The sequence below is a fragment of the Mobula birostris genome, chromosome 9 (assembly GCF_030028105.1).
Source record: "Mobula birostris isolate sMobBir1 chromosome 9, sMobBir1.hap1, whole genome shotgun sequence".
NCBI classification, from domain to species: domain Eukaryota; kingdom Metazoa; phylum Chordata; class Chondrichthyes; order Myliobatiformes; family Myliobatidae; genus Mobula; species Mobula birostris.
Genome location: NC_092378.1, coordinates 38410357 through 38554535, shown reverse-complemented (window position 1 = coordinate 38554535; position 144179 = coordinate 38410357). Strand labels below are relative to the sequence as shown.

Sequence of the window (144179 nt, the reverse complement as noted above, 5' to 3'; positions counted from 1 at the left end):
TGTTGCCAGAGTTCTCCAGGTAATGGGTCAACTTTAACAACCAGGACGAAGTAAGATCATTTCCTGGTCCTAGAAGAGTTCAGTCAAGTTCAACGACGCTGAAAATCATCTTACCACTGAACACGAAAGGCTACCCTGATTTTCAAAATACATGATAGATTCTCACTAAATATATCTTGTGGATGACTTGGGAAATATTTTTTTAAAATTGTTGATACCTTCTTCAGCAGCTGTTCTACTGTAGAAAGATGAGATGTAATACAATAGCCTAAAGCTGCAGGTATCCACCTGCTCATAATCCTAGCTACAGACTTGTGAGTTATCCTCAATTAGCAATGAGAAAGGAAAGATGAAATACTACCTGTGTAACAAATGCAGAGGTGGGTAAGGCTTCACAGTGTATGTGTGCAGTTACTGAAAGGGGGGAGGGGGCATTTGTTTCCAGCCAGTGAAATTGACGCTCACTGGGATACAAGTGAGCTAAAGAGGAAGTACTCCAACAGTGACTGAACCCCAAAATGTTATGATGCAACAATCACTCAACATGACAAAGCAAGTCATTGAAATGTGTAGATCAAGAGGACTCCAGGTTTAATCCATGGTCCTGGCAAAGTCAAACCAGCACTCAAGGAGCAGACTCAACTGCTGAGCCCAAGGACAATAGAGCACAAGTTCTCAGTCTCATTTATTTACTTATTTTTATATCATTATTATTATTTTGTACCTGTACAGCTTGTCTTTTTTATACATGGGTTGCTAGTCTGTCTTTGTTTGTGTAGTTTTTCATTAATTTTATTGTATTTCATTGTTCTACTGTAAATGCCTGCAAGAAAATGAATCTCAGGGTAGTATAAGACGTCACATGCATACTTTGATAATAAATTTACTTTGAACTTTTGAGTTCTACCTGCAAGTGGAATATCCAAGTTAATCCTGGTTGGCTACATTGTATTGGCCTTAAGCTTTTTCAGAGGGGGTGGGGGCGGCCTGGCGCACAGATTCACAGAGCAGGAGATCCAAAGGAGTGTTCAAAGATTCCTTGAAGACAATGCAATCTGTCCACTGCCTCTGTGCAGTCTCTGAGTCAAGATTGCTCTCAGTACAGAGGGAGCATTTGAGGTAACATAAAGACCCTAAAGGGCACAGAATTCATGCATTGGCTGCAGGGAGAGCACAACACCTCATAAGGAACTCACCTACCCACCCATCAGACACGGCTTGGCCTGTCGGTGAAAGAGCCTGCCATCGCCTCCTCAGAACCCACAGTTCAAAGCACATTTATTACCAAAGTATGTATAAATTATACAACCTTGAGATTCATCTTCTTACAGGCAGCCATAAAAACAAGAAACCCGAAAGAACCGATTAAAAAAAGACCTACAAGCACCCAATGCACAGAGAGAAAAAAAAACTCAAATCATACAAACAATAAAAGCGAGCAACAGTATTCAGAATGAAAGTGAGTCCATGGACACGAAGCGTGAAGCGGCCGGATCAGGCTCACAAACTCAGTCGCAGTTCATCGCGCAGCGGAGCAAAACACTGCGGAATTTGCAGACACAGAGCCAGGAGCAGGCTCACGGTCTCTGCCTCAGTGCTGCGGAGAGCGGGGTGAATGTCTCAGAGCCGCAGGCAGAACCGGTCCAGCCCCCGGTCCTGACCACCTGCCTTTTAAATCCACCCAGCCCGTCGTTTAAATGGTCCAAACACTGGGTCACTCCATGCTCTAGGACCCTTCGATACTCTCCAAAACTCCTCCGCTTCACATGCCCATCTCCATCTCAACCATGTCTTGACCCCACTCCAGCCACTTCTCCTCGAGCATGCCTCAACTTTGCTCCGACTGTGCATCGCACCCCCACGCCTCGACCCTTGAGTCAGCCTTTCACTCGCCTCTTCATTGTTTGCAGTGATCATTTACCACAGATTTCCACGTAAAAAGTGCTATTAGTGAAGTGTTTGGTTGTACTTCCTGTTTTGTGAACCATCAGTAAGGTGTTACTCATCTTCAGTAGCGCCATGCAGAGTGAAAGCAAGTCATCCTGCATCAGAGGAGGAAAAAGAAGGAAACAAGCACTATCCTGGTTATGTTATGCCTCTATTAGGAAAGAGAAAGGAAGCCAGTCTTTTTGCTGCTGATTTCCTGTTGATGACCTTTGCTTACATCATTTGTATAACTTTAGTTTTCAGCAGTTGTTCTGGTTTGTGGAGGGGAATGGATCAATGGACATGTTGAGGAATCAAATTGCTAAATGGTTCAGTGACAAATGGAAAATTAGTTTTTTGCATTCTTAACGTCCCATAAGTTCTCTGGTAATTTCACAACATTGAGATTTCCCACGTGGATACTGTATGGAGGCAGGACTGGCACTGAGTGTATTAGTCCCTGTGATCAAGTGCACCCGTTCAGATGCATAAGGACTGTATTGTTCATAAAAGACCACCACTCACGTATGGCAGCAGTAAGGAACGGATGTTGCAAATGGCAAAATGAAAAATGTGAAAAAAAAAAATCATGGATAAAAAGTTGAATTCATCCTGCGATTAAAATGAGCCTTAATGCTTCACAGCTAAGTTTCTGTTTGGTATAATGCCATCCTGTGACCACTTTTCAACAAGTATAGTAATTAACTGAGAGACAACTGACAACACTGTACATTATTGCCAATGCAATACAATGATTCAAAGTTGCAAAAGTCCTCTATTTTGTGTTGAGTGTACCAAAGCTTTCGAGAAGAAATACTTAATCCAATTTATGATGCATTCCCTTTGGAAGCAGATCCGGAGATGTGTGGATTATATTTGCAATTCGTCATCATTTCTAATTATTTATTAATTATTAATAATTGATTTACAATGTCAGCAAAAAAATTTACACCAAAAAGGAAAGATGTTCAAATTGGTTAACAGCAATGTGTTAAAATTATCAGAAAGGTGATTATATAATTTTTACTGCAGGAAGTAAAAGATATCAGGCCCAGCACCTCATTCTCTGTATAACTCAGGTTCCCGGATCAGTTTGCTAGTTCATTATTTCCCATCCTCTAACTTAACTGTGATCTTCTGAAGATAAAGACAATCATCAGGCTGGACTTTAGTTCTTCAATTCAAAATGCATGATCAGATCACAGTGACATTAGTTAGGAGCATTCATTTACCAGGTTGATTCCAGAGATGGGGAGGTTAGACTGCAAGGGGAGATTGAGTTGCCTGGGACTGTACTCGCTGAGAATTCAGAAGAATGAGAGGAGATCTTATAGAAACATAAAAGTATCCTTAAGAATCCTCTCTGGTATCTTCCCTACCAATGATTTGAGATTCACTGGTCAATAATTTCCAGGATTATCCCTGGTTCCGTACTTGAATAATGGAACAACATTAGCTGATTAGTTCCTCCTCACAATGCGCTGGAGGAACTCAGCAGGTCAGTCAGTATCAGTTGAAAAGATTAGTCGACGTTTCGGGCCGAAACCCTTCGTCAGGACTGAAGGAAGAACTTTGGGGAGGGTTTGAAGAATGCTGGTAGTTGAAAAAAACAGTAATTTGAAAGACAAAGCGGTGGGGGAGGGGAAGCAGGGAGGTGATTGGCAGGAGAACAATGCGCAGTAGTAGAAGGAGGTGGAACTATGAGGGAGGTGATGTGAAATAGGGATAGAGGAAGGGAGGGGGAGGGAATTACCGGAAGTTGGAGAATTCTATGTTCATACCAAGGGGCTGGAGACTACCTAGACGGTATATGAGGTGTTGCTCCTCCAACCTGAGTTTAGCCTCATCATGGCAGTAGAGGGGGCCATGTATGGACATATCTGAATGGGAATGGGAAGCAGAGTTGAAGTGAGTGGCTACTGGGAGATCCTTACTGTTGTGGCGGATGGAATGGAGGTGCTCGACGAAGTGGTCCCCCAATCTGCGTCGGGTTTCACTGATGTAGAGGAGGCTGCACCGGGAGCACTGAATGCAATAGATGACCCCTACAGATTCGCAAGTGAAGTGTTGCCTCACCTGGAAGGACTGTTTGGGGCCCTGAATGGTGGCAAGAGAGGAGGTGTAGGGACAGGTGTAGCACTTACGCTTACAGGGATAAGTGCCGGGTGGGAGATCAGTGGGAATGGACGTGTGGATAAGTGAGTCGCGGAGGGATCGATCCCTGCGGAAAGCAGAGAGGGGTGGAGAGGGAAAGACGTGCTTAGTGGTGGGGTCCTTTTGAAGGTGGCGGAAGTTGCGGAGGATAATGTGCTGGATCCAGAGGCTGGTGGTTTCCATTCTACAATGATGCCCTCACCCGCATCTCCTCCATTTCCCGCACTTCGGCCCTCACCCCATCTTCCCGCCACAACAGGGACAGAGTTCCCCTTGTCCTCACCTACCACCCCACCTACCAAATTTTTCTCCATCTAAACCTCTTGCACTAAGTTTCTAGCTAATATTAGGGAAGTTGAAGTCCTCCATTACATCCCTAGTGTTTTTACACATTTCCTCGATGTTCCATTGGCTATTGGGGAGGTCTGTTGTACAATTCCATCAGAATGATTACACCCTTCCTATTTTTGAGTTCAACCCATATAAACTCAGCCGATGAACCCTCCATTATGTCTGCTCTGAATACGGCTGTGTTATCACCCATGATTAGTAATGTAACATTCTCTCCCGCACCCCCCCGCCCTTCTCCTTTTACGTCCCTCCCTATCTTTTCTAAAATACCAAAACCCTGGGACATTAAACACCTATTCCTCTTCCTCTCCCAACCAAGTCTTTGTAATGGTCACAACATCATAGCTCCACGTACCTATCCATGGTCTAATTTCATCAGCCTTACCCATAATGCTCCTAGCATTAAAATACACGCACTTCAAACTGGTGCTCTGGTTCCCATCCCCCTGCCAAATTAGTTTAAACCCTCCTGAGTAGCACTAGCGAACATCCCACCCAGGATGTTGGTTCACCTCCAGGTTAGGTGCAACCCGTCCCTCTTGTACAGGTTACCCCCTGCCTCAGAAAAGGTCCCAATGATTTAAAAACCAGATGCATTTAAGGTGCATCTGTATGAGCAGATGGATCACCAAGGCATTGAAGGCCTCAGACCGAGTGCTGGAAAATGCAGTTAGTATACGCAGGAACTTGGAGGGTTGAAGGGACTGTTCTGTGCTATATGACTCCAGGAGTATATCATTCATCTTTTTCTGAGGATTGCCACCTTGTCATTGTGGGGAGGCTTGTGAGATCCTGAGATTCTGAGAGGGATACCGTCTGGAGTTTAGCCATCAGGTGCTTAGCGCCTGATAGGGAGTAAGCTGAAGTGGGAGGTTCTAGACAAGGAGCAATCCAACCAAGGCCTCACCAGTGGAGCTGGCGGAGATGATAACACATCACAATGGCAGTGGAGGCAGAGGAGGGCTGCAGGAGTCAAGGGTCCCTAGTTGTCTTGCATTCCAGGCCACTGGACGCTGACCCCACTATTGTGGCTGTTCATGCATCCCCACTGAAAATAAAGTAACACACAGGTATTCTCCATTAAGGGAATCTACCCTAAAAGTATCCTGAATTGACCTCTACAGTCACTTGAAGACATATCAATGGACAACGTCTTACGAGGACATCATACCCAACACAAGTAATGGCACTTGTTGTAACTACTGCTGTAATAGTTGGTCGCCCCAGTGGCGTAGCGGTTAGTACAATGCTGTCACAGCTCAGGTGGGCCAGAACTTGAAGCCCAAATTCTGGTTCCATTCTGTAAGGAGTCTCTGTACATCCTCCCCACGGCAAGCATGGGTTTTCCCTGGGTCCTCCGGTTTCCTCACACAATCTAAAGACATACCAGGTAGGTAAATTGGTCGTTGTAATTTGCCTCATGATTAGCTTAGGGCTAATCCGGCTTCTTGGGGGTGCTGGGGCAGCGTGACTCGAAGGACCTCTAAGCTCTACTCCACGTTGAATCACTAAATAGAATAAATAATCTATCACATAATGATTAATAGATTGATCTTTGCTCTAAATGTATTTTCCTTTATTATTTATTAGTATAGAATTAAGTTTTAACAAATATTGCTTGTAAAAAAAGGAATTGTGATTTTCCTCTTATTTGTGATTCTTAATATAAATTACTTAGCCAGTGACATTGCAACAGTGAGCAGCTCCCACTTGTGTACATGTATGTGATTACATGATTATTACTTGCATCCTGCAACTTATTTATTCAGCAATACAGTACGGAGTAGGCTCCTTGAGCCCTTCCAGCCACGGCACCCCAACAACCCTCAACAAACTCAATTAACCTCAACCTAATCACAAGACAATTTATATCGACCAATTAACCTACCCAGTACATCTTTGTCCTGTGGGAGAAAATCAGATCACCCAGAAAAAAAAAACACACACACACACACACACACACATTTCATGGGGAGGACAGATACAAACTCCTTACAGAATGGCTCTGGAATTGAAGTCTGAACTCTGGAAAATCCCGAGCTGTAATAGTGTCGCACTAACCGCTACACTACCCTGATGCCTAACTTATTACACACAGGAATCTTACTCTCCAAAGTCCCACTCATACACTTGTTTAACAAATCCAGTGGACCTACTATATTGAATTTTATTGATTTCCTTTATTTCAAATATTAAATCTTGCCCTCCCTTCATCTTTCATCTCCCTCATTCTCCCATCAAAATAAATAATTACACATTCTCAAGTAGGATTCATAACCCATAAACTTTAATTTTGGAGCCCTTGATCTTCATTGCTTTTCATTGCTTCACCTTTTTCAACAAAGAAAGATTAGTACATACCTACAAATTTCTCTCATAGCTTCAGGATCTATAGACAATGATTAATGATTAATCACTTACTAATTATCTTTAGTTAGAATCCCTCTTTAGCAAATGATGAATCTGATTTGCTTTGAACTCTGCCATTAAAATTTTTAAAACCTCGGGTAGTTTTTCCTCAAAGTCTTAGGTAGCCCTCCAAGTCTAAATGAAACTTACCTCAAGATTATTGGTTGTCTGCAATTTTGAACTTTCTCATTTTCACACCTATTTCACAGCTGCAGCAGAGTGTGTCTATACTTTACTTAAATAGTAATATTTGGAGCTAGGTTTCAAGATTCTTGAAAAAGACTGATACAAGTGAGTTAAGCTCTTGGTGTTCTGGGATATAATGTAGTTACAAAAGATTCAAGATTGTTTAATGTAATTTCCAGTACACAAGTGTAAAGGAGAACAAAAATAGTTGTTACTCCAGATCCAATGGAGCACAAAATGATACAATAATAAAACATTGGACAATAAATATAAATTCATAAGATAGCTTATGTACATAGATTGATTACATGTCCACAAGGTGATGCTAGACACAGGAGGAAGACAAGACAGGAAATGATGGTTGAGTAGTGGTGGCTGAGGGTGTGGAAGAGTGAGTTAGTGGTGGAGGTGTTGATTAGCCTTACTGCTTGGGGAGAGTAACTGCTTTTGAGTCTGGTGGTCCTTGCATAGATGTTATGCAGCCTTCTCCCTGATAGAGTAGGACAAACAGCCCATGAGCTGTGTGGGTGGGATCAATTATGATGTTACTGGCCTTTTCCAGCACCTTTCTATAGAAGCCTTCCTGTCTGCCACAGTGCAGTTTCTGTACCATACAGTGCTGCAGCTTACTAGGATGGTCTCCACTGCATACCTGTAGAAGGACCTGAGTACAGATTTGCATAGTACAGTTCTCTTTAGTCTTCTCTGAAAGTATAGGCATTGGTGAGCTTTCCTGATTGTGTAGGGTGTGTTCTGGGACCATGAGAGGTTGTTCTAGATGTGCATTGCCAAGAGTTTGAAACTGCTCGCCGTTTCCACTGCAGTGCCACCAGTGTAAAGGGGGATGGGAGTGGTGTGAGTTCTCCTGAAGCTGACAATCATGTCCTTTGTCTTGGTGAATTGAGGAAAAGGTTGTTTGTCTGGCACCAGGCCTCAAGCTCTTCCACCTCCTCTCTGCAGGCCATCTCATGGTGATGAGCCCCGCCATAATCATGTCATTATCAAACTTGACAATGTGTTTATTCGGGTGTTTGGCCACGCAGTGAGCAGAGACTACAGCAATGGGCTCAGCACACAGCCCTGGAGGGCACCCGTGTTAAGGATGATGGAAGAGTGTAATCTGAAAAACTGACTCTGCAAAGAATTGTGAGCTTTCCTCGCATGTTCCCTTGCTCTGTCTTCACAGAATAAATTTACAGTGTTTGACTAATGTGTCTAGAAATTTCATTCTTTGCATAAAGGGAGCTGCTCCTCTTACTGCCATGAAAACTACTGTGGCAGACAGTTCACTGTGGGCTCCATTTCTCCTAAAATGTTTCTGCTCAGTGTGTAACAACACCAGTTGCTGCCCATGGGTAATCCAACTCATTGATCAGCTTGGGCTCCATTCAAACAGCTGAACCAGCATAGAAACAAATATACATCACAAAATTACAACACTCTTTTATAGAAATATGAGAAAGTCTGCAGATACTGGAAATCTAAAGCAACGCGCACAAAATGCTGGAGAAACTCAGCAGGCCAGACAGCATCTATGTCAAAGAATAAACAGTCAACATTTTGGGCCGAGACTCTTCATCAGGACATATTTTTTAGTCTGATCTTTTGACTGACTAGCACAACTCCAATCTTTTCCATTCACCTCTTGCTTCAAAATCACAAACTCATTGACTGGAATGAGTTAGTAAACATGACAGAGCAGGGGAGACTAGCCTGCATACAGTGCAACCTTAGTTATTCAGAATCAAATAGTCAGCTAGTCAATCATACTTTTGTACTTAAACTTTGTAATAGTGTTATCATTCAAATCAAGTACAACTATTTTGATACAACTAGAATAGGAAAGAAAATATACCCATTACTTCAATATATCGATTTGAATCATACTTTATAAACGTACTGAGAAACAAGCTTTCTCATGTTCTTCAAATTCTATTCAAAATTGAGTAGGTTAACTGGATTTGTTAATTAATATTTTTTGAACAGCTTAGTGTATGCCCTCCTGAGGGTGGCAGTAAAATGGTACACTGTTTGGAAGAGGAGCTCAAGAGACCCAAGTATTGTCTCTAGGCCCCAAGCTTGTTAAACACGGCAAGGAAACATCTTCCTGATTATCATCCACTAACTTCCCACAGGTAATGAGTCAGCCTTCTGATGTTGAACAACACTAGGAACACTGTGAGTAGGCAGGACACAGAATGTTCTCTGCGTAGGGTTTTCAGTACCTATCACCAAGAGAGATTCAGTAACATCACCACTATCTGGGTACGTTGAGTTCTGCAAGTAAATGCCAGACTGCGGCTGTGGCAAAAGTTAAGGGACGAACTTTGTTGCAATCAATTTACCTGCTACAGATGACCTTGCTTTAGCTGTTGAGGTTAAAGTTACTATCATGTGGGATTGTAAAGGTAAAGCTTCATTTTCACACCAAGAATATCATTATTTCATGTAGCTTTTGTTGTCTGAACCTGGTACCAGCATGTTTTTGGCAGGCTTTGTAGAGGTGGCCTGCCTTCCCACACAGGTTGCAGTATCTGCTTTCCCTGCAGTCTTTTGATGGGCTTCTGCTTGCGGTTGTTTTAGGTTAGATCACCTCACCGCATTGGGCTGCCACATGTCCAGACTTGTTGCAGTTATGGCACAGCCTGGATTGACAAGTGTACTCCACGTAACCACAGTTCCCTCCAATGGCGAAGACTGAGAGAGGATTGATGATGGCTCCATTCTCATCCACCCTCAGCTTGACCTTCACCTGGCTCTTACCTGTCCAAATCCAGAACACGTCTTTGATGTTGGCACAGTTTCCTGCTCCCTTGACGTATCGGGTCAGGAAAGTGAGGGCATCCATGATGGACACACGTGGGTTGAACTTGTGCATCATATTCATATGTTCCTTTTGAGTGGAGATGGTGAAGGTGAAGAGTGACTATGACCGTCTTCAGCAGTCACAACAACACCTCAATCCCCTTCTCCTGCAAGTCTTGCAGCAACTTCTACTATCCTGCCATGTTCTTGAAAGTAACATCAAAGAAACCATTATCAGGGAAGACTTGGATGAAGAAGATGTCCTTCACCTTGAACCCAATGAAGCAGTCCCTGACAGTGTTTCAGATCCTGGGTCTTCCTGTCAATGCACTGGTTGCCATAGTCATTCTGACTGGGCATTGATTGCTAGAAGGGGCTGCAAGGTTAGGTTTCCAATGAACGATAACACTATTTCTCAAGGTTAACCTCTCATCAGCACCACTTGATCACGAAGCGCCCCTCTACTCTTTTGTTCTCAATGTTGGTGTCTGCAGAGATCCGCCGCAAGTCAGTCCCTACAGAAAATACACTTGATCTTAGCAAAAAGGCCAAGAATGTGATCACCATAGATGTTGAATGCTTCGCTGATTTACTTCATCAGGGCAGCATGGTAGCATAGTGGTTGTCGTAATGCTATTACAGCACCAGGGACCTGAGCCAATTCCTGCCACGGTCTGTAAGGAGTTTGTACGTTCTCCCCAAGACCACATGGGGGAGGCTAACTGATCACGTAGGTATAATTGGGTGGTGCGGGCTCATTGTGTCAAAAGGAACTATTACCTTGCAATATCTCTAAATAAAAAAGTAAAAGTAAAAACATTTTGTGTGCTGCCCAACATTCCAGGTTATTTTAAGGTTCAGAAGAATAGTTAAAAAGGACCAAGACGTGGGGTAATGTTATTAATCAAGGAAAGTATCAGAACAATAGTGAGCAGTTCTAAGGGTACAATAGAATCAGTTTGGGAGGAAATAAGAAATAGCAGGGGAGAAAAAAAAAGAAACTAGTGGGAATGGTCTATAGGCTGCCAAAGTGCAGGACAAAGCACAAATAGGGAAATATTAAATATGTGTGAGGCAGCAACTATATTTATTAGAAGTAATTTTATTTTGAATGATCATTGGACTAATCTGATAAGCAGGAGTAATGTGGAAGATGAATTCTTGGAGTACAACAAGGATTGTTATTTAGATTGACTAACATGTTGTGGAACAAACTTCCAGATCATCAGTCAGAACCCCAGTTTCGTTCCTAGAACCAGTCCAGAACTGCAGGACTTTCATTATCACTGCCTCCAGAATCCTCCTTTAGCCCCACCCTGGCATGAGCACTGGTGGAGAAACAACTGCAGAGCCACCGATCACCCATGCATGAAATGCCCACTGTGTCTGGGAAAATGGCACCAGTAAGAGATGAGGAGCCTTCTATCTGGTAAGTCCACTCCTGCTAGCACCATAGCTTGACTCATTCCCTCTGTCCTCCTCCACTCTCTGCACACTGGAGGCTCTGGTGGATACCATTGCAGCAGGAAACTTTTTGGGTCAGTCCCTGTGAGTGCAGCTTGGACTCCCAACTGAGTCTATCTTTCACCCCTTCTGCATCGTTGATGGGTGTCCCATGGGGTCTGAGATGGTCAGAGTGCACACACTGCTTGTGCACAATAGCATCAGAAAGCACCACGAGCCATGCAATTCTTTTTGATCAACTCACCCAACACTCCTTTTATCTTGGGTTACCCGTCTTTTCACTCACGATCCTCACTTCACCCGGTCATCCGATTCACTTCTGAGTTGGGGACCCATCTGCTGGATCACCGGCTTGCACCCTCAGTTGACTTCACCCCGTAAATCCACAGAGACGAAGGAAATCCTGGACCTCAGCAAACTGCCACAGGAATACCACGGCTTAGACATTGCCTTCAGTAAAAGACAGAACCTTGCTGCCTCACAGACCACATGACTGCATAATCAACCCCCTCCCAGGCAACAACCACACCACCCGAGGTTGTCTGTGCTCCCTCTCCCCTTCTTAGACCCAAGTCATGAATAACTACATCGTTGAAGTTCTATGGCACGTCTTTATTCAACCGTCCCAGTCCCCAACCGGTGGAGGATTCTTCATTGCCAAAAAGAAAAATAGGGTCTTCCTTCTTGCATTGACTACCATGGACTCAACAAAATCATCACTAAGAACTGCTACTCTCCCCCATTGACGGATAGCACATTCAAAACACTTCCCAAAGCCCAGATCTTCTCCAAACTGGGCCTACAGAGTGCATACAACCTGATCCACATCCACCAGTGGATGAGTGGAAGACGGAGTTCATAAGGTCCACTGGCTACTACAAATACTTGGTGATTCATTCCACACTTTCCAACAGTTCTTCTGTTTTCCAAGCCTTCATCAGCGAGATCCTCTTAGACATGCTACATAGGTTTGCGTTCATCTACCTCGATTACACTTTCATCTGCTCCAAGGACTTCCAAGCCTATATCTGTCACATCCATTCGTCCTTCAGCAACTGCTCAAAAACCAGCTGTACTGCAAGTTAGAAAAATGCCAGTTCCACACCCAAGTCATTTCCTTCCTGGGATGCTCCCTCAAACAGTTACAGCACTTCTTGGGCTTCACCAACAACTACTGCCTCAAAGTCGCTTGAGCCTCTCCCCATTCCTACCTGTCCTTGGCCCCACGTTTTCATGGACTTTGTCACATGCCTTCCGGCATCTTGGGGTTAAACAGTAATCATGGCGGTCATAGACTGATTCTCCAAGGCCTGTTGCTTTGTACCCCTTTCCAAACTACTACTGGCCTCAGAGATCACCCAGCTCTGTTACAGCACATCTTCAGGATTCACGATTCCCCCCAGTTTGGCTCTAGGTTTTGGAAAGCCTTTAGTGAGCTTATTGGAGCCTCTGCCAGTCTATCATCCAGGTTCCATCCAGCAACCAAAGGACAAACAGAGGGGGTCAACCAGGACCTAAGGAGAACACTCTGTGGTGAACCCTACCACCTGGAGAGACATCCTGGTCTGGGGCAGTGCTTGAACATAACACACTTCAGCATTTGTCTTTCAGGATGTTCCCTTTCCAATGCTAATCTGGGTACTGCTCTCTGCTGTTCCCAGAACAAGATGGGGGTTCCATCAGCAGACCAACTGGCCCAGAGGTTTTGCCAGAAGTGGGGTAAGGTGAGAGACATCATTGGCCAAATCACAGCAACAAGACCAGGTCAACTGCCAAAGAAGATCGACCAGCTCTTCATCCTGGTCAGTGGGTCTGGCTCTCAGCTAGAGATCTCTTCATGTGGGCTGAACCCAGAAAAATGGCCCCTTGTTACACTGGTCCATTCAAAATCCTGTGATGCCTCAAACCAGTTACCTATTGTCTCCAACTCCCAGGCACCATGTATTCACCCCACATTTCACGTATCCTGCCTGAAGCCCTTGACGGCCAGCCTGTCAAAAGACCCAAATGCAAGACACAGACATTGTTGAAGTACGAGGAACAGGACTTGACTAGAGAGCTGGGATAAGAACACGAACTTGGGCTAGGACATTGGCTAGGCAAGCGAGACCAGGACAAGGAACTGGGATCTAGGAGCCTTGGCTTGGACTCTGAGCCGGAGGCTGGACAAGGACCCAGAACCTAGGTCTTGACTCAGGCTCGGACCACGGAACTAGGTGAGGACACGACATGGCTACACGGCTGGACATGATTTGGGTACTTCATGGCTAGGGTACTTCGAGGCGAAGGTTGGGTTCTTCGAGACAAGGACATAGAAACGGAAGAAACCATGGAAAAACTACAGTACAGAAACAGGCCTTTTGGCCCTTCTGGGCTGTGCTGAACCATTTTCTGCCTAGTTCCACTGACCTGCACACGGACCATATCCCTCAATACACCTCCCATCCATGTATCTGTCCAATTTATTCTTAAATGTTAAAAAAAGAACCCGCATTTAACACCTCGTCTGGCAGCTCATTCCACACTCCCACCACTCTCTGTGTGAAGAAGCCCCCCCACAATGTTCCCTTTAAACTTTTCCCCCCTCACCCTTAACCCATGTCCTCTGGTTTTTTTCTCCCCTTGCCTCAGTGGAAAAAGCCTGCTTACATTCACTCTATCTATACCCATCATAATTTTATGTACCTCTATCAAATCTCCCCTCATTCTTCTAAGCTCCAGGGAATAAAGTCCTAACCTATTCAACCTTTCTCTGTAACTCAGTTTCTCAAGTCCCGGCAACATCCTTGTAAACCTTCTCTGCACTCTTTCAACCTCATTAATATCCTTCCTGTAATTTGGTGACCAAAACTGAACACAATACTTCAGATTCGGCCTCATCAATGCCTTATACAACCTCATCATAACATTCCAGCTCTCATACTCAATACTTTGATTAATAAAGGCCAATGTACCAAAAACTCTCTTTACGACCCTATCTACCTGACGCCACTTTTAGGGAATTTTGTATCTGTATTCCCAGATCCCTCTGTTCTACTGCACTCCTCAGTGATTTAACATTTACCCTGTATGTTCTACCTCGGTTTGTCCTTCCAAAGTCCAATACCTCACACTTGTCTGTATTAAACTCATCTGCCATTTTTCAGCCCATTTTTCCAGCTGGTCCAAGTCCCTCTGCAAGCTTTGAAAACTTTCCTCACTGTCCACTACACCTCCAATCTTTGTATCATCAGCAAATTTGCTGATCCAATTTACCACATTATCATCCAGATCATTGATACAGATGACAAATAACAATGGACCCAGCACTGATCCCTGTGGCACACCACTAGTCACAGGCCATGGACATGACGAGGCTTGGGTTTGGACTCCAAGCCAGAGACTGGACAAGGACCCAGAACCTGGGTGTTGACTCGGGCTTGGACTTCGAACTAGGCAATGACACGACGTGGTCTTGGGAGACAGAACTAGGCGAGGCTACAGGACAGAACAAGAGACTCCTGGGCAAGATGAGGGAACTCCTGCACAGGGCGAGGCACATGGACAGGATGAGAACACGAAGCCTTAACTTGGTACACAGGAGCAGCCGAGCCTTGGACTTGGTATGACAGGAACCTCAGAACCTCGGACTTGGGACGACAGGAACGCATAACACAGAGCCTTGGTCTTGGGGAGGACAGGAACACAGAGCCGGGATCCCTCCTTGGGAACAGGACTTAGGGCCGGGAGTCATACACAGAACACAGAGCCAGGACCCCTCCTTGGGAACAGGACTTGGGGCCGGGGCTCTACACAGAATGCTGAACACAAGTTGGTTCCCAACACTAGGTAGCGGCAAACGGACGGACCTACCTAGTGAAGGCATGGACACAGAGATGGTTCCCAACACTAGGTAGCAGCAAACGGCCGGACCTACCTAGTGAAGGTGTGGACACAGAGACAGTTCCAACTCAACGATAGACAGTTCCTTATCTTGACACAGCAAGGCTCCGGTCTCACTCCAGTGGTAGAACTTGACAAGGTTCCAGGCAAGACTCCAGACACAGGTTGCAGGCAAGACTTCAGAAGGAAGGGAAAGGGAAGGGATCAGTCCAGCCTCAGAGTAACGGCAAAGACGGCCTGGCTTACCCAACAGAGGCAAGGACAGGAAGGGACAGATCCAACCGCAGGGTAACGGCAAAGACAGCCTGACTTATCCCACGGAAGCGAGGACGGGATACTGACAAAATGAACCAGCGACCACACTTGAACCCAGGGCCACTTATATTCCTGGCCCCAAGACGAGCATCAGGTGCCTATGATTAAGCCCAACTGAAACAAGGGACAGCCGGAAGACCCGGAGTCCAGAGTCCATGGACCGGACCGTGAACCAGAATGCAGACTTCACAGACCGGACCATGCCACAGCCCCTTGGATCCAGTTTCCTAACCACCTCCACCTCCCAGAATTGTTGTGGGACAACCTGCCTACACCGTTCCACAACTTTTGGACACCCACATTGTTCAAAACAAAAGGTAGTACCTCATGCATAGGAAGGGATATGGCCCAGAAGAAAGAAGCTGGATTCCTTCTCAGAACATCCTGGACTCCACCTGGATAGAGGACCTTGTCCAGCACCATTTTGAACACCCTGGGCCACCAGGAGCCAGTTGTAGGAGAGGGGTGGGTCTGTTTCTGTCATGGTCCAGTCAGTAGCAAGTATCCAGGTTTCGGCACTCCAATTCCCCAGAGAATGGTCAGCTGCCGCTGACTTTTTTAAGACTCTGACTACCAATTATTGCCTACCACATTTGTTCATGGAAAGCCTGTGAAACCCACCTGGTTTCCTTGGCCGCATCAGTCTATGGAATACACACTCCAGTCCAGCCAAACCCGTGAGATTGAGACGGCTCTTCCATCCCACCGGTTTGTGTGGATGCGGTGTAATTTGCTGTTACAACTCAGTGCCAAGAAATAACAGACAGCACGCTGCATACGATTAAAGGAATTGTATTTATGAATCTTAACTAAAGAGTTAGTAAAGAGAAGAAAGAAAAAAAAGGGACCAGTTTAATTAAACAATCTAATATGCACAAATTGGAGCTCAACTCTTCCAGAAGTCATACATATTCACCAATCCTCAGTCAACTGCAGCACCTCGCTCCATCGAATCACGGTCCCCCACCAGGTCGAATCCTACGACCAGTTCTCTCCAGCGTCTTCTCTCCATCTCCCGCCGAATTAAAAATACAGTGTCAGGCACACAACACAAAAACACACTTCCTTGATTGGACGGCTTACATTCCAAAGCACCTGTTATCTCTAACCATAACCCAAACACTGCTTCTACAGAGAGACCATTAAGTTAACAGTGAAACCTTTCCTAAGATGTTACATCTGTATTGAAAAGCTTTGTGCTGTGTACTCAGTGCTCAATCATTACAGTCTCATTTCTCGTCTTGTTTGTGATTTCATCTTTGGATTTCATTTGTGTTATCTTGTTTATTTCAAGTCTGAGTCTGAGTTAATTTTAGACCTAACCCTGCACTAGGGTTCACCACCAACCATAGTTCTCTCATTATACATACAGTTCACCTCCATGGCTTCCATCAGTACATTGTGCTGGACCAGGGCCACAATTTGTCTCTGCTTCTGGTGAGCTTTCTGCTCCCTCCTATCTCCTCTACACCTCAGAGAGCTTGTCCACTGGCTGTCATGCACAGACCAATGGGCAGTCAGAAAGAGCCATCAGCAGGTGGAGATGTATCTGCTCTGGCCCAAACTGTCCCACAATCTACACACCTTTTCCACCAAGGCTATGTCATCCTTAGAAATACTGTTGTCTCCCACGGAGGAGCCAATGGTTGACATTCCATCTTCCAGGGTGCTGGTTTGCCAATGCTGGAATGCTTGGAAGAGGTCACAGAGGGCCATCCTACATGCCAACCATGCCCACTGCCAACCGGCTAACTGGTCTCAACGCCCAGCTCCAGCCTGGCCCCCACATCTGGCTGTCCACCCAAGATCAGACCCTATGCTCTGACTCCTGTAGGCTCTCAGCCCAATTCATTGGTCCCTTCAAGATTACCTATCACAGCAACCCAGTTTCTTATCGTCTCTAGCCTCCACCGTTCCTGAGGATCGCACCTACCTTCCATGTGACCTACCTCAAGCCCATTGTCCATGGACTTCTCAACCCACCAGAACCAAGGATGGTGAAAAATGTACACAGTTCACCTGTTGATCATTTCACATCATCGTGAACAGTGTGTGCAGTACCTGATTGACTGGGAAAGGTATGGCCTGGCAGAGAAGTCTTGGTCCAGTTTTATCTTGGATCCATCACTCATCAAGGAGTTCCACTGGGCCCATCCAGATCGCACTTGGCCATTAGGTGCCAGTTGTGGGGGGGGCGGGGGGGTTCTGTCAGGCCTGCACAGCCAGGCACCTCCCAGTCTCCACCCAGCTAACAGGAATCACTTGCCATTCGTTTTCAACGCATTACCTGCAGCCTATTTCAACCCAGCTCTCATCCACAGCCCTTACTCACTCATTGAACCAGCTAGCCTCAATCAGTTGCTCCTAGCCTTCAGTAACCTTTTTGCCAGTGAGTTTAGTATCTGCTCTCACTTGTCATTTTGCAGTTTATTATTAAAGTCAGCATTCACCGCTGAATTGTCTCTACTGCTTTGCTTTTGAGTCAAGACTTATCTACATTTTCTAACAGGTTCACTGTAAACACTGGGGCTGTCAACAAGAATCCTGACATTCTGGGTGCTGATCTTCATATTGAGGCATGGAAGTTGCCTTTGGATGATTTCTTGTAACATAGGATCACCAATGCACAATGGATCTTGACAAACTGAGATGTCGGTCCAGGCTTTACTAAATAGACATTAATATTTAACATACTTGTTGACTGCTACACCTTGCACCCATCTTCTCCAGCAACCCCTTACCCTCCGTCACCTTCTCTGAAATTCTACTCCTTTGTTCCCCCTTCTACTCTCTGTCACCTCCTCTCACTCTCCACAACTCTGCTCCACCCACTACTTTCTTCATTCTCTCTCACACACTTCCACCTGACCACCACATATTTCTTTCTCTTTCCAGGCACACTATCCTCTTTGTCCCTGACTCGCTATTTGAGAATACCCATGAGTCTCCCACATTTCTCCAGTCTCCACATGCTCCATTCATTCTCCCCATCTCCTGAAACTGCATACCAGCTGTTATACACCAATGACCACATGAGGGCAGCTAGGATCACAGATTAATTTTGCAGTTTTTGATCATGGCAAACTATTAATACAAAGCATATCAGCATAAATTGAATGGAAATCCAAGAGTCAGAGATATAACATGGAAGTTGGTTTGGTGCACCTAAATCTTAAAGGACAAAGGAAGTCCAGTATTTGTGTCAGGTTCTGGAGAATTCTACAACCACATAGAGAAGGCAATTGTGATCAATCCCTTCGTTGATAATTTCTGACAAACATTATGAATCACAAAATAATGTCTATCTTGCTCCTGTTGGCCTCCAGCTGAGTGTTAACGCAACATTTTCCTCATCCTTTTGATAATTTGGAACAGCAGAAGCAAGGTGTTTCGTTAGTGAAATGAATCTCTTACTATGAATGCAGCATGAGGTATTTACAGAAAATTGCATCACACTCAATGCACTGATTGATTGTAAATTCTTAAGTGAAATATAATGTCTGACATGTTTTCTTGATGCATTGGACTGAAAGTATTTTCACTTCTGTGGTCATTGCAAGATCCATTAGCCCCGGCTTGCTCAATAATAGAAGCTGGAAAGGTTCTATTATTGAGGTGGTTTATGGATATTTTTCAGGATTATGATATAAGACGTGCTGGTGAGAGTGGTAATAGCATAAATAGTGGTAATAAACAATTACATAGCACAAAACAGATTTCTACCTGGTTCTAAATATATGGCTGAAAGGAGCAGGAAATGAACTTCGAGTTGGCTGCCCACACTACATCAGTCTGAAATTGAAGTATTTCTCTAATCTCATTAACACTCATAAAAGAGCTTTGATTTTCATTGATTGAACTGGGTTCTTTATGAGAGACAGCTGTCTGAATGGAACATTCACTTCATACTGGTTTTCCTTCCTAGTAGTTCTTTTTTTATTTAATAGCCCAATAGTATTTTTAGCATTTTCTTTTATTTCAGCTTTCCAAACAATGCTGGATTCTGCCTCTCATTACTCCAGATATTTGTTTCTCTCTACCTGTCCTTGATTTGCTCCTGCAGAAAAATAAATTATAAAAAAAAATTATCTTAGACTAGCACAGAAAGCAATTACGTCAACTTGACCAACTTGGTTTTCACCTTATCAGGCATCAATCACCATTCTTCATTCTGCCCATCCACCCCCCTGCAGTTTAAAACTTGTCCCTCTTCTAACTTTTCTTTCTTCTGATGAAACAACTATAAAACAAAATTAGTCAAAGGGGACTTCAGATATTTGAAGTGATAGCAGAAATGAACAAAAAGTAGCTGATTAATGTTAACCTATTTCTCTGTACACACACCCTCCCTAACCATCTAAGTGGTTCCAGCATCCCGGGATTTATTCCAGATTTCTGTCATTTGTACATTCACAATTCTCAATCCATATTTCACAGGGAGGGAGAATTTGGAAGATTTACAACTCTTTGTATGAAGAATTTAAATGGCCAAGCTTCATTTGGAGACTGTAGTCCTTGACTCCAAATGTTCCTGCAAAGGAAAATAAACCCACAACATTCACATTGTCTCTCAATAAAATTATTGCTAATTGTTCTAAACTAGATGGAATAAATATGTAGTCTTCTCCCATTACTCTTCTGACTCTTGAGCAACCAGGGTGGGGGAGCATACCAGTCCAGTCTTAATGACTCTGCATTAATATTTGTATCATTTAGAATTTATTTTAAAGTTCCCTTACTTGTTTTTAAACCTCTCAATGGTCTGGGACCAGAGTACATTATAGAATTGCTTTTGTTTTATAACCCTGCTCGAGCTTTCAGCTCTTCTTCCACCAGTCTCTTAAATTTAAACAATATCCCTCAAAAGATAATTGGCAGGTCAGCTTTTTTGAACTGTGCTCCTGATTTGTGAAACTCAATACCTAAAACTCAAAAGGATGCACTTGACACTTTTAAATGCCAGCTCAAAATCTATTTATTTAACCTTGATCTTAACTAACATCTTTTCGTGTTTTATTTTCATGTTTGCACTTTATCCCATCGTAAAACACTTAAAACTACATCATTTGTATGAATAGTGCTTTATAAGTTATTATTATATTCTGCTTGTGTTAACCCATGTAGTTTTGGAAATTAATTTGCAAATGCAATGTATGTCATGATATACATAAAATGATGTAATGCCAGCTGTAAGCTACCAAAGTGAGTCACTTTCATAACTTATCAAAGGACAACAATCCAAGTAAATCCTCCCCTACAAAAAGGCAGGCTGTAGATGTAAACTATTAAACAGCCGAATAATATGGTATCTCTCTGATAATTATTGTTCAAAGATGTTTTGCTAAAGTGATAAAAAAAACAGTATTTAAGAGCATTAAAATAGGAGCAGGAGTAGGCTACCTACAAACATTTGTAGATCGTCAACCCTGTTCTGCCATTCCATTTAATCATGGCTGATATGGTCAAGGACACAACTCTATCTACCTGCCTTTACCTCATAATTTTTAATTCTCCTGCCATGCAAAAATCTAATTTTATCTTAAGTATATTTAGTGAGGTAGCATCTATTGCTTCACTGTGCAGAGAATTCCAAAGATTCACTACTCTCTGTGAAAAACAGTTTCTCCTCATCTCCATCTCCTATGTCCCTATTTCTTGTCTTGAAATTATTTCATAACTTATTAAGGAAACATATTGTAGGTACAGATTCTCCAGATACTCTACAAATTACAGTGAATGCTTAAGTGTTGAATTTTTAATGGCATGGATGCTCACTGTGACAGCACAAGAGCGTGGATTTCCTCCGGGTGCTCTGGTTTCCTTCCACATTTTAAAGACATATGGGTTAGTAGCTTAATTGGTCACACAGGTGTAATTGAGTGGCATGGGTCCTTTGGACCAGGAGGGCCTATTACCATGCTGTATCTCTAAATGAAAAGGTTAAAGGACAGCTTTGGCCTGCCAAACCACAGTCAGAGAAAGATAAAATTGACAGCTTGAGATTGCCTCTTGGCAGCTGTTGAAAATTTGGTTCATCTGGAACAGACAGAGCTTGGAATAAGCAGACCACCAACCACTCTGCCTCATCTGATCCAGTAACATCAGATTTGTTATGGCATGTGTAACCACCTTCATTACATAGTTGGAATGAAAATTGTTTAAGTTATTCTCAATCTTCCTCTCACCTAACTGGTCTTCACTCAAATTACTTTCAGCAAATAAAAATCCTATTCCAATAATGTGCACACAGGTTATTGGAACATATTGTAAGGTGGTTATTAGTGTAAGTCGGTAACTTGCTATCCCATGGGCGATAACTGCACTGACTCTCCAAAGCTTAGAAAGCACCAAATAGAAGTGTAATTAAAATACTCTCCATCTTCTTTTGATGGTTTCAACATGTTCTTGGACAAAGCATCTGACTTCATTGGCACTGCATCCACCAGCCTATACATCACCACATCCTCCATCACCAAAGATTCAATACACAGAATAATTTACTGTTACTCACCAAAAAGGTTTTAACTGAGCTTTAAATACATGGCTGTCCAACACCATAAAGAACAAGGGCAGTATGGGCTTCAGACACCACCCTCTGACTAGGAAATATATCACCATTCATCCATCATCTGCTGGACCTTAAGTGATGAACATCTCTTCACAACATTGTGATAATATCTTTACCAGAAGTTCTGCAGTGGAAAAAAGCCTCAGAACCACCTTCTCGAGGTCAGGTAGTGGTTGGCAATAAATGCTTCCTCATTTAACCCTGTAAAGAATGACTGCAGAAGTCAATAACATTTTCTTTGGCTAATCCATACCTTCACAGCCACTCTCTATACTTTATGAAGTTGTTCCCAAAATTCCCATTCATTTTGTTCAGGTACTTCTAGATATTTCTTGAAACACTTGGAATTGTGAGCCTTGAGTTTCTTACAACACTGTGAATAGACTTTCAGTTATATGGACTGACCATTGGTAGTATATGTGATCACTCGACTGGAGTATGATGTTCTCCTAAGAGGTTGCCTTATTGGTGGGCGACTAGTTTGTGCCATGGAGTCACAGGAAGGAGACGAAACACGATCACCTACAGCACTTGATTGTGCTTCCATGTAAGTTAATGGAGGAAGTTCTTGGAGTTCAGAAAGGCACTTCAGAACCAAAGACAAAAACTCAAGAGACATTTAGTACTCCTGTCCTCTTACTTTAGTATTTAAGTATTAAAAATACTTTTAATCAAAGACTTTACCATTTACAAGTTAATCATGCTAAACAGGTATTTCAAACCTTGTTATGAATAATTGTTTGGATAAGAAAACTGCTGGTATCTATCAGCTGAATATCAGAAGAAAACCTGATAGGCGAGGAGAGTGGTCCATAGGAGAAAAGGAAAAAGGAGTGGACCTGGGGGAAGTAATGGGGAGGCGAGAAGAAGTAAAAAGTCAGAGTGGGGAATAGAGAAAGGTGGGGAGGGTATATTTTTTTAATCTGAAGGAGAACTCGATATTCATGCCATCAGGATGGAGGGTGCCCAGGTAGAATACAAGGTTTGGTCCTCCTCCAAGTTTCATCTTGGCATATCTTGGAATTAAAATGTTTGGCCACTGGGAAGCTGGGCCGGATTAACCTAGTAGCAAAATTAGCATATGCTACGGGCCCCACATTTTCGAGGGCCCCGCCCACACAAAATGCTTGCAAGCTGCAGTCTGGTGAAATTGGCATCTCACTGTATTCTCACGACTGTTAGAGTGAGTCTTGGGTAGACGATTCATTTACACTTAAATAAATGACTTCAGCCATCAGTCTTCTGTTCTTTGACAAAGTACTGTGGATTGAGTTCATAACAATACATTTCCTAAAAGCTGTGAACCTAGTTTCATTTGTAACAATGCATCTCTGGTGCCTCTGAGACAAGAATGCTAAGTTTACAGGTAGTTGCAAAGATCACCATATCTATGCTTTTTGAATATGAATTGTCCTCTATGTTAGTACATAACATAGCAATTAATGTACTATGGATTTTAATTTGCATTCCTAAAGGCCATGAATGCCAGTTTAGGCACACTGGGGCCCGTAGAATGAATTTAAACGAAAGATGTGAAAATTTCAAAGAATTGTTTATACTGTACTTGTAACTATGAACTGTCCTTTGTGTTTAGCAAATAAATATCAAGTCTCAATCACAAGGCAGTTAGACCTGTTCTGCCAGGGATCTCTGCCTGCTGTAACCTTGTTTTGTCAAATAAAGAAACTGCCTTGTACCTAGCGGTAATGCAACGCTCTGTGATTTCATCCACAACACAGCAATGATGATCTGGCAACATTGTTGTTTTCATGTTGGGGGAGTAGCATGGTACAGTATGTGTGTGCAGGCGTCTGTTGGCTCCTTGCTGTGTCATGGTATAAATGCTCATGCAAACCAAGGAAGGGGACATAAATCATACCTATCTAAAACAACATATGAAGAATTTATCAGTCTGATTGGATCCAGCATACTGGATCACATTATTGGTGAAGTGAAGAAATACAAGTATTATTCTGTTTCATTGGATTCTACTCCAGATAGATCTGATGTGGACCAGCTCATTTTGACTGTGCACTATGTTTTGACATCTGGACCAATTGAAAGATTTGTGAAGCTTTTCGATATGGAAGGTCATAGTGCTGATCAGCTCGCTCAAAGTTTACTTGACTTTTTAACAGAAAATGACATTGATATAAAAGACTGCTGTGGTCAAAACATGAGTGGCAAATATAGTGGCTTACAAGCACGAATTAAAGAGCTAAATGAGTTTGCGGATTACATTCCATGTTTTGCACATTCACTAAATTTGGTTGGAAAATGTGCTGCTGAATGTTGTCAAGAAGCATTAATTTTCTTTCAACTTGTAGAAAGCCTGAACACATTTTTTTCTGCTTCTACTTATTGGTGGGATCTCCTTTCTGCTGCATTATCTGATGGTGGTGCTCATTTGCCTATTGTGAAAAGGATGTCAGATACCAGGTGGTCAGCTCATGCAGATGCAACAAAAGCACTTTTACACAGCTTTTCTGCAATAAAACAAGTCTTGGATGATATTTCTAATAACAATGATCAGAAGGCAAGGTGTTGACAACAGGCTCGTGGACTATTTTCAACCATGATGAAGTTGGAAACAGGAATAATGGTCATATTGTGGGATCAAGTATTAGTGTTTTCAAATGACCAGTGCTTCTTTGCCATCTTCTGGCCAAGACTTAAACACAGCTTGTGCACTCTATGCATCCTTACATGGATATATTCAAGCTATGCGGTCTACTTTTTCAGACATTAAGCAAAAAGCCAAGGATCTGACTAAGTGTGAAGATTATCAACAGCAAACTCAAAGAAAACACAAGCAAAATCGCGCATATGATGATTTCAGTGGTTCCAGCAATCTTGATTCACCTGTTGAATCTCAAATGCCTTCTCAGAAGTTTAAAAGCCAAACATTTCTTGCCATTATTGACAGCTTGCTTTCTGCCCTGTCAAAAATGCAGAAAGCTTATCTAAAGGTGAATGGTGTTTTTGGATTCCTTCATCAGTTACAGTCGTTTACACCTGAAGAGATCGTAAAGAGGTCATCAAAACTTGGAGTACTGTGGGCAGTTTTGGTCTCCTTATTTAAGAAAGGATGTGCTAACGTTGGAGAGGGTACAGAGAAGATTCACTAGAATGATTCCGGGAATGAGAGGGTTAACATATGAGGAACGTTTGTCCGCTCTTGGACTGTATTCCTTGGAGTTTAGAAGAATGAGGGGAGACCTCATAGAAACATTTCGAATGTTAAAAGGCATGGGCAGAGTGGATGTGATAAAGTTGTTTCCTATGATGGGGGAGTCTAGTACGAGAGGGCATGACTTAAGGATTTAAGGGCGCCCTTTCAGAACAGAAATGCGAAGAAATTTTTTTAGTCAGAGGGTGGTGAATCTATGGAATTTGTTGCCACGGGCAGCAGTGGAGGCCAAGTCATTGGGTGTATTTAAGGCAGAGATTGATAGGTATCTGAGTAGCCAGGGCATCAAAGGTTATAGTGATGCAGCCCCCCTGGCCACCCTCAGGGTCGCTCGGCTCGCTGTCGTCTAGGGAAACAGCCTCGGCCCCGCCAAACTGGGTAATTCGTTTGTGTGGATGCTGTGTGAGGTACCCCACCCCGCCCAAATAACAGACATTACACCAGATGCAATTAAATGATTTACAGTTTATAGATATTACTGGAACTATATAATTAAAAGAGAATAAAATATAAAAGGAAAATAAAAGGCGCCACACTTATCAAAGTTCAATCTCTTCGTGCACAAAAACCGTTGGCGCTCAAGGACCTTCTTCTTCACCCTGTGACCCCTTGGACCACCTCGACCAGCTGCCTAGGACCAACAACGGTGGTCGACCAGACGCTCCACACGAGTCCGTCTCCGTCTCCTCGCCGAACGTCCCGCTCGGGGTCCGACCCCGTTAGCGGACTCACAGCACCTGGTCCATCCTCTGTCCCTCTCTCCCGCCTCTACCCCAAAACCCCGCGCATACAGTATCTTCAAATACACCAAAACCATAACAACTATCCCAATTGGTTAATAGCACCCTCTTATCACCCTCTAAACCACAATAAGCTGCTAGCGCAAACTTTCTCAGCGTTAAAGCACAACAAAGCCGCAGTCCCCAGATTAACACAACAAAAACGCCATTTTAATTAGCCTCCGCAGTAACATAAAAATCGAAACCCCCTTACAGTGAGAAGGCAGGGGAGTGGGACTAAATAGGAGAAAATGGATCAGCTCATGATAAAATGGCGGAGCAGACTCGATGGGCCGAATGGCCTACTTCTGCTCCTTTGTCTTATGGTCTTATTAAATCATATCCAGAAGATCTGGAAGAAAGTCTTAATGAAGAATTTGTGCAGTTTGAACTGATGAAAACTGAGCTTGCTTCTCATAGTGGCGCCAAACAAGACCTTGTAGAGTTACAGTTGTACCGTTTGATAACTGACAATTCTTTGGAGTCATGTTTTCCAAATGTAGAAAATGCCTTGCGCATCTATTTGTCACTCATGTTACCAACTGCAGTGGAGAACGCTCATTTTCAAAACTTTAAAGGATTAAAAATGAACTAAGGAGCACCATGGGTCAAAACAGATTGAACAATCTCACTGCAATGAGCATTGAACATGAACTTCTGTGTGAAATAGACATTTCCAGTATCATCAACAAATTTGCTCATGCTAAATCTAGAAAACCTAACTTTTAAATCGTAGCCTTGTTACTTTTGACATTTGAAATTGATACCTACTGTAAGTAATACTATTACTGAAGTGTCAGGCATTTGTCATATTATCTGGCTGTATAGCAAATGAAAAAAATGTAATTACTTTACTATGCAAGTAAATAATTTATGTTTTAATACTTCTGTGCATTTTTTAAATTTAGGGCCCCTTTATAACATATGCTACAGGCCCAGCACTAGCTTAATCCGGCCCTGCTGAGAAGTTTCACCTGTGGCTGCTAGTGCAAAGGTGCTCAATGAAGCAGTCCCCCAATTTATGACATCACCAATGTCGAGGAAGCCACATCACCCCAAAATGTCAATTACTCATTCTTTTCCGTAGATGCTGCTGGACCTGCTGAGTTCCTCCAGCGTTTTGTGTGTGTTACTTTGGATTTCCAGCATCTGCCAACTTTCTCATGTTTGTACATAATAATCATTATTTTCTGAGATGTCTCTGACATCCTAAATCTGCTACCTCCTGATGCAAATCACAGCATGTTACTCTGTGAATAATTGCCTTACTTTAATAATACAGGAATCACAGGATCAAGATAAAGCCATGAACTCCAATGGTCGCACATTGTTTTCCACAGCAACTTTTTCAAGGAATAAAATTTGGCAGTATTTGAGTTGTTTCCAAAGATTTACTTTGGATATTGTAACAATGGAGTGTTAGGAATAACATATTAATAGTTTAACAGGAAGCAAAAGCTTTGCAGAAGGCTGCTGCGGCCTTTTGCCAATCAACTATTCAGCTCTTAACTCCATCCCTCCCTCTCCTGTCTTCTCCTATCATTTCAGATCTCCCCCTCTCCCTCCCACTTTCAAATCTCTCACTACCACTTCTTTCAGTTAGTCCTGACAAAGGGTCTCGGGCTGAAACGTCAACTGTACCTCTTCCAATAGATGCTGCCTGGCCTGCCTTGTTCCACCAGTATTTTGTGTGTGTGGTTTAAAACATTGTTTTAGGAGTGTAATGTGAGTTGCTCCTTTCTTGCAAACAACAGGAATTCTGCAGATGCTGGAAATTCAAGCAACACACATAAAAGTTGCTGGTGAACACAGCAGGCCAGGCAGCATCTCTAGGAAGAGGTACAGTCGACGTTTCAGGCCGAGACCCTTCGTCAGGACTAACTGAAGGAAGAGTGAGTAAGGGATTTGAAAGTTGGAGGGGGAGGGATGGAGCCAAGAGCTGGACAGGTGATAGGCAAAAGGGATACGAGAGGATCATGGGACAGGAGGTCCAGGAAGAAAGACAAGGGGGGGGGACCCAGAGGATGGGCAAGGGGTATATTCAGAGGGACAGAGGGAGAAAAAGGAGAGTGAGAAAAAGAATGTGTGCATAAAAATAAGTAACAGATGGGGTACGAGGGGGAGGTGGGGCCTTAGCAGAAGTTAGAGAAGTCAATGTTCATACCATCAGGTTGGAGGCTACCCAGATGGAATATAAGGTGTTGTTCCTCCAACCTGAGTGTGGCTTCATCTTTCTTGTTTGCTCCTTTTTGTTTGGTTTTCTGCAGATCTGATAGCAACTCTATCCCAAATCCCAAAGAACCTTTATTTACTAATAAAGTCATAATGTAATAGCTGTTAGCAACAAATAATCCCACTGATGACTAAATGTAAGCTACACCAAATTGGACAGCTAAATCTCCTTGCTAGACTTTCTACATCTTCAAATTCTTTTGAACCTGCATTCCATACAATTGTATTCCACATGCAATATCTTGCATATGGCCTGTGTCCTTTTGAGAACTTTGGAGTGACTTAAATTCACTTTCTCAAAACATTGACATACTTTTCAGTATGCTTTAGCAAGGACCTTGACAATATCCCACATGGAAGCCCGACCTGGAATGTTGGGTCCTGTGGAATCTTGGTACATAAAGCTGGTTAAGTGGTTTGAAAACTGGCTCAGAGTTTGGAAATAGCAGGTAGTTGTTGAAGACCGTTTCTCAAAAGGAGGCTGGTGACAAAAGTGTGCTGCACGTGTTGGTGTTGGCACCCTTGGTACTCATTACATAAATGACATGGATGCGAATGGACAAGCTTATCATTGAGTTCATTGAAACTAGTCACAGTTAGTCAGATTAGTGTAAAACACATTTAGCACAGTAACCTTCATCAGTCAGAGCTGGAACATTATGTTGCAGTTGTAGACGTTGTTGGTGAGGCTACACTTGCTCTACTGTATACTATTTTAGTCATCTTATTATAACTGAAAGAGTGCAAAAAAGATTTACAATATTGATGCAGAACTGGCAGGCCTGAGTTATAGGGAGAGGTTGATTAGGGTGGGTCTTTATTCCTTGGAATGTAGGAGAATAAGTGTCAACCTTAAAGAAAAGTTTAATTATGAGAGGTGTAGATAAGGTGGATGGTTAACAGTCTTTTCCCCTGAGTAGGGGAGACCAACACTAGGGACATAGGTATAGAGTAAAAGGGAAAAAATAAAAGCATCTGAAGAGCAACTTTATTTTGCAGAGCGTGATCAGTATATGGAACGCACTGCCAGAGAAAGAGTTTGAGGCACATACAATGGTGGAATTTAAGAAGCACTTGGATAGGTACAAGGAGGGGTGGAGGTTAAAAGGATATTGACCAAATGCAGGAAAGTGGGACTAGCTAGGTGGGCACCATGGTCAGCATGGATTCATTGGGCTGAAGGGCCTGTATCCATGCTCTATTGCTCTATGACTCTAAACAGGATTGAGGGAATGTCTACTAAAAGGGAAAAGAAACAAAAATCTGGCAATGCCTGTCAAATCCTGTAGGGTTCTGGAATTATTTAAGGCCAGAGTTCTTGGATAACCAGCAACACAATTCATATCATGTAGTCAAACAGGAAAATAGCAACAGTATTAGAGCAAACACAAAATGCTGGAGGAACTCAGCAGGCCAGGCAGCATCTATAGAAAAGAGTAAATACACGACGTTTCAGGCTGAGGTCCTTCATCGGGACTGAAGAAAAAGATGAGAAGTCAGAGTAAAGTGGTGGGGAGGGGAGGAAGAAATATAAGGTAGTAAGTGATGGGTGAAACTGGAAGGGGGAGGGGCGGAGTAAAGAGTTGGGCAGTCGATTGGTGAAAGAGATAAAGGGCTGAGAAGGGGGAATCTGAGAGGAGAGGAGAGTAGGCTATGGAAGAATGGGAAGGGGGAGGAGCACCAGAGGGAGGAGATGGGCAGGTAAGGAAATAAGGTGAGAGGGGGAAATGGGAACGGTGAAAGGGGGAGGGAGGGAAAAACATTACCAGAAGTTCATGAAAGCCTGAATGAGAAATGCCCAGTTAATGGATAGATATGCCACAAGTATTAAAAACATGAATCACTTTTCATCCCAGTGTAGAAAGAAGGAAAATTAACAGTAAACAAAGCAGTGCAAGTATAAATCAGCAAGCCTCATCCACAGCCCCAGAGTAGATATGATCATAGTCAAGAGAGTGAACTCAGAAAAAGGGAAATGGAACAATGCAGCAAAGAATGGAAGGGAATTTCAAGTGTAGTTTATCAATGATGTATTACCACACTTAAAACTTTTGTAGGGAACCTTGACAAATTTAATAATGTACAACTGTGTAACTGTGGTTGCCACTAAGCAATGCCAGCTGAAAATAAAAACTCCAAAATGGGGAAAAGAACTTTTGTTGTTCTTGAACACAGCAGAATGCCAATCCTTAAGTAGCCATGCAGCCTAGCAAATGGAACTCTAACAGTACAAGGAGCAGATTGTTAGGGATTACTCTGGAGTTATGAAATATGAATAGCAGATATTAATTAAAATGAGACTCAGCCTTCAGAAAATAAAAAAGTTCACAATTTAACTTCAACTGATACATTAAGGCTATTGAAATCAAAGTGTGTAGGACATTGGTTCTGTACTATTTAAACTATTCACAGGAAGACAATAGATGAACGCTCATATTAATTGGTGGTCATTGGAAATATCAGGATGAAATCAGGGAAGGCATTAAAGTCCAGAGGAAGTGTCTCAGGTCAAAATGTGAACTGTTTATTCCCCTCCACATATGGTGCCTGAGCTGCTGAGTTCTGCCAGCTTTGTGTGTTGCTCTGGATTTGTAACATTTATGTATATTTTTAAAGTGGTCAGCTCCTGTATTAACACATCATTAAAGGCATATCACTGCTACTTAACATGTAATATTCTGGTAACATTGGATATTCGAGGTGGCTGTCATAGTTTAGGCTGATCAGGAGGCGCCGGACTCCGATGTTCTTCGATTATTAGTTGGTTATTTTGATCTGTGTCCCATTAGTTATCAGTGCACCTGTGCCTTGTGTACTTTATTTAAGCTCCCTCGGTTTTGTTTGTCTGGTTGTTGGTAAGGTTCTTTGTTCAACTCATCCTTGTCTCTGGTCTCTTCGTCACTTTGGCCTACTTGGTCTATGGCACTCCTCCTAGTCCGAGTTACAAAGGTACATTTAATGTCAGAGAAATGTATACAATATACATCCTGAAATGCTTTTACTTCGCAACCATCCACGAAAAGAGGAGTGCCCCCAAAGAATGAACGACAGTTAAATGTTAGAGCCCCAAAGTCATCCCCCAGCTCTCCTCCCTCCCAAGCTTAAGCAGCAGCAACAATCCCCCCTCCCCCCCACCGGCAAAAAAACATCGGCACCCGCCACCGAGCACTCAAGCATTGGCGAGACAACAGCAAAGACACAGACTTACAGTACAGTACTCCAAAGACTACATTGTTCACCCTGCTTTCGACATACCACAGGCTCGCTCTCTCTCTCCCCCCCTATTCAGGGAGAAAGAGATGTCTCCGTTTTGCAGCGAGAGGGGAGACAAACAACTCGCTGGTTTACAATGTTAATAGTTGTTTCGTCACTTTTTCCTAGCTCTGTGCCCAAAGATCTCAGGTCTCTGGGCACACAGCCTTAAATCTTTCATCTCCCCCGACACACCAGTCTTCTTCTCAACACTGACTTCCAAACCCAACCCCCGTCTCCAAAACCACGAAAACTCGGTCATCCGAAGACCAGCGGAGCTCCTCGGTCGCACCCTTGGCTTGCCAAACAACAGTCAGTTTATGAAACCCCGAGAGCGGGTCCCATTTCCGCAAAGAACCATAGTCAGTGTGCAACTCCAGGTCAGGGTCTTCAAAAGAACCCTGAAAGGGAAAATTAGAGATATTAAAGATGGAAATAGAGCTGTTTTCGAAGATGCAAGCAAAGAAGTTGCCGTTAGGCGCCATTAATCTTCTAGCTCCATCTTTAAGATACTGAAGATCACCCCAGTTCAACCACCTTCTTATGGCAAGACTGGTCCAAAATACAGACCTGGCGGAGTATGAGCATCTCTAGTCAGTGCTAGCCAGCCAGCTAACCATGGTGAGAGGACATCAGCATGTACTCTAACAGATCTTGACTGCCCTGCAGGACACTCACTGATATCATCCAGCTGAACCAGCAACTCCTACTGCCACAACTCCCAAGTCTCTGACCCTGCAGGCACCCAAGTAATATGATGGTAACTCACGGACACGTAGAGAATATCTCACTTAGTATTCTTTGGTTTTGAGATGCAACCCACCAAATTCCTCTCTAACTGCAGCACGGTGCCCTACATTAACTCTTAACGGCAAAGCTCTCACCTGGGCTACGGCACTCTGGAAGAACTCGCCAAGTTGTGCAGATTTATGCATCGTCAGCAGGGAGATGAGGAGGGTGTTTGACCACCCAGTCAGCGACTACTCCAAATTCATCATGGGAGCATTAGCGTGGCTGACCATGCGATTGAGTTCCACATGCTGGCAGTAGAGAGCAGCTGGAACACTGAAACCGGTACTGTATACCCAGTTTCCACCACGAGTTATCAGATGAAATTAAAGATGCAATGAGAGCCAGAGACCAAGTTGAGGGTCTTGAGACCTCATCAATATCTCCACCTGGGTTGACAATCACTTCTGAGAAAGAATAGAACATTTCTGTAAGTCCTCTAGGGTTGCCATTCATCAAGCTACTCTGGTCTCATCATCCTCTTCCAAGTGACCATGCACACCCCTAACCGCCAAGTTCCTTTCAACTTCTTCCAACAGAGCTAATGCAACTCGTCAGAACTCAAGTTTCCTTACTCTAAACTAACTTCCTCCAGCTAAGTATTCCTGTAATACCATGGGCTCTTAACCTGATAAGCAGCCTCATGTGTGGCATATGGTCAAAGGCCTTCAGAAACTCCAAATATGTAACATACACAGCATTCCCTTTATGTATCCTACTTGTAATTTTCTCAAAGAATTCCAGCAGGTTCATCAGGCAAGATTTTCCCTTAGGAAACAATGAAGCGACATTTGCAATTTTCCAGTCTTCTGGACCATGCCAGATTTAATGATTTTTGAGAAGATCATTACTAATACCTCCACAATCTCTACCACTACCTCTTTCAAAACCCTGAAAGAGTTCATCTGGTCTTTCAGCTTTGAGCACCTTCTCCCTTGTACTAGTAACTGCACTCACTTCTCTTCCCTCACACCCTTCAACATCTGGCACTCTGCTAGTCTTCCACAGTGAAGACTGATGCAAAATACTCATTTAGTTCATGCCATCTCCTTGACCCCATTATTTCTCAAGCCTCATTTTCTAATAGTCTTATATCCACTCTCATCTCTCTACTTCCTACTTATTTCTAAAAGCTTTTACTATCCGCTTTGATACCGTTTGCTATCTTTTCCCTCCTGATTCTTTTAGTTGCTCTCTGTAGGTTTTTAAAAGCTTTCCAATCCTGTCTTACCACTAATTTTTGCTTCTACGTCCTCTCTTTTGCTTTTACATTAGCTTTGACTTCCCTTGTCAGCCACAATTGTAGTTTTCCCATTTGTGTATTTGTTTTTGGCATACATCTATCCTGCACCTTCTTCATTTTCCTCGAACTCACACCATTGCTACTTTGCTGTCATCTCTGCCAGAAGCTCCTGCCAATTTACTTTGGCTAACTCCTCTCTCCTACCACTGTAATTCTTTACTCCAGTGAAATACTGCTATGCAAAACTTTACATTTGTGTCTAGACGGTGGGCATGACTCTTTTCAATAGTTCAATGAAGGACTGAAATCTGTCCCTACATACTCGCTGTTAATAAAATGAATACAAGACATATGGTGTATAGTACCTCTGGATTTTTTTTTTAAAGTATTGAGAACTCCTTTACCATCTTTTTAAAAATACAATATTAAGGTCCAGCCCATCTCTGTAAGATCCAAGGTTTCTGAGAAAAATGTTTCACAAAACCCTCAATCTCTGTCCCACACACTGCTCATAAGTATTGGATCACTTGCAGTCATAGGGAACTTGTCCTTAGATCAGGATGGGGGGGGTGGGGTGGCCAGCAGTTAGCAGGAACGAAGTGCAATCTTCACTATCTCCATCCCCTCCTCACTCTTCATAATTGGTGTTAGCAAGAGCAGCTGCCTTTGCAGCAAGTAGCTGTAGTTGGTCAAATGTGCACAGCAGCCTTCAAGTAGTGCAAATTATAACAATTACTAAGAGCTCAACTATCCAAATTCCATGCTCACTTTTGTGCATTCAGGTTCCTAGGAAGTAGCCCGCAATGATCTCTTTAAAAAAATTGTCACCTTATAGTCCACGAAAGAAGTGCTTTCAGAACATCGATCCAACAAAGACAGCAGCTTCCAACATCCATATTGTGTTGATACAGTACAGCTAGAAGCTACCCTCCCAGCTACTTCGAACTTTCCATTGGTAATGATACAAGGTCAACAGTTTTCAGATAAAATTCCTCCTGAGTCAATGAAATCAACATGTTGTGTACAGTTAATCCAATCTAATTCTCTCAGTAGGCTTTGTCAGTGGCTATGTAATCTTTGTTTACTCACTATACAAGCATATTGTGCTGAACCACAAACAAGAGTAACGAACAGACATCCCACCTCTCCCGGAAGGTCCGGGAGTCTCCCGCAAATTAATAGTGGCTCCCTGATGCTCTCAAATTATATACAATGTCCCGGAAATTGATTTTTTTTTTGAGAGCAAGCGTGAGACAGCGAGCACAAGAGCGAGAAAGTGAGTGAGAGCGACCACAAGCGAGAGAGAGAGCGAGCGCAAGAGAGAAAGCGAGCACGAATGAGAGCGACGAGTGAGAAAGCGAGCACGAGTGAGAGCGACCACCAGCGAGAGCGAGAAAGCAAGTGCGAGAGAGAGAGCGCGAGAGCAAGAGTGAGAAAGCGAGTGCAAGTGAGAGCGACCACGAGCAAGAGCGCACACGATAGAGAGCGAAAGCAAGAGCGAGAGAGTTCCAAAAAAAGTCAGAGTGGCAGAGTGTTCCAAAAAAAGAAAATATAAAATGTATGTCACTCCAGACTACCCTGAAGTCTGGTGCCTAATAGGGGTCAAAAATAATGACACTGTTGCTCGCTGCACTGTTTGCATCAGTGACTTTTCTATTGCCCATGATGGGTTAAAATGTAAAAGACATGTTAAGGTGAGATTAACAGATGTCATTCATTCATTAGCATAGCTAACATTATTTAAAGTAGCTGGCTGGCTACTAAGGAGCTACTCTATTGCAAACATCCCACCTCTCCCGGAAGTCTCCCGCAAATTGATGATGCTACCTCCCTGAAATGAGTTTTTGCAGGGTGGGATGTCTGAATGAAGCTTGGTGGTGAGTGAGATTGAAATGAGCAATGCTGTGGCAACTCTCACCTGCTAAACCAAAGATCCCACCAACAGTACAAGTTTTTTGTACAACCTAGCCCAAACTACTTCCGTGAAGATTTTCTGATTTGATGAAGAGTTGGTAAACATTCATCTTGTGATAGAAACATCCTTTCAGCCTGTGGCCACAACCACATACATTTTCTTTTATGGAATATTGCTGCTCTTGCCAGTAATCTTTCATTCACCAGCCAATTCATTCCACAAATTTAGTTCCTATGCTGAGAATACTTTACCAGCACTTCATCTGTGGTTTTCAAATCAGTTTCAATTTAATCTATGTACAGCTCTTGAGCAGTAATGGCTAGAGAATCAAACGGTACTCACTTTTTCTTTTAAAAAAAAAGGTTTCTACAATTTCGTACACAAGATTGAAAACATCTGGCCAGCTGCCAAAAGGTTTTGCAGATGACACTAGCCAGAAAAATCTATTGAGTTACTCAGTCTTTGTGGTTCATGATTTGCAAACAATTCAGTGGACAGAGGATCAAAGCTGTATAGACACCTGCTGTAATATATGTACACATCTCAGAGAAAAATAAATCACTTCAAGTCTGATTCTTGCCCATTGATAGAATAAGTAAAAACAGCACATTAAATTGTTTGAATTAGATTAGATTCCAAATTCCAATTTAGTGATCATGTCTAATCCATTGACTGCTGCTGATGAGACTGATGACACTTCATAGTCCAGACGCATCTACAGGTGCTCATTCTGCACCACTTATCACATCAACTTTCTTATTTCGAACTGTTACCTTCACTACCCAGGTACCAGAAACTGTCCCCACACCAGCATAAACAAAATTCTAAAACTACATGCTGGCATTAATCATAGATTTTTTTTTAAAACTGTACCAACTAATATTTTAGTAGATCCAACAAATGAGTGATCACCAGAGATTAAAACAACAGAGCTGGCGGAAGTGGGGAGGGAGTGAAAGTAAAAGAGGGACAGGAAATAAAAGCACAATTAAAACACAACACATTCTAAATAACTCTAATGTTCAATTATCAATGAGTAAAACGTCCACATAACTCAGAAGGCTGGATTTATGCCAGGAAGTAATGGTTAAATAACTTAGTCATGAAGTGTCCAGTGACTCTGAAAATATTTCAAGGCTCTCTGGAATGATGGTATCGCTAGAAAGATCCATAATCAAATAATTTCAAAGCATGTCAACATTCGGCTAAGGTGCCTTGAAATCTCAGTGCTTTGCAATGACACTAATTGTAAATAAGCCATTCTGAAGATAATGCAGAGTAGAATTTATCCAAACCATAAAAATGTAACAAATTCCTCTAGTTTTTACAACAGTAACTTAATGGATTTAAATGACAGTCAAATATTTTAATGAACAGTCTGACAGCTAAACAAGTAAATAACAAGTTAACAGGCATTAGTAATCTGTTGCACACAAGCATATTGCAAATTACTTATTATACTTATGCAATTATTACAATGTTATAAACAATAAAGTTCAGCAAATAAAGGAATTATGAACAAGCCATTAGATAATTTCACATTCTGACAATACAATGGAATTAGAATAGCTAAAGGAATCTAGCTATTCATTTCTTTGTTCCTAATAAATAGGAAGATATTGTTTAATACTTAAACACAAGGAAAAAACAGTTTCATTTGTTTTGATGAAACCAAACAACCTTGGACAATTTAACTGAGAATATCATTTAATTCGAAATGAGGTAATTTTCTTAGCTTATCAACAACATTTAAAACAGGAGTAACATTTTCAAGTAGATATGCCCTGTCATAACATATACTTTCTATATAAACTTCAAAACATCTGACTACGATCATGAATTTAATAACACTAAATGAAAATAAACTCTCAATTCTAGTTTTGCTAGATAACTACAAGCATTTATAATTTCATACAAAAGAAATAAAGATTTAACAGTGTGACATGGGATACTACTGTGATTCATAAAATGACTAATTGTTCAAAACAAAGCTGAATGAAAATTTGCCAAACAAGAAAGAAACAAAAAAAACCTAAACAAAAACTTCATTGTACATGTATTAGTTTTTCACATTGACTTTCTCCATTGCTTTATGAAGATTTCCAGAGAGTGGCACAAGACTGACAAGAACAGCGTTTTCTCCTGATGAGGAATAGGTTTTATCCTGGATCATAACACGACAGTTATACTTGGGTAGTACTTTGGCATCTGTCATAGATTAAGCAAAAATTCTGATTAGCACTCAATGACAAGATCCATTGGCTTACTGAACAGCATTCCCCCCACCCAAAAAAAAAGAGACAGCAGATACTGGAATCCGAAATACAAAGCTTAATGGGTTAGTCTGCAGAGACAAAGAGGCAGGTCAACATTTTGGTTCAAGACCCTGCATCAGGACCAAGAGAGAAGGAAAGACTGCCAGTATATAACAGTAAGGAGGAAGGGGGGGAATAGATGCCAGTAAGCTTAAGGGTGGAACCAGATTTGGGAGCAAAGGGGGGGGAGGTGGACTGATGATAGGCAAAGGATTGGGAAAAATAAATAAAGGAAGAAACAAACTTAAGTGGGCAGGTGAGTAGGTGTGGGGAAAACAATGGGGTTGTGGGTTACCAGAAATTGAAAAATTCAATGTTCATGCCATTGGGTTGTAAGCTACCCAAGCAGAATATCAGTTATTATTCTTCAAACTTGTGTATGACCTCTCTGTAGCAATGGAGAAGGCATGGGGCAGAGAGGCTGGTCAGGGAGTGGAAAGAAAAATTAGACCAACGTACCAGAAGCTTGCCATGTCAGCTATCGTTAGAGAAAAAGGAATTTGAGCTATGAGTTATCAGGAATAGGAATCTAGAAACTTGACTGCCTGGTTTCCTAGTCTTAAATATCAGTCAGTATTAGGGTGTGAACACTATTTGTGCAAATAGAAAAGATAACCAGACTGGCTCATGGATTACAATCCCTTTGCTATCTGCAATAAAGCCAGTATTTCTTCCAAAAAAAAAGGTCTGTTCCTCTTTTATTAACTTTAAGTAGAAAGGGCTACTTTGAGCTCTTTGATCTATGCAGATGGTTTTCATTTCTTGTGTTCACAATATTGCCACCTGTATTACTAAGCAACACACAAACTGCTAGAGGAACTCAGGTTAGGCAGCATCTATGAAAATGAATAAACAATCAACATTTCATGCCGAGACCCTTCTTTAGATTAGATAAGATTAGGTTATGAGGACACGCAGTCCTCTTTTATTGTCATTAGTAATGCATGCATTAAGAAATGATACAATATTCCTTTTTCTTCAGGCCAAGAAAGAGAAAAGCCACCAAAATAAAAAGGTGGGGGGGGGGAGGGGAAGGAGGATAGCTAGAATGTGATTGATGGCTGGAGACAAGGAAACTGACTGGAGAGGAGAGTGGACCATGGGAGAAAGGGAAGGAGGGGGGCACCAGAGGAGGTGATAGGCAGGTACAAAGAGGCAAGAGGCTAGAGTGAAGAATAGAAAAAAGAGGGAGAGGGAAAAAATTTACCAGGAGAAATTGATGTTCATGCCATCAGGTTGGAGGCTACCCTGACAAAATGAATTGTTCCTCCATCCTGAGAGTGGCCTCATGGCAAAAGAAGAAGCACCTACAGACCAACATGTTAGAACGGTATTGGGAATAGCAAGTAAAATAGTTGGCATCAGGAAATTCAGCTTTTCAAGGATGGAGCAGAGGTGCTTGACAAAGCAGCCTCCAAATTTATAACAGGTTTCACCAAATGTAAAAGAGGACGTATCAGAAGCATCAGATATATTAGATGACACCAACAGATTCACAGGTGAAGTATTGCCTCACCTGTAAAGACTGTTTGGGGCCCTAAATGGTGGTAAAGGAGCACTTGGCCATTTGCAGGGTTAATGCCAGGAGGGAGATTAGTGACGTGGGATGAATGGGCATGGGAATCATGGAAGGAACGACATGGCGGGGGGAAGGGGAAATGGAGGAGAGACAGAGAAAGTAAAGATATGTTTGGTGGTCGGATCCTTTTGAAGATGGCAGAAGTTGTGAAAAATGATGTGTTGGATAAAGAGGCTCATGGGTGGTAGGTTACAGCAAGAGGAACTCTATCGCTGTTACGGTGTCAGGAAGGTGGGATGAGCATGGAATTCCGAGAAATGGAAGAGATGTGGGTGAGAGCAGCATCAGTAACAAAGGAAAGGAAATCGTGTTAGTTGAAGGAAGACATCTTTGATGTCCTGGAAAGGAAAGCAAAGCAAAGCCTCACTCTGGGAACAGATGCAGCAGAGACAAGGGAACTGAGAAAAGATAAACTGGATTTTTACAAGAGATAGGATAGGAAGAGCTATAGTCAAGTGCACTTCAAAAGACAAATTGTGCAGAATGACCATGCAGCTTTCCCTTTATCGAAATCACATTATGTTGTACAAACAGCAAAAAAAAACAAGTGAATTTTAGAATTGTTTCTGTAATGCAGAGGTGACAATATCAATACACAAAATAAAATCAGAAATGCTGACAGACTGAAGATTTATACAAGGTTATGCACAAACAGGATGAAAATGTCTACACAAAACTGGTGTGTTATGACAACACTCTTTAAAGACTGAGTTCCACTTTGTCACACCACAATGGACTCAACAAATGCACCACACTTTGTATCTCAATTTCAATCCAATTTACATTCACTAATATAACTGGAGTATGGTAGGGATACAGTAAATATAAAGAAAATTGAGAATATCAACATGTAATAAAGGAAATGACACAATTGTAATGGGAGACTTCAATATACAAGGGGATTGGGAAAATCAGGTTAGTGTCAGAGCGCAAGAGCAGGAATTTGTTGAATGCCTACAAGAGGCTTTTAGAGCAGCTTATGCTTGGGCCTACTTGGGGACAGGCCATCTTGGACTGGGTGTTGTGTAATAACCCAGATCTTATTAGGGAGCTTAATGTAAAGGCATCCTTAGGAGAAAATGATCATAAAATGATTGAATTCATACTGCAATTTCAGAGGGAGAAATACAAGTCACACATATCAGCATCTGAATGGAATAAAGGGAACTATAGAGGCATGACAGAGGAGCTTGCCCAGGTGGATTGGAGGATGCTGGCGGGGACGGCGGCAAAGCAGAGATGGCTGAAGTTTCTGGGAATAGTTCCCAAGGCGCAGGATAGATACGTCCCACAGAAGTTGTTCTCAAATAGCAGGGGTAGGCAACCATGGCCGACAAGGGAAGTTAATGACTGCATAAAAGCCAGGGAAAGGGCATGTAATGTAGCAAAAGAGTGAGAAGTTGGATAATTGGGAAGCTTTAAAAATCCAACAAAAGGCAAATAAAAAGCTATAAGAAAGGAAAAGATGAAATATGAGGGCAAACTAGCCAATAATGTAAAGCAGGATACCAAAAGGTGTTTTTTTTGTCAGTTTTATAAAGAGTAAAAAGGAGATGAGAGTTGATAATGGATCACTGAGGAATAATGCTGGTGCGGTAGTAATGGGGGACAAAGAAATGGTTGATGAACTTAATGAGCACTTTGCAGCTGTCTTCACTGTGAAAGACAATAGCAGTGTGCCAGAGCTCCATGAGCGTCAGGGAGCAGGAGTGAGTGCCATTGCTTTTACAAAGGAAAAAGTGCTTGGCAAACTCAAAGGTCTTAAAGTGAATAAGTCACCTGGACCAGATGGATCACATCCCAGAGTCCTGAGAGAGGTTGCTGAAGAGATAACAGATGCATTGGTCATGATATTTCAAGTATCACTTGATTCTGGCATGGTCCCAGAGGACTAGAAGATTGCAAATGTCACTCCACTCTTTAAGAAGGGAGGAAGGCAAAATAAATTATAGACCAGTTAGCCTAACCTCATTGGTTGGAAAAGTGTTGGAGTCTCTTATTAAGGATGATATTTCAGGGTACTTGGAGACTAATGATGAAATGTCAAAGTCAGTATGGTTTCTGCAACGTGGAATCTTGCCTGACAAATCTGTTAGATCTCTTCAAGGAAGTAACAAGCAGGGTGGACAAAAGAGAGGCAATGGATATCACACACTTGGATTTTCAGAAGGCATTTGATAAAGTGTCACACATAAGGCTGCTTAACAAGATAAAATCCTATGGCATTACAAGAAAGATACTGGCATGGATAGAGGAATGACAGCCAGGAGGCAGCATGGGAATCATAGGGGCCTTTTCTGGTTGACTGCCAGTGCCTAATGGTGTTCCTCAGGGGTTCAGTATTGGGACCACTATTTTTCACATTGTTTGTCAATGATTTGGAATTGATGGCTTTGTGGCAAAGTTTGCGGATGATACAGAGATAGGTAGAGGGGTAGGTAGTGCTGAGGAAGCAGGGTTTACACAAACTGAAAGAATGAGCAAAAAAAGTGGCAGATGGAATAGTGTTAGGAAATGTATGATAACGCATTTTGGTAAAATGAACAATAGTGCAGACTATTATCTAAATGGGGAGAAGATTCAAACAGAGGCGCAAAGGGACTTAGGAGCCCTTGTACAAGACTCCCAGAAGGTTAATTTGCAGGTTGAGTCTGTGGTAAAGAAGGCAAATGCAATGTTAGCATTTAAAGGGAAATCGAATATAAAAGCAAGGAGATAATGCTGAGACTTTATAAGATACTAGTCAGGCTGCACTTGGAGTCTTGTCAAGTTTTGGGCCCCACATCTTGAAAGGATGTGTTGTCTTTGGAGAGAGTCCAGAGGAGGTTCACAAGGATGACTCCAGGAATGAAGGGGTTAACATATGATCAGTATTTGGCAGCTTTGGGTCTGTTGGGGGAGGGGAGAGAGAGAATCTCATTGAAACCTATTGAATGTTGAAAGGACTAGATAGGGTGGATGTGGAGAGGATGTTTCCTATGGTGGGGGTATCCAGAACTAGAGGGCACAGCCTCAAACTTAGAACAGAGGCAAGGAGGAATTTTCTTAGGCAGAGAGTAGTGAATCTTTGGAGTGTTCTGCCACAGACTGAGGTGGAGGCCAAGTCCATGGGTATATTTAAGGCAGAAGTTGATCATTTCCTGATCAGTCAGGGCATCAAAGGATATGACGAAAAGGCAGGTGCACAGAGTTCAGTGGGATCTAGGATCACCCATGATCAATTGCCGGAGAGATTCGATGGGTTGAATGGCCTAATTCTGCTCCTATGTCTTATTGTCTTATGAATGCAAGGTGCCAAAATACCAGGAGACTAAACAAAATATGATGTGAATGCACCGTCAAACAAGAAATTCAAGACAGACATATGCACACTGCATATACATTGTATATGCACAAGGATTACAAAGGTGAGCATTTTGCAATTGCGATATTTATTTTCTTATGAAGTGTCTTGCAATGAAAATTGAGCTAAAAAAATCCAATCAGTAACTTACATATTTCCGGTTATAGGTGGGGCAGGTGAAGCTCGGTGACTACTTATCGGAAGCAAATAAACCAAACAATAACACTTTTTCCTCGTAAGCCATCACTGCAAACAAAAGCATGTAACTTCTCTTTCGGGTGATCTTTTGAACCGCCTGTACAACCTGGCATTTTTGAGATGAGAAGTGTGAGGGCTATTCAGTGAAGCAGAACTAAGGCGCAAAAAGACGGAGCCCATGCCCTATAGAGCGAGGAAAAATCCAGTTTGATTGATTTAAGTACTAACCCGAATTGGAAAAGACCAGTACAGGCTGAATTGAAGCAGCTGGCCACCAGCCCAAGTGTGTATCAAGGCAGAAGCATCCGGGTCTGAGAACAAGGGAGGACCAGAGGTTTGGACGATTTAGGCACTGTGCCAGATTGAAAAAGTCAGGGTGTTGAGCCCAGAGACAAGGGACGTTTACTCGGCTCTGCGCTGAACTGAGGGTGTGGCCTGCTCCTGAAATCCGCTGCAGTTATGCCTGGTTTTGTGCCTGTGGACTCACTTTCGTAAACTTCAGTTCTGAATGCTATTTGCTTACTTTTATCACTTGTGTAATTTTTTTGGCACATTGTGTTTGTAGGTCTTTTTTTTAAAAAAATGGGTTCTAGTGGGTTTCTTTGTTTTGTGGCTGTCTGCAAGGAGAGAAATTTCAAGCTGTATAAAGCATACACACTTTGACAATCAGTACAATTTGAACATTACTGTTCTTTCTTCATGTTCAGTGATTCACTGGGTAACTAGGTGGGTAATGCCAGTTCATTTAGGTTTGATACTGCACAGCTGAGCAACAGGAACATCTTTTATTTGTAAATCTCATGCTTGTCCAATATTGTGCACCAAGATTTCTGCTACAGAGTAACCATACAAGCTATTTTAACAGCTTGAAACCCATTTACAACCTAGTTCCATTTACTTCAGCTTGCATTAACAGAATTTACAGTAAAACACACAAATCAGATTTCTGGATAAACCAATAATCATCCATGCCACCAATTGTCTTTACTTCTTGGACTATATTAGTAAAGACATCCATGGAGTCCAGAATAATGAAGAACTTTTACAAGGCCCTGGCCCAAGGCTGGAGATTACTAGAGAGATAAATGTGTTTTATAGTTCATGAAGATTCAGTCTAGGCTTCCTTTCTTCTTATTCATGATCACCTTAAGAAAGCATTTTCTAACATTTGCAGCTTGGGAAATGGTATCCTTGCTGTCAATTGGAGCTGAGAGAGTTTAGCAGCAGGCTGGACTATTTTCAGTGCACGTCCACTTACCTTGCAACTGCTCATTCCAGTTATTTAACACAAGTACAAAAAGAGCTCAGAGAGACCATGGGACGCTCATCACTGGCACGGAAGAGGCAAAGGGCTAATATCAATAAATGATTCCTAATATTGATGCAGTTCCAGTCTTAAAAACATATTCTGTTTAAATTAATGACATTTCAACAGATGTCTTAGCTTGTTGCAAGACGTGACAAAAAAAATTCCACTGACCAATACAACCCAGCTTTAACTAGGAATAATTCTAGTCAGACCGAACACACACATACCCACCCTAGAGCAAACAGTTTTTAAACAGCAAACAAGAGAAAATCTGCAGATGTTGGAAGTCCAAGCAACACACACAAAATACTGGAGAAGCTCAGCAGGCCAGGTACCTTCAATGGTAGAGTGAACAGTCGACATTTTGAGTTGAGATCTATCATAAGGTTATTTCCATGAATCTTTGGCTAATTGGGGCAGCCACTTAATTGGGCAAAATGTACTGGTCCTGATGTGTCCCCATTAACTAGAATCGAGTGTGTCTGTGTATGTGTGTGTCTGCGTCACTGTATATAAGTACTTTTAGAAATCCTTTTAACTGCTTTGGAATTATTGGGAAAGAACAGGAGCATTCTGCATGACCCAGCTAAAATATTGTCAGCCCTGTTGAGTATAACCACAAGAAAATAAATCTCAGGGTTCCGTATGGTGACGTGTACATTTATAATAAACTTATTTTGAACTTTAAAATCTTATTCACAATCAAATGAAAATGGACACTGATCTCATTGTACCTCATCTTCCATCTAGGCACACTACAGCCTTCAAGACTCAATAGCAAATTGACAAGTTCAGGTAATCAGCCTTTCCCATTTGTATTAGCACTGGTCAGTTCTTACGCAAGGCCTTGCACTTGTTATGTACCCCTAGGATTCATATTTTCTGTGGACTGTCACTTTAAAGCGTCGGGAGAATAAGATTGACTTTTGGACACTGTTTGGGGGGGAGAGGGGGAGAGGGAGGAGGGGGGGAGAGGGGGAGAGGGAGGAGAGGGGGGGAGGGAGGAGAGGGGGGGAGGGAGGAGAGGGGGGGAGGGAGGAGAGGGGGGGAGGGAGGAGAGGGGGGGAGGGGGGAGGGGGGGAGGGGGGGGAGGGGGGGAGAGACAGACACGAAGCTTGCCTTGAGGTGGTGTTTATATGAACTCTGCAGCGTGTTTACACTTATACAAGGACGCTGCCTGCTTGCGAGTTCGGAGAGAGAGCAACGAGCAGCTCGTGAGTCATCATGGTGACCGAGGGTGACGTTATGTGATGGACAACTAGTATTCAGCACGCTTAGATAAATACAAGGTCAGCTGGTTGTTACACAGACACACATGGTTTTGGACACTGGATGAGCTTTGTGTGCCCACAGAAAGGTGGGTTTTGGAGGATCGATCAGTGGCTCTCGCAGTGTGGAAAAGGGGTGACTGGTGGGAAGTTATCAGTGCATCCAACCCTTGCTTGGGTTGATAACTTCACCACAGAAGACTGTCTCCTTTTTGTGGTCACATTCGGTGACTTTAAAGGAAGAGAAGAGGGGAGAGGAAGGTTTGAAACAGAAGAAACCTAGTGACAAAGAGGTCACTGTTTGGACTCTCTCTCTCTCTAAGTAGCCTGTGAGGGTGAGTTTGAGTTCCATTTGACTACGAAAGTGTGATCATCACTTAGTTAATCCACAGGAGTGGGTTCTCTGATGAGGGGAGTACCTTTGTGAATACCACTTGTGTGTTTTGGGCGTGGTAGTTCACTGCAGAAAGGCACCCTTGTGGCAAATCACTGTTGGAGTTATTTCGTATGTCGTGGAACTGAATAAGTGGCTATCACATTGTGTGTTTGGGGTAACCTTGTGGAATCTACCGGTGTGTCGACCCTTGCCTTGGTGGTGGTTCCCTTGAAGAGGGTCCCCTTAGTGATAAACTACTTTTGGTGATAATCCATACGTGGATTCTGTTTGAGTATCCTGTGGCCACCACTTTGAGATGTCCCATAGCTGAATTTGGGTGTGGTACCACTTGTGTTGAAAGGATATTCACTGAAGATCACCGTTGGTGATATTTCGAATGTGGAGTGGAACAACTTCGGAGATAAAACCTACTACTATTGTTATCTTGTATTGCTGTCGTGGAATATCAACATAATTGCCTTCTCACAACATTCATCTTTGGATTACAAACATCTCACATTAATTAACCTGTGCAGCTGAACTGAACTTTTCTTACCTACCATTCTACGACTGTATCAATTACCACCTAAGCTTGAAGTAGTTTGGGTTTTATATTTACACATCTACATATGCATAAGTTCTGCTAACCTGTTTGATTTGTCTGGTTTTATAGTATTATTGCGTAGTAACTAATAAAAATAGCATTCGTCAACAGTAAAACCAGACTCAAGGTGTGTTCCATTTCTGCTGGTTCTTTTGACCAGTTACAGGGTACAGAACACACTTGAAACACTATCTCAGAGTTCTTCTTTCCACAGGTTCAAAGTACATTTATCGAAGTATGTATACATTACATAACCTTGAGATTTATCTCCCAACAGGCAGCCACGAAACAAAGAACCCCACAAAAAACATTAAAAGGACTGTCAAACAGAGTCTATCCACAGACCCTTGGTTCAGTGTAGAGGGGAGCAGCAAGCTGAACTAGTCTGAACCTTGCATCGGGTCCCAACACTATAATCTTTTCAATCTGGCCTGGCGCCTAAACTTTAATTTGGGAAATACAGCTAGGTGTTGAAGGCAGACGAAGAGTTTCCTCTTCTAAAAGCACCCAGAACTGGGATTCTCACAAGAGTCTTTGGATCTCTGTTTCTTAGGGGCAATGGCAACAGTCTTTGAACATCTTTTAGGAGAGTAGATGGATTTTTAATAAGGAATAGGATGATGCTGGTGATAGAAAAGGAGGAGAGCAAGATGCCGAGCTGAGGCTGCAATCAACAGTGATCTTCTTGAGGTATCTACTCGTTATTGATATCTCCATACTTTTGTATTAAATTATAAACTATAAATGCTCACCCTGAAAATCACACTTTGTTTTCCTCCTATGGTTGCTCTTCTGTGGACCTCGACTCCTCACAAATATTTTCTTTCCTGCAAGCAGCAAGTTTTATAAATAGTTCTCAGCATGCGTCATCATCCTTTACCATTGTTAGCACTGCAATTTACTGAAACCACTGAGGTTCAGTCAATTAGAGGTTTTACTAGAAAGGTCACAGAAACTTAATAACTTGATTATGAATTTGGATGTGTACACCCACAAGAATAGGAGGATTTTCTCATGACAGTGAATCAATTTGATTCCACTCCATTAGAAGAGAATACAAGAAATCAGCTAATGCTGATAGTGACATATGGCCATTACAGGGAGGAACTTCTTTTAACTGAAATGAATTCATCCATCTGCAGAGAACTGACAACTTCAGTAATTCAAAAATTAAAAAATACTGTGGAGGTTAGAAATCTGAAAGACTGAAAATAGTGTAATGATTCATCAGGTCAAACAACACATGGGAAAAAAAGAAACAGGGAATGGTTATCCATCAAAAACATAAATCTTGAATTTCCCTCCATGGATTGTACTTTTACACATAGACTGAGATCCAGCCAATTATACCAACTCCCTCACTACCATTCAGGGCCCCAAAAAGTCCTTCCAAGTGAGGCAAAACTTCATCGGAGAGTTCATTGCGGCCATCTACAGTATCCAGGTGCTCCTGGTGCATCCTCCTGTATATCGGTGAGACCCAACATACACTGGGAGAACACTTCGCTGATCATCCATGTTCCATCTGCCAGAAAAAACAGTATCCACCCATCCACAGTGTCCACCCATTTTAATTCGACTTCCCATTTCCATTCCAACATGTCAGTCCATGGCCTCCTCTACTGTCGTGATGCCACACTCAGGTTGGAGGAGCAACACCTTATATTCCCATCTGAGTAGCCTCCAACCTGATGGCATGAACATAGATTTCCTCAAACTTCTGGCTATTCCCCCCCCCTTCACCATTCCCCATTCTCTCACCTTATCTCCTAACCTGCCCATCTCCTCCCTCTGGTGCTCTGCCCCTATTCTGCCTTCTCCAACCCTGTATCTCTTTCATCAATCAACTTGCCCACTCTTTACTTCACCTCCCCACCCCAGTTTTACCTATCACATTGTGCTTCTTCCTCCCCTCCCCACCCACCTTCTTACTCTTAACTCCAGTCTTTTTTCTCCCGTCGAGGAAAGGTCTTGACCCAGAGCGTCAACTGTACTCTTTTTGATAGGTGCAGGCTGGCCTGCTGAGTTCCTCCAGCAATGTGTGTGTGTTGCTTTGATTTCCAGCATCTGCAGATTTTCTCTTGTTTATAAAAAAAATATTCTTCATTTGTCTGAATGAGTGCAGCACTCATCAATACTCAAACTCCATGAAAGGCTTTTGTCTATTCCAATATCCACATAGTTTCACAACCAAACTTTTTTAACAATAACAAAACAGAATCCAAGACAGCCGTAATCCCATTGAGCAGAATTAGGCTATTCAGCCCATCAGGTCTGCTCCACCGTTCAATTATGGCGGATCTTTTCCAACCCCATTCTACCTTCCTCCGGTAAACCTTTTTACCAATCAATCCCTGCCTTACAGGCATCCAATAACTTGGTCTCCACGGCCTTCTCTAGCAATGAATTCCACTAATTTACCATCCTCTGGCTAAATAAGCTCCTCCTCACCTCAGTTATAAAAGGTACATCCTATCTGATGCTGTGACCTTGGATTCTACATTGTGCTGACATTGCCTTGTATGTATGTCTATAGGTATTCATTTAAAGATACTGCACAGAAAAGGCCCTTCTATACCACCCAGCAACCCCCAACAACCCCATTTAACCATAATATAATCACAGGACAATTTACAGTGACCAACTAATCTATCCAGTACATCCTTGGACTATGGGAAGAAACCAGAAGACCCAGAGAAAACCCACACAAATCATGCGGAGGATATACAGAGAATGCCAGGAATGAGGTCTGAGGCCTCAAGCTGTAATAGGGTTGCACTAACTGCTGATAGACCTCACACTGCAAGATGAAACAAATTTGAAGCCACAATCTCATTAACTTAGTTAATGCCCACTAATAGCATACCATTTGGGAAGTCAGGCACCTTCAAAACATTGGAGCACTCAGACTGCAATTATAACCAAGAGTGGCAATAGATTTCTTCATCTATCAGGCTGGGGGAGTAGAACAGATTTCTATTTACAGCCATGCCCATATTCAAAATTCACTGAACAGTCAGGAGAGAGCAAAACCATTGAACAAAAGTTCTTTTTTAACCTTCTGCACACCCCTCCAAATAAACAACAATCTGCAGACAAATTTAACCAACAGCAATAACCCAAGCTGCCATCCCTGAAAAATTAGACAGCAAAGGCTCATTTGATACACAACTCACAACCTCAGGTATGGCTTGTATGACAACTACAGGAGAAAAGAAGTCAGAATAAAAATGCTGGTGTATCTCTTCAGATGTCTGTCTTTTAGAGTGAGCCAAAATAAAAATAGAATTCTGTGAAATTCAAGAAATTCATATTGGGAACCATGAAATTAACTCACAAATAGGTTGCAACAAGAGCACCAACTGCATTTGTTTTATTATTTAAACAGTCAATTTTGTCCAAAGCCAAATTAATGCATGTTTCAATGTTTGACAAATGGCCGTAAAATCCCAAGTAGTCAAGTCAATTTGTGAATGAAGGAGAGCTCCAGCATGATGTTTACAGAATCAAACCATAAGATCCACCTTCCATGACTTTTTCCTAACAGAAGCTGTATAATTATTAATGAACAGGAAAACAAGTCAAACAAATTAAAAACTTAAAAGTCAAGGAACCAATGCCACCAGGGAGGAACTTCTGGATTGCCTCCCTACTATAATCATATCTGTTATTTCTTTCATTTCATATGAAAACTTAATTTTGTATTCTCGAGACTTACAGATAAGAAAAGTCTACAAAAAAAAAACCTCACCCTGAACACCAATCTTCCTTTTTTTCTGTGGACTCCGGCAACTAGTACTGTCAGCTTTCCTTTTCATTACTAAAAACAAAATCCAATGAATCAAAATCAGTTTTCAAGTACAGCACTATTTTTGTTTCTTACTTTTAAACTTTATATATACTGTAAACCAGTATAGTTCTTCACCCATTCTTGCAGCCACACAAAACATGCTTAATACAATAGTTCTGACAAATCACGTGAAGCAGACTTGATACATTTACAAGTCCCTACATGGCTCAAATTTGGTATTTCTTTAAAAATATGGAGATTGGTATTCACTTGCACTGAAAGCTACAGTATCTGGTACTGCAGCTCAATTGCACACACTCTCAACTTTATTTTTATTTTAGCAATACAGCACAGAGAAGGTCCTCCAGCCCTTCGAGCCATGCCACCCCAGCAACACCACAACCTTGATTAACCCTAACCTAACCATGGGACAATTTACAATGACCAATTAAACCACCCAGTACATTCTTGGACTGTGGGAAGAGGCCACCTCCGGGTGGGGGGGGGGGGGTACAATTGTCCTTAATACAATTAGAAAACTGATGCAGCTCTCTCCCCCTCACTGATCACCATCTTTCTAAAAATCACCTTCTTCCTAAAAAAAAAATAAATCACCTCTGCCCCCAACCTTTTCCTACCATTTTAAGCTACCTCTACCTTGTGGTCAGAATTTCTAAAGTTCTTTACCTTCTCACCACTCATAAATGAGAACCTTACAATACCAGTTCATTTTCTCTATCCAACACTGTCCATCACATTTACTTTTGTCCTCTGCAACCTATGATTTCTTCGAGTGTCATAGATTCAACCTTAATTTGTTTAATCCATTCAATGCTTCCTTCCATCCTCAAGGTTTCTTTCTTTATTACTTTTTCCGGCTTCTAGCATCAGTGGACCTTGCTCCACATTCACTCTATCATGGTAACTGATTTCTGTTTCAGCATTTTCAAATTCTACCTCCTTATCTTTCAAATTCTCTATAATCATTTTAACGGTTTTATATACAAGGAATGTGATATATACAAAGAAACAAAGAGCAAGGATACAATGGCACAATGGTACATCTAACAGAGCCAGAGACCCAGGTTCAAACAGACCTTGAGTTCTCTTTGTGGGCAGTTTGTACTGTGACTATACGGTTTTCCTTTAGGAGCTTCAGTTCCCTCCCATGTCCCAAAGGCATGCTGACTGGCACATTAAATGAACACTGTAAAATGTCCCTAGTGTATAACTGAGTGCGATAATCTGGGGAAAAATCAACTAAAATGTGCAGAGAAGTTTTAAAAGAGTGGGATAAATGTAGGATTAGTGTAAACGGCCAATTGATGGTCAGTGTGCAGTTGGTGGGCTGAAGAATTCATTTCCATGCTGTCTCTCTCTGTGACTCATACACCCACGTCTGCCATGCAGTCAGGGTTATCTAAACTGTTCCGGAGACATCTCATTTGTTTACACATCAATCAAGCATCTAAATACTGAAGAAAAAAATCAGCTACGAGGAATCCAAACTAGAATTCAGACATGAAAAGATTGAAAAAGTTAGAAAATTACAAGAGAGTTCTTTTTTTTTCTCTCATCCCCCAATCAACAGATCAGATGCAGTAAACTCCATGATGCTATACATGGCCAGACTAAAGTTACTGCAAAATGTCTCAATAAAATGTACAGTTTCAGCTGTGACTCTTTCCTTGCAGTGTGGTAAAAAGAAAGTCTGGAATAGCACACTGAAGGCTTCTACAAGTTACATGAAGATCTTAAATCACAAAACAGAGCCAAGTGATCAGTCAGTTTCTCATACCCTTAAATCCCAGTTTAACAATGTGTTGCTTAAACTGCAGTACATCACTTTGGTCACTGGCCTTCTCACTTAATACATTCAGAGAAGAATCTCTTCTCACATTCTTAATTTTATCTTCATCAGTTTCCTTCTCCAAAACAGCGTGATCTTCCTTTTTCGGTCCATTTTCAATAGCATTTAGAGAAACTTCTTTTCTTTCCTCAATTTTCTTTTGATGAAGTTTTCCCTCAAGACCAACTACGTCTGTTAATATAGCAGATGCATTAAAGCCATTTAAATTTGCATTTCCTGGATTCCACAGGTTTTCCATCTCATTTTCTATTGTTCTGACTTCACTAGACTGCTGTATTGCATCAGCACTACAAACCTCCGGTGGCACTTCTCCCAAAGGTTTCTCCTGATTACAATCAGGAACAAGACTGGGAGTAGAATTCCTCATTTCAGATATTTCCAATTCATTCTTGTGAGTAACAAATGGCACATGGTTTAATGTGGGTTCTACCTCCATCTGATTTGCAAAACCATTTTGATTGCTCATCTCACTGCTGCTTTGGCTCTTGTGTACCGCTGTTGGCAAATTTGTCTGGCTTTCAGGTTTACTTCCCTGCGATAATTTACAATTGCAATTAATGCCAAGCACCCCAGATGCAACCAGCCAAGCATTAATGCAGCAATATACTTTCTTTTCCTGTTGTTTTCCCTTCTGAATAGTGCTGTTGTTATTGTTAAGTCCCTGCAAGGGTGCACAATTTGGTTCTCCCTTATATCCTCTTCCTTTTCTCTCCAGCGCCTTGGCACCATATTCATTCGACTCATCACCATTGGCATTCTGTGAAGCTTTTTGTTGTGTTTCTTTATTTAATCTCAAAATGGAATGAGTGAACTGTTCAGACTCTGCAATTTCTGCAGGCAGCCTCTGATGCGTATTTGACTTTGATATCTCAGCAAGTAGATTCAGAATTTCAACATGCCCAAGCACCTTTACATCAGCAGATAAATCACAACCAGGTCCTTCAAGCAAGTCAGCCTTATCTGGCACTTGGACAGCTCCACAAAAATTCAAATCAGCTTCTTCAGTATTTGGCAGTTCACTCTCACAAGTCCGTCCATGCAGATTATTATGCTTGTAAATCAACTTTCCAGTGTTACCACAGGTACATGGAGTAAATTCAGGATTCCAGAAATTCAGTAAAGTTTCAATTGCTGCCTCAACTGAATGCAATAGCTCATCAAGATCCTGTGTTTCCTTATCAAAAGACAAAGGATGCTGGTCATTAACTTCAAAAGGTAAACAGTTTTTATCAGACACTAGTTTTGTCTCATGCTCTTTGAAGGTACATGGTAATACAGAATCAGAAGAACAGTAATCTGCTGTAGTTAGATCAACTAAAACATTGGCTGGATCATTTGAATCACCAGACAATTCACCAATGTTTTTATCAAATGAACGTTCCATCACTGGCTGCATATGTACCATTCTAGGAGATTCGGTTACCGAATGACATTGACTACTTTCCAGGTTAGAAAGAGGTACACACATCACTGGCCCCTTTTCACTCACTACAGTAGTGTTACATTCTTTGGCTCGATTTGTTTTGCCTCTCATACCAGATTCTACAGTTACCAATCCTTTAGGTCCAGGGGAATTGTGCATCTCGTCACTAGTGAGAACACTTGAACTGGTATCAGGGCTAATGTGATCAATAAGGTTCTCTTGTTGAACAGATCCCCACAGTCCTTTATCATCTCCGAGTGAAAAAACTCCAGTGATACAGATGTCTGGTTGAACTGCCACCTCATCTTGAGCCACATTAGTAGCCCCACTTTTATTCAAACCTTCATTGTGTAACAACTCGGGAGAATTTATCGATTCCTTGTCAGGACACAGAATTGCATTTTTACAACTATGCCCATCTTGTGAGGCATCTTCCAGGGCAGAGGCCAGAAACCTTTTTGGAGGTGGACTATTATTCACAGCCAGGTTTTCCTGAACCTCACAAAATGTAGGATGGGTGTGGGAAATGTAAATTTCGGAGGTTAGGTTCCTCTTGCTTCCATTTAATTCAAAAGATGAAGACAGGTCTCCAGCTGACGGCTGCCTAATGAGTACTGGCACTGAATTGGCACATTTTTTCTGCTGCTCACTACGTTCGCCTATGGTTGATGAGCCATGAACCAACATTTCTTGACAGTGCTGCCCAGATGAGCCTGACAGATTAGCAGCTGATGATGCCGAATATTTGGACATCTCCAACATAGAGAATGATGTGTCCACAACTGTATTAGAGGCGTCAACTTGGCCTCCAATTACCTTTGCTGGGATATCCTTTTCAGAAGCTGATGGAAGAGTGGTATAGACTGCACTACTTTCCATAATTTGGTAATTATGCTCAACCACTGAAGGTGGAACAAGCGGAAGGTTTGTTGCGCTCTGCTTTCCACAGTCATCTGTAGTTGAGAGCTGAACAGACGAGGATTGAGAATTTTCTTGGTTGAACCTAACAGGGGTAAGACTGAAACCTGAAGGCGGCATGTGAACTGGATGTTTACCACCTTCTTTAGATTCTAGTCTGAATGTAGAGCATGACATATTTGTTGAATGTGGAACAATCGATGGGGGCAGCATGTTCTGATGATCATTATTACACAAATTCCCAGCTCCAACCGAAGATACAGTCATAGTCTGTTGGCTGACCAAATTTGAACTACTTGATGAAACACCAAAGATGCCCTGCCCAACTGACAAATGAGGTAACTGCGAGGCTACAGGATCCTTTGAACTTGTGTTAGAAATTGAAGTATAATTTCCTGGGCTTGTCGCATTGTGTTGAGCTTTTAAACTCGACATTGAAGAGGTTACAGTATGTTGTTCACTCACAGTTGCTGGTGCATAAATGAAGTGAACATTTTGTTGTCTGTGTAAACTTGGTTTATGTAGGAGAGGAGGCACAAGTGATGCAATGGAACCATTCCTCTGTGTACTTATCCTGACAGCAGATAGCTGAGGGGTTGTAGTGTTTTTCATGTCAACGAGCTGTTCAGAAGCTGAAACAGCATTGCTTACTGTTCTACTCTCTTGATTACTTCCTAATTTATGATGCAACTGGGCATCTTCAAGCTGCAAGTTCTTCGGTTTATTTATATCTGTAGTTGGAAAAGCATTTGTATTTTGCTGCAAATTTCTCCAGTCCTGGGACATTGGAGTCACCCGTGCAAGCATCATTCTCTTCTGCCCATTTGAATTAGTAAAATCATGCTGTCCATTTTGCTGTTGACTCAAATTAACCGATGATCCAGCCCGTTCAGAAGAGTCGCCTTTTACTCGATCTCCATATATTTGTTGAGCAACAGATGCATAGCTTGGTGGTGTTGGCCAAATTCTATGAAAAACTCGGGCAGGAGCTGTGCCAACTACCGCTGCATGTGTTTTACCCTGATCTTGAAATAAATCCTCCTTTCTAAAGGCACTTCGAATTTGTGTCTGGTCATTACATCTTGAATTATCTTTTGCTGTCAGACTTAGAACTGAGCTATGGTTTCCTTGGGAATCTGGAACATTCAGCTGTCCTTGAGGAGCACCTACAGCTGCAGGAGAAGTTGAAACAGGTGTTTTTGAAGATTGCCTTACATTTTGATGCATTGGATTGTGAGATTGCATCATTCTAGCAAACTGAACACTGTAGACATTATTAACAGTCTGAGCCATTTGGCCAGCCGCAGTCATCCACACAACCCCATTTAGAGCAATCGGTTGGGCTGAGTTATTGGACAATGCACTGCCTTTGTTTTGTAGTGTAACCTGCTTCGTTCCTGGAGCATAAATAGTTTGACACATTGGCTGTGATACAGTCTTATAGACAAAAATGTTTTGTGAGCTGGCTTCATTATTGGAATGAACTTGCTGAGGCATGTATGCTTGTGCCTGTGCAATTGGCTGAACTGTCCCAACCATCTGGTTGAAAGTTTGAAAGGTAACTGAGGCAGGTTTAGTACTAGTAGTAGAGTGTGAAGGTGTTGGATGAACTAGTGCTCTACTTGCAACAACAGATTCATCCATAATCGACTTTGATGCTGCATAAGGTGGTGGTGGCCCCCTTGAGCAGTCATAAATCCCTCTCTCACTGTGATTCCAGGCAAGAGGCTTCATGGTTTTTTGTGGTCAAATCATAATCAGCTAGTGGCGAGTTAATATCCACAGCATAAATCTCGAATAGTTGCTACATGGGAATTCTGAAAAATAAAGGGAAAATAAAAAATTACAAATAACAAGTGCTAAGTGATGCATTTTGTTGACAACACAAGAGATAGTAAATTGTACAATTTTAAAAGGATGCTGAAAGAAGCACTAATGTGTCTTTAACAGTGACAGGACAAATTGTAAAAAAGCAAACAACTACCTGGGCTTCAATAAACAGAGTACACAGAGAACCCATTATAAGTTACTGGTTAGGTCTGGCTGACAGTTTACTTTAACTGAGCATCTTCACTGTAGTCAAAGTAAAAGCAATATACTGCAAACAAAAGAAATCAATGCATATCAGTGATTTGAACTTTGGAACCGAATTTCTGCTAGAGTCTCAGACCTGAAAAGTTGGCTCTTTACCTTTTCACAGCCGGGCCTGCTGAGTGTTTCTGATATTTTCTATTATTATATCATAATTTTTAAAGTTTGCCCATGACACTAATATAGGCAGAACTGGAAGTTAAGGAAGATATACAGAGGCAAGCACGTGCAAATGAAATGTGAGTATATTTGAAGTTATCCACTTGTGCTAAAAGAAAACAATTTTGTTTTAAAAACAGTGGTGATACTAAAAAAAAAGTTGATATACAAAGGTTTCTAGGAATCCTTGTACCACTAGACACCAACAGCTAACAAGCAGTTGAGGCAGTAAATACTATGCCTTAATAGTTTTGGCCCCGTAACTAAAGAAGCGAAATACCTGACATGGAAAACATTCATCAAAAGTTCACCACACTGAATCTAAGTCCAGCAGAATTATTGTACGAGGAAAGATTGAAACAACTAGGCCTCTATTCACCAAATATTAGTTGAATGAAGGGTGTAAAATTCGAGCACAGTTCAACAAATTGCATGCTTGCCCTAGCTGGGGGGTTGGGGGGGGGCAGTTCTAGACAAAGGGGTCAGAGTCAAAGGAGAGGAATGAAATAAGGAGAAATTTCTTTATTCAGCATACAATTCAATTTTCACCGTAGACTACATCCGAACTTTTAATTCTGCTCCAAATTACTGCATTTTTTTTTCTGGGTGAAGGCAGAACATAAACATGAAGAAGTTAAACTAGAAATTAAACTCTTCTTTATTGCTTTATACATTTTATATACTAAGTGACGTGGCATCAAAGGTGAAGGCCGGGAACTGGGGTTGAGGAGGGGAGAAAAAAAGGATCTGCCATGATTGAATGGTGGAGCAAACTCTATGGGCCAGATAGCCTAATTCTGCTCCTACGTCTATGATTTAACAGTGCAATTCCATTCTGCCTCAATATTGCTTGTCACCCAGAATTAAGGCTTTTCATGTGCTCAATTCCATGTATTGTTTCCTTAAGAATTTCCAAACAACGTAGTTAATGAACTGAGATCATGATCCTCTAGTACCAGTTCTTGAATATACCACCTGGTATTGTTCAAACATCTCTACTGCTACCTCACAAGCAACAGACAAGCAGATTCTACCTACTGGAATTATGGACTGAGATTCTCAATTGTACTTGAGTTTCAAGTACACATACTCCTCCCCCACCTTAATACATGAAGAATTTTCAATGAGCAAAGCTGGAGATAAACAATGTAGGGAAAGCACACATGTGTGCTCTCTCAGAAAATGCCACTCACGAAGTCCCATACACTGCAGTTCAGGCATGTTCTGCTACTTGATCTATATTAAGTGGTATTCTAAACAAAAGAAAAACTAATTTAAACTATGAACTACAACTAGACTTTAGATGCATCAGTTCAGGATATACCAGCTATATATCAAAGCAAAAAGCAATATCCATCCTATTTGTAGACAAGTTATTTTTGATACATTCTCAGCATTAAAGCTTATGGTACATTCGATTCCTACACATTCCTACAATAAAGTAAAGGCATCCGTTAGTCTTGCGAGACCATGGATCTGCGACTGGAAAGTCTTCGCTCTCCAGGGCACAGACCTGGGCAAGGTTGTATGGAAGACCAGCAGCTGCCCATGCTGCAAGTCTCCCCTCTCCACGACACCAATGTTGTCCAAGGGAAGGGCATTAGGACCCATACAGCTCGGCACCAGTGTCGTCGTATATTATATTCTTACAATATAATCATGCTAATAGTGGTAGTGAGGGTGAATACTTAATTGATATATGGGATGTCATCACCGGTCAATAATAGATGCAAGAAAACATTTGTGAATCCTTTGCAATTAGCTGGTTTTTTGCATTCATTACTCCTAAAATGTGGTCTGATCTTCATCCCAGTCACAATAATGACAAACATTACCTGCCTAAACTAATAACACCCAAACAATTATACTTTTCTTGTCAATATTGAGTACACTATTTAAATAATCACAGTGTGGGTTCAAAAAGTATGTGAACTTTGGAGTAGTGCCTTCTACAGAAACTATTTGGAGTCAGGTTTTCCGATCAATGAGATGAGATTGAAGGTGTGGGTTGCAGAGGTACCTTGCCCTATTAAAAAGGCACACAAAGTTACTAACAAAGCCTGCTCTTCTCAAGAAAGATCTGTTTATGTGCAGCACACCTCAATCAAAACTTTCCGAGGACCTTAGAAGAAGAATTGTAGAGATATAAGAAACTGGAAAAGACTACAAAAGCATTTCCAAAGACCCGAGTATTTATCAATCCACAGAAAGAGAAACTGGCTATAAGTGGAGGTAATTCAGTACTGTTGCTACTCTCCCTTGGAGTGCGCATCCTGCAAAGATCACACCAAGAGCACAACGTGCAATGCCAAAGGAGGTGAAAAAGAACCCAAGAGAACTGCAAAAGACCTGCAGAAATCTCTAGAACTTGCTAAAGTTCATGTGTCCACTATAAGAAAAACACTGAACAAGAATGGTGTTCCTGAAAGGACACCATGGATGAAACAACTGCTCTACAAAAAAAAACCTTGCTGCATGTCTCAAGATTGAAAAAGACCATCTGGATGTTCTACAACACTTCTGGAACATTGTTCTATGGAGAGATCAGACATAAGTTGAACTTTCTGGCAGAAATGTAAACCTCTATGTTTGGAGGAAAAAGTACACTGCACACCAATGCCAAAACCTTATCCCAACAGTGAAGCATGGTAGAAGGAGCATCATGATTTGGGGCTGCTTCACTGCCTCAAGGCCAGAACAGCTTTTAATCAAGGGAATAATGAATTCAAAATTGTATCATACGCTGGTTCCGGTGACGTCATCGTTCAGAGTCGCAGCTTAAATCAACAGCTCCTCCGGAAAAACGCATATTCTGCCCCATTAATCCATCAAGTACAAGATCTTTTGAAAATATCTGAATTGATAAGGGGGGCAAGAATGGAGGTAAAAAAAAACATCACTGCGGAGCCTATGGAAGAGAGAGGCGCTGCGTGCGGCTCTCCTACACATGCGCGTGGCGGCGAAGCTGGCGATGGGCCTCGTGCAGGCAAAGCAGCAAATATGATAAGGATTCTGGAAGAGATAAGGGAAGTCCAAAAAGATATAAAGCAGCAACTCAATGATATAAAGTCAGAGCTCGCCAACGTCAATCAGAAAATAGCGGTGGCACAGACTCAAATTGAGAAGGTGGAAGATCACGTGCAAAACGTGGAACAGATACTAAGTAAGACGATAAAAATATTAAATCAACAGGAAGGTAAATTGCTTGACCAGGAGGGAAAATCGCGATGGAAAAATATCACGATTTATAATGTTCCCAAAGGAGCAAGGGGATTGTCGATGATGAACTTTGTAGACAAGCTGCTGCAGGAAGCGCTGGAGATTCCTCAGACTATGGAGATTGAAATTGAAAGGGCATATTGTTCGCTCATCCAGCAGCCTCCCGGAGACAGACAAAGTAAACAGCGCTCAATAGTACTTAAATTCCTTCAACTTAAGAGCAAGGCGGAGATTCTACGAAGGGCCTGGGGCAAGAAGAGGGTTTTTTGGACCGGGAAGTTAATATATTTCAATCATGATTACCCCCCCGGCGGTCCTACAGAAATGGAAAGAATATTCCAAAGCAAAACAAATATTAAAGCAAGAAAAGGTTAAATTCCAAACCCCGTACCCTGCTAAACTGAGGGTATTTTACCAAGAAGGGAGGCGACTACAGACATGAACAACAGAGGACTGTCCATTAACGTGTTCAAACCAAGGAAAAGTCTGGCTGAGCAGTTGTCCCGAGCTGCTTGGGAAATAGTAAGAGAACCTAGAAAGCAGGGGACGGGATCAGAACAAGAGAAGGATATAAGGAAGAGACTGTCAGTTCTCCGAGGGCAGCCCTCACCTCCTCCAGAAGAGCCATAAGGTTTGGCTAACTTTAAAAGTGCTGATAAACTAAACAGAAGCAAAAATAGACTGTGATATACCTATCTCGAGAAATACGTGTTATAATATGGATTTTATATTACTCAATTTTTAAAAATTAATTTATTCATTTCTTTTTTCCCCACCTAAATGAGAATATATACATGAGAGGAATACACAGGGAAATCATTTCTGTGTAATGGACATAGTTTTTTTTTAAACTTACTTTTATAGGTACTGCAACGGGGGCCCTCAGTCCACAGGTAGGAGGAACTATCCCCTACGGCAAGACTTTTCTTCTAGCCCAACCCGGGGTCATCTAGAGACCCCAGCCTTGGAATCACACTTTCATTACCTTTTTTCTTATTACTCACGTTTCTTGGCTCTTATTTGTTCAGGGAGTAGATTGATTAAGTTGTATTCTGCAAATTTCAATGATATGCTAACAGATAAATACACATGGGTACAGACAAAGTAAAATTCATTTCTTTTAATGTCAATGGACTGTTGAATCCAGTCAAGCGCAGTAAAATTCTATCAAAAATGAAAAAAAGAACAAGCCCATGTAGTATATTTACAGGAAACTCACTGTTTCCTTTAAGTGATAATGAGCACGGAAAATTAAAGAGAATAGGCTTCACTAATTCGTTTTTCTCCTCATACAAATCAGGACATAGAAGAGGAGTTGCTATTCTCATCTCAAGTAAGCTAAATTTTGAAAAAGTATTCGAAATAGGAGATAAGGAGGGTAGATATATTCTCCTAACAGGGAACATAGATGGAAATCCAGTTACTTTATTGAATATATACACACCCCCAGAAAGTGATATTAGTTTCTTCCAGAAAGTTAATAATATTATGGTAACGGAAACAGAAGGTCTCTTGATATGTGGGGGAAGACTTAAATTTACAATTACAACCAAAGCTAGACTCTTCCAATAGAAAAACTTATGAAACAAAGTCCTTACATAAGAAAGTTAACACACTTTTTGAGGATGTTGGACTAATTGATATATGGAGGGACCTTTTCCCCGACAGGGGATTACACTCATTATTCTGCCCCCCATTCCGTATATACAAGAATAGACTATTTCATAACATTTGGAAAAGATAGAGACAAAATTCCTGTGGAATTGGGACAATAGATGTAAGTGACCATGCACCTATATATTTATCTGTTAATTTTGACCTACAACCAAAGAATACTATCTGGAAACTAAATTCAAGTCTACTCAATGATCCCTATCCTAAGGAACAAATTAAAAAAGAAATTGGTCTTTACATAGAATTCAATGATAATGGAGAGGTTTCACCTCCCATTCTATGGGATACTCTGAAGGCTGTCTTAAGGAGGAAAATTATAGTGATATCTTCATATAAGAAAAAAAATAAGGAATAAAACATTAGAGGAATTACAAAATAAGCTGAAGGAATTAGAAAAAAACACAAATTGGGTTTGGCACAGGATACACTAGAGGAAATTTAAAAAATTAGGAATGAAATTAATAGCTTGGCTACACAAGAAATTAGAAAAAATTTAATGTTTCTGAAACAGACTCTACGGAAGTGGATCTAAATCTACGAGAATACTGTCGTGCAAACTGAAAAAAATAGCAGAAAATACAATTAGAATCAGGGATCCAAGAACAAAAGTGATAAAAAAAATAAGCTAAGTGAAATTCATGAAGCTTTAGAAATGTTTTACAAAACTCTATATTCCAAAGTTCCAGGGGGAAACTTAACCCAAATTGACACCTTCCTGAATTCTTTATAGTTACCCACTTTAAGAAAAGAACAAAATAGAAAGATGACTGCTGACATAACTGAAGCTGAACTAAAAACTGCAATTAGTAGGCTTAATGTTTGCTAGCTGGAGTGTTTGTTGACATCTTCAACTGCTCCTTGCTTCAGTCTAAGATCCCCTCGTGTTTTAAAAAGGCAACAATAAAGCCAGTGCCAAAGAAGAGCAAGGTGGCATGCTTGAATGACTATCAACCTGTGGCTCTGACATCAATTGTTATGAAGTTTTTCCAGCAATTGATTACGGCATACATCAACCACAGCCTAAGATCAACCTCGATGCTCTGCAATTCACTTACCGAAGCAACAGGTCAACGGCAGATGCCATCTCTCTGGCCCTACATTCCTCCTTAGAATACCTGGAAAATAAAGACGCATATGTAAGGCTCCTTTTCATTGACTACAGCTCTGCCTTTAATCCCATCATTCCAAATAAACTGATTCCCAAGCTTTGGAACCTGGGCCTTAGCACTCAGATCTGCAGCTGGATCTTCAACTTCCTCACAGACAGGACCCAGGCTGTAAAAATAGGGGACAAGCTCTCCTCTACAATCACTCTGAGCACCGGTGCCCCACAAGGCTGTGTACTCAGCCCTCTGCTGTACTCACTGTACACCCATGATTGTGTAGCCAAGTTTCCATTGAACTCAATATACAAGTTCACTGATGACACCACAATCGTAGGCCGTATCTCGGGTAATGATGAGTTTGAGTACAGAGAGGAGTTTAAGAACCTGGTGGGATGGTGCTGTCATGTGTGACAGCCAAGCAGAGCTACCAGACAGATGATGCTAATGAGAGAGATAACGGAAGACAATGGAGAAACATTCAAAATGCTAATAAGAGAGAAGAGAGAGATTAACGAGAAAGAAACACAATTCAGATATTCACAGACCGTTTGCTTTGAACCTGAACTGTTTGAAGTTTGATGGACAGGTGATACCCCAGCAGGGGGATAAGAAGAGCAGGTTTGCTAGGGCACGACACGCCACGAGACCCTGGAAAGAGCAGTGTGCCCCCACAAGTTGGTGGGAGTTTGGAGGACCAGCTCGCGGAAATCGGTCAGAGGCTCACAGGGTGTAAAGGTATGATCGGTGGGAACCTGGGGTGTGTGTCCGCCCTTGCCTGGGTGCTGGGTTCACCACAGAAGAACGATCGTATCCGGAACGGAGGGGTCACAGTCGGTGACCACAGCGGGATCAGAAGACATCAAAAGGTCTGCCCGAAACCAACTGCATCTCTCACTCTCTCCCCCCACCCCCCCCCCCACGGTACAACAGCGATTACTTCGAACTGCACTAAACTGAACTGAACTCTGCTTCACTTAAGACTGATCATTTTACGCCTAGACTGCGATAGAGCACAGTTGATTCCTATTACCCTATTTCTGTGTATATGTGTGTATTATCATTGCTAACCTGTTACATTTATATCCTTGCGATTAGTATACTGTAATACTTATTTCTTTAATAAAACTTTATTAGTTCCTAGTAATCACAGACTCCAACGAGCGTTCCATTTCTGCTGGTTTGGCAACCCAGTTACGGGGTACGTAACCGTATGAAGAAAATAACCTATCCCTCAACGTCAGCAAGACGAAGGAATTGGTTGTTGACTTCAGAAGGAGTAGCGGACCGCACGACCCCATTTACATCAGTGGTGAGCAAGTGGAACAGGTCAAAAGCTTTAAGTTCCTCGAGGTCAATATCACAAATGACCTGACTTGGTCCAACCAAGCAAAGTCCACTGCCAAGAAGGCCCACCAGTGCCTTTACTTCCTGAGAAAGCTAAAGAAATTTGGACTGTCCCCTAAAACCCTCACTAATTTTTATAGATGCACCGCAGAAAGCATTCTTCTAGGGTGCACCACAACCTGGTATGGAAGTTGTCTTGTCCAGGACTGGAAGAAGCTGCAGAAGATCGCAAACACAGCCCAGCACATCACGCAAACCAGTCTTCCGTCCCTGGGCTCACTTTACACCGCACGCTGTCAGAGCAGTGTTGCCAGGGTAATCAAGGAAACGACCCACCCAGCCAACACACTTTTCGTCTTTCTTCCCTCCAGGAGAAGGTTCAGGAGCTTGAAGACTCGTACGGCCAGATTTGGGAACAGCTTCTTTCCAACTGTGATAAGACTGCTGAACGGATCCTGACCCGGATCTGGGCCATACCCTCCAAATATCCGGACCAGCCTCTCGGTTTTTTTTGCACTACCTTACTTTCCCTTTTCTATTTTCTGTTTATGATTTATAATTTAAATTTTTAATATTTACTATGAATTTGTACTTCCAGGGAGCATGAAGCGCAGAATCAAATATCGCTGTTTTGATTGTACGCTCTAGTATCAATTGTTTGGCAACAATAAAGTAAATTAAGCAAGTCACCAGGATCAGATGGATATACGGCAGAGTGGCATAAAGAGTTTAGAAGTGAGTTAATCCCTGTTTTACTCCCCACACTGAACTGGGCCCGGAGAAAGGCACAAATGCCACCCAGCTGGAAAGAGGCAATGATCTCAGCTATACCGAAAGAAAGCAAGGATAAAATGGAATGTGAGTCATTTAGACCAATATCTGCTCTTAATATGGATTACAGAATATTTACCTCCATCATGGCCAAACTATTAGAAGAGTTTCTACCCACACTGATACATAATGATCAGACAGGTTTCATACAACAACGCCAAACACAATACAATATATGAAGGACACTTCACATTATGGATCATATAAAAAAAATGAAATTGAAGCAATAGTGATAAGCGTGGATGCTGAAAAGGCATTCGATTCATTTAATTGGAATTTTCTTTATAGAGTTTTACATAGATTTGGTCTACATGACAATTATTAAAACTATACAGGCACTATACAGCAATCCTACTGCCAGGATTAAAATCAATGGATATTTATCTAATAGTTTTACCCTAGAAAGGGGCACGAGACAGGGTTGTGTATGGTCATTGCTACTCTTCGCAGTATATCTGGAACCATTAGCTCAATACATCAGACAAAATGAAGATATCAGGGGAATTACTATTAAAGGGACAGCATAAATGGGCCTATTACGCAGATGACATTTTGATCTATCTAGGGCAACCAACAGACTCTTTACCTAAATTGATGCAATCCGTTGAACAATATGGCCAATTATCAGGATACAAGATCAACACAGATAAAACCGAACTACTTTCTATAACTATAGCCCACCAAGAGAAATTGAAAGTAGATATACTTGGGCATGGCAAACAGAGTCCATCAAACATTTGGGCATCGTTATGCCAAAAGATTTGGCAAAATTATCAGAATGCAATTATCAGCCTATATATAAAAAAAATTAAGATATAACAAGGTGGAAACTAATTCCTTTTCTTCGTCTCAGTTCAAGAACTGAATCTAGTAAAATGAATATACTGCCCAGACTACTATATCTTTTTCAGACCCTACCAATAGAAATTAACCAAAATCAATTCAATGAATGGAACAAGATGCTATCAAGATATATATGGCAAGGTAAAAGGCCTAGGGTTCATCTCAAAACTTTGCAATAAGCCAAGGAAAAGGGGGGTGTGGGGGGGGGGTGGAATGCAGCCGACCTTCTCTTAAGAGACTATTATTTTGCAGCACAGTTGAGAGCCGTGATATGCTGGTGCAACCCATCATATGACGCTCAATGGAAAAATATTGAGGAGAGGATACTTTCCATCCCCATACAGGCAATTTTGGCTGATAACAACCTACAAAGTTACATAAATAATATTGACAACCTGTGGGTGAAATGGACTCTTAAAATATGAAAAACTATTATGAAAGAATATAAACACATTGCAATTCTTAAATGGTGTGCATTTGACTCGGATTTTATGCCGAATAAACTGGATGCTAGATTTAAGGACTGGACAGCTAAAGGAATAACAGCTATTTGCAATATAATGAAAGGAACACTGTTCAGTTTTGAAATGCTCAAAGAGAAACCTTTATTAGAAAAACAAGACTTTTACCGGTATTTACAGATGCAACAGTATGTTAATAGGATGGTTAAAAATGTAACCAAGGCAAGCACATGTCTGATAGAGCCGTTTAGAAAAGCATATAATTCAGACAACGGTAGTAAAATCATTTCAAGCGTGTATAAGGGTTTGCCAAATCTTAAAACACATTCGACTTCATACATCAAAACAAAATGGGAGAAGGAAGGAGGGATAATGACATCTGAGGAAGACTGGACAATAATATGGAGGTATCAATGGAAGTGTACCAATTCATAGAAATGGAAGGAGTTCGGTGGAAAAACTAGATAAGATACAGGTGTCCCCCACTTTTTGAACGTTCGCTTTACGAAACCTCACTGTTACAAAAGACCTACATTAGTTACCTGTCTTCACTAATAGGTGTTTTCACTGTTACAAAAAAAGGCAACACGCGCCCCAAGCAGCCAAGCTCCTCCCCCGGAACTGCATTCCAGCCGACATTGCTTAAACACGTGCCTGTGAGCATCTGTGCTTTATGTCGATTTATTTTCAGCACCCGTTTGCAAGATGAGTTCTAAGGTATCGGAAAAGCCTAAAAAAGCTCGTAAGAGTGTTACATTTAGCGTAAAACTAGACATAATTAAGCGTCTCGATCGTGGTGAACGAACTAAGGACAAAGTGAGTTTGGCTTGTGGAAGTTGACATAGATGATGTTGAAGAGGTTTTGGCATCCCATGACCAAGAACTGATAGATGAAGAGCTGATGCAATTGGAAGAGAAAAGGATAACAATCAAAACCGAATGCAGTAGCGAACGGACCGAAAGTGAAGTCGTCCAGGAACTGAACGTGAAGCAACTGCACGAGATGACAGAAAAATGTGCGAGGTTAAGCAGTCAAGCATACTGTCATTTTTCAAGCCTTCCACATCAGCCACAGCAGACGACGAACCTCGACCTTCGACATCGAGGCAGGCAGACATAAAAGAAGATGACCTGCCTACCCTGATGGAAACAGATGATGATGAGATGGTACCCCAATGTCCCACCACCACAACCCCCAGGCTGCGGACCGATAAATTGCCGCGGAGAATGCAGCAGTAGCTGGGGCGCACCCATCTTTAAGAAAAAAGCCGAAATAAACAAGTTCATTAATTAGGTGCCCCCTGGCACGTAAATGTCAGCCCAGATCAGAAGCGATTGCATCGCCTCTGATCTGGGCCGACATTTACGTGCCGGGCGGCATCTAATTAATTAGCTTGTTTAATCCGGCTTTTTTCTTAAAGATGTGCTGGGTGCGTCCCAGCTACCACTGTACCACTGTATGCTTTGCAGATCGGTATCAGTCGGTGGCCTGGAGGTTAGGGACCACTGCACCACCCCAACCTCCGACAACTCAGCCTAACACACCATCATCAGTGTGCTCGGCGCTGTCTTCCCGATTCCCGTAAGTGATACTACACTGTACACACATTATTTCTACTTTATATAGTCTGTGTATTTTTATGCATTATTTGGTATGATTTGGCATCTTCAGAGCTTAAAGGTTACTGGAGAAAGTGTTTTTGCTGAGAGCGCTTGTGTGAGATTTTCGCTATGGAGAACAGTGCGGCAATGACTGTAGAAAAGTATTTATCATATCATTCCTGCTTTTACTACATGTTACTGTTATTTTAGGTTTTATGTGTTATTTGGCGTGACTTGGTAGGTTATTTTTGGGCCTGTGAACGCTCACAAATTTTTCCCATATAAATAAACGGTAATTGCTTCTTCACTTTACGACATTCCGGCTTACGAACCATTTCATAGGAACACTCATGCAAGTTACTGCAGAAATATTGATGAACTGAAACAGTTTTATGTGGAGGAATGGTCTAAACTACCTCCTTGCCATGGTGCAAGTCACATCAGCAGTGACAGGAAATGTTTAGTGGTGGTTACTTCTGCTAAAGGTTATTAACTACAAGGGATCACATACCTTTTTTTCCAGCCTGGAGTGTGAATGATTAAACAAGGTGTTCAATAAATACATGAAAAGTACAATTGTTTGTGTTTCATTAGTTTAGGTAAATTGTGTTTGTCTATTATTGTAACTTAGATGAAGATCAGGCCACATTTTATGAGTAATTACTGCAGAAAACCTGGTAATTGCAAAAGGTTCACAAACTTTTTCTTGCAACTGCATGTCCCCCTTAGCATTTAACATTTTTTTTGTTATCCCTGACTGATGGTCAAAAGCCAATCGTTTCACTTGGCAAAGAACCTGCTACCAGGTTCATATGTCGATGTGATGTACAACAGCTTTCCCATGTTAAATGACTTGCACAGAATCACCTCTTCTCTTGAACACCTTGAGTATTGCTGGAATTGAACTTGTGCAGGACATGGGAGATTACTTTAATACATAATCTTTCATATTGGAATAGTAGAAGGGATTTGGAGAGTTACTTGAAAGTTAACAGCACACAATAATGAAGTGGTTGTACACAGTGATATTACCTGTAGGGGGTTATTTTTGTAAAATATATGCAAGACAAAACTGCATTTGAACTCTCCCGAAGTAGTAAAATCTGGATATTTCAATTGGGGGGGCGCATACATATAATAACAGAAGGCCCATGCTGGAATGTGGTATTTGGAGATTATGTTTCTGCAGCTAGCACTATCACTATGGTAACCAAGGCCATGACTGATCAAAGACATGTCCAGGGATTTGCAAGATGATTTAAGCAAGGATATAACCTCAGAAGCAATTCATCAGGCATCTTCAGTCATTCAAATGAAGAAATCATTAACTTTCAGCTTTTGTACCGATGGCAATATTTTCCCTCATCTCTAAAACATGTAAAAAGGAGGCCAGGCTGTGTATATTTAGACAGTGGGTCAATCACACTGGCAAGGTGAAAAGGATTCACCATCTCTCGTCAATATGAAAGTGATTGAACCATGAACAGACCAGGTGATTCTCTCACTCTAAAATGATATCCTGCTTTTGTAGCTACTGTATTTAAATGGTGGCAAGTTCAGTTTCTAGTCAGGAGCAATGCCCAAAATGTTGATGTTAGTGGGTCCGACAGTTTGAAGATGTTACCACTGTCAAGGGGAAATACTTAGAACTTCTTCTTAATAACCATTATCTGGCACAGAAGTTGATTGCCACTTGTTAATCCTAACTTAAACAATGCCCAAGCTGTGTTGCAAGGATTCAAACACTGCAATCAAAGAGAAGGTGAATGATAAAGCAGCAGAAGCTGCCAGAGCCTAAAGCACTGCCTTGAAGAATTCATGCAGCATCATCCTGGGAATTGTACCAATGCAAGGTTTTCCACTTTGATCCTCAACAAATGCCTTCTTTAAAAGTGCTTTTTCTTACAAATCACAAGATCTGTGCTTAAAATCTATTTCTTTAACTATTTTTGAAATGTAATTTATTTTAAATTAAATGAAGTTAACATGCAGAGTCAAATTCATTGCCTTTGACTTCCGTGATGCAAAACCTGTCATTTTGCGGTAACAGTGAGATGGTAAAGGGCTAGTTTGTTCTGCTGACATGTAAAAATTAGACGTCAAGCTAAGCGCTGCTGGCTTTTGCACCTGCAGAATAGGATTTGGTAATCTAATTATATCTTGTCTCCAAAAGTATGGAAGTACGATTGAAAAATGAGGAATTATCTCATTGCGCCCATTGTCCTGGTTGTCTGAGCTTGACTGCCTTTTAGGGTAATTAAGGGATCTTTGTCTCGAAATACCACTGTTGCTGAGCACGTGACTATGCGGGTAGCTAAAAAATTGTTTCCTGCGTACGTGACAAAAATGGTATAACAACTCTGTATCTTTGTGCTTTGGTAGAGAGACCTCTGGTACAGGCCCCCCTGTGTGTGCCTAAGGAGGGCTCTCTCTAGTAGCGAGCTACTAATAAAAAGCTGTTGCTTTATCCTCCATAGTACTGTGTGTTCTTGCATCGGGTAACGGGTAATAATCAGAAGTAAGGTTTAACAATTTGGCGAGCCAGCCAGGAGTCCAAGACGAGGCATCCCAGTGAGACGGCGTCAACGATCGGCTCGGTGGCAATGACCTAAGACAGATGGGCCCACAAGGTAAGATTTACCTTGATCTCTCTCATTAATTGTCCACCTTGACGACGCCTTCCTCTGGTGGGTACCTTTGACGGACTCCTAAAGAACCATTAAGATTACCCAAGTACTACGGAAAAGAAGAGTGGGCTTGAGGACTTGTTTTGGTATAAATACGTTTTGAGGTAAGCTTACGAAAATTTGCCTGTCTCGGACACCCTGCCTTAGACCAGTTGTTAAGAGGGGACATCCCCCCCACACGAAGGTCAGAACCCTGAACTGAATGCAGAGAGACACGGCACAATATTAACGGATTAAAGGAAAATGGGTCAGACCCTTGATAAGTCAGGACCGGACACCCCCTTGTTCACAGTTTGTAAGGAGAATCCCAGGGACGAAAATGATTTCCGTAAATTATCTGCCCCATTAAATAAGAAACTGCGAAATGGAATGTGGCCATTGGGAGGGAACTTGGGATATGGAAAACTGCATTCAAGTAGAAGAGGTAATGTGGAAACAAAATTCAGGGGAAAAATGGAAAATTTTAATGTCAACATGGAAAAAAATGGCCCAGACAAAGTAGTTGGGAACACAATGCATGTAGAGAGGGATTAGTGTATGTGACAGGGAAGGCAAACCCAAGCCATGGAAAGTGTTGAAGTATCAGTGTGAGAAGCATGATAAAGGACAGAAACGGGGGGAGAAAACAGGAGAAGAAACTGGACGGGGATATGAGGGTGCTAATTACCTGGGTAAAACGGAGGTATCTCTGGACATGTCTGGCTTACCCATGTTGTTTCAAAATGAGGCTGATGATACAGATGAAACAGAGGAGGATTGGCTAGTGCACCCCACAGTCCCAGTTTACCCTCCACTTCCTCATCCACAAGAGTCCCAACCACCACCTCCTTACTCATCTCAGAGATCTAATGGACAGGAGCAGGGACAGGAGCCAGAGCAGTTTAGTGACCCAGTAGCAGCCAGAACCAGAAGTCAAACTAAGCAGCAGTCAAAGGAAAAACCCTCCCGGCCGCCAGTACCTAAAACCCATCCCCGAAAAAGAAGCTGCCTAGTAGGGGCAGCCCCTTGACAAACCCAAATGAGGAATACAATAATAATGATGACCCTTTTGGACCTGTGGTCCCGAATGCAAGCACTCCATGTTTGCTCCCGACCCGAATTGTCCCCAGTCCCCATGGAAACGCTGAGGCTCCTACTCTGCAGGTTTATACCCCCAGAAAACCACATGAAATGTGCATGATTATGAGTAAGGCACCCAACCGTAAGACGAATTCTGATGATTTTATAGACTATGTAATAGGGACCATTCAAATGTATCAGGCTACTTTTTACTGACTCCCGTTACGCTTTTGGGGTGGCTCATGACTTCTGGCAACTGTGGGCCCACCGGGGATTCCTCACTTCCACAGAGACCCCTATCCAGAATGCCTCGTACGTAAAGAACCTCCTCAGTGCTATCCACCTCCCAAAACAATTGGCTATCTATAAGTGCTCAGCGCATCTCTCCAACTCCTCTACAGTTACCCAAGGTAATAATCGGGATGACAGGGAAGCCAAATTAGTGGCGCAGACTGCCATTTACATTATCTCCACGGCACAGAAATTGGTCTTGGCTTGTAGGCCAACCACAACAACGAAGGCTATTCCAGACATGGACACTGTACAACAACTACAGGGGGATGCCCCTGATTCAGAAAAACTAATCTAGGAGATGCATGGGTGTTCGCACTGTGTCTGAGAGCCTCTAGCTCACTCCAGTTGGCCAAGTATGTATACCCCATGCTTTGTTACCAATGCTTATTGATTGCCTGCATACTGATACACACCTTGGCAATGAGAGAAAGAGTAACATTTTATTATGCACCTGGTGGCATTCTAGATTGGAAGAGGCAGCACAAGAGAAAATACGATCATGCCTGATATGCCAACAAACGCAGGAAAAGTAGTAAAATGTGCCCCAGGAAAAAACCCCTTGCCAAGTGGTCCTCTTGAATGCATACAGCTTGATTTTATCAAACTACTGCGTGTACACTGTTATAAGTATTGTTTAGTGATTGTAGATGTGTTCAGTAGATGGATTGAAGCCTTTCTGACCACCAATAAAGCTTCCATGGTGGTAAGGTTGTTACTTACAAAGATTATACCAAAATTCGGGGTACCCAGACAGATAAGTTCGGACAATGGTCCTCATTTTGTGGGGAAAATAAACTATGTGAGGTGCTACACACTGAACAGCAGTTTCATTGTGCTTACCACCCGAAGGCTGCAGGAGTAGTGGAACGGGCTAATGGCAGCCTGAAAAATAAGCTGGCTAAGTTAATGTCCGAAACCGGACTGAGCTGGCTGAAGGTCCTTCCATTAGCTTTGTATCATATGAGGATTACTCCCCATTCCACTACTGGAGTATCAGCAGTTGAAATTATTTATGGACGTCCCAAAAGGACCCCATGGGATGCTAACACGCAGCCTCCTACCCAAGTTGACCTTAATGTTATGGGGGATGAATTGCTAAGGTATTTCAAGCAATTAACATCCTCTCTAAAGTTTCTTCATTCTCAGGTGCAGAAGGCGCTTAAGCCACAGGAAAAAACCAGAGGCGGAGTGGCCGGATTTGAAAATTGGAGATTCAGTACTGATAAGGGATTGGGAGCGCCCCAAGCCTGAACCCCAGTGGAAAGGACCTTTTCAGATCCTTCTCCAAACGCCCACAGCAGTAAAAGTACAAGGCCACGACCGTTGGATTCACCTAAGCGATTGTAAGTGATGGTCGCCAGATGAAAAGTAATTGTTGTTGGACTTGGACTCTATGTTTGTACCAACAGATAATTTGGAAAGTAATCTCTTATGAAACGCATATGCAATTATATGATAATAGAACTATATGTTACCTCTTCACTCAATCTGTGGAGGCAATATTCGTGGCTAACCAATCTGAAAGGAGGTGGGAGGATTTAGTAGAAGAAGGTAGACAATAGGTGCAGTAGGCCATTCGGCCCTTTGAGCTAGCACCGCCATTCGCTGTGATTATGGCTGATCATCCACAATCAGTATCCAGTTCCTGCCTTATCCCCATAACCTTTGATACCGCTATCTTTAAGAGCTCTATCCATCTCTTTCTTGAAAGCATCCAAAGACTTGGCCTCCACTGCCTTCTGGGGCAGAGCATTCCATATATCCACCACTCACTGGGTGAAAAAGTTTTTCCACAACTCCATTCTAAATGGCCTACCTCTTATTCTTAAACTGTGGCCTCTGGTTCTGGACTCACCCATCAGCAGGAACATGCTTCCTGCCTCCAGCGTGTCCAATCCCTTAATAATCTTATATCTTTCAATCAGATCCCCTCTCGTCCTTCTAAATTCCAGTGTATACAAGCCCAGTCTCTCCAATCTTTCAGCATATGACAGTCCCACCATCCCGGGAATTAACCTTGTGAACCTACGCTGCACTCTCTCAATAACAAGAATGTCCTTTGTTACGTACCCCGTAACTGGGTTACCAAACCAGCAGAAATGGACCACTTAGTTGGAGTCTGGATTACTGGAACTAAGAAAGCTTTATTAAAGAAATAAGTAACACAGTACTCTAATCATAAGGATATAAATGCAACAGGTTAGCAATAAAACACACATGTACACAGAACTAGGATAATAGGAATCAATCAAGCTCTATCGCAGTCCAAGGGTAAAATGATCAGTCTCAAGTGACACAGAGTTCAGTTCAGCTGAGTACAGTTCGCAGTAATTGCTGTTGTGCCGTGGGGGAGGGGGAGGGGGGATAATATGCAAATTCTGATTCACACAGACCTTCGTTCTTCACAGTTAGCTTTCGGGCGAACACTTTTATGTCTTCCGTGGTCACCGACTGTGACCCCTCCGTTCCGGATACGATCGTTCTTCCGCGGTGAACCCGGCACCCAGGCAAGGGCGGACACACACACCAGGTTCCCACCGATCGTACCTTTTCACCCTGTGCGTCTATGGTTGATTCCGTGACCAGACCTCCAAACTCCCACCAACTTGTGGGGGCACACCACTTTTCCAGGGTCTCGTTATCTCGTGGTGTCGTGCCATAGCGAACCTGTTCCTTTTATCCCCCTGCTGGGGTATCACCTGTCCATCAAACTTCAAACAGTTCAGGTTCAAAGCAACCGGTCTGTCAATACTCGGCACTGTGTCTCTTTTCGTTATCTCTCTCCTCTCTCATTAACATTTTGAATGTTTCTCCATTTGTCTCTCTTACCTCTCTCATCAGCATCAATCTTCTGATAACTTGGTTTTTCATCACACCTTCCTCAAATTTGGAGAGCAAAACTGCACACAATACTCCAAGTGTGGTCTCACCAGGGCCTTGTACAGCTGCAGAAGGACCTCTTTGCTCCTATACTCAATTCCCCTTATTATGAAGGCCAGCATGCCATTAGCTTTCTTCACTGCCTGCTGTACCTGCATGCCTGCTCTCAGTGACTGATGTACAAGAACACCTAGATCTCATTGTACTTCCCCTTTCCCTAACTTGATTCCATTTAGATAATAATCTGCCCTCCTGTTCTTACCACCAAAGTGGATAACCTCACATTTATCCACATTAAACTGCATCTGCCATGCATCCGTCCACTCACCCAGCCTATCCAAGTCACCCTGCATTCTCATAACATCCTCCTCACAGGTTAGGCAGAGAGTGTAAAGGTGATAAGGGAAGGTTTACAAGAGGGAGTAGGGGATGGTGTGTGGAAAGTCTGAACAGTACCTCTGGGTGCACCTCTGAGAATTGGCAATCAGGGTGCTGGGGAACTCGGTCCTGGCCAAAGGCACGAATGCAACAAAATGGCGATTGGGAAGAGGGACCCAAGTCACCAACTCTAGCTGTAGGGGCATCCAAGGCTACCCTTTCTGTTTTCGGGGATTAGCATGAGGGTGTGTAATTTTTGGTGTGTAACCCTAAATGGTGTGTAATTGCCAAAGTCCCTAAGAACATTCCCTGCATTGAAAAGCAGTGTCTGGATCATGATTGCAGAATAAAGCGAGGGACGTTTTCATGTACCTGTACTCCAGAAAGGTGTGTTTCCCTACCCAAAGGGAGTCAGTATGTATGTGGTCATTGTAATGGGACCCATGTTTCTAGAAGGACAATGTCACTGGCTTTCACCTCAATATACCGCTCTGAATATACCTGGCATCAGAAAATATTTTCTTCTGGTAGTTCCACATGCTACTGGGCAAAGAGCAGATATGTGTTCCTCTTTAACAGAACCTATACTATGGCTACCAATGTTCTGCCTCCACTATTTGCAGTAGGAACAATCAGCCCTCTCACCGTTCCTTGCCCGCAGGAAGCTCACGTTCGACGACGACTGGAGGCTCGATCCATCAGTAAAACGTTTTGTGTGGGTTATAAGGACCCGACCACTCTGGGATCAGTGGTAGGCTACGCCTGGCTCAGCATGTTCTCCCTCGGGGGATCTGCTGGGGCCATAGCTGCCAGGAATCAAAACTACCTCATCTGTGGGCTGAAGGCATCAGGGAACAGCACAATGGAGGGCCTGGAGGCAATCAACCAAGAAATGGCAGAACTTCAACTTTAAGCTCTGCAGACCCTGTATGCCGTGGACTACCAGTTAGCTCAGCAAGAAGAGGTGTGTGTCATAGTTGGGGATAAGTGCATCACTCATGTCAGGGACGAGTCCTATAACGTCTCTCACGCAATTCTAGAGATTCAGGAGCAGTTAGATAGTTTTAGGCAAGGGTCCGCAGGAGGAGAAGGGAGTCTCAGCTGGTTGCTCGGGGGATAGTGGGACTCTTATCTCCTGCATGGGCTAATCATTCTTGTCGTGATTATCATTCTGTGTTGTGTACTGTTGACCTGTTTACACACTTTCTGCAAGGCTTTCTCTACCAAATTAACGGCACTGTTTTCAGCCCCAATTTAATTGTGTTATCATGGAAAGATAAAAGGAGGGAATGAGATGGTAAAGGGCTAGTTTGTTCTGCTGACATGTAAAAGTTAGACGTCAAGCTAAGCACTAATGGCTTTTGCACCTGCAGAATAGGATGTGGCAATCTAATTATATTCTGTCTCCAAAAATGTGGAACTACAGTTGAAAAATGAGGAATTCTCATTGTGCACATTGTCCAGGTTGTCTGAGCTTGACTGCCTTATAGGGTGATTAAGGGGTCCTTGTCTCAAAATACCACTGTTGCTGGGCATGTGACTATGGGGGTAGCTAAAAAAAAATTGTTTCCTGCGTACGTGACAAAAATGGTATAAAAACTCTGTATCTTTGTGCTTTGGAAGAGAGACCTCTGGTACAGGCCCCCCTGTGTGTGCCTAAGGAGGGCTCTCTCTTGTAGTGAGCTACTAATAAAAAGCTGTTGCTTTATCCTCCATAGTACTGTGTGTTCTTGCATCGGGTAACGGGTAATAATTAGGTTTAACAACAGTACAGTGCAACAGCAAAATTATAAATCATAGAAGTAATGCAAAAATAAGGAACAATGACGTAGTACTCAACCATTCAGAAGTATGATGGTGAAGGGGAGAATGCAAATTCTGAATCATTTAGTGTGGTCTACAAGCTCCTCCCTGATGATAGTAACAGGAAATAGGCATTATACTGCAGACAAGAGACTGAATAGTTACTTATAGCCTACATTTAATACGAAAACAATAAGCACTTCACCCAGAACTTCGTGTCTCCATCTTGGAGCTACCTTCTCTAGGGCATTGCTCTGACTTCCTACAAACCTCATCCCCAAAGTTGCTGCCTGCTCTTGGGGGACATTTAACTATGTGCCTCTCCGGGCTCAGGGGACTGAAGGAGCAATGCTGCATTTTACATGGGAAAGAGAGAGTAGAATGCAAGAATATAATGTTGAGTAAATAAAGTGCTAGGTGCTTCAATAGCAAGTTGAAAGGGAAATGGTTAGAACAAGTTAATGTGACCAAAAGATAGCAAATCAAATGAATCCCAAAGTTTTGAAAGTGATGATTATGGGATGAAAAGTGAGGGCACTACTCCAGCCTTCCAGATTCTTGAGTGGTTCTATCATACTTAAAAGGTAGGAATAGTAACTCCTTTACTTAAGGAATGAGACCAAACAGATACAAAGTGATAGGGAAAAGGCTGGGATTCATTACTTAAAAAGCCAAAACAGGAAAATTGAAAATAGCACTGAGAAGAGTTAACAGGAAATCAGTAACCTCAGTTACAAATGAATTTTTTTGAAGTTGTAATAGAAGAACACACAAGGGCAAACCAGCCAATATGGTGCATTTGGAGCTTCTTAGGGCCCCTAATACCAAAGGTGTCACACAAGAGATTAGTAAACAAAATTAAAGGTAATACAGGCTTCCCCCGCCATCCGAAGGTATGACTGTTCCTATGAAACGGTTCGTAAGCCGGAACGTCGTAAAGTGAAGAAGCAATTACCATTTATTTATATGGGAAAAATTTGTGAGTGTTCGCAGACCCAAAAAATAACTTACCAAATCATGCTAAATAACACATAAAACCTAAAATAACAGTAACATATAGTAAAAGCAGGAATGATATGATAAATACACAGCCTATATAAAGTAGAAATACTTTTGTACAATTACCACACTGTTCTCTGTAGCGAAAATCTCGCGCAAGCGCTCTCGGCAGAAACTTGGCGCAAGTGCTCTCGGCAGAAACACTCTCTCCAGTAACCTTTAAGCTATGAAGCTGCCAAATCGTACCAAATAACACATAAAAATACACAGCCGATATAAAGTAGAAATAATGTATGTACAGTGTAGTATCACTCACTGGAATCGAGAAGTCAGCGCTGAGCACACTGATGATGATGTGTTAGGCTGAGTCAGAGGTTGGGGTGGTGCAGTGGTGAACCTCCAGGCAGCGACCCGATACCGATCCGTGGAGAATGCAACAGTAGCCGGGATGCACCCAGCACATCTTTAAGAAAAAAGCCGAAACAAACAAGCTAATTAATTAGGTGCTGCCCAGCACGTAAATGTCAGCCCAGATCAGAGGCAACGCAATCGGCAATCGCCTCTGATCTGGGCCAACATATACGTGCTGGAAGGCACCTAATTAATCAGCAAGTTTATTTCAGCTTTTTTCTTAAAGATGTGCTGGGTGCATCCCAACTACCGCTGCATTCTCCGCGGCCATGTATCGGTCCGCAGCCCAGGGATTGGGGTGGCGGGACACTGGGACGTCATCTCATTGTCATCTGTTTCCATCAGGGCAGGCAGGTCATCTTTTTCTATGTCTGCCTGCCTCAGCGTCGAAGGTCGAGGTTCGTCATCTGCTGTGGCTGATGTGGAAGGCTTGAAAATGACAGTATGCTTGACTGCTGAGCCTCACGCATTTTTCTATCATACAGTTCTTTGTAAGCACTCAAGCCATCCCACAAATATGCCCTAAACCGACATACTCTTTCAAAATTAAAGTTGTACTTTTCTGCAATAATTGCAGCGAAAATCTCACGCAGTTGCTTCACGTTCAGTTCCTAGACAACTTCACTTTCAGTCCATTCGCTACTGCATTCAGTTTCAATTGTTATCCTTTCCTTTTTCAATTCCATCAGCTCTTCATCTATCAGTTCTTGGTCATGGGATGCCAAAACCTCTTCAATATCATCTTCGTCAACTTCCACAAGCCAAACTCACTTTGTCCTTACTCCGTTCACCACCATCGAAACGCTTAATTATGTCCAGTTTTACGCTAAGTGTAACACCCTTACGAGCTCTTTCAGGCTTTTCCAATACCTTAGAACTCATCTTGCTAACGGCTGCTCACAGGCACGTGTTTAAGCAATGCCGGTTAGAATGCAGTTCCGGGGGAGGAGCTTGGCTGCTCGGGACCCGCACTGCCTTTTATCGCGCGCTGCCTTTATCGTAACAGTGAAAACCCCTTCTGTTAGAGAAAACAGGTAACTAATGTAGGTCTTTCGTAACAGCAAGGTTTCGTAAAGCGAACATTCGAAAAGTGGGGGACACCTGTATACTGCTTAGAACATAGACATTCTTCCTATAGTGGGCAGACCAGAACTGTACACAATACTCCAGATGAAGCCTAACCAGAGTTTTATGAAGTTACAACAACGTAATCTCCTGACTTTTGAACTCAGTGCCTTGACGAATAAAAGCAAGCATTCCATAAACATTCTGAACCAACCTATGTAGCCACTTTCATGGAGCCATGAAAGTGAATCCCAAAATCTCTGCTCAACACACTTAAGTTTCTTGCCCTTCATGTACTGTTTCCTTGAATTTGCCCTACCAAGGTGCAACATCTTACTTTTTTCTGGGGTAAACTCCATCTGCCATTTCTCAGCCCATATCTGCAACATATCTATATCGTGCTGTATTCTTTGCCAGTCTTCTACACTATACACATCTCCACCAATCTTGGTATCATCCGCGAATTTACTAACCCACCCAACTACATTTATATCCGTGTCATTCATATACATTACAAACAGCAGAGGTCCCAGCACAGATTACTGCAGAACTTCACTAATTAGCGAATAAGTCCCTTCAAAAACTACCCTCTCCGTCTTCTATGCACAAGCTAGTTATGAATCTAAACAGCTAATTTGCCACAGACCCCATGCATTTTAATATCCTAGATCAGCCTCCCATGAGGGACTTCGTCAAACGCCTGACTAAAATCCATAGACAACATCCACCGCCCAATCTCTTTTGGCTCCTTGTCAAAAAAACTCAATCAAGTTGGTAAGGCACAACCTGACAAGCACAAAGCCATGCTTGCTTTCCCTAGTTAGGGCATGGGTTTCCAAATGCTTATACATCCTATCCCCAAGAACTTTTTCCAACAACTTCCCTACAACTGAGTCTCACCAGCATTTCGTTCCCAGGATTTTCCATTGTTCCTTTCTTAAATAGATGTAAATGTTAACCTGTAGTTAGAGAGGACACAAATTTGCTGATTAAGGGCCCAGCAATCCCATCTCATGCCTCTTTCAGTAACTTGGAGTAAAACCCATCAGGCCCTGAAGACTTACCCACCTTTCTCTCATTAGGAGGCCCAACACTTCCTCCACCTTGATCTCAAAAGTGCTAACATACTTACACACTCAACACTAATCTTCCAGTCCTCCTCAGCACTAATCTTCCAGTCCTCCATATCATTTTCCTTGGTAAATACTGAAGCAAAGTACTCATTAAGTATCTCACTCACATTCTATGATGCAAGCAACTGTCCCCTCCCCTATCCTTGAGTGGTCCCAGCCTCTCCCTAGTCATAAGACCACAAGATATAGGAGGAGAATTAGGCCATTTGGCCCATCAAGTCTGCTCCACCATTTTCTTTATGACTAATCCGTTATTCCTCTTAGCAACAGTTTCTTGCTGCACCCGATATCGCTTCATGTCCTAACCAATCAAGAATCTATCAACCTCTGCCTTAAATATTCATAATGACTTGGCCTCCACAGTTGCCTGTGGCAACAAATTCCACAGATTCACCTCACTGGCTAAAAAACTTCTCATCTCCATTCTAAAAGGAGACCCTTCTTGTCAAACCTTACTTCTAATTATTACCCGTTACCCAATGCAAGAACCCACAGTACTACGGAGGATAAGGCAACAGCTTTTTATTTAGTAGCTCGCTACGAGAGAGAGCCCTCCTTAGGCACACACAGGGGCCCGTACCAGAGGTCTCACTCTCCAAAGTAGAGATAGTTTTTTTTATACCATTTTTGTCACGTACGCAGGAAACAAGTTTTTAGCTACCCCCATAGCCACATGCCCAGCAACAGGGGTATTTTGAGACAAAGACCCCTTGATTACCTTACAAGGCCATCAAACTCAGACAACAGGAACAAGGTGCACAATGAGGTAATTCCTCATTTTTCAACCGTAGTACAGGTGTCCCCCGCTTTTTGAACGTTCGCTTTATGAGACCTCGTTGTTACGAAAGACCTACATTAGTTACCTGTTTTCACTAACAGAAGGTGTTTTCACTATTACGAAAAAAGGCAGCACGCGAGAAAAGCAGCGCGTGCCCCAAGCAGCCGCTCCTCCCCCGGATTCAGAACTGCATTCTAGCCGGCATTGCTTCAACACGTGTCTGTGAGCAGCCGTTAGCAAGATGAGTTCTAAGGTATCGGAAAAGCCTAAGAGAGCTCGTAAGGGTGTTACACTTAGCGTAAAACTAGACTTAATTGAGCGTTTCAATTGTGGTGAACGAAGTAAGGACAAAGTGAGTTTGGCTTGTGGAAGTTGACGAAGATGATGTTGAAGAAGTTTTGGCATCCCAGGACCAAGAACTGATAGATGAAGAGCTGATGCAATAGAAAGAGGAAAGGATAACAATTGAAACCGAATGCAGTAGCGAACGGACCAGAAGTGAAGTCGTCCAGGAACTGAATGTGAAGCAACTGTGTGAGATTTTCGCTGCAATGATAAAACACGACTTTAATTTTGAAAGGGTACATCGGTTTAGGGCATATTTGCAAGATGTTTTGAGTTCTTACAAAGAACTGTATGATAGAAAACTGCGCGAGGCTAAGCACTCAAGCAAGCCTTCGACATCAGCCACAGCAGACGACGAACCTCGACCTTCGACATTGAGGCAGGCAGACATAGGAGAAGGTGAGCGCCTGCCCTCATGGAAACAGGCGATGATGAGATGACATCCCAGTGTCCCACCACCCCAACCCCTGGGCCGCGGATAGATACCGATCCACGAAGAATGCAGCGGTAGCCAGGACGCACCCAGCACATCTTTAAGATAAAAAGCCAAAATAAACAAGGTAATTAATTAGGTGCCGCCCGGCATGCAAATGTTGGCCCAGATCAGAGGCAATTGCCGAATGCGTCGCCTCTGATCTGGGCCAACGTTTACGTGCCGGGCGGCACTTAATTAATTAGCTTGTTTATTTCGGTTTTCTTAAAGATGTGCTGGGTGCGTCCCAGCTACCGCTGTACCCCTGCATGCTTCGTGGATCGATATTGGTTCGCTGCCCGGAGGGTGGGAGCCACTGCACCACCCCAACCTCCGATGACTCAGCCTAACACACCATCATCAGTGTGCTAGGCGCTGTCTTCCTAATTCTGGTAAGTGATACTACACTGTACATACATTATCTCTACTTTATATCAGCTGTGTATTTTTACGCGTTATTTGGTATGATTTGGCAGCTTCATAACTTAAAGGTTACCAGAGAGAGCGTTTCTGCCGAGAGCGCCCTGCGCCGTGTTTCTGCCAACAGCACTTGCATCGTACTTCTGCCGAGAGCGCTTGCGTGAGATTTTCGCTACGGAGAACAGTGAGGCAATGATTGTAGAGAAGTACTTCTACTTTATATAGGCTGTGTATTTATCATATCATTCCTGCTTTTACTATATGTTACTGTTATTTTAGGTTTTATGTGTTATTTGGCAAGATTTGGTAGGTTATTTTCGGGTCTGCGAACGCTCACGAATTTTTCCCATATAAATTAATGGCAATTGCTTCTTCGCTTTATGACATTCCGGCTTACGAACTGTTTCATAGGAATGCTCTACCTTCAGATGGCGAGGAAACCTGTACCACACTTTTGGACAATTAGATTACCACATCCTATCCTGCAAGTGCATTTTTACATGTATATGGTGACATATGTATTTTAATAAATTTACTTTGAACTTTGATTAGATTTTGAATTTACAAAGTGTACAGATGTACCTAATAAACTTGTCACTTAGTACATGTTTTGTTTAATTTATAACGATGTTAATTTACCATAAAAATTGTTTAAAAGTAAATAAAAACAAATAAATAAATAAATAGTGAGCAAAAGGAGTAGTGACATAGTGTGTATGGGTTCAGAGTCCGATGGCAGATGAGAAACTGTCCCTGAAACACTGAGTTTGGGTCTCCAGGCTCCTATACGTCCTCCCTGTGGTAGCAATGAGAACATAAAACAGTACAGGCCCTTCAGACCACATTCTAGCGCCAACCATTTAACGTACTCCAAAGGTCAATCTAACACTTCCCTCTCACATACCGTAGTCCTCCATTTTTCTTTCATCCATATGCCCAAGAGCCTCTTAAATGTCCCTGATATATCTGCCTCTATCTCCATCCCTGGCAGCATGTTCCTTGCTCTTACCACTCTGTATATAAAAAAAAAGGCCTGCTCCTGACATTCCTCCTGTACCTTTTACCAATCACCTTAAAGTTATGTCCTCTCATATTAGAATTTGCATCTTGGGCAAAAGGCACTGGCTGTACACTCGATCTATACCTCTTATACATGTTTATCAAGTTACTCCTCATTCTCCTTTACTGTAAAGATAGAAGTCCTAGCTCGCTCAACCTTTCCTCACAAGACATGTTGTGTAATCCAGCAGCATCCGAGTAGATCTCCTTTGCACCCTCTCTTATACTTCCACATCCTTCCAAAAATGAGGCAAACAGAAATAAACACAATACTCGAAGTGTAGTCTAAGCAGAGTTTTACAGATTTACCTCATGACTTTTGAACACAATCCTCTGATTAATGAAGCCCAACACATCATAGGCATTCTTAAGCATCCTATCAACTTGCACAGCACCGTTGAGGGATCTATGGACATGGATGCCAAGATCCCTCTGTTTCTTCATATTGCTAAGAATCCTACCATTAATCTTGTAACCGTCATCAAATTCTACCTCCCAAAGTGTATCACTTCACTTTTCTTCATTGAACTCCATTCACCCTCAGCCCAGCCCCGCATCCTATCAATATCCCATTGCAACCGACATGATCCACACTCCAACCCTTGTGTAATCTGCACAGTAAACCACATGTCCAGTCCCTCATCTCAGTCATTTATAAAAACCATAAAGACCGCATGTCTTGGATGGCAAGGGTTCTTAATAATGGATGCCACCTTCTTGACACCATCATCTTTGGAAGATGTCTTCAATGGTGAGGAGGCCTGTGCCTATGATGGAGCTAGCTGAGTCTCTAACTGTCAAAAGCCTCTTCCGATCCTGTGATTTGGTTCCTCCATACCAGACTGTGATGTAACCATTTGCTAAAGTCTTTGGTGATGTACTAAATCTCAAATTTCTGATGAAGTATAGCCTTCGTCATGATTGCATCAATATGACAGGCCCAGATAGATTCTCTGAAATGCAGATGCCAAGAAACTTGAAATTGCTCACACTTTCCACCACCGAGCTCTTAATGTGGATTGGCATGCATTCTCTCAACTTCCCCTTTCTGAAGTCCACAATCAATTCTTTGGACTTGCTAACATTGAGTGCACGGTTGTTTTTGCAACAACACTCAACCCGTCAATCTGTCTCATTCTTGCGTGTCTCCTCATTACTCTCTAATATTTTGCCAAAAGAATCAGTTGTATCAGCCACAAATTTATAGATGGTGTTGGACTATGGCTTGCCATATTGTCATGCGTGTGGAGAGAGTAGAATAGTGAGCCAAGCACACCTCCAGAACTGCACCTGTGTTGACTGTCAGCGAGGAGATCTTGTTTCCGGTCTATCAAGAATCCAGCTGAAGTGGGAGGTACAGAGGCCCAGGTTTTAAAGATTGTTGATTGATAATAATGGGACAATGGCATTGGACACTCAGCTGTAATCAATAAACAGCACAGGCATTGATCTTATCCAGATGGTCAAAAGCTGAGAGGAGAGAGTTAGATTGTGTCCACTGCAGATATGTTGTGGCAGTAGGCAATTTGCAGCAGATCCAGGTCCTTGCTCAGGCAGGAGTTAATTCTAACCACGACCAACCTCTCAAAGGATTTCACAATAGATGTGAATGCTACCAGGTGATAAATGGTGAGGCAGTTCACCTTGTTCTCCTTGGGCACCAGTATGATTGATGCCTTTTTGAAGCAGGTGGAAACCACCTGCTTCAGTGAGAGGGTGAAGTGCATCACCTCACACTTCACCACTTTGAATTTTCTACCTAATCACTCAATCTATATCCCACTGCAGAATTAAAATGTCTTCATCTCAATTTTAATTTTATATTTGTATTATTGGCAAACTTCAAAACCTTACATTTTATTCCTCCTCTGGGTAATTATTGTGAATAATAAACAATTACAGGCCAAAAACCGATTCCAATGTTCTCCACTGTACGTCTTTTAACCAAAAAGGAACCCACTCCTCAAAAAGGGGAGTGGGAATGACTGGAAGAATTGGATCAGCCCATGATTGAATGGCGGAGCAGACTTGATGAGCCGAATGGCCTACTTCTGCTTCTACATCTTATGGTCATTCACTCCAACTTCTTCTTAAAAACCAATTTTCAATCCATGCTTCTTCCGATACCCTGGGCCCTTATACACCAGTCTCTACTTGGCACCTCAAATGCTGTTTGGAAATCTAAATGCACTACATCTGCAGTTCCTCCCTATACATTCTCCCTGTCACATCCTCAAAGCAATTCCAGCAAATTTGTCAAACATCAAACCATGTCCGATTATATTTAGCTTTCATGAATAATTACACATTTCCTTCTGACTCCAGCATCTTGCCTGCAACACGTGGTAAACTAACTGGCCTACAGTTCCTGGCCTTTTGTTTTCTTCGTTTCTTGGTCACCTGATCTTGGAGAAAGTGTTCAATGTACATGGGAACATTATAATAATGAAGCCAGGTAAATATTAACTTTTGCAATGTCCAGGCAGTCCCTAGGATATGCAATTCCATTCCTAGGCAATGCCCATAGAGTTTTCCGTAAGTCAGAAACAAACAACTTCAATGAGGGCTGATTCACATTTTCTGTCTTCTCTTGTATAGTCACAAAGGTATATACAGAATGCCCCTCACCTAATGCCTAGTTTTAATGGTCCCAGAGTATCAATGGATGTTACATTGTTTGAAGTAGTTTACAATTATCAAGAGACCATCTTGCCAATTTCTAAAGAAAATTTCTTATGCTATCCCCCACCATGATCAGCAGCCTGCAATTTTAACAAATGACAATTTACTTGATTACTGCATGGAAGTTTCAAGTAAGCAATTTTATTTTAAACTGTCATTTGAATTTACAATCTGCTCTCTCTATTCTCTAACTCTTGAAGATAGTTGCATTTCTGTAACTAACTTCCTATCTTGAAAACAATTTTTAAAAATTATGGAAGAATTTGTGTGAAGGCAGGATTTCTGTAAGTCAGTTCTTATATAACCTGGAGACCCTGTATCTTGGTTTACAGTTGGATGCCAAAAGCCTAAAATCTTCAAAAGGTAAAAGCAGAAGTACTGCACGAAGTTCGAGCGCTTTGCAGAGCACAGCTTGTTCCAAGGTAGGGTGCACTTGAGTAAAATTCCTTTCAACTCACATTATTGCATTACTTGCCTAAAAATTATTTGAAATAAATGCGGAGAACAAAGCAACACATGACAAATGCAAGAAAGGCTTTGCAAGTTAAGCACTCGGGATTTATGACAATGCAGTGCATGATTGGAACTTGGAATATCACATAAAACTATGGTGAAGATATAAAACAGCAATGCATATGCACAAAAAGAAAACATACTTAGCAGCTGAAATTATTCCAAATATCATTCCATCATATTTTTACCTGGCAGATTCTAACAAACCATGTGCCAAATAATATTCAGTTCCAAATGATGGTATCTACGCAAATATGGGCAGTGACTACAATTTTTTGCAGATTCCAAGCAAGCAACATTGTGACTATATGCTACAGCTACGTGAGAACATTCCTGTGACCAAAATTGCAGACAAAACAAGACAGAGTTGATAAGGGATCTACAAATACAGTGGATTCTGTTAATTGGGCCACAGGCTAATCGGGGCAGATGCTTATTTGGGACAACTCTTTAAAAAGAGAAACTAACTGAGAAAACAGCCAGGATTCCCTTTGTTTATTTGGGAATCAGTTGCATGTCTTTGTGTTCAAAAGGCAGTGATTTTGGAACCAATGGGATCAACAAGCAATGTAATATACTGTTTGGCATATCTGCATGAAAAGCAGTGCTTACTCATGAGCAAGCAGAGAGGAAAAGAGTCATGAAACTCAAAAACCATGGATGTTACAGCATCCCCTACACCAGAAACATGTGTAAAGAACTTTAAACCCTGATTGGTCTAATCAGTGAACTATGTACACATTAGAATACCACGGACTAGGTGTCATGATCTTAAATGAGGACAAGTGATGGACAACAACACTATTAAAGCAATTTTTAGCACAAGAGAATATAATGGCTAAACTAATAGAAACATAGAAAATTGGTGCAGGAGTAGCCATTCGGCCCTTCGAGCCTGCACCGCCATTCGGTACGATCATGGCTGATCATCCAACTCAGAACCCTGTACCTGCCTTCTCTCCATACCCCCGATCCCTTTAGCCACAAGGGCCTTATCTAACTCCCTCTTAATACAGCCAATGAACTGGCCTCAACTGTTTCTTGTGGCAGAGAATTCCAGAGATTCACCACTCTCTGTGTGAAGAAGTTCTTCCTCATCTCGGTCCTAAAAGGCTTCGCCTTTATCCTCAAACTGTGACCCCTCATTCTGGACTTCCCCAACATCGGGAACAATCTTCCTGCATCTAGCCTGTCCAATCCCTTTAGAATTTTATACGTTTCAATCAGATCCCCCCTCAATCTTCTAAATTCCAGAGAGTATAAGCCTAGCTGATCCAGTCTTTCATCATATGAAAGTCCTGCTATCCCAGGAATCAATCTGGTGAACCTTCTTTGTACTCCCTCTATGGCAAGAATGTCTTTCCTCAGATTAGGGGACCAAAACTGCACACAATACTCTAGGTGTGGACTCACCAAAGCCTTGTACAACTGCAGTAGTACCTCCCTGCCCCTGTACTCGAATCCTCTTGCTATAAATGCCAGCATACCATTCGCCTTTTTCACCGCCTGCTGTACCTGCATGCCCACTTTCAATGACTGGTGTATAATGACACCCAGGTCTCGTTGCACCTCCCCTTTTCCTAATCGGCCACCATTCAGATAATAATCTGTTTTCCTGTTCTTGCCACCAAAGTGGATAACCTCACATTTATCCATATTAAATTGCATCTGCCATGAATTTGCCCACTCACCTAACCTATCCAAGTCACCCTGCATCCTCTTAGCATCCTCTTCACAGCTAACACTGCCGCCCAGCTTCGTGTCATCCGCAAACTTGGAGATGCTGCATTTAATTCCCTCGTCTAAGTCATTAATATATATTGTAAACAACTGGGGTCCCAGCACTGAGCCTTGCGGTACCCCACTCGTCACTGCCTGCCAGTCTGAAAAGGTCCCGTTTATTCCTACCCTTTGCTTCCTGTCTGCCAACCAATTCTCTATCCACATCAATACCATACCTCCAATACCGTGTGCTTTAAGTTTGCACACTAATCTCCTGTGTAGGACCTTGTCAAAAGCCTTTTGAAAATCCAAATATACCACATCCACTGGTTCTCCCCTATCCACACTACTAGCTACATCCTCAAAAAATTCTATGAGATTCGTCTGACATGATTTTCCTTTCACAAATCCATGCTGACTTCATCTGATGATTTCACCGCTTTCCAAATGTGCTGTTATCACATCTTTGATAACTGACTCTAGCATTTTTCCCACCACCGATGCCAGGCTTACCAGTCTATAATTCCCCGGTTTCTCTCTCCCTCCTTTTTTAAAAAGCGGGGTTACATTAGCCACCCTCCAATCCTCAGGAACTAATCCAGAATCCAAAGAGTTTTGAAAAATTATCACTAATGCATCCACTATTTCTTGTGCTACTTCCTTAAGCACTCTGGGATGCAGACCATCTGGCCCAGGGGATTTATCTGCCTTCAATCCCTTCAATTTATCTAACACCACTTCCCTACTAACATGTATTTCCCTCAGTTCCTCCATCACACTAGACCCTCGGTCCCCTACTATTTCCGGAAGATTACTCATGTCCTCCTTAGTGAAGACAGAACCAAAGTAGTTATTCAATTGGTCTGCCATGTCCTTGGTCCCCATGATCAATTCACCTGTTTTTGACTGTAAGGACCTACATTTGTCTTAACCAATCTTTTTCTTTTCACATATAAAAGCTTTTACAGTCAGTTTTTATGTTCCCTGCCAGCTTTCTCTCAATCTTTTTTCCCTTTCCTAATTAAGCCTTTTGACCTCCTCTGCTGGACTCTGAATTTCTCCCAGTCCTCAGGTGTGCTGCTTTTTCTGGCTAATTTGTATGTTTCTTCTTTGGAATTGATACTATCCCTAATTTCCCTTGTCAGCCACAGGTGCACTACCTTCCCTGGTTTATTCTTTTGCCACACTGGGATGAACAATTGTAGCAGTTCATCCATGCAACCTTTAAATGCTTGCTATTGCATATCCACCATCAACCCTTTAAGTCAGGGGTCCCCAACCTTTTTTGCACTATGGACCGGTTTAATACTGACAATATTCTTGCAGACCGGTGGACCGGCCAACCCCCGGGGGGGGCGGGGGCGGTAGGGTTGCCGACGGACAAGAGTAGCAGTCAAATACGTTGGGTTTACCCCGAGATAGACTACAAGGACCATGAGGCCATGCACGGGCACCAGTGCGCATGCGCGTACATGTAACAGCTGAATTCTCTCTACAAATCATTTTTGGCGATTCTGTTGGGGGGGGGGGGGCGGATGTTAATCACGACCGGAATATAGGTAATAAATTGCTAATACACTCAATTTCGTTTCTAAAAGGGTTTATCTAACGAATTTAGTATTAAACACACAGCGCATATTTTCTTCGCATGAATATAGTGATAAGTCAATTATCAAGGGAGCTTGAAGTAAGTGTTGAACGAACTTCCAGTAGAAGTGGTAGAGGCAGGTTCGATCTTATCATTTAAAGAAAAATTGGATAAGTATATGGACAGGAAAGGAATGGAGGGTTATGGGCTGAGTGCAGGGTCGGTGGGACTAGGTGAGAGTAGAGTTCGGCACTGACTAGAAGGGCAGAGATGGCCTGTTTCCGTGCTATAATTGTTATATGGTTATATACGTAAGTCAATAGCATCGTAACATTTTAAGTAACGTTTGGATATTAAACACACAGCACATATTTTCCCCATATGAACATATAAAATCATTGCTACACACCAATATCGCTGAATCAGTGGGAGCCCTGGGCTTGTTTTCCTGCAACAAGACGGTCCTATCGAAGGGTGATGGGAGACAACGATTACTCGAAGGGGGTTCCTTATGTCCAGTCTATTCCGCAATTTAGTTTTCGTTGCATTCATTGCAGAGATACGTTGGAAATGGAAGCAACATTTTCAGTGCTTTTGTGGCTATCTCAGGATATTCAACCTTGAATTTGATCCAGAATGCTGGCAGAGATGTTATGTCAAACATACTTTTCAGCCCGCCGTCATTTGCAAGCTCGAGGAGTTGATCTCCTTCCCACACTGACATGGATGATGCGCGGGTAATGACCTCGCGTGCGTTCAAGCTCAACAGTGCGTGACAGGGAATGAGGAAAGGTGCAGCTGATTCATATCGCTAAATCATATCATTTCCTCACGGCCCGGTAGCACATGCTTTGCGGCCCGGTACCGGTCCGCGGCCTGGTGGTTGGGGACCGCTGCTTTAAGTATCATTTGCCAGTCTATCTTAGCTAATTCACGTCTCATACCTTCAAAGTTACCCTTCTTTAAGTTCAGAACCTTTGTTACTGAATTAACTATGTCACTCTCCATCTTAATGAAGAATTCCACCATATTATGGTCACTCTTACCCAAAGGGCCTCGCACAAGATTGCTAACTAACCCTTCCTCATTGCTCAATACCCAGTCTAGAATGGCCTGCTCTCTAGTTTGTTCCTCGACATGTTGGTTCAGAAAACTATCCCGCATACATTCCAAGAAATCCTCTTCCTCAGCATCCTTACCAATTTAGTTCACTCAATCTATATGTAGATTGAAGTCGCCCATTATAACTGCTGTTCCTTTATTGCACACATTTCTAATTTCCTGTTCAATGCCATCCCCAACCTCACTACTACTGTTAGGTAGCCTGTACACGACTCCCACCAGCGTTTTCTGACCCTTAGTGTTATGCAGCTCTACCCATATCAATTCCATATCCTCCCGGCTAATGTTCTTCCTGTCTATTGCGTTAATCTTCTCTCTAACCAGCAATGCCACCCCACCACCTTTTCTTTCAAGTCTATCCCTCCTGAATATCCCTGAATGTTGAGCTCCCATCCTAGGTCACCCTGGAGCCATATCTCTGTGATCTCAACTATATCATATTCATTAATAACTATCTGCACATTCAATTCATCCACCTTATTACCAATGCTCCTTGCATTGACACACAAAGCCTTCAGGCTTGCTTTTACAGCACTCTTAGCCCTTACAGAATTATTTTGAAAAGTGTCCTTTTTTGATTTTTGCCCTGGATTTGCCAGCCTGCCACTTTTACTTTTTACTTTACTACTTTTTGCTTCTACCCTCATTTTACACCCTTCTGTCTCTCTGCACTTGTTCCCATTCTAATATTGTGTTCATTATGAACAGAAAGTTTAGGAGATGGTACTTGCTAGTCCTGTATGGCCTGTGCCTTATCTCATGGTTGAGCAGATGTAATGTCTGCCAAAACCACAGAAACAAGCCAAAACACATTTTGTGGTCATGGAACTTTAAGCAGCGTGCCAGTTCTCCACGTAGAAAAAAATGCCACAGTCATCTGGAATTCACACAGTGGACTAAAGTAAAACAGTTAGGTTCAGGCATAGAAACGTGTGCATGTCATGGCTTACCCAAAAAGCTTACTTTGCACAAAAGCACTCACTCGCAACCTGCTCTGTTTACAAGCAATGAAAACAGAACAGTATCAACCAATTTATTCACATCTGCTTCAAATGCAGCAGCCATAAGTGCAGACAGATGATTAACTTCTGCAGAGATATTCAAAATTCAACACAAACATTGCCTGGCCATTTCTTGGTGGAGTGAGTTGAACTTAAAATTGTGGGATTAGGGCAGTTAGGGAGAAATTACCCACTAGACGCAAGAACTGTCAAATGCAGAGCCAAAAGGAGTGATAATCAGATCAAGTCAGAGAGAGGAAAACTGAACCGAGTTACAGATGGATGACCTACAGCAGAATTGGCCATGAAACTATATCCCAAGTTGGAAGCAGTGGAGACTTCAAGTAGTATTAAATTCAAGCAACTCCAGCAAAAACAGAAGCTTCTTTGAATTCAAATTCAGAACCAAATATATTCCAGGTGGATTCAACATGAATAACTTATATAAAAAAAAACTAGGAAGGCTCCAAAAACTAGTTACTCGTTTATAAAAACAGTTGTTGCTCTAAATAAAGCCAGTTACAGAAGGCTACAATATATATATTGATAAAGAATATGACAGTTGAAAGAGAAGAGTCAGCAATTGTGAAATCATTACCAGACAAATATAACCATACCAATTGAAAGTTTGAATTTCAAACTTTAACGGCCCAATCTAGGGGCTTGACAATGATGTGTTTCCATGCCAATTCTGAGCGCTCCTATGTACGCAAGACCCATAGACTTGTTTAAAAGAGAACAGGACTGGACTAGATAACCAAGTAGGTAATTCAGGATCAGAGTACTCCTTCCACTTCAACGTGCTGCCGTCATACAGACGACAGGAGCTCCATGCCAGTTGGGGAAATCACAGTACAGGTATTCTCACAAAAATCAGTCAGAACGTTTCACGTTTCAGAAAGCATAGTGAAGTCTTTGAAATGCTTCAAAATATCTTCCGGCTGCAGAGAACTGAATAGAGCATTTGTTTTGTGACACCAATATCAAACATGTAGATAAAGTGACCTGCTTACTTGGAGCTGGCTGAACAGGACTAGAGTGTTGGCAATGACTGAGAAAAGAAAGCTGATGTTGACCAGTTGAAGCAGCCGACTGAAGTTTTCTTTTTCCAGATATATAAAAGCAACAGTGTGGCTATCAGCCCTCTGGAAAATGACAAAGGAGAGGTGGTAATGGGGGACAAAGAAATGGCAGAGAAAATTATCAAGTATTTTCCATCAGCCTTCACTGTGAAAAACATCACCAATATGCCAGAAATTGTCAGAGGGCAGAAGTGAGTGCAGTCAGTATTACTCAGAAGATACTTGGAAGCTGAAATGTCTGAAGGTATATAAATCACCTGAGCTAGATGCACTACATCCCAAAGTTCTGAAAGAGGTAGCTGAAGAGATTGTGGAGGCACTAGCAGTGTTCTTTCAAGATTCACTAGATTCTGGAATGGTTCCAGAGGACTGGAAAATTGCAAATGTCATTCCACTCTTCAAGAAGGGAGGGAGGCAGAAAATTATTGGCCAGTGAGCCTGACTTTGATGATTGGGAACATGGGAATCTATTATTATTAAGGATGAGGTATTGGAGTATTTGAAGGTACATAATAAAGTAGGCCAAATTCAGCATGGTTTCCTTAAGGGGAAATCTTGCCTGACAAATCTACTGGAAGTCTTTGAGGAAATTAAAAAGCAGGATAGACAAAGAAGAGTTAGTGGATATCATTTACTTCAATTTTTAGAAGACCTTTGACAAGATGCCGCCCATGAGGCTGCTAAACCATAGCCAATAGTATTACAGGAAAGGTATTAACATGAATATGTTAAAACCTTACTTCTAATTATCACCTGTTACCCAATGCAAGAACACAGTACTACAGAAGATAAAACAACTTATTAGTAGCTCGCTACTGGAAAGAGGGTGCCCTTCTCGGACAAACACGGGATCCGTACTAGTGGTCTCTCTCCCTCAAAGTACAGAGACACAGAGGTTTTATTTCATTGATGTCAAACAACAGGAAACAAGTTTCAGCCATCCCCATTGTCACATGCCCAGCAACAGTGGTACTTTAAGACAAAGACCCTTTGGTTACCTTAAAAGGCAAAAGCCATCAAACTGAGATTGTGCACAATGAGGTAGTTCCTCATTTTTTGTTTAGACAGTTTTACCACATCGTCAAAGGTGAAACAAGAATTGCAAGGTCATACTGAACCTTTGTCAGGACTAGCTTACAGACAAAGACAGAAAAGCAGAACCCAATTCACAAAACATAACTTCTGCAAAATTGTCAGTCTGAAAGCAACCCAGGCAGACCACCCAGACAGCAGTCTGAGCAACCCCTCCTCACAAGGGTCCGAAAACCACCCCCAACCCCTTCAACCCTTCAACGTGTTAAATAGAAGGTTGGATGACTGGCAGGAAGCAAAGAGTGGGAATAAACAGTACCTTTTCTGGTTGGCTACTAGTGATGTTGCACAGAGGTCAGTGTTAGGACTACTTTTCTCATTGTATGTCAATGTCTTAGATGACAGAATTTATGGCTTTGTTGCCAAGGTTGCAGACACTATGAAGATAGGTGGAGGGGCAGATAGTGTTGAGGAAGCAGAGAGTCTGCAGGAGGAGAAAATTCAAGAATCAGAGGTGCAAAGGGACTTGACAGTCATCGTACAGGATTCCCTAAAGGTTAACTTGCAAGTTTGAGTCAGTGGTATGGAAGGTAAATGCAATGTTAGTATTCATTTTGACAGAACTAGAATATAAAAGTAAGGATGTAAATCTGAGGCCTTATAAGGTATTGTTCAGACCACACAAGAGTATGAGTAGTTTCAGGCCACTTAACTAAGAAAAAATATGCTGGCATTGGAGAGGTGTGAGTTGCATTCCGGCAAGAGTTAAAGACAACATCCAGACAAGCGTACCCTGGGGTGGTTGTAGTCAAGTGACATCTTTGAAGTGTGACTACAGATGAGAAAGGTTTGTGTGACTGCGGCAGTGTAGTCAAGCAATACAAGTGAGGTCGCTGTAGTGAGACTTTTCTATAAGTCTTCCTAAAACATAGTGTCCTTTAGCAAATAGTGGGTGCCAGAGATAGTTGAGATAGCAATAACGGAGGGATGTGAAATACACCCAACAACTGAGAGGCAATTGCTTCATGAACTTCAAAACATCAGTTGTCATCTTGAAGTTTCAATAGACTTTCACTTATTGTGAATGATAATTGATCTTGCAAGTAAGGAGTTCAAATCCATACAATTTACCAAATGTCAGTATTTGTAACTGCTAAGCCAATTCAGAACAGTGTTGGTGACAGCAGTCCATGCTGTTCCCTTTGTGCAAGAGTAAAATAAAAATGTTAAAAACTAATAGTGGTGTGCATTCTGGGCCCAGTTACATTAGATATCTTCGTTTGTTATCAGCAACGACAATTAAAAGGTCCATCGAGATAAGACCACAAGACATAGGAGCAGAAGTAGGCCATTTGGCCCATCGAATATGCTCCGCCACTCAATCGTGGGCTGATCTAATTCTTCTAGTCATCCCCACTCCCCTGCTGGAATATCTAGCACTAAAGTGACATCCTTTTTCCCTACCACGGGAGTTCTCTGGTGTCATTTTGGTAGAAGTTTACATTCCACCTCGGGTCAGCGTTAAGCAGGCTTTAGATGATCTGAGTAATAGGATCAACATGCACGAAACAGCGCACCCTAACGCCTTCACCACCGTTTTGGGATATTTTAAGGTCAGTTTGAAAACAAAAATCACTAGGCAAATACCATCAACAGATCACTTGCAACATCAGAGGAAACAACACTGGACCATTGCTACACCACCATAAAGAATGCCTACTGTGCTATTCCACGCACTCACTTCAGGAAGTCTGATCACCTAGCTGTACTTCTACTCCGAGTATAGGCAGAGACTGAAGACTGCAGCACCAGTAGTGAGGACCAAGAAGGTTTGGACAAGGGAAGCACAGGAGCACCTACAGGACTGCTTTGAATCAGTGGACTGGACTGTATTCAGGGATTCATCTTCGAACCTGGATGAGTATGCTGCAGTTGTTACCAACTTCACTTGTGCCCACAGAGACTTACTGTATATTCCCAAAACAAAAGCTGTGGATAAACCAAGAGGTATGTCATCTGCCGAAGGCTAGGTCTTTGGCATTCAAGTCTGGCAACTCCAACCTGTACCAGAAAACCAGGTATGATCTGCGGAGGGCTATTTCACGGGCAAAGAGACAATCTCGAACGAGGTTGGAAGCAACATTGGATGCACAGCAACTCTGGCAGGGTCTGCAAGACATTACTTCCTACAAAGCAAAACCCAATAGCATGAATGACAGTATGCTTCACTACCAGATGAACTCAATGCCTTCTATGCACGCTTTGAAAGGGAGAACACAACTACAGCTGTGAAGATCCCTGCTGCACCTGATGACCCAGTGATCTCGGACTCAGAGGCCGATGTTAGGCTGTCAAAAGAGAGTGAACCCTCGTAAGGCGGAAAGTCCTGATGGAGTACCTGGTAAGGCTCTGAAAACCTGTGCCAACCAACTAACAGGAGTATTTAAGGACATTTTCAACCTCTCACTATTACGGGCAGAAGTTCCCATTTGCTTCAAAAAGACAATTATACCAATGCCTAAGAAGAATATTGTGGGCTGCCTTAATGACTATCGCCCAGTAGCACTCACATCGACAATGATGAAACGTTTTGAGAAGTTGGTCATGACTAGACTGAACTCCTGCCTCAGCAAGGACCTGGACCAATTGCAACTTGCCTATCGTCACAATAGGTCAACAGCTCTCCACAAGGCTTAAGACCACCTGGACAAGAAACACCTACGTCAGGATGCCGCTCATCAACTATAGCTCAGCATTTAATACCATCAATCTCACAATCCCAATCTGAGAAGTTACAGTACCTGGGCCTCTGTACCTCTGCACCTCTGCAATTGGATCCTCTTGACTTCCTAACCGGGGAAGACCACAATCTGTGTGGATTGGTGATAACATATCCTCCTTGCTGACAGTCAACACTGGTGCATCTCAGGGGTGTGTGCTTAGCCCACTGCTCTACTGTCTATATACACACCACTGTGTGGCTAGCCATAGCTTAAATACCACTTATAAATTTGCTGACGATATAACCATTGTTGGTAGAATCTCAGGGCATACAGCAGTGAGATATGCCAACTAGTGGAGTGGTGCCACAGCAACAACCTGGCACTCAAAGTCAGTAAAGAGCTGACTTCAGGGCAAGACAAAGGAACACATACCAATCCTCATAGGGGGATCAGATGTGCAGACAGTGAGCAGCTTCAAGCTCCTGGGTGTCAAGATCTCTGAGGTTCTAACCTGGTCCCAACGTATCGATGTAGTTATAAAGGTAAGACAGTGGCCATACTTGATTAGGAGTTTGAAGAGATTTGGCATGTCATAAAATACCCTCAAAAACTTCTATACTTGGAGAGCATTCTGACAGGCTGCATCACTGCCTGGTATGGAGCGGCTACGGCACAGGACCCAAAGAAGCTGCAGAAGGTAGTAAATCTAGTCAGCTCCATCTTGGGTACAAGCCTACAAAGTACCCAGGACATCTGCAGGAAGCAGGGTCTCAGAAAGGCAGCATCCATTATTAAGGACTTCCATCACCCAGGGCATGCCCTTTTCTCACTGTTACCATCAGGTAGGAGGTACAGAAGCCTGAAGACACATGCTCAGCAATTCAGGAACAGCTTCTTCCCCTCTGCCATCCGATTCCTAAATGGACATTGAATCTTTGGAAACTACCTTTTATTTTAAAATATACAGTATTTCTGTTTCCGCACTTTTAAAAAATCCATTCAATATACTTGATTTACTTGTTCAGAATGGCAGTCTCCTCCATGATTTCCATTAGCACAGGTGCACCACAAGGCAGTGTAGTTAGCCCCCTGCTCTATTCACTTTACACTTATGACTGAGGCTAAACACAGCTCCAATGCCATATTCAAATTTGCCGATCATCACCACTTTTGTAGACTGAATCAAAGGTGGTGATGAATCAGCACTTAGAAGGAAGATTGAAAATTTGGCTGAGTGGTGCCATAGCAACAACCCCTTACTCAATATCAGCAAGACCAAGGAGCTGATTACTGACTTCAGAAGGAGGAAACCAGAGGTCCATGAGCCAGTCTTCATCAGAGGTGGAGACGGTCAACAAGTTTAAATTCCTCAGTATTATTTTTTGAGGACCTGTCCTGGGCCCACCCCGTAAATGCAATTATGAAGGAAGACCATAAGACCATAAGACAAAGGAGCAGAAGTAGGCCATTCAGCCCATCGAGTCTGCTCCGCCATTTTATCATGAGCTGATCCATTTTCTCCTATTTAGTCCCACTCCCCTGCCTTCTCACCATAACCTTTGATGCCCTGGCTACTCAGATACCTATCAATCTCTGCCTTAAATACATCCAATGACTTGGCCTCCACTGCTGCCCGTGGCAACAAATTCCAAAGATTCACCACCCTCTGACTAAAAAAATTTCTTCGCATTTCTGTTCTGAAAGGGCACCCTTCAATCCTTAAGTCATGCCCTCTCGTACTAGACTCCCCCATCATGGGAAACAACTTTGCCACATCCACTCTGTCCATGCCTTTCAACATTCGAAATGTTTCTATGAGGTCTCCCCTCATTCTTCTAAACTCCAAGGTAACATGGTAATACCTCTACTTCCTTAAGAACTTGCAGAGATTCAGCATTACATCTAAAATTCTGGCAGACTTCTATAGATGTAATGAGATTTTTGATTGGAGAAAGGCCAACTTTGAATGCAAAAGGATTTAGAAGGAGTGGATTGGGACAATTTGTTTTATGGGAAGCATGTAATAGAGAAATGGAGGTCATTTAAAGGTGAAATTTTGAGGGTGCAGGATCTTTATGTTCCTGTTAGGTTGAAAGGAAAGGTTAAAAGTTTGAGAGAGCCATGGTTTTCAAGGGATATTGGAAACTTGGTTCAGAAAAAAAGAGGGATCTTCAATAAACATAGGCAGTTTGGAGTTAATGAGGTGCTCAAGGAATATAAAGAATGTAAAAAGAATCTTAAGAAATTAGAAAAGCTAAAAGAAGATACGAGGCTGCTTTGGCAAGTAAGGTGAAAATAAATCCAAAGGGTTTCTACAGTTATGTTAATAGCAAAAGGATATTAGGGATAAAATTGGTCCCTTAGAGAATGAGAGTGGACAGCTAGGAGCGGAGCCAAAAGAGATGGGGGAGATTTTGAACAATTTCTTTTCTTCGGTATTCACTAAGCAGAAGGATATTGAGTTGTGTAAGGTAAAGGAAACAAGAAGGGTAGTTATGGAAAGTATGACAATTAAAGAAGTAGTACTGGCGCTTTTAAGGAATATAAAAGTGGATAAGTCTCCGCATCCAGACAAGATATTCCCTAGGACCTTGAGGGAAGTTAGTGTGGAAATAACAGGGGCACTGACAGAAATATTTCAAATGTCATTAGAAACGGGGATGGTGCCGGAGGATTATGTATCTAAAGGTGCGTTTCCCCACGGGGAGCTGGAGGTAGTGTCTATGAGCAAAACTGGTAGAGAGGCAGTGCAGCTGCAGATGGAGAAATTAAGACTCGAGCACGAGTTCCGAGTAAAGCAATTAGAACGAGAAGAGCAGTTAGAACGGGAAGAGAGAGTAAGGCAGTTAGAATGGGAAGAGAGAGAGAGAAGGAAAGGGAGTTAAGGATGGCACTACAGAGGGGCCAAATGTCGAACCAAGGTGGAGGGTTCAGGGCGACCCAGGAGGTTAGGTTGGTTCCCCCATTTGAGGAGGCCGATGTTGATCGGTACTTTCTACATTTTGAAAAAGTCGCTGCAAGTCAGGATTGGCCGAGGGGTAAGTGGGCTGTTTTGCTTCACAGCGTACTTAACGGGAAGGCTCAACAAGTTTACTCAGCGTTAACAGCAGAAATGCCTAGAGGTATGATGTGGTGAAAGAGGCTATACTCAGGATTTACAAGTTGGTCCCGGAGGCATACCGGCAAAGGTTCCGGAATGTGAGGAAGCAGTGGGGCCGCACGTACTTAGTCTACCCGTGAGATACAGATGCATTGTGAACGTTGGTGCACCTCAAAAGGGGTCACTGGGAATTATGACAGACTGCTACAGCTAATACTGATTGAGCAATTTAAAGGTTGTGTCCCTGAAGGTATGAGGCCCTGTCTGGATGAGAGAGAGGCAGAAACCTTAGCCGCAACTGCTAAGTTAGCGGATGAGTAGGCGTTAACACACAAAGCAAAGTTTACCCCGAGTAAGAACTACCAGAAGGGTAGTCGAGAGGGCGGAGAAAGTCCGCTAGAAAAACCAGAAAGTAAGCCGAGGACTAGTGAGAAGGATAAGGAAGACAGGAAGCAGGTTGGTAGGAAGTCTCCTGGGGTGGTATGCTATAATTGTGGGAAAGCCGGTCACATTGCGTCCAGGTGTTTTGCCCCAAAGGAGACAGGGAAAGGAAAAACGACAACTCCAACTGGCTGTATTGAGCCGGCAAACAAACCGCTAGGGGAGAAGAGGTCTGACAGAGTTCAGGAAGGGCGCGAGAAGTTTACTTCAGCCGGATTGGTGTCGGTGAAGGAGGGGTCAACCCAGTTCCAGTACGGATCTGGAGAGACACTGGGGCTTGTCAGTTACTGATCTTAAGAAGGGTGTTAGACTTTAGTGCAGAGACCGAGACTGGGGAGGTCAGTGTGATAAAAGGCATTGGGAAAGAGACTGAAGCAGTGCCTTTGCACCAGATACACCTAAAAAGTGACTTGGTCTCTGGACCAGTCAGGATAGGGGTGCGGCCTGAATTACCGATGGAAGACGTGGAGGTCTTACTCGGTAACGACCTTGCAGGTGGAGATGTGTATCCAGCAGTAAAGCTGACGAGCCAGCTTGCCAGGACTGAGGACCCGCCCATGGACTCACAGGTTTATCCCGTTTGCGCAGTAACTCAGCGGATGTCGAGAAAGGCTGCCGAAGCAAATGTAGATTTAGCTGAGACACTTTTACCAGCCTTGTACCAGGAGGGGTTAGGAAGTGAGAAGAAGGAGCATAGTGGAGCAGAAGGAAGTGAGGGAATTGAGGTAGATTTATCATTTGTGAGGAAGGAATTTATACAGGCACAGGAACGAGCCGACGAGCTGATAGTTTTGACGGAGACAGCTGTCTCCGAAGCAGAAATAAAAAGGGAACCAGTGGCCTATTACGTGAAGGAGGGAGTACTGATGAGGAAGTGGAGACCAAGTACCATGCCCGCAGATGAGGAGTAGGGGGTGGTACACCAGATGGTAGTGCCGAAAATTTATAGGGTCGAGATTTTTAACCTGGCCCACAACATACCCCTCGGTGGACATTTTGGGGGGAAGAAAACAGTCGATAGAATTATGAAAGAGTTTTACTGGCCAAACATGAGGAAGGATATTATTGAGTATTGTGGACGTAAGCCAACACAGTTAATGCATATTAATATATTAAAAGCTTACCACGATCAGAAAGCAGATTTAGTCGGTGTTATCACAAAAATAAATGAGGCTGGAGTGCCAAATGATAAGGGGAAAACCCATCTTGAAAAGATAAATATGGTGCTGACCAGATTGGAGAACTCTATTGTTTTGGCCAACTTTGCTGATAAGGTCTCTCACTTAACCCCTGAATAGAGTGAGCCGCTGATAAAGCTAATTAACCAGCATGCAGATGTATGTCCGGATGTCCTGAGTGATGCAAGGGGACGGTACATGATGTTGTTGTAACATCAGATCAGCCTATTAAGCAACACCCCTATAGGATGAACTTGGAGAAGGGCAAGCTAGTGGAGAAAGAAATTGAACACATGCTAGCCACAGGTATTATTAGGCCATCCAAATCGCAATGGGCTTCCCCCTGTGTGGTTGTCCCGAAACCCGATGGGAGCATACAATTCTGCACAGATTACAGAAAGGTGAACACCATCACAAAAACTGATGCTTACCCCATCCCAAGGGTAAACGACTGCATCGATAAAGTGGGGACAGCTAAGTACATCACAAAGATCAATTTGCTGAAAGGGTACTGGTGTGTTCCTTTAACCAACCGGGCTAGAGAAATCTCAGCATTTGTCACTCCATCCGGGTTATACGAGAATAATGTTTTACCTTTTGGCATGAAGAACGCCCCAGGGACCTTCCAAAGGATGATTAATTCAGTGATAAAAAGGTTAAAGAAGGCAGAAGCGTATACTGACAATTTAGTGGTCTGGAGTGACACGTGGGAGGAGCACATTGTGGCAGTAGAGGAACTGTTTAAACGGCTGTCTGAAACCAACCTGACAGTGAACCTTGCGAAAAGTGAGTTCGGCCACGCTAAGGTCACTTATCTGGGGTATGTGGCAGGAAAGGGGCAGCTAGCACCGATACAGGCTGAGGTGCAGGCTATCTCTGAAGTTCCCATCCCGACAGACAAGAGAGCCCTGAGAAGGTTCTTGGGGATGGTGGGGTACTATCGGAAGTTTTGCAAAAACTTTGCGGATATTACCCTCCCTCTTACTAAGCTCTTGCCGAAGAATGAGAAGCTTGCGTGGAACAACCTTTGTCAACAAGCCTTTGAGAATCTGAAGGCGATTCTCTGTCACCACCCTGTATTGAATGCACCTGACTTTTCAAAACCCTTCTCCCTAGCAACAGATGCTAGCGACGAAGCGGCAGGGGCGGTGCTGTTGCAGACAGACAAAGAGGAAATTCAACACCCAGTGGCTTATTTTTCTAAGAAGTTTAATGTCCATCAGAGGAATTATTCCACTGTGAAGGAATTACTGGCAGTCATACTGGCATTACAACATTTTGAGGTTTATATTTATCCGGCATAGAAACCACTGATAATTTACACTGATCACAATCCATTAGTGTTTTTAGCCACAATGAAGGATAAAAACAACGCTTATTAAGTTGGAGCCTGGTATTACAGGAATTTGATATTAAGATAAAACATATAAAAGGAACTGACAATGTGATTGCTCATTGTTTGTCAAGGTGTTAAAACTTAAAGTTCTCTGTATTAGCCGAATAGCTGATGACTACCTGTATATTACTGTGTATTTTATAATTTGCATTCATGCCCATAATTTTTACCCCGGTAAAAATCCTTTTAAGGGTGGGGGTGTCATGTGTGACGCCAAGCATAGCTACCGGACGGATGATGCTAATGAGAAAGATAATGGAAGACAATGGAGAAACATTCAAAATGCTAATAAGAGAGAAGAGAGAGATTAATGAGAAAGAAACACAATTCAGATATTGACAGACCGTTTGCTTTGAACCTGAACTATTTGAAGTTTGATGGACAGGTGATACCCCAGCAGGGGGATAAAAAGAGCAGGTTTGCTAAGGCACGACACGCCACGAAACCCTGGAAAGAGCAGTGTGCCCCCACAAGTTTGTGAGAGTTTGGTGGACCAGCTCGCGGAAATCGGTCAGAAGCTCACAGGGTGTAAAGGTACAATCAGTGGGAACCTGGGGTGTGTGTCTGCCCTTGCCTGGGTGCCGGGTTCACCGCGGAAGAACGATCGTATCTGGAACTGAGGGGTCACAGTCGGTGACCACAGATTCCTATTACCCTATTTCTGTGTATATGTGTGTATTATCATTGCTAACCTGTTACATTTATATCCTTGCGATTAGTGTACTGTATTACTTATTTCTTTAATAAAACTTTATTAGTTCATAGTAATCACAGACTCCAACAAGCATTCCATTTCTGCTGGTTTGGCAACCCAGTTATGGGGTACATTACATTAGACATTAATATCGAAGTAGTAAAATGGATTCAGCAGTGGCTAGATAGGAGACGCCAGAGAGTTGTGGCGGATAACTGTGTGTCAGATTGGAGGAAGGTGTGTAGCGGTGTGCCTCAGGGATCTGTACTGGGTCCAATGTTGTTTGTCATATATATTAATGATCTGGATGATGGGGTGGTAAATTGGATAAGTATGCAGATGATACTACGACAGGTGGCATTGTGGATAATGAAGTAGGTTTTCAAAGCTTGCAAAGAGATTTAGGCCAGTTAGAAGAGTAGGCTGAAAGATGGTAGATGGAGTTTAATGCTGAAAAATGTGAGGTGTTACATTTTGGTAGAACTAATCAAAGTAGGACGTACATGGTAAATGGTAGGGCATTGAAGAATGCTGTAGAACAGAGGGATCTAGGAATAATGGTGCATGGTTCCCTGAAGGTGGAATCTCATGTGGATAAGGTGGTGAAGAAAGCTTTTGGTATGCTGGCCTTTATTAATCAGAGCATTGAGTATAGGAGTTGGGATGTAATGTTGAAATTGTATAAGGCATTGGTAAGGCCAAATTTGGAGTATTGTGTACAGTTCTGGTCACCGAATTATAGGAAAGACGTGAATAAAATTGAGAGAGTACAGAGGAGATTTACTAGAATGTTGCCTGGGTTTCATCTCCTAAGTTACAGAGAAAGGTTGAACAAATTAGGTCTTTGTTCTTTGGAGCATAGAAGGTTGAGGGGGGACTTGATAGAGGTATTTTAAATTATGAGGGGGATAGATAGAGTTGACGTGGATAGGCTTTTTCCATTGAGAATGGGGGAGATTCAAACGAGAGGACATGAGTTGAGAGTTAAAGGGCAAAAGTTTAGGGGTAACATGAGGGGGAAATTCTTTACTCAAAGAGTGGTAGCTGTGTGGAATGAGCTTCCAGCAGAAATGGTTGAGGAAGGTTCGATGTTGTGGTTTAAGGTTAAATTGGATAGATATACGGACAGGAAAGGAATGGAGGGTTATGGGCTGAGTGCAGGTCGGAGGGACTAGGTGAGAGAAGAGTTCGGCAGAGACTAGAAGTGCCGAGATGGCCTGTTTCCATGCTGTAATTGTTATATGGTTATGGTTATAATGGAGAGTATATTGACTGGCTACATCACAGCCTGATATGTAAACGCCAGGCCCTTGAACAGAAAATCCTACAAAAGGTAGTGGCTACAACCTAGTCCATCACAGGTAAAGCCCTCCAGCACCAGTGAACGCATCTACATTAAAAACTATCACAGGAAAGCAGCAGCTGTTATCAGGGACACCCACCACCTATGACATGCTCTCTTCTTGCTGCTGCCATCAGGAAGGTGGTTCTGGAGCCTCAGGACTCTCTCCAACAGGTTCAGGAACAGTTACTACTCCTAAACCATCATGCTCTTGAACCAAAGGGGATAAATGTACTCCAATGCATCACTGAAGTGTTCCCAGAACCTATGGACTCACTTTCAAGGACTCTTCAACTCATGTTCTTCATAGTAATTGCTTATTTATTATTCCTTTCTTTTTATATAATCCACAGTTTGTCTCTTTTGTACACAGGCTGGAATTCCCAAGTTGGTTTGTTCTTTCATCAACCCTTATTGTTTATTGTTCTATTTTGGACTTAGTGAATATACCTACAAGAAAATTAATCCCTGGGTTGTATATGGTGACATATATGTACTTTGATAATAAATTTACCTTGAACTTTGGTATATCTATAGAATCAATTGCCATGATTGGCTGTGGAAGCCAAGTCAGTTAAAGTAGAGGTAGATAGATTTTTGGTTAGTCAGGGAGTCAGAGGGGACAGGAAAGTGGGGTTGAGAGGGATAATAAATCAAACATGGAATGGCAGAGTAGACTCAATGGGCCAAATTGTCTAATTCTGCTATGTCTTATGGTCTTGACCTGAAGGATTTTGCACAACAAATATGTGGTGTTTGTTGATAAGAATGCAAGGGGGCATTCTTGCTGCCAGGTTTTTAAGGTCTTGGTCCTCATACACCCTTTTCCTCTTATCAGCTGTAGGTTATAGTGGTGCTCCAGAGGCAGAGACAAACTTCAATGACACTTGGCATCACTCAGGGATGACTCTCAAGAGCTAGAAAGGGACTCATTTCACTTTCCAAGATCTCCTTGTGGAAGTTCATTGTCAAAATCGGGTTGTGGTAGACAGAAGGGCAAGTTGGCTCGGTATTTCCATCTACAGATACTGAACGAGCGCGTTCTTCTGTTCAATTCAGTGAAGGCATCAACATAGATGGAAAAATGCGGGGTTTATTCTGGATGACCATCTACTAAATAAGCTGAACCACATTCTCAGGTTTGGTGTTAGTGTGAAAAAAAACATCAGAACACTTAATTTGATATGCTAATAGCCACAAAATATGGTATCTACTTATAAAACCATGTGCTATTTTACACAACAACACTTTTGTCTTTTATAGAATCCACCCATCATGACACTATTTGCTACGGTTCTGACCTCCTAACATAAAACCAACTTAACCACCAGCATGTTTCTAAAAGAATGTATAATTAAACCCTAACATAACAACATTTAAACCCAAGTGGCTCCATCTTCATTTTTAAAATCAAACTCAGCTCCTAATCTGTACTACCGAACGCAACACACAAAGTGCTATAGGAACTCAACAGATCAGGCAGCATCTATGGAAATGAAAGTTGATGTTTTAGGCAGAGACTCCTCTTCTAGACTGAAAATTACAGCTCTGTAATCCAGCAAGGTTTGTTTTTCGCTTATGTTAAACATTTGGAATCCTGCAACCCCTCACCACCAGGATAAATGCACACCTATTCCAAGCCAATAAATCTCCACAGTAGATCACTCAAGATAATTCAAGTGTATATAGAAATAGTCACGAGGTATTTCCCCTGTTCAATTAAACTATGCATTGTTTCAAAACATAAAAGAATGCAATAATTCTTGGAACTCAAACTTAAAGTTCAAAGTTTAAAGTAAATTTAGTAGCAAAGTACATATATATCACCATATACTGCTGACATTCATTTCTTATGGGCATTTACAGGAACTACAAAGAAACACAATAGAATTAATGCAAAAATGTACACAAAGACGGACAACCAATGTGCAAAGACAATGAACTGTGCAAAGACAAAAGAGAGAAAAAACAAAATCATATTTAAAATAAGCAATAAATACAGGGAACATGAGATGTAGAGTCCTTGAAAGTGAGTCCATAGTTCGTTAAATCAGTTCAGTGTCGGTTACATGATGTGATAAGCTAGCAATCATTCCATAGACAAAAACAATCACAACCAGAAAAGTACAGTATAGAAGTTTAAAGAAAACAAACGCTGAGACCGCCGACTGGTAACAGAAATGGGACAAATCCCATCCCCCAATAACGCGCCGACCAATTGTTGAAAAATCTCACCCAAAAAAAGAACATTTAGAATTCAACAAGACTGGGCGAAGGGGGCCGCGGAGGGAGAGCTCGCAACTTTACCTCAGTTGTCGCTGGAGCTACAAAACTTGCAAAAGCCAGGCAGGCAAACCGAATTCCCGTTTCCACGGTGCAACTCGGCGACTCCATGACCCAAAGTAACGCCGCGCCGCCGCAGCCGTCCGGGCCCCCGCTCATCCGCCTCAGCAACGCCCAGCCATTGTGACGTAACAGTCCAGCCCGGCCTGGCCGCCAATTACCCAGTCTGGCAGGCACGTGCGGACGGTGCCGGTTCACCGCGCGCCCGCCGCAAACCGGAAACGGTGCGGTGTAATCCACCAGAGCGCACCCCAGCAGAAACAGCATTTGGCAGAAAGTGTTGGGGGGGGGGGATGTGTTTCATTTAAGTCGGGGCACTTGCTTTGCCTACGAACGAGAGAGAATCTGCAGATGCTGGAAATCCATGCAACGCACACAAAAATGCTGGAGGAACTCAGCGGGACAGGCAGCATCCACGGAAAAACAGTACTGTACAGTCGACGTTCCGGGCCGAGACCCTGCGGCAGGACAGTACTGATCACAGAGAGTGAGGGAGGCTTTCACTGAACTCCCGTCGATGGGAAGATTTAAACTTCTTCAGGGTAGGCATCCCTGGAAGAGATTTCGCAGTGTAGTAATCAAATCACAAACGAGAGAGAGTCTGCAGATGCTGGAAATCCAAGCAACGCACACAAAATGCTGGAGGAACTCAGCAGGCCAGGCAGCACCCATCAGGAAAAAAAGTACGCGCTTGCCAGCGAAGCATCGCCCAATTAGACGACATAGATCGACTTCAAATGAGTGCTGGAATGAATGAAAGAGTGTTACACACATAATGGCACTGGAGATGCGACACAAGAGACTGTAGATGCTGGGAACTGGAGCAGCACCAGATATTGGAGAGATCGAAGAAAGAAAATGCACAAGTCGACGTTTCTGGTTGAGGCTGTATGGCACTCCGAACGGCAAAATACACAAACGTTTCTCTATCCCTGGACTTAAAGGGTTTGACTAAGAACCGTGAAGGTGCACCATAACAGAGAAAAAAAAACATATTCTTATAATTAGGTTATGGATCTGTCAGCTTTTATGGAGACAGAACCAAAGTTAATATTTCAGGTCAGTGACACTTCATCAGAATTTGAAGAGTTAGAGATTATTATAAGTAGTTTATTTTTTCGGTGAGAAAGGGAGTGGTAGTGAGATTAAGTCGGTGATGGGGTGACCGATTGGTAGAAGTGAGTAGGCTGAAGAGAGCTGGACTTTGCACATACATACACACATCAGTCTAAAGATGCACAGCAGACAGCATCCTGATCACAAATTGTTATGCAACTGCACTGAAACAGACAGGAAAGCTCTACAACGGGTAGTCAAAACTGCCCAGTGCATCATTGATACCTATCTACCCATCATAAAAGATAAATATACAGAAAAGGGCCAGTAACACCATGAAGGATCCCAGTCACCGTGCTCATGTTCTGTTTGTCCCAATCCCATGAGGGAAGAAGCTACATAACATTCAGTAACTTTGCATGCCATCTTGGACAATGTCTCCCATCCACTACATAATGGACTGGGTGGGCACAGGAGTACATTCAGTCAGAGACTCGTTCCACCGAGATGCAACATTGAGCGTCATAGGAAGTCATTCCTGCCTGTGGCCATCAAACTTTACAACTCCTCCCTTGGAGGGTCAGACAACCTGAGCCAATAGGCTGGTCCTTGACTTATTTACATATTACTATTTAATTATTTATGGTTTTATTACTATTTAATTATTTATGGTGCAACTGTAATGAAAACCAATTTCCCTTGGGATCAATAAAGTATGACTATTTCTATTTGACAATTTACTTCCCAAGTAGTAAGACAGATCAACAGCTCCACCTATTAACTCCACCGCTACTTTATTATTTGCTGTTAGTCACTTTATGTACAGCCTAGCATCACTTTATGGGCATACAATTAATATATGTGTGTAAGATATCTTATGTGTTTATATTTATTTTAGTTTTTATTGTTACTGGGTTCTTTATGCTGCATTGAATCCAGAGTAACAATTATTTTGTTCTCCTTTACACTTGCATACAGAAGATGAAATTAAACAATCTTGAATGGTGGAGCAGGGTGAGGGAACGAGGTGAGTTTAATGATAAAGAAAGATCTGCTCAGGGCAGGTGAATGTAGGTAAGTCTGAAAATGCCAGAAGAGAAACAAGCTCTGTGTGCTGGGAATATATGATATAAGTTATTATTCAGAAACTGTTGAACTCACTGTTGAGTCTGGAAGTCTGTAATGTAGCTCACAGGAACAACACTCCCTGATGCTGCATCTTGAAAATGTGTAGGAGACTGAAGACAGAAACATCAGAGTTAGAGTGGGATCGAGAATTGAAATCACATGCAAGTGGAAGCTTAGGGTCACTTAACTGACTGAATGGAGGTGCTGTGCAAAGCGATCATCTCAACTGTGTTTGTTTTCACTGATACAGAGACTGATAGTAGCAGAATAAACTGGGAGACATACCAGGAACTTGGCTGATTTACTTGAAAAGAGTATTTGCGGATAGAATGATTGGTAGGAAATAAAAGAACAGATGTAGAATGGAGAAGAGTCTTGAGAATGGGAGCAGGTCTGAATGGAGGTGGAAGAGCAAACCAGAACATCTTAAAGGGAAGAATTTCTCTATAAAAACTTAGGTGTCGCACCAGGATCCTAACTGCGAGACCACCAGAGATATCTTCCGGTTCCCTGGTGGTCTGGTGGTTAGAATTCAGCGCTTTCACTGCCATGGCCTGAGTTTGATTCCCAGTCAAGGAAGATTGTTTGGGCACTATAGTAACGTAGCCGTTAGTGCAACAATTTACAGTGCCAGCTGTAAGGTGGGGTTTGTAGGTTGTCCCTGTGGTCACATGGGTTTTCTCTGGGTACTCTGGTTTTCTCCCACATTCAAAAGACATATTGTTAGGGTTGGTGAGGTGTAGACATTTTATGTTGACATGGAAGTGTGGTGACAGTTGCACAGTTCTTGCAGATTTCATTTGATACAAATGACATTGCATGTTTCATTGTACATGTGACAAATAAAGCTAATCTTAATTTTAAAAAGACACTGAAAAGGAAGAGGACAGCAAGCTATGATGGTAAATATCTGTTGAATGCAGAGTTAGGAGAGCTAGGTGAGGATTCAGGAAGCACTGTCCTTGCTCTGGGTGTTGCAGCCATATGGCTAACAACTAAACCTTTTCAAGCATAATGAGAAAAGGTGTCAACTGTATGTGAATATTAGGAGAATGAATCACCTTTACATGATGGAACTAGACATCCACCTTAGCAAACTTAGCCAATTGTGAGTGGTTACTCAACACTGCTGGAAGCAAAGAGTGCTAAATTAGGGATGGGAAAGGGAAAGGAGAAATAATGTGTGATGTTTACCTGACCCTTTGATGGATAACCTCAGAGTCATGAGATGTGTCAATGAACCCTCTAGAAGATTAAAGAAACCATGTAAAAGAGCGGCCATCAAAGCAATAAATGCCAATAACTCAGGAACAGCCATTGTCAAAAGAAACCCAATGCTTGGTGATCAGACAAGATTATAACCCCCATCTGAGTGACCTTGGCCAGTTCATGGGTAGTATTTAAGTCCAAGCCCTGAGTCTTGTGTTTTAGTATTTTGAGTGATAAATTAGAACTCCTAGGAATTATTCTGGAGCTACGAAATGATGTGAATATAGCAGATATTAAGTCAAGATAGAACCAGTCTTCAGTTTGTAATGTAAATTGCAAGTATTACTCAGATTGAAGCTAAAAAGACAAGGGATTGGCTGCTCAAGCGATATGGTGTACAAAGTGAAGTGACCATGAGAGTTTCTCGTCTGCTTCAGCCAAACATGAGACAATGGGTTATGTTAAATGGCATGCATCAAACCAGGTAATATGGGCAAAGTTATTTTGCACCATTGTGACTGAGTTCCAACTGGCAGATCAGACTGATGTTGTTACCTAGCACATCAAACATGGTCACAGGTATGGTTGATCAATCAACATTTGGGATAGTTGTGTGCTGACAGTATGGGAGGTACAGTTCCCAGTGATGCAGCCAGTCAAAATGCTCTCAATTGTGCCCCGGCAGAAGGTTCTTAGGATTTGGGGGCCCATACCAAACTTCCTCAACCATCTGAGGTAAAAAAGGCGCAGTTCTGCCTTTTTCACCGCACAGCTAGTGTGTACAGACCACGTGAGGTCCTTGGTGATGTGGATGCCGAGGAACGTGAAGCTGCTTATCCTCTCAGCCCCAGATCCATTGATGTCAATAGGGGTTAGCCCATCTCCATTCCTCCTGTAATCCACAACCAGCTCCTTTGTTTTTTGCGACATTAAGGGAGAGGTTGTTTTCTTGACACCACTGTGTCAGCAAAATGACTTCTTCTCTGTAGGCCACCTCATTATTGTTTGAGATAAGGCCAATTAATGTCAGCCAATTTAATTAGCAGATTTTAGCTATGGGTTGTGATACAGTCATGGGTTTACAGAGAGTAAAGGAGGGGACAGTACGCAGCCCTGAGGGGTTCCTGTATTGTGAGTCAGAGGGTTGGAGGTGAGGGAGCCCACTCTCACAACCTGCTGGCGATCTGCGGGAGGTCCAGGATCCAGCTACATAAGGCAGGGTCAAGGCCGAGGTCTCTGAGCTTCTTGTCAAGCCTGGATGGAACTATGGTGTTGAATGCTGAACTGTAATCCAAGAGCAGCATTCTCACTTAAGCATCCTTCTTCTCTAGAAGTATAAGGTATGTAGAGCAGTGGCTATTTCGTCGTCTGTCGATCGGTTGTCTTGATAGGCGAATTGTAGGGGTCCAGTTGTAACTAAAAGAGCGTTAACTCCAAAACATTGGTTGACTGATGGAAACGGAGTGACCATTAAAGTGTCTAACTGATTTATAGAGGTATGCTGAACTCTGTGTTGATGAACACATTTTTTGAATGAAAGAAACAAGGCTGAGTTCATGGCATGAGAACAAAAGATCAAATAATTTGTGTGTCTTACTACACTTGTGAAACTCTTATTTATTGGGGTACCTTTTTGCCCAGTTCTTTGGACTTTGTGTGGTTTAATTGTGCTTTCTATTTTTATTATATAAATTAGGCTTATGTTATGTTGTGCTCATATGCTTATTACCACATCAACTGCATACTCGAATTGTTTGGGTTTGATTAACCCAGCCCATTACTGTTACTAATTGGGGTAAGGATCCAAAGTGAAGGGCATTTTAGTTGCCCTGTTTAATTAGATCCTCCTTAAAGTTTGGCTTTACAGGGACAGATATGCTTGCCTCTAGGGGCCAAGAGGGAAGTATATTAAGCAGTATTCTGGAGTTATATGAATATAGTAGATATTAATTTAAGCAAGAACCAGTCTTCAGTTTTTATTGTAAATTGCAAGCAATAAATTTACGTTAAAAGGACAGGCTGGTCAACAGACTAAGAGATTGCATATGCATCAGCCAAATGTGAAAAAATGGAGTTGTGTTAATTGGCCTACATGAAACCAGGAAACATGGGCTAAGTTATTTTCACTATCGTGATTTGAGTTCAAATTGCAAACCATACTGATGTCACTTGGCATATCAAATATGACCACATGTACAGGCCTCTATAGTTTTTGTATCCTCAGGATATTTGTGTACTCAGAGGCAGTCCTAATAACATTCATTTTGGGTGTCTGGGATTTCTGTCTGCAGAAGGTTTTAGACTATTACTGTGATTTACTTTGCAACAAAGGCATTTGAACATTCAGCGGTGTCTGTCACTGTAGATGTATGATTCAAAGAAAGCATTGTCAACCCAAAATATTGAAGTGAACAATGTCTTTGTAACTATTGAAACTCCATTTAATCATCTTAAGGGTATAAAATGTGATGTACTTTTGATTTTGTGAGACTCTGTATGAGGATCTATAGAAGATTGCCTGCTTGTTGTGATGAATAAAGACTTCTATATCACGTTCTCTCCAGTGACTTTGATCACAGTTACCGTTATGTTTTGTAACTTCAAAACATTAAACTAATTAAAAGGAAGACACAGGAGTCCGAAATGTGAGTCTAACTTTGTGTTTACTTTAACTGAGGCGCACCCACGTCACGTGGTAGCATGATGATGTGTGCAATTTACATATAACCCACAATTAATTATTTAAAGAACGCTTTATCAACAACACGTTTACAATATTACTGACATTTTAAATACACAACAGTCACAACAAGCATCAGGAGTGTCATTGATGGATATGGAAAGCAACTAAATGAGAAAAGTAAAATCAGAGTCAAGGTGGGGAGTAATATATTCTATGGGGCAAGAACAGACCCCACAGGGTTTACCCTGATAGTACATCTTATGGATCTTGTAGAAGTGGGCCCTGCATGAAACAGGTCCTTTGATCCTCCATGTTCCTGCCAACCATGTATGCTCATTTACCAGCATTTGAGAAGTGCCTAACACTTACATCCTTTTATATCTTGATCATTCAACTGATTGTCCAAAATCTTCCTAAATATGCGAGTACATCCTTCCAGCACCTATTTAGGCATTGCACTTCCAAATTCTGAGCACCCTCTGGGTGTAAACATTCTTCTTCTCTAGACTTCTTATCCCTTACCCTCAATCTATGTCTTCTAATTTTAACCATTTCTGCAATGGGTAAAAATTCTCTACTTTGTACCCATCTTCATTCCTTATAATTTTATATAGCTCTATCTGGCCCCCTCAATTTCTTCTGCTCTGAGAAAAGCAAACACCACCTTTCCTCATAACTGAATTGTTCTATCCCAGGTAACATCCCTATTAATCTCCTCTGCACCCTCTCCAGTATGGTCGCATCCTTCCCCAGATTTGGGGAGCAGAACTGTACACAGGGCTCCAGATACTGTAGGGTGCAAATAGATGTAGAAAGGCTGAGAAAAGGGATTCAGGTATCATTAGGAAATAAATTAAAAATGGAGGGGTGGGAGAGAATGGCGGCAGGTAACATGCACTTATGCTCAACAGTCTGTGCCACCTAATTACACCCATGTTACCAATTAACCTACTAACATATACAGTGGCATGCAAAAGTTTGGGCACCCCTTGTCAAAATTTCTGTTACTGTGAATAGCTAAGCAAGTAAAAGATGACCTGATTTCCAAAAGGCATAAAGTTAAAGGTGACACATTTTTTTAATATTTTAAGCAAGATTACTTTTTTATTTCCATCTTTTACAGTTTCAAAATAACAAAAAAGGAAAAGGGCCTGAAGCAAAAGTTTGGGCACCCTGCATGGTCAGTACTTAGTAACACCCCCTTTGGCAAGTATCACAGCTTGCAAACGCTTTCTGTAGCCATCTAAGAGTCTTTCAATTCTTGTTTAGGGGATTTTCGCCCATTCTTCCTTGCAAAAGGCTGCTAGTTCTGTGAGATTCTTAGGCCGTCTTGCATGCACTGCTCTTTTGAGGTCTATCCACAGATTTTCGATGGTGTTTAAATCAGGGGACTGTGAGGGCCATGGCAAAACCTTCAGCTTGCACCTCTTGAGGTAGTCCCTTGTGGATTTTGAGGTGTGTTTAGGATCATTATCCTGTTGTAGAAGCCATTCTCTTCACCTTCGACTTTTTTACAGACAGTGTGATGTTTGCTTCCAAAATTTGCTGGTATTTAATTGAATTCATTCTTTCCTCTACCAGTGAAATGTTCCCTGTGCCACTGGCTGCAACACAAGCCCAAAGCATGATCGATCCACCCCTGTGTTTAACAGTTGGAGAGGCGTTCTTGTCATGAAATTCTGCACCCTTTTTTCTCCAAACATAGCTTTGCTCATTGCAGCCAAAAAGTTCTATTTTAACTTCATCAGTCCATAGGACTTAGTTCCAAAATTCATCAGGCTTGTTTAGATGACACTAACTCCCCCACCCCCTTTCAAATCTCTTACCATCTCTTCTTTCAGTTAGTCCTGATGAAGGGTCTCGGCCCGAAACATCGATTGTACCTGTTCCTATAGATGCCGCCTGGCCTGCTGCGTTCACCAGCATTTTTTGTGTGTGTTGCCTGAATTTCCAGCATCTGCAGATTTCCTCGTGTTTGAAGCTTGTTTTGAAGTTCCTTTGCAAACTTCTGACGCTGCATTTTGTAGTGAGGACGCAGGAAAGGTTTTCTTCTGATGACTCTTCCATGAAGGTCATACTTGTGCAGGTGTTGCTGCACAGTAGAACAGTGCACCATCACTCCAGAGTCTGCTAAATCTTCCTGAAGGTCTTTTGCAGTCAAACAGGGGTTTGATCTGTCTTTCTAGCAATCCTACGAGCAGTTCTGTCAGAAAGTTTTCTTGATCTTCCAGACCTCAACTTGACCTTCACCATTCCTGTTAACTGCCATTTCTTAATTACATTACAAACTGAGGAAACGGCTACCTGAAAACTCTTTGCTATCTTCTTATAGCCTTCTCCTTCTTTGTGGGCATCATTTATTTTAACTTTCAGAGTGCTAGGCAGCTGCTTAGAGGAGCCCATGGCTGCTGATTATTGGGACAAGGTTTGAGAAGTCAGAGTATTTATAAAGCTTTGAAATTCGCGTCACCTGGCCTTTCCTAATGATGACTGTGAACAAACCATGGCCCTAACAAGCTATTTAAGGTCTGAGACCTTGGTAAAAATTATCTGAGTGTTCAAATCCATTGGGGTGCCCAAACTTTTGCATGGTTCCCCTTTCCTTTTTTTCACTCTAAAATTGTACAAACCAAAAATAATACACCAATCTTGCTTAAAACGTTGAAAAGGATGTTTCATCTTTAACTTTATGACTTTTGGAAATCAGTCCATTTTCTACTCAACTATTCATAGTAACAGAAATTTTGACCAGAGGTGCCCAAACTTTTGCATGCTACTGTACATCTTTGGAATGTGGGAGGAAACCAGATCACCAGGAGGAAACCACGTGGACACAGGGAGAATGCACAAAGTTCTTACAGACAGTGGCAGAATTGAACTGGATTGCAGGCGCTGTAATGGCATTAGTTACTAAGCTGCAAGAGGCATTTTATATCAGGCATACAAGCAGATTCACCTGCCATTGCAAGAACCATGAATGGACATAATAGTATCATATCAATTGTCAACAATTGTCCTCATTTCTAACACTTGGAGAAATTTTCATCACCATTCTCCCCTGAATGTTTGTAACAACTGAATAAAATAATGTTGTACCTATATCTACAGAACTGAATTGCTATTTAGTCTGTAACAGCACTTTCACATGCGACTGCAGGAAGTGCAAGACCTGCCCTTTTATCTTTGCCATTGGTGCCATGTAGAGCCCCAAATGCTCTTTCCAGATGAAGCAACTGGTATGTATTTCTAGTGGTGTGATTTACACCAGTGATTAATTGGTATTTCTAGTAGCCAGGATGTGGGAAAACAAATACGGATTACATTTGGGAAGTACCCCTGTTAAATCTGCTAAACCACACTCAGGTTGGAGGAGCAAAACCTTATACTCCGTCTGAGCAGCCACCAACCTAATGGCATGAACATTGATTTCTCACACTTAGATAATTGCACCCTCCCCCTCACCTTCACTATTCCCCATTCCCGTTTTCCTCTCTCGCATTATCTCTGTACCTGCCAATCACCTCTCCCTGGTGCTCTTCCCCCTTCCCTTTCTTCCATGCGCTTCTACCTTCTACTGTCAGATTCCCCCTTTTTCAGCCCTTTATCTCTTTCACTAATCAACTTCCCAGCTCTTCACTTTTCTCCTTCCCCTTTCCCAGTTTCACCAATCACCTACCATCTTGTACTTTTTCCTCCCCTCCCCCCCCCCCACACCTTCCTTCTCTGACTTCTCATCTTTTTTCCCAGTTCTGATAAAAGGTCTTGGCCTTAAATGTCTACTGTTTCCTCTTTTCCATAGATGCTGCCTGGCCTGCTGAGTTCCTCAAGCATTTTGCATGTGTTGCTTGGATTTTCAGCATCTGCAGATTTTCTCATGTTTATAACTTACTTATAAACTTACTTTATAACTTCGTTTGTGGGGAGGTGGGATTTGGGGGTTGATAATTGTGCTGCTTTTCTTTTCTTTCTTGGTTTCATGACTACCCGGAGAACAAGAATTTCAGAGTTATATCCTTTGATACTAAAATAACCCTTTGAATATTTTGGATGGCAGAGGGTAAGAAGCTGTTTCTGAATCACTGAGTGTGTGCCTTCAGGCTTCTGTACCACCTGATAGAGTGCTTTTTGGGTTCAGGACATATACATTTAACAATTGACTTTGGCTACCAGTCTTCACATCTGAAAATGTATTGTGCATTTAATTTGGAGTGCAGCTCTGAACAAATTGGTTCCTAAAAGCTGTGAATCCCAGTCCAGACAACACTGATTAGAATTCACTTGGATGTCTGTGGTGTGGGTGTGAATCAGGAGGCTTGAAGGTTGTATGTAGTTTCAAAGAAAACATTGTCCATACATTGTAAATATGGAGTTGTCCTTTGATATTTGACACATTAAATACGGAGCCCCACATTGGGCCAGCAGACCTTTCCACCAAAGGCGTCTCCATATGATGCCTACTGTACCTTGTTTTGTCAAATAAAGAAGTTTCTTTCTATCTACTAGTTATTTCCTTGGTGACTTCATTCACATTTGGTGTCAGGAGTGGGATGCATTCGTGACCCATTGTGTAGCCAGCGATCTTAGCAGTCGAAGTGGGTGAGTATTTTTTTTAAATTAGCACTAACACTTGGATCTGTTTGGGTCGGTGGTACACGAACACGGAGATCTGAGCTGGTAGATATAAAAGTGGTGTGGGTGCGTGTGCATGTGTGTTTATGTATGACAGGAAACTTTACATGTTAATTTAGTGAGACGGAGCCGCCAGTTGCAAAGGGTGCAACTGGCCCACGAAATTGTAAAGTGGCTATAGTGGATGCAGCTGCTGTGATGTCGCAGAGGGTTTATTTTGTTTCCCGGCGGCCAGAGCACAAAGCAAGGAACTGCTGGAATAGACGTAGGAGTGTAAAGGAGTTGATGCACTACAGATGCGGCCTGTTGGGACCTGGATGGAGACAGTGTCCAAAAAAAAAGGAAAGAAAAATAGGTGAACGTCACAGCAGACATGCAGTCTCTCATCCCATCGGTGCCCAGTCTGACCAATCTGAATGGTGACCAGAACATACAGCTAGTAAAGACAGCTCCTAGGTCAGAAAAAGAGGTGGTGGCTGCCCCCACTGCCTGCGCTGGTGGCCCGCGGATGAATACGGCAGCGTTGTTAGGGGACTGGCAGTGCGAAATGTTAGTGGACTCAGGGGCATCGATATCGAAACTGACCTACCCTTGCCAACAACCAGACAGACTATTTATATTAGGGGTGTATGAAGGAAAACAGTGAAGGCAGAAAGAAGCGAGTCCTAAATACTCGAAATTGGGGGAATGAAGTTTCCAGTGTATTTCTGGGACTGTTCAAATAATGAAGGCATTATCTTTGGAATAGACATCCTAAGGAAAGCAGGGGCCGTTATAGATTCAGGAAAGGGAGAAATAATACAGAAGTTGGGGGCAGCGAACATGTACAACCAATAGATTACACAACCTGGCTAGTATAGTCACAGCTGACCGGGTCATCAGAGACTGGAGACAGCAGTTCCGAGCAGTGTGGGCTAGATTGTGGTCGAGTAAAGATAAAACCAGTTAAAACAGGTTATATAAACCCCATAAGCAGTACCCTATAAAAACTGATGCACTGACTGCTGTCAAGGGTAAAGTGAAGGAACTAAAACACATGGGGATACTCAGATGGACTATGGCAACTACTAACTCGCTGATATGACCAGTAAAGAAGCCCAGTGGGTCATATCCATTAACAATAGGCTATACTGCCCATAAGACCATACTGAGATTGCATCCCACAGTGGCGAGCATTGCAACAGTCCTGAATGGCCTGTCTCCAGAACATAAAGTTTTTCCAGTCCTGGATATCGCTAATGGATTTGGGGGGCTCTCCTTAGCACCCGAGTCCCATGACCGATTGACCTTCACCTTGGGTGGGCAGCAATATACATGGGCCAGATTCCCCCAGGGAATCCACAATAGTCCAGCCATTTTTCATAAAGTCGTGGCGCTGACTTTGGAAAAGCTCAATCTAACATCCTTCCCGTCGACACACTTTGGAAGATAAAGCTGGCAATTTAGGAACAATAGCCAGTGTTTTAGAGATTCTGCAAGACAAGGTGGCAGTAGCTAAAGTAAAAGCTCATGAGAAAGGGGAGAGCAAGGAACAGAAAGGAAATGAGTGGGCAGACATCAGTGCAAAGAAAGCAACAGAAGAACAAGAGGCAATTCAAATTGCAAGTGTGCAGGGACAAACGAAAGCCAACTTAGTAAAATTATATGAAGAGGTGGAGACAGAAGAGAAGGAGAAATGGGAAGATAGGAGGAACCAGATGGGAACTGGGCACACGGGGAGGAAGGAGTTGCGACACCACCATGTATAAGGCATTTACAACTGAAGTTATACCATGGATGTCCAGTCCATATATACTTCCATCCCCCATCAGGAAGGTCTTAAAGCTCTCCGCTTCATTTTGGATTCCGTACCTAACCAGTTCCACTCTACCACCACTCTGCTCCATCTAGCGGAATTAGTCCTTACTCTTAATAATTTCTCCTTTGGCTCCTCCCGCTTTCTCCAAACTAAAGGTGTAGCCATGGGCACCCGTATGGGTCCCTAGCTATGCCTGCCTTTTTGTTGGCTTTGTGGAACAATCTATGTTCCGTGCCTATTCTGGTATCTGTCCCCCACTTTTCCTTCGCTACATTGACAACTGAATTGACGCTGCTTCCTGCACGCATGCTGAGCTTGTTGACTTCATTAACTTTGCCTCCAACTTTCACCCTGCCCTCAAGTTTACCTGGTCCATTTCCAACACCTCCCTCCCCTTTCTAGATCTTTCTGTCTCTATCTCTGGAGACAGCTTATCTACTGATGTCTACTATAAGCCTATTGACTCTCACAGCTATCTGGACTATTTGTCTTCTCACCCTGTCTCTTGCAAAAATGCCATCCCCTTCTCGCAATTCCTCCGTCTCCGCCGCATCTGCTCTCAGGATGAGGCTTTTCATTCTAGGACGAGGGAGATGTCCCCCTTCCTCCACCATCAACTCTGCTCTCAAACGCATCTCCCCCATTTCGCGCACATCTGCTCTCCATCCTCCCACTACCCCACTAGGAATAGGGTTCCCCTCGTCCTCACCTACCACCCCACCAGCCTCCGGCTCCAACATATTCTCCGTAACTTCCGCCACCTCCAACAGGATCCCAACACTAAGCACATCTTTCCCTCCCTACTGATTTCCCTCCTGGCACTTATCCTTGTAAGCAGAGCAAGTGGTACACATGCCCTTACACTTCCTCCCTCACCACCATTTAGGGCCCCAGACAGTCCTTCCAGGTGAGGGGACACATCACCTGTGAGTCAGCTGGGGTAATATACTGCGTCCGGTGCTCCCGATGTGGCCTTCTATATATTGGCGAGACCCGATGCAGACTGGGAGATCACTTCGCTGAACACCTACACTCTGTCCGCCAGAGAAAGCAGGATCTCCCAGTGGCCACACATTTTAATTCCACATCCCATTCCCATTCTGATACGTCTATCCACGGCCTCCTCTGCTGTAAAGATGAAGCCACACTCAGGTTGGAGGAACAACACCTTATATTCCGTCTGGGTAGCCTCCAACCTGATGGCATGAACATTGACTTCTCAAACTTACGCTAATGCCCCACCTCCCCCTCGTACCCCATCAGTTATTTATTTATATACACACACTCTTTTTCTCTCTCTCCTTTATCTCCCTCTGACCCCCTCACTATACCCCTTGCCCATCCTCTGGGCTTTTTCCCCCCTCCCCCTTTTCTTTCTGCCTAGGCCTCCTGTCCCATGATCCTCTCATATCCATTTTGCCAATCAACTCTCCAGCTCTTGGCTCCATGCCTCCCCCTCCTGTCTTCTATCATTTCGGATCTCCCACTCCCCCTTCCACTTTCAAATCTCTTACTAGCTCTTCTTTCAGTTAGTCCTGATGAAGGGTCTCAACCTGAAACGTCGACTGTACCTCTTCCTATAGATGCTGCCTGGCCTGCTGCGTTCACCAGCAACTTTTATGTGTGTTGCTTATATCATGTGGTGATGCACTAGGGAAGGCAGAACATGATCATGACCCTCCAGAAGGATTGGTTGTGGCCAAGGATGGGCAAAGGTGTTGAGAAATTCTGCCGCCTTGTTTGTGCCTAGCATAACCCTGTGTCCAAGGAGGAGCCCCGGCTCAGTGTTCCATGTCCTGTGTCTAAGAAGAGTCCCGGCTCTATGTCCTGTGTCAACGGAGGAGCCCCAGCTCAGTGTTCCGTGTCCTGTGTCTAAGTCAAGTCTGAGCCTAGTCCAAGTCAAGAGTCAAGTCCCAAGCCAAGTCGAGAGTCAAGCTCCAAGTCCCAAGTCCAGTCTGAGTCAAGTCCCAAGTCCAATCCGAGTCAAGTTCCAAGTCCAGTCCGAGGCAAGTCCCAAGCCAAGCCTGAGACCTAATCAAGAGTCAAGTCTAGACCCAGATACCGAGTCCCAGCCAAGACCCGAGTTCCGAGTCATGACCTGCGTTCCCTGTCTAGTTCAAGTCCCAAGTCCAAGTCCAGGTTTTCCGGTTTGTCACTCTTCGTCTACCTTCATGTTATCATTTTGTCACTCTTCGTCTACCTTCGTATTATCATTTTGTCCTATCACCTTGGCTTCCCTAGCATTCTTAATAAACATAGTCCAGTTCCTAGTACTTCAGTGTCTGTGTCTTGCATTTGGGTCCGCTTCCATCACCCCCTTATGACAGTAGGCTATAAACTTACAGACCTTAAGAGGGAGGACAGAAAGTAATGCAGATTCTTAGTTTGAAGGACAGCATCTAAAGCACTCAAAAATTGACCTAGGCATAGATGGCTTAGTAAAGTTATGAGGGAGACGAAGTATGATGTGCCCAATCTTAAATCTTTATTTAACTATTGCTGCACATACCATAGGCCTTATTTCTCAAACAATGCCAAAGCATTTTTATCTAGGTATTTTTCTCAACCGTGTGTTCTGAGAAAGTAAAATGGAAATGAGAGACAAAAAGGCCAAGAGAGATGGCACTATGGCAAACTAGGAAACTTGACAATACTCCAACAATCTTTTTGAAAAATGAGATCTAGCACATACTAGCCTATTGCCACAAAAGCAGGAACAGCACTGACACACAAGCTTAGATATTTACAAAGCCATATGCTTGTTTTTCAAAATTAAAGCCTTGTTCTTCTGGATTTCTTTGCAGCAAAGTCCTTGATCAGATCACTAAAATCCAGTTTCCAAACGAGATCACTTTCAAGTGACATCAGAGTAAGATGATTCAGCCTGTCCTGAACCATTGTGGATCTGAGCCTATTCTTCACGAGCTTGAGCTTGGAGAAAGATCGCTCACCACTTGCATTTGTGACAGGGAGAGTCAGGTAAAGCCTCAAAGCAAAGGAGCACTGAAGAAGGAAGGCCCGGCACTTCCCCAAATCTCAAGCATAGTGCTCCGGTTCAGCTACGTGAGGCTCTCTTGGCGGGAGTGTTGCTGACTCATAGGGGGTTGCCACTACAGGCTTTCTGGGCTGGTCAGACAGGGTTCCAGGAGTGGGTTGAGTAAAATGAGTGGATACACAGTCCACCTGGTCACCGATCTGCATGACGTGAGCAGACAGGGAATAGAGGTTCTCCATGACCTCCCGGAAGAGTTAGTCGTGCTGTCCCAGTAGGGAACTCTGGCTGGCGAGGGCTTGTTGAAGGGTAAATGTGTCCGCTGTGTCCATGGTGGCCAGATTGTTCTGTTGCAATGAACAAGGCAAACCCAAACGCAGGTCACAGGCACGGAGATTGAGTTAGGATGCAGACGTGGGCGTGAGCGTTGAATGGCAAACAGGAGGGAGTGCAGGAAAGCAGGAGGCAGGCCGAACTTATCTTGACAGGGAGCATAGAAAGGCAAGCGGCAGGCAAAACTTTTCTTAGCACGGAGAGGCTGAGTTTCACAGGTAAACCTCAGAACTGGAGTAGAACTTAGAAAACTTATCTTGACACGGAGTGACTGAGTTTCACAGGTAAATCTCGGTACTGAAGCAAAACTTAGAATGCACAATTCTAAGCGGCCAGGAAACGTTAATTACCACACTGGCAAAACCAACAATCTGGCAACCAGTGGGTGCAAAGCCGGGGTTCTTATGCTGCAGGTCTTGATGAAAACCAGGTGTGTCGCCATCAAAGGAAATTAGGAGAAAATGGGGAATTAATGGTCGGGACCATGACACAGGAACTGTGTAATTACAGAGAACCTAAGAAATGAATACCAGCCAGCCACACCAGACCTAACCACAGCTGATGAAAACATAGCTGCGGGAAATGCGAAGGAAGAAGACACCGAGAGCGTGACTGAAAGTCGTGAATAGCATGATAGTGAATAGCAAGTGTGATGGTGATGGTATTCTGTAATGAAGGCTGATTGCTGAAGGTAAGTGACTAGCTTAATAGTATAGAACTGAAAAGATATTAGGGAAAATAGATGGGGAGGGATTTAAGTTAAAGACAGCAAATTCCACAACTTTGATGGCATGGCAGACTGAGAAAGGTAGCACATGGCATCTGAAGGCAGTCACTCCCAGTCTAAATGAAGAGTGAATACAAATGAGCTGGGCCCTTTCAGCATTCAGGCCAATGATAGACTGGACAGGGGGTGCAACCAGAGAGTGGTCCTTGTAGTCATTCAAATAGAGACCACCCCAACCCCTTCCTGTACATTGATGAGAGGGCCTGTGAGCCACATGCACTTACCTTGCTGGTGCCCCTGGAAAGAGAATTTTAGTGACCAGAGAATGAAAGGGTGAAGACAAGGAATGTGATTAAGCTGCAAACGGCCTGCAGGGGAAGAGCCAACGGGAATACAAACAAAGCTGCATTTCTAAGACTGTTGTTCAAATTTATAGAACAATCTCACTATTTGGCATTTTGTAGGTAGCAATTTGGGATGATAGGGTAGATATAAAGGCACCTAAAATAATTGGGAGGGAAACTGTACCTTGTTTTGTTGAACAAAGAAGCTGCTTTGTATCTACCAGTAATTTTCTCAGTGACTTCATTCATGCAACAACACCTCCTTCCCCAAGGTAACGTGTGAAGAGGGCAGGTACTGGGTGTTGAGAATCCTTAATGATGGACGTTGCCTTCCTAAGTCACCACTCCTTGAAGATATCATGGATACTACGGAGGCTGGTACCCATGACGGACTAATTTTCACAAGTTTCTGCAATTTATTTCGATCTTGTGCAGTAGTGCCCCTCCACCCCCACACCCCCCGATACCAGACACTGATGTAGCCTGTCAGAATGTTCTTCACAGTACATTTATAGAAGTTTTTGAGTGTTTTAGTTGACAAATCTTAAAGTCCTAATGAAATATAGCCGCTATCTTGTCTTCTTTATAGCTGCATCAATATGTTGCATCCAGGTTAGGTCCTCAGAGATGTTGACACCCAGGAACTTGAAATTGCCCACTCTTTCCACATCTGATCCCTAGAACCATAGAACAATAGAACATTACAGCACAGAAACAGGCCTTTTGGCCCTTATTGGCTGTGCCGAACCATTTTTCTGCCTAGTCCCACTGACCTGCACTTGGACCATATCCCTCCATACACCTCTCATCCATGTACTTGTCCAAGTTTTTCTTAAATGTTAAAAGTGAGTCCGCATTTACCACTTCATCTGGCAGCTCATTCCACACTCCCACCTCTCTGTGTGAAGAAGCCTCCCCTAATGTTCCCTTTAAACTTTCCCCTTTCACCCTTAACCCATGTCCTCTGTTTTTTTTCTCCCCCGGCCTCAGTGGAAAAAGCCTGCTTGCATTCACTCTATCTATACCCATCATAATTTTATATATCTCTATCAAATCTCCCCTCATTCTTCTACACTCCAGGGAATAAAGTCCTAACCTATTCAACCTTTCTCTATAACTCAGTTTCTCAAGTCCCGACAACATCCTTGTAAACCTTCTCTGCACCCTTTCAACCTTATTAATATCCTTCCTGTAATTTGGTGACCGAAACCGCACACAATACTCCAAATTCGGCCTCACCAATGCCTTATACAATCTCACCATAACATTCCCACTATTATACTCAATACTTTGATTTATAAAGGCCAATGTACCAAAAGCTCTCTTTTCGACCCTATCTACCTGTGACACCACTTTTAGGGAATTTTGTATTTGTATTCCCAGATCCCTCTGTTCTACTGTACTCCTCAGTGCCCTACCATTTACCTTGTATGTTCTACCTTGGTTTGTCCTTTCAAAGTGCAATACTCACACTTGTCTGTATTAAACTCCATCTGCCATTTTTCAATCCTCTGTGAGGACTGGTTTGTGTTCCCTCGTCTTATCCTTCCTGAAATCCACAATCAGCTTTTTGTTTTTGCTGACATTGAGTGTTGTTGGTGTAGCATCACACAAATTCACTCACCTTCCGATTATTTGCACAATTAAACTTATCCCAGTTGTGATGAAATGTCATTAGTGTAAAACATTAACAAGGGAGAATCTGCAGATGCTGGAAATCCAAGCAACAAACACAAGATGCTGGAGGAACTCAGCAGACCAGGCAGCGTTTTGTGTTAGTCTAAAACATTATCCCTGTTTTTCTCTCTCTCCATTATATGGAAGAAAATATCAAGGCCTTACATTGTAATGGGCACTGAGGGGCTAATGATTTGTTTTAAAATGTGAATTCGAAATCTACAATCATTTATCTGTAAGTAATGTACTCTGTGTGACTGAAATGTGCCTCGCAACCGAGGTATAAAAATAACTGTATCTGTACTACTTTGTTCTGAGAATTTTTATATGTCTGCGGTTGGGCCAGCTTGCCTGATATATTTTTTGAGAATTAGTACTTAAGTAAAATGTGTAGCTGCTCAAAGACATATTTTTGTTACTTAGCTATTCGGTAGCGTTGCTGGAGTTCCACTAAATAGTAAGAAATTGATTGCTAAGCTTTGCCTTGAAGTCGTCATGCAGGATGCAGTGGACTAATTATACATTGTTCTCTAAAATATTAGACATTGTTCTCCGAAAATGCTAGACAAAGGTTCAAATAAGGAATTATCTGGTCATATAATGTCCTGAGGCAAGTGACCTTTACTGCTGTAAAAAAATCCACCTAAGTGTCTCTTGTCGCGTACCATTCATGTATAAATATGACCGAGTTTTCTTGTTTGATGGAGTTCCAGGATCCTGCTTTTAAGTACTGGAGCTCCCCATGATATCATGTGACAAATAAAGAATTTTCTATGGCACTCTCCCTCCGGGTCCGAGTATTCTTTTCCGCGACACATTGGATGCTCCTGACCTGCTGTTTCCAATAATATTTCTTTTTAAATTTCCAGCATCTGATTTAATAAACTTACAAAGTCTGTTAAGGTTTGAAAATGATACATCACACATCTAGAAACTAAAGAATATTAAGTATGTTAACATGCCTACTATCAGGAAATTAGAATTTATAATTCAGTATGCAGTAATTGAACATATTGCAGAAGTTCAGTAGATCAGAAGAAACCAGCATGGATTTGTATATGTACTATTTTTGCACTAGAATAACTGTCCATTTATTCTTAGGGTTGATAAATCATCTGCCCACCTTGATTGAAATTAAACTACATCAGCAGGAAGAACATAAAAACACTGAAAAGACAGGCACCTTCTCATTCTAATCTGGTCTGATTGTAGAAACAAATAATTGATCAGACAACAAGGATACAATAGAGAAATTAGAACTGTAATAGACAAGACTAAACATAAAATAAGCAAACTATAGAGAAGATTGGGCAATCTCCTTAAGAAACGTCTCCACTTCCTGAGGATTTAGTGATGAGTGAGACCACCACTATTTTAGCCATGTTGTACACAAACACAATCAAGAGTGTCCTGACTGGTGTGGAAATTGCAAGGCATCTAACCACATGCCCCCACAAAGGATTGCAAAGACTGCCGAGAGAATCATCGGGATCTCTCTTCCACTTATTAGAGATGAGTAGCCAGGCGCCTTAGCATTATCAGTGATCCCTCCCATCTGTCCAACAACCTTTTTGACCCCCTACCATCAGGCAGGAGGTGCCATAGCATTAAGTCAAGAACAGCTGGGATGGGAAACAGCCTCTTCCCAGGCCATAATACTACTGAACTCCCTGCCACCACCCAGGTCTCTCCACATACCAAGTACCAGTTGCATTACACTGTTTACTTATTAACTTCTGTTGTATATAGACCTTGTCATTTGTTAATTTATTTCTGGTAATATTACTTCATGTGTTCAGTGTGTGAGTTATATGTACTGTGTTGTGCACCTTGGTCTGAAAGAATGTTGTCTCGTTTGGCAGTATACATGTACAATGACAATGAAATTGAACTTGAATTTTATATCTGAGGTGGTATGATAGGTTAATTGCAGGATATAGCAGAGATAATAAAAAAAACAAATGTCTATACTTCTGAGGCTGATGATTCTGGGCAGATTGCTGCTGAATAAACATCTTTTCTCTGCTACTTTATGGAATCATAAAACGATTACAATCCAACACTGAGTCGATGCTAGCTTTCTGTAGCCCAACAGAATCACTCACTCTTTGCCCACAGCCCAGCAAATTTATGGTAATTTTTTTTTAAATACATCCTCGTTGCATATAAGCTGTTCAGTAACATGTACGTCACTATTGAATCAAGTCAACCTGAAATCAAATTTGATGTTAAGTGAACAATTATGTACTTAAACCAAGTTCAATAAGGCTTTTGAACTATTTCTTGATATTTGATCGTGTATACACCAGCACTCACAATTTCATTCAGTTGAGGCAATATTAGCAGAGCATTTTTTCACTTTAAAGGAAATGTAAAGGAAGTAGTCCCCCAATTCATGATCAGTCTCACAAATGTAGAGGAGGCCGCATCGGGAGCACCAGTCACAATAGATAACCCCAGCAAATTTGCAGGTGAAATATTGCCTCACCTGGAAGAACTACCTGGGGCCCTGAATGAAGGTAAGGGAGGAGGTGTATGGGCAGGTATAACACTTAACCCTTCCACACTGTTCAGGTCAAATTTGACCTGTTTTGACATTTGACAGCAGTAAAAAAAACCCTAAATATCATTTTAAGCCAAAATTTGATGACTTTTCCTAAAGTGACCCAAAATGCACAAAAATTTAAAAAATTCAGCTTAAAAAATGGAATTTAGGGTGTTTTTACTGCTGTCCAATGTCAAAACAGGTCAAATTTGACACGAACAGTATGTAAGGGTTAAGCTGTTTGCAGGGAAGAGTTCCAGGAGGGAGATTAGTGGTGAGGGATGAATGAACAAAAGAATCTCAGAGGGAGCAATCCTTGCAAAAATCAGAGGGGGGGTGGGGTAAAGATATGTCTTGTGGTAGGACCCTTTGGAGATGATGGAAGTTGCAGAGGATAATACATTCAATGTGATTCTTAGATTAGATTAGATTCAACTTTATTGTCATTGTGCCTAGTACAGATACAAAGCCAATGAAATGCATTTAGAATCTGACCAGAAATGCAAAGAATAGTGTTATTTACAAAATAACTGCGATTTAAAAAAGTGCTACGGCACACAAATATAAAAGTACTGAGACAGTACAATATGGGTGCAATACTGCTTAGCGCTGTGATGAGAGGTTCAGCAGTGTCACAGCCTCAGGGAAGAAGCTGCTGGTGTGGCAGCGGAGGCTCCTGTAGTGCCTACCGGATGGGAGGAGAGTAAAAAGTCCATGGTTATGGTGAGATGCATCCTTGATAATGCTTTTTGCCCTGCCCAGGCAGCGTTTATGGCAGGTGTTCTCAATGGTGGGCAATTGGGTGTCAATAATTCTTCATAGTATCATAATCATTACATGAGTTCAATATGATTTTTTTAAAGTTATCAATAAGATCTTTTATTCTTTAAAAATATAGAAAGACTGGCAAATTACCTTTTGTGATTATCTACACTTGTAATTAAACCAAAGTACCCTTTGTCATGCGTGGATTATTCTTTCCCTTGCTGGTGAATCGCAGTCTGGTATAGCAATTGTTAGGGAGTGTTCTGGAGTTCTTTGAATATAGCAGATATTAATTCGAGCTGGAACCAGTCATCAGTTCTTAATGTGGATTGTAAATTGCAAGTAGTAAATAGAAGTTAAAAGCATGCTTTTGCATTGTCTGTGTAGCACAGACTGAACACAGACTAAGAGATATGGCTTGCAAAATGGTGACCATAATACATTCATATATGCGTCAGCCAAATATTAAGACAATAACATTTGTTAATTATGTTATTATGTTGTTAATCATGTCATGGCTATGTTAATTGGCTTGCATCAAACCAGGCAACATTCACCATTGTGACTGAGTTCAAACTGGCAGACCAGACTGATGTTGTCACTTAGCATATCAAACATGGTCACAGGTATAGTTGTAATCAGTAGCTGATCTATTGTAGGAAGAGGTACAGTCGACGTTTCGGGCCAAGACCCTTCGTCAGGACTAACTGAAGGAAGGGCTAGTAAGTATTTGAAAGTGGGAGGGGGAGGGGGAGATCCAAAATGATAGGAGAAGACAGGAGGGGGGAGGGATGGAGCCAAGAGCTGGACAGGTGATTGGCAAAAGGGATGTGAGAGGATCATGGGACAGGAGGCCCAGGGAGAAGGAAAAGGGGCAGGGGGGAAAAAAACCCAGAGGATGGGCAAAGGGTATAGTCAGAGGGACAGAGGGAGAAAAAGGAGAGAGAGAGAGAGAAAGAATGTGTGTATATAAATAAATAACGGATGGGGTACAAGGGGGAGGTGGGGCATTAGCGGAAGTTAGAGAAGTCAATGTTCATGCCATCAGGTTGGAGGCTACCCAGACGGAATATAAGGTGTTGTTCCTTCAACCTGAGTGTGGCTTCATCTTTACAGTAGAAGAGGCCGTGGATAGACATGTCAGAATGAGAATGGGATGTGGAATTAAAATGTGTGGCCACTGGGAGATCCTGCTTTCTCTGGCGGACAGAGCGTAGGTGTTCAGCAAAACGATCTCCCAGTCTGCATCGGGTCTCGCCCATATATAGAAGGCCACAGCGGGAGCACCGGACGCAGTATATCACCCCAGCCAACTCACAGGTGAAGTGTTGCCTCACCTGGAAGGACTGTCTGGGCCCTCAATGGTGGTAAGGAAGGAAGTGTAAGGGCATGTGTAGCACTTGTTCTGCTTACAAGGATAAGTGCCAGGAGGGAGATCAGTTGGGAGGGATGGGGGGGACGAATGGACAAGGGAGTCACGTAGGGAGAAATCCCTGCGGAAAGCGGGGGGGGGGGGGGGAGGGAAAGATGTGCTTAGTGGTGGGATCCCGTTGCAGGTGGTGGAAATTACAGAGAATAATATGCTGGACCCGGAGGCTGGTGGGGTGGTAGGTGAGGATCAGGGGAGCCCTATTCCTTATGGGGTGGCGGGAGGATGGAGTGAGAGCAGATGTACGTGAAATGGGGGAGTTGCGTTTGAGAGCAGAGTTGATGGTGGAGGAAAGCCCCTTTCTTTAAAAAAGAAGGACATCTCTCTTGTCCTGGAATGAAAAGCCTCATCCTGAGAGCAGATGCGGCGGAGACGGAGGAATTGCAAGAAGGGGATGGCATTTTTGCGAGAGACAGGGTGAGAAGAGGAATAGTCCAGATAGCTGTGAGAGTCAGTAGGCTTATACAGATGTCCCCCGCTTTTCGAATGTTCGCTTTACGAAACCTCACTGTTACGAAAGACCTACATTAGTACCCTGTTTTCACTTTCAGAAGCTGTTTTCACTGTTACGAAGAAAGGCAGCACGCGATAAAAGGCAGCACGCGCCCCGAGCAGCTGCTCTGCCCCGGATTCGGAATGGCATTGCTTAAACACGTTGCATTGAGCAGCCGTTAGCAAGATGAGTTCTAAGGTGTCAGAAAAGCCTGAAAGAGTAAGGGTGTTACACTTAGCGTAAAACTAGACATAATTAAGCTTTTCGATCGTGGTGAACGAAGCAAGGACAAAGTGAGTTTGGCTTCTGGAAGCTGACGAAGATGATGTTGAAGAGGTTTTGGCATCCCATGACCAAGAACTGATAGATGAAGAGCTGATGCCATTGGAAGAGGAAAGGATAACAATCGAAACCAAATGCAGAAAGTGAAGCAACTGTGTGAGATTTTCGCTGCAATGATAAAGTACGACTTTAATTTTGAAAGGGCATATAGGTTTAGGGGATATTGCAGGATTGTTTTTGGTGCTTACAAACAACTGTATGATAGAAAAATGCACGAGGCTCAGCAGTCAAGCAAGCTTTCCACATCAGCCACAGCAGACGACAAACCTCGACCTTCGACATCGAGGCGGGCAGTCATAGGAGAAGATGAGCTGCCTGCCCTGATCGACAATGAGATGACACCCCCGTGTCCCACCACCCCAACACCCGGGCCCCGGACAAATACTGTACCGATTCGCGGAGAATGCAGCAGTAGCCGGGAGGCACACAGCACATCTTTAAGAAAAAAGCCAAAATAAACATGCTAATTAATTAGGTACTGCCTAGCACGTAATTGTTGGCCCAGAACAGAGACGATGCAATCGGCAATCGGCACTGATCTGAGCCGACAAATACGTGCCGGGCAGCACCTAATTAATTAGCATGTTTATTTCGGCTTTTTTCTTAACGATGTGCTGTGTGCCTCCTGGCTACCGCCACGTTCTTCGCAGCAATGCAATTGGGTCAGTGGCCCAGAGGGTGGGGGCCACTGCTCCACCCAGCCTGATGACTCAGTCTAACACACCATCATCAGTGTGCTCGGCGCTGCTTTCCCAATTCCGGTAAGTGATACTACACTGTACATACATTATTTCTACTTTATATAGGCCGTGTATTTTTACATGTTATTTGGTAGATTTGGCAGCTTCATAGTTTAAAGGTTACTGGAGAGCGTGTTTATGCCAACAGCGCTTGCGTGAGATTTTCTGCCGAAAGCGCTTGCGTGAGATTTTCGCTACGGAGATCTGCGCAGGCAATCATTGTAGAGAAGTAATTCTACTTTATATAGGCTGTGTATTTATCATATCATTCCTGCTTTTACTATATGTTACTGTTATTTTAGGTTTTATGTGTTATTTGGCATGATTTGGTGTGTTATTTTTGGGTCTGCGAACGCTCACAAAATTTTCCCATATAAATAAATGGTAATTGCTTCTTCGCTTTACGACATTTCGGCTTACGAACCGTTTCATAGGAACTCTCTACCTTTGGATGGCGGGGGAAACCTGTAGTAGACATGAGTAGATAAGCTGTCTCCAGAGATAGAGACAGAAAGATCTAGAAAGGGGAGGGAGGTGTCGGGAATGGACCAGGTAAACTTGAGGGCAGGGTGAAAGTTGGAGTCAAAGTTAATGAAGTCAATGAGCTCAGCATGTGTGCAGGCAGCTGCGCCAATGCAGTCGTCGATGTAGCGAAGGAAAAGTGAGGGACAGATACCAGAATAGGTTTGGAACATAGATTGTTCCACAAAGCCAACAAAAAGGCAGGCATAGCTAGGACCCATACGGGTGCCCATAGCTACACCTTTAGTTTGGAGGAAGTGGGAGGAGCCAAAGGAGAAATTATTAAGAGTAAGGACTAATTCCACTAGACGGAGCAGAGTGGTGGTAGAGGGGAACTGATTAGGTCTGGAATCCAAAAAGATGCGGAGGACTTTGAGACCTTCCTGATGGGGGATGGAAGTATATGGGGACTGGACATCCATGGTGAAAATAAAGCGGTGGGGGCCAGGGAACTTAAAATCATCGAAAAGTTTAAGAGCGTGAGAAGTGTCATGAACATAAGTAGGAAGGGATTGAACAAGGGGGGATAAAACCGTGTCAAGGTATGCAGAAACGAGTTAGGTGGGGCAGGAGCAAGCTGAGACAATAGGTCTGCCAGGACAGGCAGGTTTGTGGATCTTGGGCAGGAGGTAGAAACGGGAAGTGCGAGGTGTGTGAACTATAAGGTTGGTAGCAGTGGATGGGAGATCCCCTGAGCGGATAAAGTTGGTGATTGTGTGGGCAAGAATGGCCTGGTGCTCCTTAGTGGGGTCACGATCGAGGGGTAAATAAGAGGAGGTATCGTTGAGTTGTCGATATCCCTCCCCCCCTCTGCTTTCCGCAGGGATTGCTCCCTACACGACTCCCTTGTCCATTCGTCCCCCCCATCCCTCCCCACTGATCTCCCTCCTGGCACTTATCCTTGTAAGCAGAACAAGAGCTACACATGCCCTTACACTTTCTCCCTTACCACCATTCAGGACCCCAGACAGTCCTTCCAGGTGAGGCGACACTTCACCTGTGAGTCGGCTGGGGTGATATACTGTGTCCGGTGCTCCCGCTGTGGCCTTCTATATATTGGTGAGACCTGACGCAGACTGGGAGATCATTTTGCTGAACACCTACTCTCTGTCCACCAGAGAAAGCAGGATCTCCCAGTGGCCACACATTTTAATTCCACATCCCATTCCCATTCTGATACGTCTATCCATGGCCTCCTCTACTGTAAAGATGAAGCCACACTCAGGTTGGAGGAACAACACCTTATATTCCATCTGGGTAGCCTCCAACCTGATGGCATGAACATTGACTTCTCTAACTTCCGCTAATGCCCCACCTCCCCCTCGTACCCCATCCGTTATTTATTTATATACACACATTATTTCTCTCTCTCTCCTTTTTCTCACTCTGTCCCTCTGACTATATCCCTTGTCCGTCCTCTGGGTTTCCCCCCCTCCCCCTTTTTCTTCTCCCTTGGCCTCCTGTCCCATGATCCTCTCACATCCCTTTTGCCAATCACCTGTCCAGTTCTTGGCTCCATCCCGCCCCCTCCTATCTTCTCCTATCTCCTATCATTTTGGATCTCCCCCTGCCCCTCCCACTTTCAAATCTCTTACTAGCCCTTCCTTCAGTTAGTCCTGACGAAGGGTCTCAGCCCAAAACGTCGACTGTACCTCTTCCTAGAGATGCTGCCTGGCCTGCTGCGTTCACCAGCAACTTTGATGTGTGTTGCTTGAATTTCCAGCATCTGCAGAATTCCTCGTGTTTGCTGATCTATTGTGTACTCTGGCATCTGAGTCTCTGTCTTCAGAAGTTTTTTAAATATCTGTGTTAACAGGGGTGTTTGAACATTCAAGAGTGGTCTCCCACTGTAGATATGCAATTCAAAGGAAGCAGTGTCAACCTAAGGTATTGAACTAAATAATGTTATTGTAACTATTGAGGTTATATTGAACCTCCTGCTGTTACGTTTGATCTTAAGGGTATAAAAATGTAATGTACCTCTGGGTTTATGAGCCTCTACCAAGAGTGTCTCCATAAGAATACCTGCTTGTTGTGATGAATAAGGTCTTCTATATCATTAGCTTCAGTGTACCTACGGTGACTTTGATCACAGTCACAATATTTTGGGGCTCATCTGGGATACATTTGTGACCCACTGTGTGACCATTGGCTTCAGCAGTCTAGGGGATGATTTTTTTTTTAAGAGTAGCACCCACACATGGATCTGTTTATTTGGCTATGGGATCACCAAGTATCAAAGAACGCAGCTGAACTGGTAGATATAAAAATGTGTCATGCATGTATGTTTCTGTCTTTTGTGTAAGGGACCAGCTACCACACAGCACTGGGTATTTTGTTGAGATAGGGCTACCTGTTATGAAAGTTGGTCACTGACCTTTAGGGGCACCAGAGGGTGTGTGTATACTTGTTTGCTGGGCGACAGATTAAGAGTAGAATGGCTACTGAGAACACTTGGGTAGTATGACTGTTCAGGACGTCAGAACGTGCGGGTATACTCGTTGTGACTGACTGTCTGTTGGAAAGCCTAAGAGTCAAAGCTCAAGACAGGCGATGGTGCAGAAATATTTAACTTTCAACATAAAAGGGATACAGCAACATCGTGGGCTCAGTTATGAAGAGGGGAGAACTTACAGAGTACATACTCCATAAACTTGAGAAGTTTGAACGGGGAATGGACAAAGACGTGTGGGTTAAGACCTGGAGCCTGGAGGAACATTGACAGTGGTGAAAAAGCCAATCAAAGAGGAAAGGAGATCAAACAACAGTCATTATATGTCATGTATGTTTGTTGGAGCGAACAAAGTGGCTGGAACCACATAGTGTACAAATAGCAGAACTACCAAAGGAAAGAGATAAATACAGAGAACAGTGAGGCAGTGTACAGATAGAATTGGACAGATTGAGGGTCAGTTAAAATGCTTACAGAGAGGGATCTGAGTGAAAACAATTAAAGTAATGCAAGAATGAATTAGTCAAGGATCTGGGTAGACTGAGAGATGAATGGGATAAAGCCCAATAGGTGGGTGCTCACTGGGCAGCAGCCATGGGGATAACTGCTGAGGACAGTGATGAGGTAAATTTGCAGAGACTGGAACAAGGAGTTGAGAAGTGGGGAAGTACCCATACTAGAAGAGATTATACGCAGTGCTGCCTGTCGGAAAGTCACATGTAGAGACCAGACAATGATAGGCTCAGAACCCCGTCGATCCCAGCCAGCCACTGACAATGGTTTGCTACAGCTATGCCCTTTCAGGCCATAGTCAGAGGCAATGTCTCAAGAAGGAAAAAGGGTGTAGACAGTCCCACTCCAAGACAATCAGAAACAACAGCAGAATTTTCTCTACCACATTGACCACTGACCAGATTATAGAACGAGTAAAGACAGCATTCAAGACAAACGGCTATCAGCAGCCTCCATTGCCAGTACTTGTCACCCACAGATGTACACAAGAGTTTTTATAGGAGGCCAGCAATGTGATATGTTAATAGATACAGGAGTTTCAGTATCCATAACTGACCTACCTTTGCCCATAACTGGGGAGGCTATTTATCTTACAAGTGTAGGGAGGGAAAAACAATGAGGGCAGTAAAAAGTGAACCTCAGGCACTTGAGATAGAGGAGTTGCACTTTCCAGTGCATTTCTGGGTTTGCTCGAACAATGAAGGTGCTGTCCTTGGGGTAGATACACTTAGTAAGACAGGGACTGTCATAGATTCAGGCACGGGGCAAGTCAGGATCAGCAAACACATAAGATTCACAATCATCTGTAAGGAGTTTGTGTGTCCTCCCCATGGACTGTGTAAATATTCTATCAGTGCTCCAGTTTCTTCTCACAGTCCAAAGACATATCAGTTAGGAGGTTATTTGGTCATTGTAAATTGTCCCATGGTTAGGCTAGGGTTAAATCAGTGGGTTGCTGGGCAGTGTGGCTTGAAGGGACTGAAGGGCCGGTTCCGCTGTATCTTTAAATAAATATTTTTTAGAAACAAATATAGGCATTGTCAACATACCAATTGAGTTTTACTTCTTTTGTAAAGAACTTTGCAAAGTTGAGAAATAGTCACAGTTCGTGTCTCATAAAATGTAAATGAGGAGTCATTCAGGTCATTCCTGCCTTGCAGAATGCATATGTAGAATGTCCTTGAAGTCCAACATGTGTTGAGTGAAATGCAAATAAGTATTCACTACTGAGGACTGCAGGGAGAAGGCTGAACAAGTGAGTCAGCCCACTAACAGCCTCATTACAGGAAACTTAAACAATGACCATCAACCTTCTGTTGGAAGCAGGCCTGCAGATGAGAAGGAATGGAAACACAAGTGCAGAAGACTAAGAGGGCATGACAGCAAGCAGTAAATAATGTGTTAAAGTATAATGGTAGTGCTCCCTACTGGCATTGCATGGAGTAGAAGCATTTCTTGAATAGCTCCGTTCTTTTTAAATTACTGAATCCAATCTGCTGTGAAAACTTACTTTTGGAGTGTTATGATGTCTCGTGCTAAAACTTCTAAAAAAGATCTTTCTGTGCCTGTGGAAGCTATTGCGGAGTTAATTCAGAAAGCTCAGAGCGAGATGTTTGAACAACTTTCGGATGTATGTTTAAAAGTTACCACAGAGCTTAAACAAATGGAGATTCTGCTGCAGTCTTTTCAAAAAACTTTACAGGAACATACTACTCAGATTCAAGAACATGAAGATGCTTTAACTAGACTGGATACTAAGATGGATGAATTGGAAAAGCTCAGAGATAAACAATCGAAAATTGTTGAATCTTTAAGACAAAAGATTGTCGCTTTGGAGAATAGATCAAGAAGGAACAATATACGAATTTTGGGTCTTCCTGAGTTGGTCGAAGGCAAGCGACCTGCAGAATTTTTTGCAAACCTGTTGGCTCGTTTGTTTTCTGATGTTTTGGATACTCCACCAAGAATAGACCGGGCACACTGAGTCCCGTTTAGGCCCGCTTCTCAACAAAAATCTCGACCTGTGATAATTGCTTTTCATGACTTCCAAACTAAGGTTTCTATAATTCGCCAATCTTGTCGGTTAGGTATGATTAACTTTGAAGATTATAAGATAAGGCTGGTTGAAGATTATTCGCCTGAGGTTTTAAATGAACGTCTTACGTATAAAAAGGTTATGGCGGAGTTATATAACAAAGGCTGTAAACCTTCACTAAATTACTCCGCTCGCCTCAGGACCATTTTGGAAAATGGATCTCCTAAGTGGTTTCGTTCGATTGAGGAAGTGCACTATTTTCTTCAGGCCAAATCAAGTCCAGAAGACTAATTGTTTAATACTGTATCATATAAATTAGCTTGACCGATTCTTTGTTGTTGGAACTTGCAATCTAATGGTGCAAAAAAAATCTTTTTTTTGAACAATTCTCTCTTCTTTTCTCGTATATTATTATAACTAGTTTCTGTTCTTATCGTATTTTCTTTGCTGAGTTAAATTTTTTTCAACATGATGTTTTGAACTCTTCTTTAGCTCTTTTGGATAATATTTAGTCTTATCAACTCCAGAAGTTTAAATGTTTATTTCTGCTTTATATAACCTTGTTCCCTCAGTATGACTGATCAATTCATTGCAATTGTGCAGTTTATCTGTTTATTACTTTTTTCTTTGAACAATTATGTTTTTCAATATATTTTCATAAATAATTCTTCTGTTTCTTCTCATTTTTTATTTTTTCTGTTCAGGAAATTAATAGACTTAACTTCAGTAAGTTTTCTTTGTAATTATTCTTTGCAAACATTATGTTTTGATTTTTTTTTAGCTCTTTTGAAGGTTATTTAGTCTAGGTTGGAATTCATTCTGCACTATCTTTTCTTTTCTTGGAGCTCTGCCAGTAGGATGTCGGAGGTGGGATTTATCAGTAGATCAGCTTTCACCCTTGGGTGATTTTTTTCTTTGGGAGGGGGTGGACGGGACTGGGCTGTTTTTTTTCTTTTTACATTTTATCAGCTGTTTGGTTATCCCTGCCTCATCTATTGCTTGGTCAAGTATTTTGAATTTTAAGGTTTAGATTTTTGGTATATTCCAGTGGTTTATATGTTTAAGCATATACGACTGTACCTTCTCCTATAGATGCTTCCTGGCCTGCTGTGTTCCACCAGCATTTTGTGTGTGTTGCTTGAAATTCCAGCATCTGCAGATTTCCTCATGTTTGCATTTATATGTTTAACCTCTGTTTTAAACATAATCAAATGGTATACAATATTAATTTTCTTAGTTTAAATGTAAAAGGTTTAAACCACCCTGTGAAATGCAGTAGGATTTTTACCTATATTAAGTAATGTCAAAGAGGCCTCTCGAATTCATATAGTCATAGTCATAGTCATACTTTATTAATCCCAGGGGAAACTGGTTTTTGTTACAGTTGCTCCATAAATAATAAATAGTAATAAAACCATAAATAGTTAAATAGTGATATGTAAATTATGCCAGTAGATTATGAAATAAATCCAGGACCAGCCTATTGGCTCAGGATGTCTAACCCTCCAAGGGAGGAGTTGTAAAGTTGGATGGCCACAGGCAGGAATGACTTCCTATGACGCTCAGTGCTGCACCTCGGTGGAATGAGTCTCTGGCTGAATGTACTCCTGTGCCCACCCAGTACATTATGTAGTGGATGGGAGACATTGACCAAGATGGCGTGCAACTTAGACAGCATCCTCTTTTCAGACACCACCGTGAGAGAGTCCAGTTCCATCCCCACAACATCACTGGCCTTACGAAAGAGTTTGTTGATTCTGTTGGTGTCTGCCACCCTCAGCCTGCTGCCCCAGCACGCAACAGCAAACATGATAGCACTGGCCACCACAGACTCATAGAACATCCTCAGCATCGTCCGGCAGATGTTAAAGGACCTCAGTCTCCTCAGGAAATAGAGACGGCTCTGACCCTTCTTTTAGACAACACTTTGACCAGTCCAGTTTATTGCCAATTCGTATCCCCAGGTATTTGTAATCCCCCACCATGTCACCACTGACCCCCTGGATGGAAACAGGGGTCAACCGGTACCTTAGCTCTCCTCAGGTCTACCACCAGCTCCTTAGTCTTTTTCACATTAAGCTGCAGATAATTCTGCTCACACCATGTGACAAAGTCTCCTACCGTAGCCCTGTACTCAGCCTCATCTCCCTTGCTGATGCATCCAACTATGGCAGAGTCATCGGAAAACTTCTGAAGATGACAAGACTCTGTGCAGTAGTTGAAGTCCGAGGTGTAAATGGTGAAGAGAAAGGGAGACAAGACAGTCCCCTGTGGCGCCCCAGTGCTGCTGATCACTCTGTCGGACACACAGTGTTGCAAGCACACGTACTGTGGTCTGCCAGTCAGGTAATCAAGAATCCATGATACCAGGAAAGCATCCACCTGCATCGCTGTCAGCTTCTCCCCCAGCAGAGCAGGGTGGATGGTGTTGAACGCACTGGAGAAGTCAAAAAACATGACCCTCACAGTGCTCGCTGGCTTGTTTTGGTCCTGCCCGCAGCTTGATAAATTTTGGAAAGAAGTATTTCAAACTTTCTTGGAGCTTTTTAAAGTAAACTTTAAACCCAACCCTCTGACTGCCCTGTTTGGCATTGTTGGAGGAAATGATTTTACTCTTAAGCTGAATGATTTGCATATTTTGTCTTTTATTTCTCTTTTAGCCAGAAGAGTTTTGTTGCTTAAATGGAAAGATGCCGCTCCGCCTGCTCATGCCCATTGGTTGATTGATGTTATGTCATGCTTAAATCTAGAGAAGATTAGATGTTCTATTCCTATACCTAGACAGGACTTTTTCACATTATGGGGACCTTTTTGGAACTACTTTCACAATTTTCGATTTGTTCAGCAATGATGATGGCTACTATATGTTTGAATTTACACCTATATGTCAGAGATCTTTTTTTCTTTTCTTTTAACCAAACAGCTGTTTTTTTCTCTTTTTTTCTGTTTTGTTTTGGGGTTTTGAACTTGCTTTAGATTAGATTAAAATATACCTTTCCAATATTATGGTTAATTTACTATACATAGTTATGGGGCATTTCGATCTTGTTTCTGTTTCCATAATATCATAAAGTATTTTGTATTCGTCTATGCAAGTAATTAATAAAAATATTGAAAAAGAAAGTATAATGTGTTAGAGTGAGTTTTTTTGGGTGGATGATTTGTTTACACTTAAATGACTTTGGCCACCAGACCTCTATTTGACAAAGTGCTGTGGATTGAGTCCACAAAAATGCGCTTCCTAAAAAAGTGTAAATACCAGATGTTCCTGGCGCCGTAGTTCGACCTGATGCTGTAGTTTCGAAGACAGTATTATCTATACATTATAAATATTAATTGTCTTCTATGTTAGCACGTAAAATGCCGAATAAATGTATTGTGGATTAAATTGCATTCCTAAAGGCTGTGGGTACCAGCCGAGACATGTTGGCGTCGGAAGGAAAGGATGAAGTTAGGAGGTGTGATATTTTGTATGTAGCTTCAATAGGGAGCATTGTCTATAACTTTTTAAGTACTTATTGCCTTTGTGTTTAGCATATAAATATCGAGCCCACATTGGGCTAGCAGACCTTTCTACCAAAAGCGTCTCCATCCATAGATGCCTGCTGTACCTTATTGTGTCGAATAAAGAAGCTGCTTTGTATCTACCAGTGACTCTGTCTCCCCGGTGATTTCATCCAGGCTATAACATAATGGTAGTAAGAGCATAAGAAATAGGAGCAGGAGTAGGCCATCTGGCCTGTTGAGCCTACTCCGCCATTCAGTAAGATCATGGCTGATCTGGCCATGGACTCATCTCCATCTACCTGCCTTTTACCCTAATTTCCCTACTATGCAAAAATCTATCCAACCTTGTCTTAAATATATTTACTGCTTCATTGGACATTGGGTAGTAGTTCTTATTAATGAAATACGGTTCTTGAAGGTAAGATTAGTTACATAGATTAGAATAGAAAGATATTGGGAAAATAGATGGGAAGGAATCAGAGTTACAGCAGTGACATCAAGTCCCATGACCCTGATGGGGAGGCAGACTGAGAAAGAGAAGAAATTGGACATAGTGTTTGAAGACAGCGACTCCAGCCTGAATGGGGAATGAGCTGGACCCTTTCATTGTCAGGTCCAGCAATCAAATGCAGTTTGTGGCTACTTAGAAACCATAGAAACCATAGAAACTACAGCACAGAAACAGGCCTTTTGGTCCTTCCTGGCTGTGCCGAACCATTTTCTGCCTAATCCCACTGACCTGCACACGGATCATATCCCTCCATACACCTCCCATCCATGTATCTGTCCAATTTATTCTTAAATGTTAAAAAAGAACCCGCATTTACCACCTCATCTGGCAGCTCATTCCATACTCCCACCACTCTCTGTGTGAAGAAGCCCCCCCCCCAATGTTCCCTTTAAACTTTTCCCCCCTCACCCTTAACCCATGTCCTCTGTTTTTTTCTCCCCTTACCTCAGTGGAAAAAGCCTGCTTGCATTCACTCTATCTACACCCATCATAATTTTATATACCTCTATCAAATCTCCTCTCATTCTTCTACGCTCCAGGGGATAAAGTCCTAACCTATTCAACCTTTCTCTGTAACTGAGTTTCTCAAGTCCTGGCAACATCCTTGTAAACCTTCTCTGCACTCTTTCAACCTTATTTATATCCTTCCTGTAATTTGGTGACCAAAACTGAACACAATACTCCATATTCGGCCTCACCAATGCCTTATACAACCTCATCATAACATTCCAGCTCTTATACTCAATACTTTGATTAATAAAGGCCAATGTACCAAAAGCTCTCTTTATGACCCTATCTACTTGTGACGCCACTTTTAGGGAATTTTGTATCTGTATTCCCAGATTCCTCTGTTCTACTGCACTCCTCAGTGCCTTACCATTAACCCTGTATGTTCTACCTTGGTTTGTCCTTCCAACGTGCAATACCTCACACTTGTCTGTATTAAACTCCATCTGCCATTTTTCAGCCCATTTTTCCAGCTGGTCCAAGTCCCTCTGCAGGCTCTGAAAACCTTCCTCACTGTCTACTACATCTCCAATCTTTGTATCATCAGCAAATTTGCTGATCCAATTTACCACATTATCATCCAGATCATTGATATAGATGACAAATAACAATGGACCCTGCACTGATCCCTGTGGCACACCACTAGTCACAGGCCTCCACTCAGAGTAGCAATTCTCTACCACCACTCTTTGGCTTCTTCCATTGAGCCAATGTCTAATCCAATTTACCACCTCTCCATGTATACCCAGCAACTGAATTTTCCTAACTAACCTCCCATGCAGGACCTTGTCAAAGGCCTTACTGAAATCCATGTAGACAATATCCACTGCCTTCCCTTCATCCACTTTCCTGGTAACCTCCTCGAAAAACTCCAATAGATTGGTCAAACATGACCTACCACTCACAAAGCCATGTTGACTCTCCCTAATAAGTCCCTGTCTATCCAAATGTTTGTAGATTCTGTCTCTTAGTACTCCCTCCAATAACTTACTCATTACCGACGTTAAACTCACCGGCCTATAATTTCCCAGATTACTTTTCGATCCTTTTTTAAACAATGGAACAACATGAGCCACTCTCCAATCCTCCGGCACCTCACCCGTAGACAGCGACATTTTAAATATTTCTGCCAGGGCCCCCGCAATTTCAACACTAGTCTCCTTCAAGGTCCGAGGGAACACTCTATCAGGTCCTGGGGATTTATCCACTTTAATTTTCCTCAAGACAGCAAGCACCTCCTCCTTTTCAATCTGTACAGTTTTCATGATCTCACTGCTTGATTCCCTCAATTCCATAGACTTCATACCAGTTTCCTTAGTAAATACAGACGCAAAAAACCTATTTAAGATCTCCCCCATTTCCTTTGGTTCCGCACATAGCCGACCACTCTGATCTTCAAGAGGACCAATTTTATCCCTTACAATCTTTTTGCTCTTAATATACCTGTAAAAGCTCTTTGGATTATCCTTCACTTTGACTGCCAAGGCAACCTCATGTCTTCTTTTAGCCCTCCTGATTACTTTAAGTATTTTCTTGCACTTCTTATACTCCTCAAGCACCTGATTTACTCCGTTTCCTATACATTTCATACAAATCCTTCTTCTTCTTTATCAGAGTTGCAATATCCCTTGAGAACCAAGGTTCCTTACTCCTATTCAATTTGCCTTTAATCCTGACAGGAACATACAAACTCTGCACTCTCAATATTTCCCCTTTG

At 42.5% G+C, this 144179-nt stretch overlaps 1 protein-coding gene across 6 annotated transcripts; it reads right to left on the bottom strand.

The window, feature by feature from the left end:
* Window positions 1–37146: 37146 nt before the first annotated feature.
* LOC140202691 (uncharacterized) lies at window positions 37147–107674 on the bottom strand. Of its 6 annotated transcripts, none has more exons than XR_011887165.1 (6): window positions 107490–107674; window positions 62652–62711; window positions 52141–56270; window positions 50204–50272; window positions 47205–47279; window positions 37147–37668 (listed from the first exon to the last, which is right to left on the bottom strand). XR_011887165.1 is itself a non-coding variant. In XM_072267857.1 (6 exons), the coding sequence occupies exons 3-6, from the start codon at window positions 56185–56187 to the stop codon at window positions 37520–37522; spliced, it is 4440 nt and encodes a 1479-aa protein (XP_072123958.1). In that variant the 5' UTR covers window positions 56188–56270; window positions 62652–62711; window positions 107490–107674; the 3' UTR covers window positions 37147–37519. The 6 variants fall into 6 exon arrangements, 2 of the variants coding, with proteins under 2 accessions (XP_072123958.1, XP_072123959.1); XM_072267857.1 differs by having other exon boundaries at window positions 52041–56270; XR_011887164.1 differs by lacking the exon at window positions 47205–47279 and having other exon boundaries at window positions 52041–56270.
* Window positions 107675–144179: the final 36505 nt, after the last annotated feature.

Excerpts from the sequence above, each read along its gene's own strand:
- LOC140202691 (XM_072267857.1), bottom strand. The coding sequence starts at position 56,187 with ATGAAGCCTCTTGCCTGGAATCACAGTGAGAGAGGGATTTATGACTGC. Across the intron at positions 47,280-50,203 it reads AAGGAAGATTGGTGTTCAGG|GAAAGAAAATATTTGTGAGG; the intron begins GTGAGGTTTTTT and ends TGCTGCTTGCAG. Across the intron at positions 37,669-47,204 it reads AACAAAGTGTGATTTTCAGG|ATGCCAAAGTACTACCCAAG; the intron begins GTGAGCATTTAT and ends AATCTATGACAG.